Raw genomic sequence first — 125,740 nt, 5'->3', positions numbered from 1 at the left:
GCATCATCCCTCACACTGGTAAAGAGGTCAGAAAACACATGCATGAAGCATACACTGTGCAAATGCTAACTCCTCTTTATAGGCTTTCAACTGTCCCCTGACATTTTTATCACCCATCATCTTCAAAAGATCTTCCTGTGCCCTGGTCACTTATTCTGTCTTCCTTGCTACACAAGTCACAACTGCAAGTCAGTCAGGGTAGCATAGTACAGGAGCCATGACAACTGATCGACTGTGAGAGTCGCTAGGGACATTTATGGGTGCTGGGGTACGCGTATAGCCCAAGGCGGGGGTTGCCATGACAGGCTTGTTATGTAAAAGTTGTCAGTTTCTCCTGTCGCCCAGAGAGAAACGCGTTCTACTGCCCTACCCCTCCTCCAACCACACCCACCCCTCATCACCTCTCCACTCACATACACACACACACACACACACACACACACACACACACACACACACACACACACACCCACCCACCCACCCACACACACACACACACCCACCCACACACACACACACCTCTCCCAGAGAGAGTCAAGAATGTCTCCCGGTCGGTTCATCTGGCAAAGTGCCATGAGAACACAACACAGCAGAAATCACACATGTCAATCTTAAAGCTATGTGTGTGTGGGGTGGGGTATGGGGTGGGGGGTGTGGCGAAGATTCATGGCTGGTTGAAGGGAGGAAAAGATAGAGGGAGAGAGAGAATGAGCAAGGCAGGGGTAGTTCAGAAGTTCAAAACAAAAAGCAAGGCAGAAGTGTGTGTTAGCCTGCATGCCCTCCCACGTGTGTGTGTCAGAGAGAAAGAGTTTGTGTGTGTGTGTGTGTGTTTCAAAGAAAAAGAGTTTGTGTGTGTGTGTGTGTTTCTGAGAAAAGAGATAGAGACTGAGTGGGAAACATAGGCAGTAAGTGGAGAGAGTACTGTGGAGGAAACAGGGGCAGTGAAACGCTGTTTTTGTGTGTGTGTGTGTGTGTGAGAGAGAGAGCGAGAGAGAGAGAGAGAGGGTGACTCAGAGAGTGGGTGAGTGATTATGTATGTGTGTGTGTCAGAGACAGAGAGAGAGAGAGAGCGTATGAAAGAGTACGGATATACTGACCACACAAACTTAACAAAAATGGCCGTTTGCAAACAACCTCTCCCACATGGGCTCGAGCTCACACAGCTCTGCCAAAAGCCTACCAGCATTCCTGAGAGCCCACTGCACAACGAGAGACAGACAGAAAGAAGGAGAGAGCAGAGGAGAAGAAGAAGCAGGAGGAGGAAGAGGGCGCGGGAGGGAGAGAAGTGTGTGAACGAAAGATGAGAAGAGGCGTGCAGAGGGTGACGAGGGTGACGGTTCTCACCTGGGACTCCCTGTCCTCTTCCTCCTTTTTTGCTGTTGTCCTTCATGACTTTGCTTCTTTCACTTTTCTTCTTCTTCTTCTTTGCAGCCCTCTGTTTGTTTCCAGTCACTTACGTGCTCTTCTTTTTCTCTTTCACTTTTCCTCCTCTCTCTCTCTTTTTTTCTTTCACTCTCTCTTCTGTGACAGCAGGAAGAAGGCAGGTGTGAGACACTCTGGCGTTTTCTCCCTACTTTTTCTCTTTTCTCGTAGATTAGGCCACTCCTTCTTGCTCAATAGCACGCCTCTCTCTCTCTCTCTCTCTCGCTCCCTTCTCTCTCTCTCTCTCTCTCTCTCTGTCACTCTGTCGTTCTGCTAACTCTGTGAGTTGGGTGTGTCTTCATTCTTTGCTCAGGCACTCTGTTTAATCGCGTACTATCACCGCCACACCCTAGGCAATTCCCTCCCTACCCTCTCCCTCCCTCCTTTTTTCTACCCTCTCTTTCTTTCTCTCCCCCTCTCTCTCTTCCTCTATCCCTGAGGGGGAGGAGGGATCACTCACGCAAGTGACCCAAGCTGATAAATGCCCTGATTCAGCCACTACACGACAGGGTTCACTCACCTCTTTTACAATGTTGACCTTTTTCCTCTCTCTCTCGATCTCTCTCTCTGACTCAATACACACCCATCTGGAAATAGGTCAAGCAACAAATATCATCAAATATAATTTGAAAAAGAAAACTGTTATTACTGGTAGTCAGGCAGAGAAAAGTCTGTGTCATTGTGTCACAGTTTGACTACACACTATGCCCTTTTTTCAGCTGACCTTGTTATGTGTTTTGATTCTTCTCATAGTTGCACATCACAGAGAAGTGTTGCAAGTTTGGTTCTTACGGGAATGTCTACTATTTGTTAATCCCTCAGAGCAAACCAGTTTGGATGGAATCTGTGTGTGTGCCAGTCCCACAGGGAAACGGCTGACATTTAGTCTATATGCAAAATCCCCAAAGCACCTCTAAGCCCTGAGGAACATGCCCCCTTTTAACTACGCCTGCGGGGTACCTGCACTGAACCACACACATACAAACACACACACACACACATACACACACATCCTGATCCTGCTAAACTGATGTAAAGGGTTTTGTGGGAAAACAGGAACACTCCCCCTTTCCTTATCTAAATATAACTATGGTGATTAAACGCACAGCAGCATGGCAAGCATGCACACACATCAAGACACGGATCTCTTTTGCACATTCTCTCTCTCTCACACACACACACACACACACACACACTTATTACAGTCAGCATACTTATGTTCTTGAACTTTTCTATCCAAAGGGTGTCTCATGATTTGCCCACAGGGCACTTGCCAAAAGAAACCAGCAGATTAACCCTCATGTTGTGTTCCAGTCAAAAAATGACCGTTTTTAAACTTCTCTTTTTTAGTTCGTTTTTTTTTAAACAAATCTTTTCTTTCATCTTAAAACCATGAGGCTTCATGACATCCTTCGCCTTACCAACTTGAATGGATAAAATCAATCATAGTAAAACTCATAATGTTTTTTTTTTTTTTTTTTCATGAAAAATTGTTACATTTGTTGCGTCTTTAGTCCAAAAATGACCAGGCCTTTCAAATGAATGTCCAAGACTGTAATACAGAACAACAACAGAAAGCACAATACCATCTCCCACATTAAAGTCATGAACCATGAATCATAAATTAAAGTCAGGCTTTTAATTATTTATGATAAAACCAATACAAAAAATCATCTTGTACATGACAAACCTTGAGGGCTGCAGTGTATTTGGCACTCAATGGAGGTAACTAGATCTACCTGTTATTCTTGCCTGGTAATCTTGGCTGGGGTCTATCGTTCCAAAAACTCCAGATTCCTAGCAACTCCCGACTATATTTTATGCAGCCATGTCTTCTCAGAGTAGGACATCAAACCTACTCTGAGAAGTAGGTTTGATATAACTTGATATATATATATATATATATATAACGTGATATATATATATAACGTGAAAGACAAAAAACGTACTTGCTCTGCGCACAAATAAGTCACTTAATGCAGGTGATTGTGATGTTAAACGATACTTAGCAGTTTACTTTTGTGTAACTAACATAAATGTTAACCTTCTGGCTAGCTAGCCTAGTAAGTAGTCCTAAAAGTCAAAACTGTTGCCTGTTTGTTGTCATTTTGGATGTGGGGCGTTCTGAAATGGGAACGTTCCATATTCCCAGCTACCTGAACAGTTCTGAGAAGTGTGTAATGACAAGAGCAGATTCCGGCCATATGCAAGTTTATACAGGCAAAACACAGGATAAGGGGCAGAAAAAAAACAGGGCGTGCATGTTATCCTTCTGATGACAGATCTTACAGGTCACAGCATCACCTCACTCCATATGATATTGGGATGATCACCACCTCCATTTCTAATTTTGTCTATGGGAAATTGATGGGTTAGGGGTCTCTGAAATTCCCTGGAAACGCCCCTGATTAGACCACACAAACGTTCCCCATGACAGGCCATGAACCTCCTATATCGTTCATACTCCTGGACGTGTTTGCCTCGCCGTTGTTAGAGCAATGGTGCTGGCGATGGGTCTGAAGGGCACAAGAAAACTTTAGTAGTTTTCCTTGATGCTGGCCATTTATTGATCACCTATAAACCAGCTGAAGAAAGAAATGTACCTTTTCTAGTCTACAGGAGACTTTTATGCACAATATCCTTCCAGTGGGAGCAGAGACAGAGCCACATATTCAGGGGAACCAGCGCTAAACTGATGCGGGGAACTCTTATTTCAGGCTCTTTGGTCAGCTTTTAGGATAAACAAACAACAACATAACACACCCACCCTAATACTGGGGTGTGAGAGCTTCCAGATGTGACTGTGTTGCATGTGAAACAGTCTGGAAATCAAACTTTGGGATGCCTGGGAACATACAGGATTTCCTAGCTTACCTGAGGTAAGCACCTGGGGCAGGTGTCTTGGCATAGGGTTGGAAGTGTTGCAGCTATTTGTTTGATCTTCCCCTCTTTATTTGCCCTGCCTCTCCAGACTGACTGCCCGTATGGAAGATAAACGGGTGGGACACAGAAGGGAGAGGCCTCTCACAGCCTCAGACCGCTGCCAACTATCACCTGTATACCAGTTGTGAAAGGGCAGTCAGAACAGACTTCACGGGATACAGGATGACACACTGGCCTATAATACTAAAAAAAAAGCCCCCTTTTATTGCAATACTGGAGATAGAAGTACTGCCCTTCTGTGTGGGGCTGTAACCTATTACAACCAGTTCACACATCAACATACCCTTACTACACAGACACACGTGTGTTATCTCTTAGTTGAAATAGTTATGGTGTAAGGATTGTAATGCTGGAGACAAAAGTGCGGTCCTTCTGTGTCTGTGCAGGCTCAAAGTCCTATGCTGACAGCATTTTGGCCGTCTGTAGCACTTTTCAGATAAGAGACCCCCAGTATACGGCTGTTTACATGAGTTTATTTACATTTTACTATCTTCTAAATGATGTGACTTAGACAATGAACTTGGACACTGACCATTTGTGACTCGGGGCAGATAGATAATCTTACTTTTAGTCACAGAGGAACACCAGTTTGGCTTTGGGTATCCCTTTCAACCCAGGAAAGCACATACGTGACCCAGTGAGAGTCAGCCATTGAAGGGCAGTAGCCATGTAAGCCTGTAGAAAAGGTTGCCTGATCATATTAGTGTCTAACTGTGAAAAAAAACAGACACACAGACTCTAAGAATAGGGTATTGACACATGATAACACAAAACAACAAATGGCTGATAATCGGAGATGGTCATAAGTATATGACTTACAACTACGTTGGCTCTTGCTTGAGTTTGCTTGCTTGAAGTGTCTACCAATGTGGTTGAGGGTCTGAGTGTACCACGCACATCTACGGTACTCAAACACACACACAGACAAAATCTCCATCCAAAATACCACACTCAACACAGAACAGACAATAAAGGTGCATGGAAACGTTGCTGGGTAAAAAGTGAGTGTTTATTGCCTTCAACAAACACTTTAAAGAAAAACACTCTTCATGATTTTCACTTACAGATAAACAAAGGCAGTACAGACAATTGTGTGTGTGTGTGTGTGTGTGTGTGTCAGAGGGGAGGCCAGAACTTTGCCACATCCTCATGAAGGGATTCTGGAATCCACTGACAAAATGCTGACAGGAGATCTAAAGACAGAAAGACAGAAAGAAAGAAAGAAAGAAAGAAAGAAAGAAAGAGAAAGAGCAAAGTTTGGACGAATCGTTATTTTAAATCAGATTTTATTACAAAGAAATTAAAGTCACGAACATGCAAGCACGCGCACACACACAAAAACGTACACTTCTGGTTTTTCTTCCATGTACATAGCAGTGTGTCTCGACAGTCAACTTTCTCTGACACCAGCTGCTGCAGCAGGGCTTCTGTGCGGGGCTGTAATCTACATCACAAAAATAACCAGTTAATGCATAAACACACTTTTTTATAAAAACAGAGAGAGAGAGAGAGAGAGAGAGAGAGAGAGAGAGAGAGATGAGGAGAGGAGAGGAGAGGAGAGGGGAAAAAGAAAGAAAGAAAGAAAGAAAGAAAGAAAGAAAGAAAAAAATGCAGCAAGGACAGAGAGAGGAAAGTGTCTGTGTGTGTGTACACATCTGTGTGTCCTTACTTGGCCCAGGTCTTCAGCATGGTTGAGGGACTAGACAGTAGGCAGCTGCGGTGCTTCTTTAGTTTTGAACACACCTAAGAGAAACGATAAACCAAATCAGATTTCAGATTCTAACATACACACTACATCAAAGGCCCTCAAGTGGGAGACGCTAGCTAATGCACATCAGAATTAAGATGCATTATTAGCAAGTATATCGTAATAAGGCTTTCTTACATATAATCTACACACACACACACACACACACACACACACACACACACACACACACACACACACACACACACACACACACACACACACACACACACACACACACACACACACACACAGTACCTGTCCTTCCAGTAGGAATTTGGCAAATAGCTTGTACCGCTCAAGCCCCTCTGGGTAGTCCATTTCAACAGAAGGCAGCTTCCAGTTCACCCGGACTGTGGACACACACTTCAAGTCAGCATTCTTTGAGCCACAATGATGGTGACAGAAAAGCTTTACTGCACCCTGACTCCACTTGCACACAGACACACAATCTCCATCTCTATCACTCACACACACAGTATGCCCCTACCGTGTAACATACACACCATTTTTTTTTTTTATCTCAAAGTGGAATTAAGGCTAATACAAGATTATACATGCAGACACACACACACACAAACACACACATATCCTTGCTTAGAATCATAACCACACACCAGCACAGTGTCCCCATGAATACACACACGCAAACATACACATCCTTGCTTAGCATCATAACCACACACCAGCACAGGGTCCCCATTAAGTGAAACATAACGGTGATAGAAAAGCATCAAATCAGAGCACACCCTTGTTTTCACAACATAAACCAAGGAGCCTTCAAACAGATACAAAATCACAAACTGTCGCAGACCCACCCAACCCCGAGACCACCCACACACACACACACACACACTCACTCACCAACCCACATAAACACACACCCTCGCTTCCATAAACACACAGTTACATGCATTCATACTCTCTCTCACACACACACACTTTTGCAGACACAGGCATAAATGTGCACGCACACACACACTTACAGAAAGTGCTCCGGCATTGGCATCTGACACGGCCAGAGGCTGGGCAGTACCAGGGGGCGGGGCTTTCCTCTGGAGCACTGAAGTGGCAGTACTGTGGGAGGAGCTTGGGGACCCAGTCCATCTCCACCGCACACACTCCTAACACAGACACACACACAAGATAAACATATAGGTTATACAAGATTAGACCTGTGATTAAGCAGAAAACACACTAGGCTGGTTATGTACACCTAGAACAAAGAACAGCAAGTGGCATATACTACTTCTCCCACCCTCTCTCAGTCACACACATACCCTCACACACCTGTTGTACAAAGAAACACACCCCTTCTTTTACTGCAAGCCCATACACATAAAAGACAAACAAAGAGCTTATCACATTCCTGACACACACACACTCACACAGCAGACACACACCCACACCCACCCCCACACACCTCTCATGTACATTTTTGTGGTCTCCATGATCTCCTGGTAGACCACAAACTGAGGGAGGGTCTTGGAGAGGTTCGAGCTTGGGTGGATGAACACAGGCTCATCCAGAAGAGGAGTCTGCAATACGGCACATCAGAGGGACAAAAAGGAACAAACGTCATTGTCGCTGAAGCATATGGTTGCGTAATGAAAATCAGCATTGTTAGGAAAAGCGTGTGGGGGCTTGAATTTGAATCTCCTGTATCATGTAGATAAAGACGTTCATGCACACGTAACTATGCATGTGTCTGAGTGTGACTGAGTCTTAAGTAGCGTGCGTATGTGTGCACCACCTTTTGTTTGTGTGTCTGCTTGCCTGTGTGAGAGCACATGTGTGTGTGTACTGCAGAGACCTTGTATCCGTTGACCCATTTGGGGTCCAGCATCTCTTCTGATTGGACACGCCGGGCCAGGTGGTCTCCCAGTCCTGCCAGCACCACCTGTCTGATGCACTGCACCTGGGCGGCAGTAGGGGGTGCCATTTTGCTGTCCACAAACACTCCCAGCTCAGGGCTCACAGCATTTACTGAGGGAGGAAGAACAGGGGGGGCGTTAGGGAGACACAGAGAAGGGGGAACGTGAGAAAACCTGTGTCCAGTGTATGCGGACATGTGTGGTTTATGCGTTCTAGTATCTATACAAGCATGTTACATATTAACACGTGCTTAAGAAAGTTTCTGTGTGTATGTTTTTATGTGTGTGTTTCTAGCTTGCAGAAGTATTCAACCCTCCTGAAAGTCATCTCCATTTTCTGTTTTACAGAACACATAGTTTCCCAATCAGTATTGTCATTGTGAACACTTAGGCTGTAGTTTACTTCTAAAAGCCAAATACGTTATTTGTAAAAAATTATAATTTAAAACTAAAATATTCTTCTTGAATAGGTATTCAACCCCCTATGTATTAATACTTGGTGGAGAACCCCTTTGCTGTAACAGCCTCAGGTCTTCAGTGAGACAGTACCAGCTTTGCACATTGTTCTGCTGTGTTTCCCCCCCATTTTCTTCATAGTTCTTGGTACAATTTATGTAAAACATCTATACTTATGCAAGTATTAGTGTATTCCAGGTTTTAATTAATGTATGTTTTAACGTTAGCAGACCAATAACTTATTTTATTATGTAATAACTTACATAAGTATCTTATGTAATTGTGACTTTCAGAGGGGTTGAATACGTTTACGCAGGTATTCAACTGTATATGTGTATATATTAATGCGTGTTGCCTTGTGAGTTCCTCATGAAGCATGTTTCAATAGCCACTGTGTGCATGCTGCCTGTTATTTTTTAACACCTGGGGCATCTGTGCCTGTGACCTGATTTAGAAAAACTAATTTGTGCCGTAATATCTCCAGCAGGTTTGACTACTGCAATGGTCTTTTCATAGCCTGACGATGTCATACTCATAATTCTAGTCAGAATATGAGTCTGATATCGCTCCATTGGGCTGTGATTATGGGGCGTGTTTCAACCGAACCAGGAGAAAAAATGCCTCTTCGCTCAATTGGTTACCTACAACCAATCAGAACAACGTAGTATGTGACCAGGGGCAGCTGATACATTACACTTTTACCGGATCCCGTAGGAAGGAAGGCAAAAACATCTTTTCGATTGACAAATGCCTTAATCGCGTTTCTCTGTTCCTCTTTCAAAATGAATGCACTGTCAATGTCTAAATGGACTCGAATCTATACATTTCAGCTCTCCAGCGGCAGCCATGTTTGTTGAAAACAAATTCAACTCGTGTGTTGGTGACGTGGTTGGTTACGTTACTGTTGATCATCTGTCCATCATCGTATAAAGCCCGCCTTAACAATTTGATTGGTACGGCCGATATCGAGCCGCAGATAATTAATGTAATGCCAGACCGAACTTCCCAACCAAAAAATGTGTGGGCGGGGCTAAGTTCGGTCTGGTATCCAGGCTAGTCTTTTCACATCAAACAGCTTCAACTTGTACAAACTGCAGCTACTATAGTGCTTAGGAAAATAAAAATAACCACATTACTCCAACGCGTACTCTCCAACTGACCTAAAAGCACTGCTGCTTGTTTATAAGTCACTAAATGAGAAAGGACCAAATTACCTCTCAGATATGATTCAGCAGTACACACCTGCAAGACCTCTTAAATCACTGGAGAAAATTCTGTCAGGATTAAACATGGTGAAGCAGCTTTTAGCTGCTATGCTGCTCAGCTCTGGAACCAACTTCCAGATAACATCAAAGGTGCTCCAACTGTAGCCAGTTTCAAATCTAGCCTTAAGACCCAACTGTTCTCAGATGCTTTCTGTTAATGCTCTTTCACCTCATAAAATCTTTTATTTTTCCAATGCACTTTACCTTTTCTTTTAATGCATGTTCCCTTTTAATCTATTATTTCTGTGTTTTGTAAAGCACTTTGAATTGTGCTACATAAATGATCTCGCCTTACCTTGTGAGTGTGTGTGTGAGTACGTGCGTGTGTGATCGTAGTAAGTAAACTTTAATTCATGTGATGAGAGTATATGAGTGTGTTACCTGCGTTAGTTAGCTGTCCTCTCAGTCTTCGGATTTCCACCATGGCTTTGTAGCGAAGGCCATTCGCTTCACAAAACTGAGGAGTGCCATCAGCAAACTCACAAGCACCCACCGCACCTGCACACACACACACAAACACACGTTCATATTCACCAAGGTATATAAAAAGACATTTTCAAGCATTATACACAAAACAGAACTGAAAACAGCTATATTTTCATATTCTCTAGATTTTTGCAAATTTCATTTATGTATGTCTATGTAGGGGTTGTGTAGTTGTATTCTGTGTGTGTGTGTGTGTGTGTGTCTTACCCAGCATGACCATGAGGTCCCCCAGCAGCAGGGACTCTCCCTGTCCGGCCCACAGTCTCTTCATCTGGGTCATGCGAGCCCTCCTCTGCTTCATACCTTCACTGTCCTCATCCTTGGCCACCGGCCTGAGACAGGGAAGGAGAGAGAGGGAGACAATGGATCATTAGTCATGCCAATGAATTGAACTAAACTGAAGCGAGAGAGCAAGCGAGAGACAGCTAAAGAGCAGACTGGGGAGGTGGAGAGAGGGAGAGAATGACAGATTTGGGTAGAGATACATTTGTGACTACAGTACAGGCAAGGGATTATGACGAACGACATGGTGTTCCATTGCAGAAACTAATGCACGCTCAAGGCAGTAATGCAACTCAAAGTGCATTATTTTCTGCTACACAAATGCCGTTGCCACACTTTCATTTTGTTAATTTGCAGATGAAGGACAGAGTTAGTGAGCAACGAGAGAGAGAAATAAGAGAAAGATGGGAGAGCCAGACACACACAGGGTGTGAGTGTGTGTGTGTGTGTGTGTGTGTGTGTGTGTGTGTGTGTGTGTGTGTGTGAGAGTGTGTGTGAGTGAGTGAGCGAGACAGGAGAGAAGGATGGGACAGCCAGACACACTTCAGGGTGTGTGTGTGTGTGTGTGTGTGTGTGTGTGTGTGTGTGAGAGAGAGAGAGAGAGAGAAACAGAGAGGACACAACTGCTACGTGGTCACATGACCCACGCTATGACCTCTGAGTGCTGTGAGCCCACCTGTCGAGGTCCTGGAAGAGCTCACGCACAGTCATGGCGGCCACCAGGGCGATGATGTAGGCCATGCAGTCCTGCTGCTGCCCCAGTGCCAGCATCTTAGCATAGCGCGGCGACACCGGGAATGCCGCCATCGCCCGGCCCAGGGGGCTGATGGGACAGCTGAGCCGTGCCCGCTGGAGCTCAAGCATCCTGGGGGAATAAACACGCCCACACAGACACACACACACACACACGTAGGACTGTTGAACTGGGTGTATATATTGCTTGTGCTGTGTGTGTATGTATGTATGTATGTATACGCTGGAGGGTCCAGCTATGCATGAATGTGTGTGTGTATTGTGAGTGTAGTGAGTGGGCACGTCTGTATGTTGTGTGTAGTGTGTATGAGTGTGCACTGTGAGTGTGTGTGTGTGTGTGTGTGTGTCCGTACCGTCCCTGACGTGGAGGTGGTTCCAGAGCTCCCAGTGAGATGAGCAGGTCCTCAGCAGCCAGCAGAGCCTCAGAGGAGGGTGGAGTAGGGAAGGGGAAATTCACCACCTATCACACACACAACACACACTTATAAGTGAATCTTAATTTGTGTGCACAGGTATCTGCAAGTTTCATGGTGCGTGTACTTCTAAAAGCCTTTTTGTGAATCTGTGTGCAAGCACGTATGCAAGTGTGTGTGTGGGGTCACCTTCTGAATGTTAAGGTCCTTCATCTGAAGCACCAGGTCATCCACAGGTCTGCGAGTGATCTCAGCCTCCGAGAACAAACTGAAGTCACTGAACACTGCTGAGGAGTACAGCCTACACACACACACACACACACACACACACACACAAATGTATAAAACACACCCTAACAAGACAACTTCTTCCATGTGCACTCACACACAAAACAAATTATTAATACATGGATACACACACACCAAGTTCTACTGCAGCTGTGGTTCCATTCACACTAATTCCACACACACACACACACACCTGTAGCAGTGGCCGGGCTCTGTCCTTCCGGCTCGTCCTGCCCTCTGATCAGCTGAGGCCTGGGGGATCCACGTGACCTTGAAGGAGGAGACTCCAGTGACGCGGTCGTAGAAGCGCTGCTTGACCCGACCGCAGTCCACCACGTAGCGCACGCCAGGGATGGTTACGGAGGTCTCCGCCACGTTAGTGGACACCACACACAACCTCGTGCCGGCAGGGGGAGGACAGAACACCTGCACACACACAGGTTAGGCATTATGGGGGAACACTTACACTAGCCATCATAAAGCATACACACCAAGAAGACATAAAAGCAAGTCAGTCACTATGAAGTACACACACAAACCCTCTCTTACCTTAGCTTGCTGTTCAGGGTCCAGTAGGGAGTAGAGAGGGAGGACATAGAGGGGGATGGATGGGTCAGCCTTCTCCTCTGGATCAACAAACAAACACACATACATCAAATAACATGATAATCTAGTATGAAAGGCCTACACACACACACACACACACACACACACACACACACACACACACACACACACACACACACACACACACACACACACACACACACACACACACACACACACACACACACACACACACACACACACACACACACACACTGTTCAAGCACGCAAATACACACTCGATAAATATTTTGTGTGTGATGGAAAAAATTAATGTAAAAAGGCTCACCACCATCCTCTGGGTGCTCTCCCAAGTCCAGATCCAAGCCTTCGTCATCATCCTCCTCCTCATCGATGCCGGCTTGCCGATCCTCGTCTCCCTCATCCACTGGCAACACGGAGTAGTTATCCAGGTCTATCCGCGGAAGAGACTGGGGGTGGAGGGGTGAGGAAAAAAAAGGGAGAGAAGAGGAGAAAGAAAGAAAGAAAGAAAGAAAAGAAAGAAAGAAAGAAAGAGAGAGGAAGAGACAGAAAGAGACAGAGGGAGATACAGAAAGAGAGAGAGACGGGAATAAGAGGGTGGACAAGGGAAAGGAGGGGGCATGGAGAGAGAGAAAGAGAGGCGTTGGAGGAGAGAGGGAGTAAGAAAAGAGACAGAGAAAGAGGGAAAGAAGAGAGAAAGCAAGAGAGATTATCTTACATTGCTATGCTAAATCAGCAGGCTAATGCTTCTCCTAATTTGGTGTCAGAATGACTCACCACTGTCCTCTTCGAATTCTTCTTAGACTTCTTCAGTTCTACCGTCAAGTCCTTCTCTTCTCCCTCTGCTCACACACAGAGTTTATATAATGTATGAGTGAAGCTGCTCTGCCTATATCTATGAAGAGAGTATGTGTGTGTGTGTGTGTGTGTGTGTGTTCACCTTGTTGGTCTCTATTGGGTCTGTAGGGAAAGGCTTTCCTCAGTCTCCTGCACAGAGTGTGCACCTCTGCCTGGCCGGTCAGAAACACAAGAATCCCACCTGAAACACACACACACACCCATATAAATACATGCACATATACAATCTGAAATGTAACACACCTACTGTACATACATAAGCCTAAAATCACACTCACACTCGCGCACACACACACACACACACACACACAGGCACACACACGCTCACACACGCAGCGTGGTTACACATGCATACAACTCAAATTAAACTATATACAAATTATACGATGACCATGTGGCTTGAGAGACCTAAAAAACATTGTAGTGCTGCTGAGAATCACTGTACTGCTACTGGTCGATAGCATTAGCCCAGAGAATCACAGGGTCACAGTAGTACTAATAACACAGAGTGATTGAGTGTATGTGAGAGTGAGAGAGAGCACTGACACCCACGCCCCACAGCAGCTCTGCTGAGACGGCTGCTTCCTGACACCTGCTTCTCTGAGCCTAGTGCCCAGGGCCCGGCCTCGGGCACGCAGACATTAATCACCCCTGCCTGCATCTACACGCCTCCTCCAACCGCCCTCTGCTTCCAGTAGGGTATGCATGGCATCTGTTTGTATGTCTGACCTTAAGGTTAATACTGTGAGGTGTGTGTGTGTGCAAGTGTATGTCTAGGGTGTTTGTGTGTGTGTGTGTGTGTGTGTGTGTGTGTGTGTGTGTGTGTGTGTGTGTGTATGCACAAGTGTACATCTGACCTGGAGGTTAATTCTGTGAGGGGTGGGTGTGGGTGTGTGTGTGTGTGTGTGTGTGTGTGTATGTACAAGTGTATGTCAGACCTGGAGGTTAAAACAGTGAATTATTATGAGTCTTAGAGTCTTGTGTGTAGAATGTTTGTGTGCGTGTAATGTGTGGAATGTGTGTGTGTGTGTGTGTGTGTGTGTGTGTGTAATGTGTGTGCGAGAGTGTGTGTGATTGTGCACAAGTGAGAAAGTTTGTAGATTTAAGTCTGCACATGTGTGTGAACCTGTCTTGTGTGTATCTCAAAAGTGTCTGTGTGTAAGTGGGGGGCGGAGGGGGGCTCACCTGGTGGGAGCATGCGGTGAATCTTGCAGGTCTTGTGGAAGGCCTCTCCTGTGTAATCCTCCATGGCGGTCCTCTTGTTAAAGTGTATGGTGACTGGGAACTGACGTGCCTCTACCTACACCCACAGTGCATCAGTTACATAATCATGGCTCACATGATAAAACACAATTGGAGACCCTACACCACTTTAATTAATTAAGCAATCATTAAATGTAAAATAAATACATAAACACGCTGCTCTCCTATTAACAGCAAGTTTTGTTTTGTTTGTTTGTTTTCTCATTCTGAGAAATAGAGAGTGAAAGGTGAGAGAGGGGGAGGGGGGGGGTAGTGAGAGTAGGAGAGAGCAAGAGAGAGAGAGAGGAAGAAGGAGGTGGAGAGAGACATATATGCAAATATATATTTTTGCCATCTCTATTGCCATCTGCATTCTGGCATTTAAACACTGTGTTGTGCTTTGGCAAAGGCAACAAAGACCATACTAATAGACCAAACTAACTGGAAATGGAACTGAATTGAGACAGATCAAACTGTGGAGAAAGAAAAAGAGGGGGGGGGGGGGGGGGGGGGAGATTTGAGACCTTGATGACGAGAGGAGGGTTGGGGAAGAGTCTCTGGTTCTGAGTGAAGTCCTCCACACGCAGAGTGGCCGACATGATCACCAGCTTCATGGGAAGGCCTTTCTGTAAGAGTGCGCACACACACACACACACACACACACACAGAGTATATAGAAGTCAGTTGGAATGACACCACTGATGGGTATCAGAGGTCTAGAAGAACGTGTGTTAGTGTGTGTGTGTGTGTGTGTGTGTGTTACCTTATAGGGTACAATATGAGACCTCACTACTATGAGAATGTTTGTGTGCTTATGATGGATAGGATGTGTTACAATATTATTACTAGGATGCTGGAGTGTGTGTGTGTGTGTGTGTGTGTGTGTGTGTGTTACCTTGTTACGCAGCGGAACGATGCGGGACAGGAGTCCAATGAGAATGTCTGTGTAAACACTCCGCTCGTGAGCTTCATCTATGATGACCACACTGTACTTCTGCAACAGAAAGTCCTGAAAAGAACAACAACAGCCTATTACGTGTGTGTGTGTGTGTGTGTGTGTGTGTGTATGTATGTGTGTGCGTATGTGTGTGTAAAAAGCATAGAGAACATAGTTACACAAAAAGGTTTCTGCACGTTTGTTATGGAACGTGTTGTCCGTACACAACATTGCCACAAATGTGTGACTTTGCAAATTATTCAACTTAAAATGCTGTGTGTGTGTGTGTGTGTGTGTGTGTGAACACGGGTGTATGTGTGTGTTTCTTTTGTAACCCTTTCACCATGGGTGTATTTCATGTGTGTGTGTGTGTGTGTGTGTGTGTGTGCTTGTTTTACCTTCTGTATCTCTTTCAGCAGAACTCCGTCCGTCATGAATTTGATCTTTGTGTCCTTCGTCACATTGCCCTCATATCTGATCTGGTAAGACACCACCCTGTCGACACACAGACAAACACACAGACAGACAGAGGTCACACACAGCGATCACAATGCCACACCTCACTGAGGCTGTGTAAGGATGAGTTAGTGAGGTGGAGAGACATACCCTGTCGACACGTTCATCTCCTTGGCAACACGATGAGACATGCTGACTGCTGCCACTCTCCTGGGTTCGGTCACTCCGATGATCCCACTGCCACTGTGAGAGTGTGCGTGAGCGAGTGAGTGAGAGCGAGCGATTGAGTATATGTGTGTGAGTGAGTGAGTAAATGAGAGAGAGAGAGTGTAAATGAGTGAGTGAGAGAGAGACAAAGTGTGTACGTGTTTGTGTGAGAAGAGAGAAAGTGAGAGAGAGAGAGAAAGACAGAAAGAGTGTGTGTGTGCATGAGGGAGAGTGTAAGTGTGTTTGTGTGAGTTGGTGATTGAGAGTGGGAGAGAGAAAGAGTGTGTGTGTGTGTGTGTGTGTGTGTGTGTGTGTGTGTGACACCGGTGTAGAAAATAACACATGGAGAAATGACACTTGATTGTTTAACACTGAAATGGTTACATTTAACTAAACTAGTCAGAATGTCGAAAAAACAACAATGCCCCAGAAAGACACGCTAAGTCACAGATTGAGTATAATCATGTAGGGAGGGGAGGATGTATTGCAGACTGAAGGGTCTTTTCACATTTTTACTTTGAGTTTTTGATCATGACCATTACGTTCTTACTAATGTATGGAGTACAGTGAAGGGAGGTGTCCACAACGGCCAGCAGAGAACAGACCGAAGGGATATGAACCATCTATAGGGTAAGAAACACTAGAACAGACATTCGTTTTTCTTGGTGCCAAACCCGGAATAGGAGTTCAATAAACAAAAGGGGGCACTGAAAACTGAACTGTTCGATAGTGATTGTTCCCTTAACGATAGATATATATTAAGGGCATAAGATGCATTAGTGCAATTGTTTGTAGCCAATAATAAACTTTATCAACATCCCCAGTTCAAGTAGGACGTTTAGTGCATGAAGGGATGCCGTTTACGTCCATTTCCTCCTTCCAATTCATTGGCAATAATGCTTTTAGCGCATTTAGGCTTCACCAAACACAAAACTGAAAGTGTATCTGTTTACTGAATCCAAATGGGAGTTGCCTTTCACAATAAGCTAATCACAGGAAATACAAGGAAAACAATATGTTTGGAAAAACACCGCTCGTCACTTGGCGTCACCAAACTCCCTTTACAGCGTAGCAAGAAGCAGAGAGCGTAGAGAAACCAGAGGACCCGTGCAATGTGTGTACCTGGCATAACTGTCTTCATAAAGAAACCGTTGTGATATGTGGGTATCTGTGTGTGTGTAGAGAAACTGTGGCACCTGTGTGTGTGTGTGTGTGTGTGTGTGTGTGCGTGCGTACCTACCTAACATAGCCGGCTTTGTAGAGGAACTTTGGGACCTGTGTGATATGAGTGAGTGTGTGTGTGTGTGTGTGTACCTAGCGTAGCCGGCTTCATAGAGGAACTGTGGGACCTGTGTGGTTTTGCCGCTGCCTGTCTCCCCACACAGAACAATACAGGGGTTCTCCCTCACGGCCTCCATAATCACCTGCTCCTCAGCCAGCACCGGCAGCTTCAGACGGGCTGCCTACACACACACACACACACACACACACACACACACACAGATATAGAACATGTATACATTCCATTCTGACCAGACCTGACATTTCCCACTAGCAAAGAGACCTCCCTTAGAGAATAAGAACCACATAGTTGCGGATTTACAAAGGTCAACTGACAGCATTCATTGTTCAAATATAATGTCATATTAATTTGGACATATTAACATGGAAGCCTGCTACACTAACAGCCAGGCACTGCAGGTAGAAACACACACACACACACAGACACACACCTGAATCTCTGGTAGTCGGTCCACAGGGATGAACACAGCTGGTTGGCATGGCTCTTTACTGCAGGAGGGGGTAACTTCTTTCTTATTCTCCTCTTTCTTTTCTTCTGTCTTTAGTTCTTCTCTCTTCACCTCCTTCACCAAGCCCTGTCCTTCCTTCTCCTCCATCTTTATCTCTTCTGCCTCCTCTTCTTCAGACTCCTCCTCTGAGGAGGACTCGGATTCCTCCTTCTGCTGTTCTTCGTCATCATCCTCCTCGTGTCTCCTCTTCCTCTTGCGGTTCACTCCGCTCAGACTGCTGATATGTGGAGGGGCAGAGCCTGAGACGGATGTCTCATCAGTGAAGCTGCTGACACACACACACACACACACACACACACACACACACACACACACACACACACACACACACACACACACACACACACACACACACACACACACACACACACACACACACACACACACACACACACACACACACACACACACACGAGTAAACGTACATAGCACACATACACAAACATACATATGGGCAAACACATCTGATAACTTTACTTTAAAGTATTCAAGACTGACTGTATGGTTTGCAAAATGCACACGTGTAATAAAGTGTAGGGATGGGAATCGAGATAATCCAGTTCCAGGTTCCAGTTGAGAATCGTATGAGAATCATATTACGCATTGTTAAAACTCATGTGCCATGATGTCAAACTACATACAGCTAGTGAGTTAATGTCAACAATAACAGCTAGGTAATATTATGTCTCCCAGTTAACAAGTAACTATTAGCTAGTGCACTAATGTTACCTCAAACAGGCTGGCTAACACGACCTATTTATACAGTAGTCTTCAACTGAGTGAAATGCTGCAAAACTGAAATAAACAAGCAATACCACAAATCACAATTATCTTTATTCCCTTTTGGAAAGGAGTATTGTCATTTATTCAAATGTTACTAGAAGAATTGTCTTCTTTATCATTCAGTTTTATATATGTCTTCCAAGTTATATCTTTTTAAGAGAAGAAGCGGTTTATTTTAACATGTTCAAATCCATTCTACGCTGTGATCAAACTCAAAAATAATAAAATAGCTGCATTGGCGCTGAAAACCTGTGTAGGCCTAGTTTTTCCACATGATCAGGAATTGATATGGGAATCAATAAAGAATCGGACCCATAAGCAGAATCGATAATGGCATCGGTATCTATAAAATCGTATCCATTCCAATACCTAATAAAGTGTTGATATAGAGCATTACATGTTTTGTGTGCAACATTTTGAACAAAATGAGTTTAAGAAGTAATAATGCAGGTCTTACTCTTTGACCTGATAGAGTTTATCTCCTGTTCCCAGTTTAGATGTAGTATAGAGCAGCTTCAGTTCGGAATCTGGTAGCTGCACCTCCGCTAGCTTAGTCAAGATGTCTGCCCGCTAAAAAGAAAGAGACAGCGAAAAAGAGATGGAGAGAGACAGACAACAGGGAGAAGAAAATCAAATTGTGCAAAGTGAAATAGAGTGTTGGCTAACTTAAACAAAGAGAATGACAGAGGGATAATTCCAGGGGATAATCATTTTAAAGAATCAACACCCTTCATGTGTATTCAGACAGAAAAGCCTTACAGATGCTTTCTTCTCTTTGAGTTCCAGAACTTTTTCAAGGTTCTTCCTCTGTTTCTTGGTGAGGGGCCGTTTCTTGGCTAACAGCTGTCCTGGTTCTTTAGTCTTCTTGGTTCTGGTGGCAGGGAGCACAAGTGCATTGCTCTCATCCACTCCTTTCAGAGCTGTGTCATCTAAGGGAAGAAAAACTATTTTAGCGGAAGGACCATCAACCCCACTCTCCAATCAAATAAGCCAGGTCATTGGTTCAAAAAGGATAAAAAAAACCTGCCTTATTCTGAATAACCACAAATCATACAAAAATTCAGGAACATTTCTGCTATCAGCATCCAAAGCTAAACTCTCATGGGTCATTCCACCTAAACCCAACAAATACCTTTTGCCAAGAAATGCCTCTGATCGCCGAAGGCACAGCCCTACTCTGCCCCTGTTCGGCGAAGGCACAGCCCTACTCTGCCCGACATCACAACCTTAAATTATACTGGTAATTCAATTACAAACGTTTTGGGAACTGACCAAAAAGGTAACGCTTAAAATGCATTATTTCGGCACCAGAAGGCGCAGCGGAAAAGGTGAAGCACATCTAAATGATGTGCTGGTGCACCTAAATGAAAAAGTTAGGTGCACAAGCGCAACCAATGTAAGAAGTTAGTTTGGTGCCCTGCCCAGTAATTTAAGATGCAGAAAACCTTCAGGTACTATGGAAAGGCCAGTACACTACACAACACAGGCACAATATCGTTCCCTTCAAACCTAATCTACCATAAAGTTACATATCAACAGTAAACAACCTTCATATGAAAATTCATCTATCACATCAACTTCTCAACTACTGACCGCATCAGTACACACTCACGAATACATTCACAGCATTCACTGTTACTAAGCCATACAACGCTACAGCAAATGAATGCAAGACATTGCAAGACACCACACTTAGTAACAGACAAAGTAACGCACTCTTTGATCAAGTAAGTTACAGTCACGAACTACTCTTACAGGAGCATACACAAACTAATTTCACAGTACTTTAAGGATAGATAACACTATGGTACATATTATTAAATTTGCTATTGATTTACCACTGATTTCCACCACCACATCGCTCTTTATTTGTGACGGAGTCACCGGCTGTTGTCGTCCTTTCCAATTTTGTTTCTTCTTCAGTCTGCCCATCTCTAAGCATCAGGGGGAAAAAATCAGAAAACTGCAAATCAGTCAGTCAGACTGTAACAGTGCTGTAACATTAGTAAGCGTGTGTTAACTAATAGGCACGTTGATGAGGCTGTCAAGACGTTTGGACCTTGGTTATTAGCATAGAACATAATTGTAAGGGGTAACTTACTTGATGATAATCCATATAAATTAAAAACAATTCAAATCACTTGTGGAACAGACAGTCTATTTTCCCCAAACTCTCACGTGTGGACAAGGTCCGTCTTCTATTTCCCCCCGGCCGTGTTTTTCCGCGTGAAGAAAGGTTCCTATGTAACGCAAAAAGCATTGTACAGCTGACGCACACTGACGCCATGTCCTCTAGGCATACGCTTCATAACAACTTCATCATTTCTTTTTTGACGGATATGTTTTAGCTCACGTAATCTAATATGCCTAAGCATTTTACTTGTTAATCAAAAGAATATTTGTCTGGTACAACTTAATTGGCCAAACGTCTCATATTTTTCACCTAGCTCTGACTATTGTATTTAGAGTATTAGGCCTATGTTTATATCTGTTTATATCGCTTTTGATTATTAAACAAATGAAGACCCATAAATCAGCAGGATAATATTTGACAGTTTTTAATGCGTCTCGTGTCCTGTGCATGTAGATACTTGTTTTTATGTTTAGAAATTCTCTGCCTGCACCTCTTCGGATTGTGGTGACACAGACGGCAACAACTGTGATTGATCTGCTTGCCTGACGTTTTGGGCGTGTGTGTTACTCTTGTAGTCACACACCAAATACGGCACAAACACACACCGTAATAGCCCCTCTACTCACCAGTCTCCCTGCGCATCCACTCCATAGGATCATGCACATGACATTTTAGGTTAGGTGGGTAACACATAGGCCAGCAGTTTGCAGACAACATTCTATCACATTTAACTTGATTTAAGTAAGCCTAGCCTAGCTTAGTAAGTGAATGCGATTGACTCTATATCAAGTTAATCCCAGCTTCAAGTAGTGAGTCAGAGGAAAGTGAGAGATTCTACTACTTTCAGAGGTGACACTTCTGTTACACTTGAGGAGTGGATTTAACTCTTGCGAACTTTCACGAGGAGGGGAGGCCCAACCAATGAGGAACAGTGAGATTCTCATCCACTTATTTGTTGCTAATGAGCTCCCTCTGAAGTTGTAGAGTGTAGTTCACTTTTACACCTTTTCCTAACATAGCCAAACATCAAGCAAACACAACACAAGACATAGCAAGACAGCTTATAAGTAATTATTGACTAGTTCAACAGAAAAAAGGCCAGCTTGGCATCGGACTTGCATCCTTTTGTCTCTTTTAGCTCTTGCCAACGAGAAAAAGCTGGTCCGAGACTGACTCTTGTTTGGTCTCTTGCTCGGTTACTCTCTATTTTTCTCTTCCTTGCTTCCTCCGACACTGTCTTCCTCATTTTCTTCATGCCCTCTGCCATGATGTCCATACAGATGAGATGGTGCCATAAAGCATTACGTAGCTCTCGCGAGAGGCCCTGTCCACCAAAGTTACCAAGCCCTTCTCCATATGATTAATCATAAATTATAACATAATGTTGCTTTAAGGGGCAAGGACAAGGATGTTGTCAAAGTGGGGATGAAATCTAGTGGCATTGACATCATGACTAATCCAGATGCAATAAAGAGTCTTGTGAGAAAGTATTTCAGTTCTCAGCAGTTTTCACCTCTCCCTCTTTAGTTGTGACTCTTACACAACTCTCCCTGAGCCACAGGAAGACCTTTTGCCACCTTGATTACTGGCTGAGTCTAAACCGTGTGCTGATGTCGCTGCAGAGTGTCTCAAAGAACAGGGTTAGCAGCAAGACAGCCAGTCTATTAGAGTCACACGCACGTTCATTAGGAACTGCCCAAATTCAGATCTGGCCTCCACATTTCATTCTAAAACCATTGATAAGTGGTCAGCTGATGAAGTCTTAAATGAGTGCCACTCTGACAAATGTATCCAAGCAGCAGGGAGGGGAAGGGAAAAGATTGTCCAGCAGGAAGTAGCTCTGAACAGGACAGAGGTTAACTGTAGCCCAGCATCCCTGTGTACCACTCAGTCTTCACCTCAGTCCAAATCCACTGATCACTCGGTCCAATTTGGATTGTTTTCAACCGAGCATCTTTTAGAATGTACTCTCCTGAGCAGTAGGGAAAAGCCCTGTCTTCCCCCATAGCCTCAAAGAACTTGAGTGTATCAGCGGGGAGCCTTTTGGTTTGGGTGAGTGGTGAGGATTGAGCTGGAGCTGTGGGAGACTCATTGGAGTGTGAACTACACGGGAGCGAGGGTACAAATTGGCAGTTTTAATAAAAGGAAATAATCAGTGACTTTTGTAACGGCACCAGCCAAACTATAGTGAAGACATTTGTTTTAGGTCAAGTTGAATGTAGATTGAGAAGTAGATATCTGTAAAGTGATCACAGTCTGTGTTAAAACTATACAAGTTGAATGTAGTTTTGGGAAATAGATATCTGTAAAGTGATCACAGTCTGCATCAAAACTACTAGGAAGAAACTTGTTGTAGGTCGAGTTGACCATCATTTTAGGAAATATAAGTGTAGCGCAGCTTGCATTGTGGGTGGAAAAATTTGGATTGTGGCTCTTCCAGTGTTGAACCGAGATTGTTGTTTCAAAAGCATGAGCTTGCAGAAAGAATTATCAACAATAGGGGAAAAAGAAGAAAGAACCTTTATTTCAGGCAGATTTTGTTGTGCTACAATTATGAGGACAAGAGGAGGCTGAGAATACAGGGAAAGAGTGAGGTAAGACTAACTAACCCTGTTGTGCAGTGTGTCCAGATCGTACACCCCAACTATGACTTTGGTACCCCACTCATTCATGGGAAGGAAACTATTCGCATGGCGTGAGGTAATCTGGAGTCGTTCAGGTCCTGGAGCGATAGCAAAATGCAGCCAATCACCCTCTAAGTAGAATTAATGATTTGCGGCAGTCTGCTCTTGTCTTTGGCCGTGAAGGCAGTGTACCAGATGGTGATGGAGAAGGTTAGGATGAACTCAACCATGGCAGTGTAAAAGTGCACAACATGGCCTTTGGCAGGTTGAACATCTTCAGCAGCCTCAGGAAGTTCATCTTCTGCTGAGCCTTTTCTTGTAGATACATTTTTGGATTTATCATTTCCCAAGTTTTGATTGGAGAAACAAATTACTTTTTTCATTATTGTTGCTGGCTACACACTGCTTAAAGGAAGAGCTAATCACTCTCCCACCACACACCCCAAAGATTACTGTCAGAGGTATGAGAAGGCGCAGAGAAAGATGTGTGTACCCGAAATGATCCATTTCACTTATCACCTTTGTTCCAGTGTATTATATTAGCCGTCCATGTAAAATGCATGCTTTTCTGTGGAATGTCAGATCTTACTGGCTTTATGTAGTTTTAAAATGCTGTAATGCTCCAACTGAGGTTGTAAGTATTGCTACCATTGCAAAATTGGTTCAGTTTGCCTAGTCCAAATAAAAGAAACTGTTGCTGGGCAAAAAAAAAGAAGATCGGATTTGGTTGTAATGTCAATGACACTAGCAACTCTGGCTATTCTCTCGTGATCCAGTTCATCATGTTTAGCACAGCCTACATTATGCTTCATAACTGAAATGAACTGAAACTGAAACAGTGGATCTAACTATGTGATACGTGGATAACTTTCAGTAGACGATATAAAGGTAAGAGTTTGTTATCATTAAGTTTTGCTGTGTTTGGTTGGTCACTGGAGAAGTAAGCATAGCAAGCTAGCTTAGTTACAGCAGTTGGGTTATGATAGGCTCATGTCTGTGGCTAAATCAATTGTGATTTATTTACTTACGGTATTTATGTATGCTTTATGTCGAACGTCACACAGCAGTATGTAACTAACCGAAACACAGAAGGTCGCTTCCGGTCACGATTTCGCTATGGGTGACGGTCAAATTCAAAGTAAAAGCCCAAGAATTTTGCGGTATAATACCACGAACAAAATTATCTTATCTTATTTTAATCCATATATAGGTAAAGCATTTTGACATTTAATGTTCTAAAACATATGTAGGCCTAACATATTGCACCAATGCTGTTACACTAAGCTTTATTTATATGCTTTAGCGTGATATATCAAACTACACCAATTTCGCAATTGTTCAAGAAATATCTCACCATAAAACAAAAACCATAGCTTACCTGCTTAACTTTAAAAAGTTTGTCACCCTTAGGGAAGATATAATGACGTTTCAGCGATTTGTGGTGCCTACAATACTTGCGAGACGCGCAACTCACATCACATCTCCATGAAGTTGTCCAGGTTGCGATATGAACAAAAACAAAGAAATAAAGATAAAAACATTAAATTACGTCATTGTCCATCATTTGCACACTTCTGTGGGACTAGGCCTGCATGCCAATGCCACCAATGAGGTTACATGACCTGTCAAATTTCACATTTTATCTTTTTGACATTTCACATGTTTCACGTACGAGACACTGAATTTCACGGATCTCATTACATCTCACAGATTCTCACTCCCAATAGCATAGGACAATAATTACAACTCCAAAAGACTGCTAAGCAGTACAGACTGTTTGCACTGTGCGGCTGACAGTCTGCGTAGCAGTAGTTACTGCTCAACGATGTGTCAACATTCAGTGGGTAAGCACCATGGTAAACACCTTCATCACTGAACAACTTATTATCTCTATGGGGGGAGCATGAACCTGTTTAAGAAATCCTTGCACGAATTGTCTTTGTGAGGTCACTGACCTCATGAATTTCGGTCAATTTAACTTGACAGGTTTCATGTACACACAAAATAATATATATATTTCAGCACTCTCATGACACCAGAATAGTCTATACATTTGAGAATTGTTTGTACATATTTGTACAAGCAAACATAGTTGTACTATAGCTGTATTTTCCAGGAAGTTATAATAAATAATATGCCTGTTTTCTTTTTTTTTTTAACCTTTCAAGTGTGTGGCCTATTGACTTCTATAAGCCAAATTGACATACACTGATACTGCAAAATAATTTAGGCTGAGAAAACCTTTATCAGAGGGTGTAGAACATGATACTGAAATAAAAAAGTGGAGAATTGTCGTCTCCGTGTCAAGTGTGAAAAGAATTCTCAGCCTAACAACTTTTGCAGCATCAGTGCATGCATTTGGCTTATATAGGTAAATAGGCCACGCGCTTGAAAGGCTGTGGATGGCCACGACAATTTCCCATTTTTATTTTAGAAAATCTTGTTCTACACTCTCTAATGAAGAAATCTGACCCCAATATTGAGGGGGTACAATTTTCTACTAAAAGATGCCACTAAAAACTACACAATGTGCCTTTAAGTAGAAATTAGATCACAGGTAATTCAGAGGGAATCATTCTTAGGGATACGGGAATTCAGTAGTATTTGGATTTTTTGTGGATCCCCGTAAAGTCATTTACTATGACATTTACTAGTGTGTGGGTGTGTTGCCAGAAATCGGTTTGCACTATGGTGTGTAGACAGCACTCACGAACACACCTCATCCACAAGGGGGCACCAGTTTGCTTTTTGTTTTCCTGTTGGGCTGGCTGTACAAAGCCCTGAAGCAGGGCTGAAGGAGGATGATCTGGCTTGGTTGAAAGTTGAGAAGTACTGGACCCCTTTTGAGTGGATTTCTCTCTCTTCCCATTTTGTTTGTTACTGGGATTTTCCCATTTTTAACTTCCTGGTTAAAGGCTGAGCTCCACGCTTAGGCAGTTTGTCAATTGGACACATTGCTTGTGTTGACCCTAGGGCCTAGGAGGTAAGCTGGTGTCCACTTAGCTTCGTACAAACGGTCTAACATATCTAATGCACACATTTAGATTCCAGACTTTGGTTTGAGCAACTTGTAAAATAGACTTATACTTATACCTAGACTTTTGTTGTGAGCTCCGTTTGCCAGACTGGAGGTCACAACACTAGGGACAATTTTGAGATGACTTCATGTCACTGTTTGTTATAGAGTGATAATGGTTTAAGCATTTATATGTTAATGTACAGGGACACATGGATTTACCCTATATGTGTGTTGGTGTATGCATCATCCTCTGCTTACAAAAGGTGCCTTTAGCCTCATGCTCTACTTACTTTTAACTTGATTATTTGTGTACAGTAACCAATGTGTTTTCTGTGGTAGTATATGATTTCCATGCTAGTTCTTGGGCCACAGCGTAGTAAGACAGGGAAGTGGCTGTGTGTATCTGTGTATGGGACGTATGATTTTGAAATCATGTTTTCCAAGTTTTTTCCGATATTAAAGGTTATGGCTGTATGTTCTGCATATGAACCATTAAAAACACATTAACCGTATTGTATGAACTGTATTGTCATACATCAGTAATCTATTCGTACTGAAGCAAGGCAAGTGATATGTTTTACGATTTGGTTGAGTATAAGGGTAGAATTAGAAATGTAGTTAATATGGATAACTAATATTAGTAATGCTTCCCCTGAAAAGGTGGGAAAATATGATTTGTCAAATGTATTAAACCATATGACATGTGAAGTATGCAAACTAGTTGTTTATCTTACTTTCTTTAAAGTCAAACCCACTTTTGCGTGTTGCTGCATGAGTAATTCAGTGTGTGTCGTTCCACAGTTACATTGTAATATATTCAATACAACTGTCATAACCTAATTCTCAGTATGAGCATGCTTATAAAGAGGGTCTGTTTCATATAGGGGCCAACATTTTGTAAACTGAAAGAGAAATGTTGTGTTGATTTAACATCTTGAAAACATCATTACCTGCCCCTTCTTGTAATCATGTGCAGTAGGGTAGGGTTCATTGTAGGAACTGAGTATAAAACTAGAATCTGATGCCCCTAGCATATATATTTTCCCCTTCAAATATAGCTTTTTACTTGTAATTATAAACATGTGAACATGTAAAATTATTGAACATGTGTGTCAACTATTCAACTTGATTGTGTCACACAACCAAGACAAATTCCTTTTATGTGAAAACCTACAGAAACCCATTTATGATTAATTGAACGAATGTTTCATGTATTTGTTGGATAATGTGAGGGTACAAAGCTCAGTTCCTGACTAAGATGCCAAAGATGATCAGCAATCAGGTAAGTTATTACCTGAAAAATTAACAAATATAAATAAAAATGTAAAGGGTGTGGTGACATCAATAAATGTATGATTCCACCACCTATATATTATGCACGACATCTATGAGTATTTGAACTGATATTGTAATATTGTAACTTGCATTTTATGCATAATATAATAATGAGAGCGCTACAGGTGATCAGCACTTACATGCTGAATTAAAAAGTGAAATAAGTAGAGTTATTTAACTGTCTTAAATTATAATCTACGCGGCTATAAATACGACAGTCAGACATGCAAATTATGATTGACTTTTTAACTACGTTTATTTTCAACACTCACCGTTTGTAACGAGCGTCGTGTAGTAACAGTTTTAGACCTAATATTTTGGGCTAATATTTTGACTTGTTTTCAACAGTTTTCGGCCGCCATTGCCAAAAGCGGATGTCTTATTTAGGATTGTTGAGGCTGGCGTAACGCTGCTCTCAGTCAATCAAAGAACGGAAGTCAGAAGTTAGTTTCAGGAGACTACTGTAGACTAAGTAGACTAGTAGCCTATAGGGCACAGGAGGTAGAAAGAAAACAGATGCGGATGCACCACTGTTGGCAGCTATTGTGTATTCACCTGTTGATCTTTGCACATGACCTTTGCTCTGGCTACGCATTATATACTAGCTTGTTGTTAATAAACAGGATACAGAGTACGTAAAACATACTTTGGCGTTTATATTTAGCCTGGCAGGGCTAACAGAAGATATACGAGTCGTCGCAGCGAGGACTGTGCAAGCGTATGAGTTAGGGGCTAGTGTCAGTTTCCAACTAGCGTGCTAAATTTAGTCCGCTTGTGCTGAGCAAGTTCACATGAACACAAACGCGTGATTACCAACAGATCAGTGAGAGACCAACGAGTCATTTGGGGGTAAAATACTCCCGTGCTCCACCTGTGCTCTGCTCCTCTTTGTGTTTACTTTTTGTCATGACTGCTCTGCCCATGGAGTGTGGTGAGTCACCAGACTTAATCGGCTTTTTGTTGGTTGTGGTGGAGTTTACCAAGTTTCCTGAAAAGCCTAGTATGGATTTCACTTGCTACATGTACTGTCATTACTCTTAGGTGATACTAAAGATGTGTAAAGAAAATGGATCCGTTTTAACAACAATAACAAAAAACATTAATTATCTATTATTAATTATTAATTATTAACATTATCTGATGTTTAATATTCATCACAATGTGAACTCTCTTGCAAAATTACTGTTTGTCATTTGTTGTTTCAGTGTGCTGGGTCCCTCTCTTAATGAACTGAAGAGGCCGGGCATATTATTTATTTATTTACTGAACCTTCTATACACAATGATATGCATCCATATTATACGGCTCTTCAGAATGTTCCAAAAAGTTCTGTTGATTTAAATGGGCCACCCCAACGTACGCAGGTCCGTAATTTCTTGATATTCACCGCTGCGAAAAGATATTCACCGCTGTCATTGGCAACTGGTTGAAGCAGTGAAGCCATGGACCCATCAGATGAGGCATCGGGGGGCCAGGGCCTGAACAGTTCAGACCTTCTGGTCAGGGAAGCCTACCTGATGGCTTACGACTACCTCGATTACGTGCTGTCGCCGCCCGGCGCATACCTCCCTCCCGCTCCCTGTCCTGCGGCATCAGCGCTCCGGCACGCCGGTGACGAGCTCCTCATCCGCTTCCCCATCTTCTTTCGCCGCTGGCCGCGTGTCTTCCAGGATGTGACGGAGCGCACGGCCTGCCCCATGCTCACGGCCATCTTGGACGAGCACTTTGGCCCCACCGTCCCCAGGAGCCGTCGCAGAGATATGGCCTGGAGTGCTGTGCTGTCAGTGTATGTGCTGGCCGGACAGATGGCCCTGCACTGCCATGATAAAGGCATGGGCGGGGTGGTGCCCCAGCTGAAGGAGTGTGTGGGAGCGTATGTGGAGAAGGTGATATGTCCTGAGCTCAGGGAACATGGGGGATGGGTAAGTGGCCTCTCCGACATCTGTGATGCTCAAAAACTTCCATTTCCACATTGAGCGAGGGCACAGAGAATCAAAGCAAGTTATGGCTAAATTAAAAAAATCTGTACTAGTTTAGCCCTCATCTTCGGATACCACACCACAGTTCAGTCTTGTCACCTATTTTAAGAACTATAGAAACATGAGAATTATTCAGCAACAGTGGTCACAGGAAATTTGACTAATTATTAGGATAATTTCATGTAATTTTAGATATCTTATACTTCACCTAATGTAAGATGGCTTGTACAGATATGCAGCAGTCTCCACATGGCATATACAAAGAGACACCACACTGACATTTTTAAGTAATATGTGGTGTAACTGTGGTATAACAGTATATTAAGATGTCCTCTTTCTTACTTTCAGTCTGGCTTTATATCTCGCTTTGGGGTGAAACAGAACCTGGAGGGTCAGGTGAAAAGAGTATGCTACTGGACCTTACTCCTGTTAACCACAGGCATCCTTACCTATTTCCTGTGGAAAAGAAGAATGTGTTGAACTCTTCTCACCCCATCCACTGGATTACAAAAAGAGAGACTATTATTACATGCAAGATGAAATGCTAATATCATACTTTGTGTACAATTGTTCTTAAAAAGTTAAAAGTCAGTTTAGGCCTAAGCTCCATTTTATGTGGTTCTCCGGGACATAAACATTACATGATGTTAATCTAGTAAAGCGTATCCCACCCAGGGCTGTGAACAGACATTTTGGGGGGCAGGTGCTCAATCTAAAAAAGTGCACTCCTCTCACTGACAATTATTTATATAAAAAAAAATACAAATAAAGTTACCTGCAGGAGCACATTATTAATTTCTGTATGTATTCGATTGCCTGTTTGTTTCATGTTGTGAGTAGGTCTATGAACTATAGCCTAGCACGCCTTTATTAACCCATAACCTATCAATAATAATAATAATAATAATAAAACTTTATTTATATAGCACCTTTCATGCAAAAGAATGCAGCTCAAAGTGCTTTGAAGGTGATCAATGAAGGTGTGGATTAAGCTGACATTTTTTACGACATGCTTTCATAACATAGACTGTGAGTACATATCTAACGTACAGTTCTATCAGAGCTTCACGGGAAATGGGTGGCATACAGGCTACGTTTCTGTTAACCAAATACAATTGAATAGACTATTAATCATGTACTCCATATTTATTTTTTATAAGTTTACACAGTACTTACTGTACCAATTACTACTTATAAAAATGACCTTGTCAGTTAAGGTGAGCTATTGTCTAAAACAAGCTACTTGGCCATTGCAGGCTGAATAAAGATGTTTTGATAGTGATTCATGACAGACGGAGAACGTGACGTGGACGTTGCTCCAGAGGGCGCTCAACTTGCTGTTGCATGAGAAGTCAGAGAATTGGGTAGGTGCTCGTGCGACTTGCAGAATTACAACTCCAATTCAGTTCTCGAGCATATAACAGGACGTTTTTAATTAAAGTTATCAAGTCACAGGACATAAGGGTGGGTGCCTGAGCACAACCTGGGGTATGTCTGTGCACGTACCTGATCCCGCCTGTCTAGTGTTTCGTACTTAATTTTAGTAGTCACCCAGCGGCCTCTGCTGGTTATCTAATATAATGTAGCTGGGAGGCGGAAACTATACATGAAAGTAAAAAATATCACCGCAGTTTGGGACGTAGCCTTCTTAATAAAGTATCCAACCAATAGCGAGCGAATATATTATCACACTTAAGGTTCAAGACGTGCCCTAGTTGTCATAATGTAGTCGAATAGAGGAAACGCGTCATCGCCAAAGTAACTGACAGGCAAACTGTCCTCTTTGTCTTCTGCCACATCACTTGGGGGAGTTTTTTTTTTTTTTTTGCTAGCCAGCCTGCCACATAACCATGTGATTCGGATCGGATTACAGGAACTCTCAAGCCAGTCAACCCAGTGTGCACATGAGGACCACGCCGAATAGAAGCTGCATTGCTAACCAGATTAACCTACAGGAATGCGTTGTGTATATGTAATACAACAATACGTTTTCTCCAGTAATGGAAGCAACATTGAATGGTTATTTCCGACAATGAAGGTCTGGCCCACAAGATCTGTCGATACATCCTTCAAGGTTCTTGGCTTTAGAGCATTACAAGGTTGAATATTTTTAACAACTAGGACATGCCGTACCCAGTTACTTTAACTGTAATACTTAGAGACAGACACACTTTGTAAGAAATTTTTTTTGTTTTTAATGACTTAGTTTCTGTACAGACAGGAATGACAACAGCAGGTGACAAATAAAAAGATAACAAAAGATTCGGAACTCGGAAAGGACTGACAGGTCAGTAAATTGTACAGCCTGGGACAAGACATTTATAGATCACATTTAGGCCAGCTCGGCTTCACCCTCTTCTTCCTCAAACTCGCCCTCCTCCTCAGCGGTGGCATCCTGGTACTGCTGGTACTCGGACACCAGGTCGTTCATGTTGCTCTCGGCTTCAGTGAACTCCATCTCATCCATGCCCTCTCCGGTATACCAGTGGAGGAAAGCCTTACGGCGGAACATGGCAGTGAACTGCTCGGAGATGCGCTTGAAGAGCTCCTGGATGGCAGTGCTGTTGCCAATGAAGGTGGCAGCCATCTTGAGCCCACGTGGGGGAATGTCACAGACGGCGGTCTTGACGTTGTTGGGGATCCATTCCACGAAGTAGCTGCTGTTCTTGTTCTGGACATTGAGCATCTGCTCGTCCACCTCCTTCATGGACATACGGCCGCGGAAGATGGCAGCAACAGTGAGATAACGGCCATGGCGTGGGTCACAGGCAGCCATCATGTTCTTGGCGTCAAACATCTGCTGAGTCAGCTCAGGCACAGTGAGGGAGCGGTACTGCTGGCTCCCCCTGCTGGTCAGGGGGGCAAAACCAGGCATGAAGAAGTGAAGACGGGGGAATGGTACCATGTTGACAGCAAGCTTGCGCAGATCTGCGTTCAGCTGGCCAGGGAACCTGAGGCAAGTGGTCACACCACTCATGGTGGCAGAGACCAGGTGGTTGAGGTCTCCATAAGAGGGGGTGGTGAGCTTGAGGGTGCGGAAGCAAATGTCATACAGGGCTTCGTTGTCAATGCAGTAGGTCTCGTCTGTGTTCTCTACAAGCTGGTGCACGGACAAAGTGGCATTGTATGGCTCAACGACTGTGTCCGACACCTTAGGTGAGGGCACGACGCTGAATGTGTTCATGATACGGTCGGGGTACTCTTCCCGAATCTTGCTGATGAGCAGGGTGCCCATTCCTGAGCCAGTACCACCACCTAGGGAGTGGGTGAGCTGGAACCCCTGGAGACAGTCACAGCTCTCAGCCTCCTTCCTGACCACATCCAGCACTGAGTCCACCAGCTCAGCTCCTTCAGTGTAATGGCCCTTGGCCCAATTGTTACCAGCACCACTCTGACCTAATGATGAAAAGAAAAAAAGAACAGAAAATCAGATGGACTGATTGAATAGCAAGTTTATTTTAGGCTTTAGCAGATAAGAATTTGAGACAAAGGCATACCGAACACGAAGTTATCGGGTCTGAAGATCTGTCCGAAAGGTCCAGACCTTACGGAGTCCATGGTTCCAGGCTCCAGGTCCACCAGCACAGCACGGGGCACATATTTGCCACCTGTAACAGGATCACAAATAGATAAGTATGTTCAAGTTCACAAATTGTTATTAACTAACAACTTGGGTTCTGGGTTACTAGTGAATAGTAGCTCATCAAAAATGCCTCCTTACCTGATGCTTCATTGTAATAGACATTAATCCTGTCCAGCTGAAGATCACTGTCGCCATGGTAAGTTCCAGTTGGGTCAATGCCATGCTCGTCACTGATGACTTCCCAGAACTGAAAATTAGATTTGTATTTTATTTACAAACGCCATTTTTTCTTATTATTTGACATCAAAACAAGCAATAAAGATATCAATTCCAAACTCAAAGAAAGGGTGAAATGTACCATAGTACCTGAAGGGTAGACTATTATTAGGCCACGGTTATGCTAGGAATGTAGCATTCGTTTGTAACTGTATATGAAACATTCCATGCATGTTTTTCAAACCACTAGCTTTCTGCAGACCATTGGTCGGTGGTAAACGTATGTTGCGAGAGCGCGAAATCGACACCAGCCCCTTTCCGCACTCGCGCGCGCGGCAGTCGTACTGGTTGGCTAGAATCCACGCGCTATACCATTTTGAAAATGCATCGCGTGTCAACGTCACCGCCAACCGGCACAACCCATATCCGCCAAAGACGCGGTACGGGCAACTGCAGTAGACCTAGCAATCCATCTGGCCATAAACGCATTTTTCCAAAAATGTTACACTTCAGTTCCTTTGCTTTTTTGATTGAATGTTTAACGCATATTTAACTAAACTCACGACGTAGTGGGTACATTTAGATTAGAATTGCAGACGTAAAAATGAAAATGGGGTCAATGACTCGACTTCCTCTTCTGCTGCGCTGCACTGGCTTTGTTCGAAGAAAAGACAAATATTTCAGTACGTACTTCATGAAACCAATCTCCAGATGAATTTTAAACTTAAAATGAACTATGCTTCGGCACAGCAAATCCATTTACAGATTTAGAGCAGCACGAATCTCTTTACAGTTAAACCGTGGATATTAATTCAGGCGTAAACCGAATGGGACATATAATCCAGTACGGTTGATATTCACAAATAAAAAGGATGCGGTTGATGGTGTGGTCGTATTTGCTGATTAAGAGACAAATTACTTTAACATACACTGCATTCTGAAACAAACCTGTCAAAAAAAATATTTGATATAACGATAGTAAGAAATAAACTACACAGTGTAGAAAAAGAAAAAAAAAACAATAAATCTACTAACCTTGGCACCAATCTGGTTACCACACTGGCCAGCCTGGAGATGCACAATTTCCCTCATTTTTGGTAAGGTGGCGAAACGTTTCAATAAACTGAAAAGTCTTTCCTTTCTTCTTCTAAGGCGCGGCTACCGGCTTCTCCTATTAGTACACTTCCATGCACCCGCCTCTGTTATGACGCGCGCTTGGATGTGCGTTCTCTGTTGGCTAATGTGGGAAAAGCCCGGATTTTAGCGCCACAGCGGTCCATTACAAAATAGTCAAAGCAAGTGTATTGGCTCTGCACATCTGTCACTCAAACGACCAGCGAACGGACGCACTACTCGTTGTACTTCTGCGCAGTCCACTTCCTTGCTGAATTTCTTGTATACTCTGACAAAGAAACGTACAGAATACAAAAATACATGTTCATTGTTCATGACGTTGGCATGAACATGGTAGCTATCATGTTTAGTTGATAAGAAAAAGATTCAGAGGTGTATTTCCTCGAAAACAAAATCAGGACCAGGAGGTATTTATGGTCATGTGTTAATTTTGTCTGGTAACGTTTTTTCTTCCTCTGATCAATACACCTATGCTTATTCCAAGTCAGAAAACCAGACAGAGCATTTAAGTGTAATAAGAAACTGATACCTCTATAAAATGTTTAATAAAACATTAAGTCTCCGTAACCTCACTGGAACATGGGACAAAGGCCTAAAAGGTTATTACTGTAAATGTACTTTGACCTGGTAAACTGATAATGCATTGCTCCATGTGCAGAACTGCAAACTATTAGTCAGTGTTGAAATATTCTATTTTATTTCTCTAATCAGCAAGAAAGGAGATGTGTGGGAGATGTCCTAACGTATTCCCCATATTGATCAAGCTACTGGCACGCCCTGTCAGTGCAGTGAGCTTTGGTCATTGTTTTCTTCCCAACAGAACACGGTAATGCTTAACTCTGCTAGCCTCTTGATCCGGAGGCACAGGAGATTACCAGTCACAGGGTCAGTTAACTGGGCATACAGTACAAAGTTCATAACAACCTTCCCAGTCACAGGATAATAATATGAGTGGGTTGACGTCACTAATGTGCTATTAGATGTAAGTGAATATATGTCTACTAATGTAGGGTCAAAAACAGATATACAGATCAAAAGTTGCTGTAGTCATATCAAGCTGATACTGTTAGCAACATGGAGGAGTTTAACCTAACACAGGATTGATTAAGGAAGTTGTGTACATGTTGTGTATTGACATATACCATTCACACCTTTGGCATGTTTAGATGGTAAGAAAAGACTCCCATGGTAGTACCTCGCCTGGAAATGCTGTCACAGTATAGATGGAGGGGAGGCTTTCCATACAGGGGTCCCAGGCACTGTAGCTCTTTTGGAAACGGGTCACAAGAACGGAGAGAGCATGGAATATTAATAGCGTGTCCACGAAGGAATGGTGTGATAATGACACCGCCTGTGCTGGCACAGTTGGCATGACTTTGGATGGTCAGGAAGAAGGCGCTATTTCTCCATCTGCATCGTCACAGGAAGGCCCCCAACAACAAAACCTCACCAGTGTTAACTATGGCAAATCAGAGGAGTTCTAGCAGCTGTTGCCATGCTTCAAGTGTCACAAGAGGTCTTTTCAGAACTGTGCAAAGACTGGGTCATTTTTTCAAGAAAATCTCAAGACCAGGAATATTGTTGAGAGCTGATTAGTTAGTTAATCAAATGTTCACTTTACAAATTTAGCAGATCAGTTGTTCGGTTTCAGTAACAGTTCCTATTATGTGCTGAGTGCACACTACTTTGGTATGTGATATGAGGTTGCGTGTAGAGCCTTCAGTAAACAAAATTACTTTTCTCACTGGCATCAAGGGATATCACAACTAGGTTAGCTTGTTTGTTTGAAAAGATGGAGAACTATACATGAACCCAAACCCAAAGGCTCTGACGACATGCGACCTGACCAAATATAATCTTGACAGTTTCAAAAATCAAATACACCGTTCAAAATTCAACTACTGATTACAAAAATTACAACAAAAAGAGCCAGGAGTCAATATATCAGATACATTCATTCTTATACATCTGACCCAGCCTTTAAGTGGTGTATAGTAGGCTGAATGAGGAGACAAAGCCGGAGAGAAAGGGTGGTCTCTTCTCCACTCCAACAAGCCCTCGGGCTTAGCGTTTGACTTCCTCCTTTAATTCATCTTTTTACTGCAGTGCTTCTGTTTTTGGCATGAGAATGAATTATTTATTCAGCCCTGGCATTGCAGGGTGGCCTCGGAGGCAACGACGGCCTGATGGTGAACAGAACTGACAGAGACTCAGTGGTGTCGGCATTGTGAACATGAATCCAGAAAAGAGGAAGCAGACTGGGGCAGGCAAGAAGTCCTGTTCTGTTCTTCTTTCTTCTGTGGTTGCGGAAACAAGCTCGCCTCCCAGCGAGATAGGGAAGATATCATGGCAGCCGGTCTCTGAAATTGATTGAGAGACGGCCCCTCCCTGAGTGAGTGCACATGCTAATGCGAAGTCTGCCTGCTCTGTTCCCGTTGGAATCCTCCGAGAGGAAACGTTAGGAGGCTTTTTTTTCCGCCCGTCAGCATCAACCTCCCCCCACACGCAGTGTTTACAGCTCCATCCTGCTCTGTCTTGGAATATGCGGCAGATTGGGGAAGAAACTGGGGGGGGGGGGGGCAAAATGGTGCCTCCATGAACACTGACTGTGTCTGCACAACTGGTGTGTTGTCTTCCCGTATAACAGATCATTTGACAAGACTGTCTTTGTATGTTTTGCCCACACATGTAGTTGTTGATGAAGACCAACCGAATCAAAGCTGAGTGGTGTCAATTTGAAATTAATTTCAATGTTAAGGTTCCGATGATATTGGATGATATCATGAGGCAACTGCATTGAATAGCGCTATGAATTGTTCCTAGCCACTTCTGCATGCCATGGTTGTGTGGTACTAAAAGCTATTCTGACTGTGTGTTAATCTGTATAAAATATCTTTTCATTGTTATACAGCGTGAATAGTGGCACACAATCAAGGATCACTGCCTATGTAAGAGCGTTGATGAAATGAAAAGATTAGCCTGGTTGTCTGTGTGGTGAAAGCTCTCCTTGTAGTCCTGGTCATGGTTTGGGTGGGGCTGTGGAGGGTTTAGGCAGAGGAGCAGGTGCTGTGAGCCGAACAGCTGGGGCTGGGACTGAGCATGTGCAGCTACCCCCCCCCCCCCGGGAGAGGGGGGAATCCAGAGATCTGCATCAAGGATCAGGTTCCACCCCAAAACCAAGCTTATACTAAATCTGTATGTGTGTTCTGCTGGATGAGACAGCATATTTTCACACCACAGCATGGCATTGTGGTACTGGTGGGGGGGAGGTTGCGGCACAGGCTGAAAGAGATGATGATGATGTCAACATATGTGTTGCTATAAAAGGGTCTTAACAGTGTGATTAAGTCTTATCAGCCAGTATGGGGGTGCGCTGGTTTTGGTGTTGAGGAGGGAGTGGGCATTAAGTATGATGTTCCCAGAAAATATCGTATCCATGACGTAAGACCTAATAAAGTGATTATGCTCTCTCAATCCAATTTGGCTGAGCTGTGGTCCTGTGTGTGGAGCTCTGAGTCCCTTCTAGGGAAGTACATTTGCAATAATTTGCATTTCAATTAGCATATGGTTTCTCTGTGTGAAATTTTAAAGGTCACCCCAACCAATGTTCACCTTTCAATGTGACTTGCCACATTTCTATTCAACCTCTAGCTATCACCAGTTTGCTTCTGTCTGTTTTCCCACCCCTTGCTAGTTGTGAGTGCTCTAATGAGGTGGGGTGAATCTGAAATAGCCTGTAACATATGATCCAGCTTCCTTTACCATTCATCAGTCCAAGCCTGACTCACTGGATGTTTGCTCCAGCAAATTCCCCTCCACCATCGTGCTGAGTCACTTGCTAGCGAGTGTTAGTGGTACTTTAATGGCCGCCCCCCCCTCACCCGAGGAAGACAGTCGCTCTGATGCTTAGCCCTCAATAAATCAGCAGTGAGCCGCAATGGCTGCTCTGGTTGGCTTCCCTGAAATCTAATAGACACAGAGAGGGCTGGGCGTTGCCATCTTTGTGTAGTTTTGTGCATCTGCCATGTTTTTATTTCCTTGAAAAAATGCTGAGAATCCAACTGTGCCTCAGTCTTGGGGTTGGGTGAACTGCTAGCTGAACCAATCTTAAATATGTGCATGCTTTGCATAGATTGTGTGAAACAGGGCTATTATTTACTCTCTCTAACGATGATATACCACAAAAGGATCCTTTGTTTGCTCTTTGCCTTTGTCTGGTCCGTGTGAAGAGACTGCGGTTGATACAGAAGCACTGCAGTGGGTGGGGAGGGTGGAATAAATGAATGCTGGATGGAGGGGAGGTGTGGAGTCATGGAGTGTGGGGGAAGGGCGTGGGTTTCAATGCATTTAAAAGCTTTACTGGTGCAGGCCTATATGCATTTGTACTGTAAGTGCCTCCCTGCCTCCCTGCCTGGTTCCCAGAGGGGGGAGAAGGATGAAGCTAGCGGTGATGATAATGGCGATGGACACACCCCACTCACAACGCAGAGGCTGTGAGCAGCAGCAGCCATGTGCCTCTGGCAGAGGTCATAGAGGGAAGAAATGGCTAGAGGAGTGTAATCATGTCTAGGCAGGCTTTAATATGGGGAATTATGGATGGAGCAGCACTTTATGGTGTTTTATTAAATCCTGAAGGGGACTTTTTTCCCTGTAATGCTCTGTCATGATTTTTTAATTACTATTATTATGGTAATTGTGTTCCCAGATTTGTGAAAAATGTCAATGGTCTCTTTCTCATTTAAAATGTTTAGCTGTTTGTGATGGACTAATAGGAGTAATGATGGGATACCCTAGTGTAAAAAAGGGGGTTGTTGACAAAGAAACAAATGGATCGCTGGATGCTGAATCATTGCTGTCTCAGTGATTTGTCAGTGTATATCTGCTTCTAGGAAAACATGTATACAAAACAGTTTTTCAATAATCATATATTGCATAGCTAACATTATTACATATCTAGGAATAATTTGTAATTGTTCTTTGTGATGACAGCTATAGAGCAACTACTAGTAAAACCTGTAGTAAAATAATGGAGTGGATCTCTGGCGGCCTCTAGTGGTCAAATCACTAATGCAAGCTTCTGGACGTAGGTCGCAAAAAGGCCTATTATTATTATTATTATTATTTATTACTATTACAGTTTCCGGTTTACTGCTTTAAACATTAATTGGAACACTATTGTACTAGTCCTAAAAAAACAAATAGACAATTTCCTAGGCAATGACAAAAAACTGAAAGTAAAACAGCCATAAACCTGGACTTGGAAGATATCACATATTTTACAATGAGGGTCCTCTAGTGGTGATCCTCTGTATAACATGGGTGAGACAGCACATTTTAGCAGTTTCCAAGGTGATTCCATTATGAACAAAGACCATGAAATGGTTACTTTCAAATATTAATTTAAAGGCCGTTATTTTACTGCACTGATGCTTAAATATTTCCCATATCAATGTACTTACAGTCAATGAGATCAGACACATTTTGTGAAGATATATTATTTTAAAGTATACAATATATCAATACGTTTTTTATTCATTATATAGCATGAATGAGATTGACATAGCATAAATATGAACTATCGTTTAATACTTACTGCCAAAATACCGTTTAAGTAAGTTGTGCTCCAAAGACCACAGGATATCAGTACCCCTGCTACAGCGAAAGGAGGACCCGGCACACTTGCACAGAATGGTGTGCATCATGCAGCCGGCTAACAGCAAGGAGGAAACATGTGGGCAGAAACCAAAGGTTAGATGGCCAGGGGCCTTTGAAGTCAAGGAATGGAATTGCATCAATGTTGATTTAAAAGTAATTTTAGGATGGAAGGGTGCAGCGGAGTATACATTGAATCGCATGGGTGAGGTCATCTGTAATTATTGCCTGGAAAGATATGGAGTTTGTCAGAAAGCTAAGAGGGAAAAGCAAGGTCAAGCCAAGTCAAGACTACAGATTGAAATAGAAGGGCTGATTTGAGAAAGGAGGCAGCTGAAGGAGCAATGGGAAATGGCAGATAATGAGCAGAGACAAGTCATTAGTGTACTGCAGTCAGAAATAAGGAGAACACTGCCTACGTTAAGGAGGGCCGAGCTCCTCAGACAGGAAGGAAGAAAAAAAGAAGAAGGAAGAAAAAGAGCATGAATTCCAGGTTTTTCTGGATGTTTGGAACATAGTAGTATGATTTGGCAGAGGGCAGAGACCTCTGTGTGGTATTTTTTGATCTTGCAAATGAATGCCTTTGCCACACAGTCTGTTGTGGAAGGTATTTAGTTACTTTCAGGCCCCTAGGAAGTTTTCAGCATTACTCTGGGCATATTTTAAGGATATTTAGTTGTGCTGCACAACATTCTGGCAGCATTTGAAGATTGGTGTCATGGCTGGATGTGCCATTTCACCGTTGGCTTTCACAATGGCAATAGAGGTAATTATAAGGCATCTGAATGGGTTGTTGGTGGTCAAAGTCTGCAGGAGGGCACCTGGTTGCCACCCATCTGAGCTTATACGGATGACATGACGACACTGACAACATCTGCTCCATATACCCGTTGGCTATTAGCCAAGTTGAATGACTGTCTCAAATGGGCAAGGATGAAAGTGAAACCAAGCAAATATAGAATTGTTTCTATTTCAGGTTTCAGAGCTTACAGAATTCATTTTTAAGACTATCAGTACTATTTAAGACCTTCTTGCCTGGTAAACTGAAATTGAGGTGCTTCCAATTGTGGTGCTTTGGGCTTTTGCCACGCTTAAAGTGTTGCCATTTTAGAGGTCGAGAAAGAAGTTGAATAAATCATGAATAAGTTAGAAAATGGCTGTACTGTAGCTTTGTACGAAAAAAGAAATTAGAGTTACCAATGACCAGCTTGGTGAAGGAGTTCAAATGTGCTAAGAGATGACTTTGTCACAGTCTAAGGATCCAGCAGTCAAGAACACTGCTCCAGAGGTGAAAACAGGGAAGAAGTGGAATCCACAGGAAATGGTTCAACATGCACAAATGCACATTACTGCATAAGGACATCTTTGGGCAGGAACAGAGTGGAAGAGGAGGGTTTGAGCTAGGTGACAGTTGGAACGAATGGGGTAAGGCTACATTGCTGGAGAGGAGGCAGATGGTAACTAGCTTTTTTTGCTGCGAGCAAGAAGAGGAAACTAGATGAGCAGCAGTGGCTTCTCAAGTAAAGGAAGGGCAATGGGTGAAATGGCATGGTGTTGGGACGAGGAAGATCAGCTGGAGAGAACTTTGGGCTATGGCTAACTGTATTAAATTAATCGTTGGAGCCACTTATGATGACCTCCCAACTCCGCAGAACCTCAGTCAGTGGGTGGATGAAGAAAGAAGCTGCAAGTTGTGTTTGGGTGTTGGCTTATTAAAACATATTTTGTGTGGATGTCAGACTAGCCAAACCCAGGGTTGTGTGTTTGTTTGAGAATAAACATGTTAAGGTTAATGACAGGGACAGTAGGATTTCTTCTGTGCAAGCGGGCACATGCAAACAATACTGGCAAATGGTGCCAAGCACAGGATCGAAGATTGCTGGCTGATGTCGCAAGACAACTTCAAGTTCCAAAGTGTGTTGTTGTGACTGCTTTGAGACCAGAGATAGTGTATTCTGAGTGTGAGTGCATTGTCTACTTTACTGAGTTAACAAACCTCTTCAAAGATGCGATTGAGTAAGGAAGAAGCTAAAGTATGCAGAACTGGTAGCGGAAGCGTGGCAACGAGGTTGGCAAGCACACACAAGACCAGTGGAGGTGTTAGAGGCTTTGTAGCTAAATCAACCACAACACTTCTGTTGGACTTTTAGAGGACGGTCATTCAAAAGAGCTATAAAGGAGTTGTCTGAGGCTGCTGAAAAAGCCAGCCAGTGGTTGTGGCTGAGGCGCTCGCTGACTGCTTGGGGTCGTGGATTAACCTGAACTAAAACTGACATACATGACATCTTGTCGAGGCCTATCTTGAGGTGTATCTGTTGCTGTCGTGGTGGTAGTGACATGTATTCTAACCCATCATGAGTATGCAGGGGGGTGGCTCTGGAACGCCAGACACCACTGTTTAGCCTTCTGGAGGTGTTGTGGGCCTAATTCAACAAAACACTGATGAAGGAAGGTGCCTGCTTGAAAACCCCAGTGAAATGCTCACAAAGGCAGCTTAATTGTTGTTGGTGTTGTTGTTGTTATTATTGTATCCTGGGGCTCAGGTTCTATGATCGGGCAGTTATGTTGTTGTGTTTAACACTTGTGAGCTACAGACAGCCCATGTTGTACTGTGAAGGAGGGCCTTTTACGGATTCCTTTGCGGTGCATGTTGTGGCTGTCTCTAGCCAGTCGTGCATTGTTGTTGTGTCCTGCTGCGCACTATTTATGCTTGAGCAGTTGTTATATTGGTTGTATAACTAAAATAAAAATATGCTTTGAAGAGCCATTATCCCCATCATAACATTCATTTGCTCTGGTTTAATTGTATACATCTCCTTCTAATTAATACTATATTTTAATTCTTAACTTTTTTGCCAAGTTCATCACAGGTGATAATCTTACAATTATATCAGTCCTTTTCTTTGATAACCAGGATTAACAAGTGAGTACATTATATTCAGCTGTCTGAGTGATTATCCTCTTAGATCCTGCCCAACGCTCATGGATTAATTTGTTATTTTGTCATAAACTAAACACTGATACATAGTTATTGAGTCAGATATTGTCTTGTACGTTTTATGTGACTGAAATGCAAATAGGAATTTCTTTATTAATCTATGTGTCATTTATCTCACCGTACATTTGGTATGGTTATCAGACATATGTCAGGACACATATTAATCTATATAAACACAATCTCTGTGAAACTTTTTTCATTTAAATAGTTGTGTCACTATTTCTGTCCTGTGCCTCAATGAAGCTACATCCTCTTGCTCGGCACATTGTGAAGTCTTCATCATGTCCTAATCTCACATTGAGCCTTTTAGATCCCTCTGCTGATATGCTATGCCCCATGGTGACATGGACTGGCAGCTGTAGACAGGGGTGTGTGGTGTGGGTACTTACAGACTAAAGCCAGAGCCTTAGCACAGATAATGAAGAGGCAACAGGCCCACTGGTCCATAGAAGTCCCAATTATATGGCCTACAAGATGCAGGACAGCAAGAAATCGCTTCATCAAAGGCAGATCACAAATGGAATATGTGCCAGCATCCAGCATGGCTTCTCACTTTACAGTGAGAAATTGATCCCAGGGATTAGGGCTTGAGAACAAGACTGTCAGCCGCTCTCTAACGGGAAAACAAGGTTTGTCACAACCTCAGGCAACCTCAACACCATGTAGTTGGATGTAATAATGCCAAAATTACACCTTGACAAGCCGAAACTGACTGTACCACTTAATTACATGAAAGACTGGGTGAGGACACAGTATTGCATCATTGCATTAACAACCATGCCTCAAATCATACTGACAAGCAGAAAATGTCTGTCTGTGTTATGAGAAAATATTGAACAAAGCATAAATAATTAATGTGACTGTCTATAAATATTCAACCAAACAAAACATAAAAACAATACATTTGCCTGATACTTTGGGGCCTCCCAGAAGTTTTCTAATCTTCGAATGTACCTGCAACTCCAATCCCAAAAGCATTTCAGTTGACAGGTGTTCAAGCACAGGGAAGAATGGGAGAGCCAGGGAAGGAAGTGAGACTCAGGTGTGATGAATTGATTAACTGAAAGGTCTTCTTGTACCAACCGTTACACACCTGAGAGATCTCAAGATCAGAAACCAGAGTCTGAGCCTCATTTCAAATTAACATGGAATTATATGAAAATGGAAAAAGGAAAAGAAACATGTAAGTAAATGTATATATATACTGTATATATATGAACAGGTCTGTCTATTAAAGAATGCTTTTCATTCTGTGACGGAATAAGTGTAGTTTTTATTTAGATAATGATGCTGTCTTTGTGCTTTATTAGTTATGAAAGATATGTCAGTGTATATAATAAAATATAATATAATGATGGTGCACAAATACACATAAAACATTCTACAGTTCCAGCCCATCTTTTCATTTTTATTTATATGACTAAACCATTCAAACTTTTTTATGTTCCCTCTTTTTACAAATACGCACACAGGGTAATATTAAATATATACATACATTTCATCTGGTATCTTACCATATTTACAGGCATCTACTTTACAACAAAAACATTTTCAATCCATTTTATGTATGAAAATATATAAAAATAAAGCTGCATCTCTTCTTCTTTTATTTAAAATATGAGTTCACTTTGTCTCCATGTCATTGAACTTCGTGAGACTTCTTGTTCCGCTTGGCTCGACGTGTTGGTGGGAAACTGATGAACTCAAAATGTTTGAGTCGGTCTGTGTTGGGGAACGGCGGGGGACCCTTATGAAGTCTCTTGATGAAATGCACCTCTCTTTGGTTTTGCCTGGTCTTGGAGGCTTTGATGGGCCTGCCTTTCCTGGTGAAGGCCATGTACCAGCCCTCATACTTGCCATTCTGGAAGGCTGTGTAGTTGTTCTCCAGGACAATCTCTGTGAAGATACAGTCTCTGCCTCTCCCACTGGCCTGAGGAACAGGAAGACACATGAAGTCAGTTCCTCTGTGAGCAGCACGAGGGTCTACTCTCTCTTTAGTGTACTGGACTGTACTTTTTACTGTAGGCTACTCTGACTGTACTACTCTCTTCACATGTGCCTTCAGCAGAGTGTTCTTTTGAGGACACAGTCAGTACTATAAACACTACCGATATACTTCATTTGGAACTACAACCATGCGAAATTAAGACAGGTTAGGGAGGCACCAACAGTCCTCACAACCCCTATAAAGACCTCTAGATGGCGCTGCCTCCATTCTCAGCAAATGGAGAACTCTGAAGGTGACAAGTGCATATAGAACAACCTCTATACAGGTACCCATCAAAGAGAACACTAACCTTTGCAATTCGCTATATGTCCTATGTTATTAGATCATTCGTTTAGCTGAAGAAATGTGATGACCCTCATAAAGAGAAAAACAAGCCTGACAGTCTAAAGTGTTGAGCATTTTTCTGAAGCTGCGCCAGTCAGTTGTCCATGAGTGACTTAATTTATGTACAGTGATATTAACAAACCAGCTCCTAAAGGCCTTTCAGCCTGCGCCAAAGACTGTGTGAGATATGTCTTGAGACCGCTCACAATCAGATTCTCTCAATTCTTTCTCATGGCAAGAGAACAACACTGAATACATCTTTTCCACTTCCCTGCAGGAAGCGGCGGGTTGACTTCTGACCAGACTCAGAATGGGTGTGAACAGAATTTCCCCCTTGCACTGGCAACCGTCTGGCACCCCTCTTTCCATCCACAACATGAGCTATTATGCTAACTCTCTTTTGGGTTTGGTAGTCAAGCGTACAGGAAACAAAACTATTTTACAATCTGTTTTGTAGTTGATTCCAGTCACGTAGCTAATGACAGAAAAAGTTTCTCCTATTTGGGTCACATTCCGCTCTATTATGTTTCAATGTGCACTGACTGCATGTCTGTTCAGGGAAGTGATGCAGAGGTGACAAACAGGAAACTCAGTTATAAACAGCACTGATTGTGCAGTTGTGTGTTTCATGAATGTGCACTCTGACAGGCTGAATATATATGTACTACCAATCAAAATCATTGTGCAATTAATATGCAAAGGAAATGAGAACATATTTTGCCATGCAATAATTCAACTTCAACTTTCCATTCCTTGCTAACTGAATGCAATATACCCCCTGAGAAAGACAGTTATACAGAATCAGTACACAGAGAATTTCTGGGAAAAAAATGATTACCTTTCCAACCAGTTTCCCACGACGATTCATACATAGGTATCGCCCACTCTCAGCACCTTTAATGCGAACCCTGCTGCCGAAAGTGTCAGTCTCCACGTACAACCTTGCTGTAATACACACACACACACACACACACAAACACACACAATTAACACCAATGAAAGGGTATAGAATGATTATTTTTCACAATTCGCCTGGAAACACATATGTTAATGAAATATATGGAAAACCAACACATGTATTGTTGTCAATCAATACATTCATCATAAACTCATTTTGACTGGTACTCACCAAAACTGTTGCCATCCTCAGCAGTAGCGGTGACTCTCTTTCCCTGTATCTGGACGTGCTTTCCGCTGGTCCGGCTGTAGAGCTGGTAGATTCGGACCTGCCGCCGGCTGAGCTGGTCCGTCAACGTCCCCTGTTCCCTCACATACTGGTTAAAATTAGGAGAAGGGTGATTCTCCCCCTTTTCAATGTAAAGGGAAAAATAAAATGACACGTTTCACTATGTCTAAAGGCTCTCTGTGTCATTCATATGAGACAAGTTCAACTTAGGTTATTAATTATAATTAAATGTAAGCATATCTCCACGACACATCATTGGCCTACGTAGTTGCTCGAAATAGAAACATTTCAGAGACAAATGAAATGCACTTGACAAAGAAAAAACTATGCTTAGAAAATGATTGGGCTATCATTATGATCGTCTATACGCAAAATTATGTTAACTATTCTAACTCGAACTTAAACTTAGATCTCTTATTTGGAACTGGCAAAAAGGACACAATGTAACAGCAAAAAGAAAGAAGTTTTCGTTTACCTGTGCATGGCACCACACCACGAAGAAGTGAAAAGATCTGCAAATTGACAGAGAAAATAAACGGTTAAATAAACTATTATTGTGCTACTTCGGGTGGTGTGGCATTTAAGGAAATCGTAATGAAAACTTACAAGTAAAAATAGCGCTGATTGATCCCATACATTGTCCAAATAGCCCGTTCAACCGAGACAGGTTATCTGACAATAATATCCTCGATCTGTGCAGGATAAATCCGAGTGTCACTTTTCCCCTGAGGACGTTTAGGAAGTCTGGAAAAGAGTGCGCTCCCACTTAACCTGAGCGCCCCGCTTCAGGCAAGTGAAGTCGCCGTAGCCATTTACTCAGTCAGTCTCAGATGTAGGCGGCCGTCATTCAGTTCAAGTTCTCCTCAAACGTGCATCTTCAGAACAACGTCAGAAAGGAAAATAATCCATACGGTGTGTTAGAAGCAAACGGATATTAAAAATGCATCCAATTCTTCTATCTAAAAAATCGTCCTGCTCCATCATATGCTTGTCTTAAAAGGCATGATTTCCTTCAATAGATTCAAACTTCGAGCCAAATATTGAAGTTTCAAACAAGTCGCTGGTCGTTCAGGCGCTGTGTCCGCAGGTCTCAGCCTGATGTGGGGCCAGTTGGCTATGCTGTGATCCCTGGCTTTGCCAAAATGAAACACGTCAAGAAGCCTTCGCCCAAGATCCCTCCCATGCTCCAAGTCAGAGCTGTGTGGAGGGTGGGCTACAAGGATGGACGTGTAGTATTTTCTGAAAATAAGTGTTCATCCTACCTACATGTACAAAAATGGTACTTATATGGCTATTTACAACGCAAGTGCCTCGTTCTGAAGAGTTCTGTTCAGAAATTCAGAAAGAGCTATGGCACTGGTCACCCCACCGTGCCTGATATTGAATAGTTCACCTAAGCGGAGTTACTTATGAATGGCACTGATTTCATCTTTCGGCGAAGTCTCATCCCAGCTAGAGTCCGATTTAATCGATGATTAAAGAGGCGCTTTAACATGTTGTTTGTGTATCATTCAATCTATAATCATCCTCTGTATTTAAAGGGAATAGGATATCACGTAAGGGTGTTCCTTGCCATATTTGCCCTCCTTACACTCCCTTGAATTACAAAGATGGCCCTATCTCCTCCAAGGGGTTTTGGCTCACACCTTTTGCTAACGTACTAACCCTAATAGGAAAACAATGGTTCGTTTTAATCATCAGTCTCCAGCGTCTTTTGTTGATTTATGTGGAATCCACATAGCACAACTCCCCTGATTATCGCCAACAGGATGCTCGCTTTCCGACAGGTATTGTCGACAGGTATTGCTTCCAAGCAATTAGTAGTATCATGCCCATTTTCATTTGTCCTTCCAGATTGTAAAATATTTCTTGTCAGTTTAGCAAGCGTTTTCGTTTGCTGTAGCCCAAATAGGGCACGGTGGTTTAAAGGCTAAGTCGATACAATTTCGGATCGTAACCGCAATGACAAATCATCTTATTTGACTAAGACGACAGTGTAAGCTTTTTAAGACATCATCTGGCTTACCTGAAAAGCAAACATGCTTACAGATGCCCTCAAAGTGATAAAACATAGAAATTCATACAAACTTTTAGTCAACGCGTAGGCCGACTGAATTCAACGATGTATGAACTGTAATTTTATAATTTCAATAAGCATGACATGATGACTCACGCAAAGAGGTATTAATGCGATGAGTCATTCGTATATTCAAATATTTTAAAGATAATCACTGGATTTTAATGGATTGTAGCGTTAAACTACATTACGTCCAAACAAACTTTCCTCTTAATCTGACACAAAAGGTCAATTCATTGGTGCCAGACATGATATGTGAATTGGCTCATTTACATTAAATAATGCTAATGTATTTTCAATCACTTAGGTCTTCAAAGATGGAAATGGAAGCTTCCTCAAACCAACGTCATTGGTGAGAAACTGGACAACCCACGAATTTACACTCTATTCAAACATTGTTATGATTTGGAATGTTGCAATTTGTAATTTTAACCAATTGCAGAATTCTTGATTATGCACAAGAGCTCATGCAATAATTTAGCCACACAGCTACACATATCCAAGTGCAGTTTTTTTTTTACTTGACATAATTTCCACATGTACATTAAAATACAATATAATAATGTCACGAGGAACAGTTAAAGAAAAAAAAAACATTTTTCATTTTTATTTCTCTCTAATGACAATGAAATGTACATTTGAGAAAGTGTTGGTGATTGCAAGTTGCAGCAGAACAAATGCTGGCCTTAGTAACAAGACAATGTGACACACTTAGCTCTTGTGACATTCCTTCAGCCTTTGGAGCTAACTAGAGGTAATCTGGGTGGTGGGATGGGGGGTGGTGTTGTGGTGTGTATGGGGGGGGGGGGGCAAGGGGGAGCAGTTAGGGGCGAGAGAGCGAGAGAGAGAGCTTTTGCAGTAGCTAGCCTCATCAGTATGGAATTCTCTGTGCCCCAGCAGGACACCATGGGTGTCGGCAATGTTTCTTGGGGAGTGGATTGTTAAAAAAAAGAAAGAAAGAATGACAGAAAGAATGAAAGATTGAGGGAGAGAGAGATGTGGGGTTATGAAATACCACTTGTCCACTCACCCCACTCCAACACCCTCCCCACCCCTTCAGTTTACAAAGTGGCGGACGGATCAGAGAGTCTGCAACCCGATCGTATTTATTTGTGTCTCCACTAGCTTTACTGCCGCTAAAGCCATGATGGAAATAACCTGAAGTTTGCTCGCGAGAAGGTGCCTAGCAACAGCAGCATAGGTAGTCCTGACCTGTGTCCTCAACACAAAATGGCAGGGCATGGTCCCTTGTGACACTGTCATAGATAAATGTCAGTGTGACGTTTACAGATTCAATTCAATTCAGTTCAGAAATTCTCCTCGGGGGTAAATTGTAGCTTTTGAGATCGGAATGAATCCTGCTGTGACTCCTACGGTATGTTTATGTTTATGTTTATTAAGGATCCCCATTAGTCTACACCGTAGTGGAGACTATTCTTCCTGGGGTCCATGCAAAAAAACATTACAATACAATACAAATACATAAAATGCAGTACAGCATGATCAATTATCACAAAAACACAGACTTAGAAAACAACATTTACATTAAAAGTAAAATAATTAAAAAAATACATGTGTCAGCACATGGCCACAGGCAGTGTGTCGTCACCTGGAGGAGGCTGACAGTATAGGTGGCACTCTGAGAAACTGCAGTCCTTTCCAAATAATTCCTGCTGCCGATGAGCTTTCAGTCCACTGGGTTCTTTGTACATTTGGCTCCAAGGCCTGCAGTACTGTACCTTAAGCTACAAGTGAAAGGAGGATTGGTGGTCTCCCAGCAGCTTCAACCACATCGTAAAAATCTGTGCCATAAAGAACAACTGGCCACACTTTTCTGACCCCACCGAAATAGAGACAAAGCTTTAAGGAGTGGGTGGTCTTCAAACAGCAAAAAATAAAGCTCTGTCGACTATTTTAATAGGAAAATCAGTATAGGATTGGTCAGTATAGTATTGCTATTGGGCCAGCCTGTGAAGTGTCAGAGGTGGTCAACACTAATGATCATGACAGTCCCTCTGTTGCCCTCTCTGGCTAGGTCAGCTGGACTCCAAATTCACACCCAACCATGTTTTGTTCAAACTATCTGGCCACAGAAAAAGAAACGTACACATTTGAAGAGATGGAGAGATAAGTGACACCATGTAAATCTATTGCTAATTTTCAATTAAAATATTACAAGCCTGGAGGTTATATCGTTTATGTTTTTCCAGTCAGTGGAGTGTTCAAATTGGACAAATCTGTAATTATTACAAAGTCTGCTGACCCCTAGATATACCCCAACCATTTGCAAGCTGACCATTTGAGCTTGCCAAATTTGACACAGCTGACACAGGCAATAAATTTGAACTAGTTCCCCACCCCCAGTATCTGTAATGAGACCAAACCCCTCACCCTACACACACACACACACACACACACACACACACACACACACAGGGAAGAGAGATTTAGATATAGCCCAGGCAATAGTCCATACAGGTGTGTCTGTTGCATGCAGGTTAATTGACCAAACATGTAAACAATGTCTTGAAATAATACTTTATAGTGAAAATTACATCATCTGATGAAAATTCAGAGATTATTGTAGATTTCAGCTTCTTCTCCATAGTATATGTTTCAAAAGAATGAAAGATTCAGAACTTTTATAAAATTCAGCACAATTCTTTGAGGGTTAAAACAACCCTTGAAGATTCAGTTCAGGATTAAAACCTCCTTAAATATACACAGTTCTAAAAAAAAATTTCAGGCTCTACTTTATTTTACCACAGAAACTCTGTAGCGCCCAGTGATGTGATGTGAGTGCGGCTGGTCCTACTCCATTTTTCTAGACTCAATGGCATTTTCAACACTTTTACGGCTTATACCTAGTTTTTTAACAAATAATTTATTCCAAACTTTGTATTCTAGCATGATGTATCCTAACACTGGGGAACATGTAATGCACATATAAAACAAAAGGAAATTGACTCAATAGCTGTCTCAAAGTATGTATGTCCGTTGAAAAACTATTAATACACATTTCAGGTTTAGCTTATCTGGTATCACACAAGCCAGTTGGCACCATAGAAATTCAATGTCATATGTCACTACATCTTAGTGTCACTACAAAATGCTTAAATTCTACACCCTGTAATATATATATGTGTGTGTGTGTGTTTGTTTGTGTGTGTGTGTGTGTGTGTGTGTGTGTGTGTGTGTGTGTGTGTGTGTGTGTGTGTGTGTGTGTGTGTGTGTGTTATTTTGTAATATGTAAGTGGCTTCCCTCTGCTGTGAGAGGCGAAAGCAACAGCCTTGTGGCCAGGACTAAAGGCAGCCTGGTTGCTTAATAGCTGAAACCCGAGTGCCGGGGCTGTGATTAACACCCGTCAGAGGCAGACAGTCCTTGACTGCTTCATCTGATGAGATCGAGCGGCAGCCTCCCTGTCAAACTTCACAACAGGTCACATGACCAGGCAGGGGGAGACGTCCACCAAGCGGCTATGAAAATAACCATCCGGTGGCTGACGACAAGCTTGATGGGTGCTTTTCCACAGCTTTGGCTGAAGGCACCGCAACATCTGTGTTATTTTTATGGCGAGAAATGTCACTGAGCACTGATCAGGCCAGGGGGAACCTGTGTAACCGTGTAAGGCGCAGGGTCAGGTCAAAGCCATAGTGCCGTGGTGGTCCACTTCGTTAATATGGCAGAGATCGAGTGCTGGAGAGTTTTGCTTTACAGAGAAGAGGTATAGTGTGCTGGGATGAGTGTTTGAGGGAAGCTGAGAGAAAGTATCACTACTCTTGCAATAAGGAGAGGGCCTGTGGCATTGAACTCCATTCTCTTGTAGTAGTTGGTATTCTTTCCATTAATTTCAAATCCTTCTCCTTGTGTTCCTTCTTCTTACTCCTCTTCTTCTTGTCTTATTTTAGCTTTCAAGTTTACAAACACTTGATAATGAGGAAATGTCTTACAGATTTTTTTAAATTTGATGTTTTAAGTTGTAGAAGTAGACGGTTTTCTTTTTTAAAACCAGGAGTGCTTTGGCAAAAATTTCAGTGACAAAAAGAGCATCTCAAAAATGTGACCTCTGCACACCAGCATTAGGAAAAATAGCCATTTATTTGAAATTTGTTATGCATCCAAACTACTGTGACCCTCTGCTCCCATAGGGAACATTAGTTCTTTATATTTGACTGGTATGGGATTTCAAGAGGCCATTGATAGGCTTCCTCTAGATTTATTCTGTCATCAACTGACAGCAACACTCCATCATGGTCACGTCTTTAAAGCTTTGCACTCGTCCTATAGAAACACTCAACATTCTTTCTTTCTCTCTTCTTCTTCTTCTTCTTCTTCTTCTTCTACGACTTCTTCTTCTTCTACTACTATTACTAGTTCTGCTGCTGCTTCTAATGCCTCTACCTCTTTGCTTACCAGACGCAGAACATATTGACATATTAGTTAAAAAGAATATTGACTTTACCGTAATGTTGCCTCTCTACAATGGTCTCCATGGATGCTTATGATTCCCAAAGTATGAAGTTAATCACAGCAAACGAATCGATATTTCAATAAGACAAAATTGCCCCACAGGCATCTCAGTGCATAGCTCACACATTAACACATTAGCACGGTCCAGTCCAAGTGACTTTGTGAAACCCCTCCACGTTCCACAAAGAAAGTACATTCAGTGCAGCATTGGCCAAATGCTGGGCATGCGTTTTGTGTATTTTAGGGAAATGAAAGGACTGGACTTGTTATTAATTGTAATACAGAAGTCATATGATTTTGTATTGGATTACTGCATTTGATCCTTTATATTACAGATCTGAAAGGGCAGGTTTAAGATTTAATAAGATTGGCCGACAGGTCAGTGTGCTTGTGTTTATGTGTCTTTATCTGAGTGTCTTTATATCTGCCCTTACATGTGTGTGTGTTTCTTCAAATGTGTACATTGTTGTCTTTGTGTCTCATTTTTGCAAGTATGTCCATGTCTCTGTGTGTCTCGTTATGTCTCTGTGTGCATCGTTAACCTTTGTGTGTGTGTGTGTGTATTTGCATGTGTCTGTGCGTGCCTTCATGTATGTATCTTATATGTGTGTGTATGCATGTATATTTCTGTATGTGTGTGTGCGTGTTGTATGTATTTTCCTGCAGACATATCTTTGTGTGTGTGCGTCAATGCACACATGTATGTTTGTGTTGGAGTGTGTGAGTGTGTATGTGTGTGTGTGTGTGTGTGTGTGTGTGTGTGTGTGTGTGTGTGATGTGGGGTGTGTGTGGTTGGAGCTGTGTGTGGAGTGGATCTGGGCCAGCTGTCTTGCCTCGCTCCAGACCTTCCTCCTCTGATCTCTGCTCTGCAGTTCACACCTGATCACCAACGACTGCACTTCAAGCTGGAATTTTCCATTTTCTATTTTCTCTCGGCCCCCACCCCCATCAGCAAGACAAGTGTTGCTCTGCAGCTCACTGACCGGCGACACCCTGACCAGCCAGTGACACAACAACACGCTCCTCACCCCACCCCCCCGACACGTCAGTCAGACACCTATCAGACCAGTCGCCATAGGAGCAGCAAGTTATTTTTGTTATTGTCAGCTTCAACTGATTCGTTTTTACACTGTTACGTCAGTCGGACAAAATAACAACAATGTTTAACTGTCTATGTGCTATTGATAAATTATGATATGATGATAAACACATACAAAATGGTAGTGTTTGAGTTTGTATTGCTGCCTTTCAATTTGATTTGAATTCCTCTAGAAGGAGATTTATCAACATGCAGGGTCATATTGCATGTTCATGAATGCCACTGGCTGTGCGGATTACAAAGATCCATCACCTGCTCTCCCATGCGCTCTGTTCTGTGGGGGAAAAGCACTTCTTGCCCACTATCGAAGCTGCATTAGGGATTCTTGCAAACTGCCACATTTACATTTACATTTACATTTAGTCATTTAGCAGACGCTTTTGTCCAAAGCGACGTACAAGGGAGAGAACAGTCAAGCTAAGAGCAATAAAAAAGCATGGTGTAACAATAAATACTACTTTACATGAGAATTAGAAAAACAACAACCTAGAAAAGAGGAAAAAGAAGTGCAGGAATATAACTGCTGAAGTGCAAGTTAAGCGCTCGTCAGGTGCCAGTTAGGAGGGGAGGTGCTCTCTGAAGAGTTGGGTCGTACCCCCTTCCTTCCACATTTAACATAATTGATAAGCAATGCTGCCATCTCTTTCAAAGGTTTTCTAACTAGTTAATATGTTCGTTCTAACTCACACTCAAATTTGCTGTCTATTTTGAAATGCATTGTGTGTCCTACAAATGTGATAAACCAAGTGCCCAAATTGTCTCTCTCAAAGGGATGAAATCAAGATCCTGTTGAAGAAGATGTGAAGACCCCAAAGTTCACCGGTCGTGGGAATCTGCAGCAGTTTTTGTTGGGTCAGCCTAAGTGCCCCCTTACCTGTCTGTGACCTCAAAGAGGGGTTGTATTGACCCCCTCGTCAATCTCTCCACACGTCCACTGTGCTCTGGACGCTGTGTTCACATCAATGGCCTTTTTGCTTCAAATCTGAGTGTTGTATCTCACTGATGCTGGGTTTGCGTTGCGATGATCTGGTTTGGCGAAAGAATGCTCCACTGGTGAGAGCCATCAATCTTTGAGATGCTGTGTGATGCTCAGTTGTGTGGTCGATAAAAGTGCACGCCACTGATTACATTCAGAAGAGTTATGAGATCACATCAGGACCTTGACATGAGTCTAACTGGGGGATGGAAACATCTCTAACATCTTACCGTAGAACAGCCAGTGATTTCACTATTGCACGCTGGTAGCTCAGTAAAATAAAACATAAGAATGATCGAAAATAAATAATGTAATTTAACACAGTTAAAATACAGCTATTAGCACAACGAAACACTTCAAACAGCAGAAATTCTGGGAAGCAACTGCTTTATAATCAGGAGTCAGGCATGTCTTGCCTGTGCAGCAAAGAAATATGCACACGTCTACGTCCACTCAATCAGGGAGACAGTGACAAACCTGTCACGCTGCCTGGATGGTCCGAATCAAATGCGTACAATGGCATAGACAATAGCAGCTGGAGTAATGAAGGCCTGGCTTTGATGCTGCTGCCGAGGTCAGAGGGTCACTGGGAGAGCAGGGTAACAGGACACCTCCACAGACAGCACTTAAACAGGCAGAAAACAACACAAGCACAGGTCCTATTACTCTTCACCTGCACACCGCTCCACGCTCCCTCGGCAAGTCACTACAGGACACCCAGATCATGGGAAAGAGGGCAGGAATGGAGGGAGAGAGAAAGACAGTGAGAGAGAGAGGGAGAGGGAGAGGGAGAGGGAGAGGGAGAGGGAGGGAAAGAGGGAGAGACAAATAGACAGAAAATAGACTGTCAGAAAATGGGAGACATTCTCTCATGACTTTACATTTGCTGACATTTCATGGATGCCAGAAATATAGAAATCTATGTTACTTTTGTACGTCGCAACATAGATGTTTGACATATCAATCTATTATGTAATATAATATGTTTTATTTGTTTTATTTGTTTATGTGTGAGATATACTGGTAGAATCAATATCTCTCAAAAGTTTGTGATCTGACTGCGTGTCTGTTTACCCAAAGATGAAGACTAAACACACTTATGTATCTTGTGTATTTAATGTATGGAAGTTATTTTTGATAGAACCATATGGCACACTAAATTGTAACTATTTGTGAAGGGTATCTTGTGGGGAATAGTTATGTTTTCATTGGAATAAGTTTTTTGTTTTATTTGTTTTGTTAAATAATGGATGATTCATTAAAAAGATGATTCATTGCACTTTTTCAAATACATACATTTAAATGCAGGTCTGTATTTAAATGGTTGAGGTTAGAACAAATGTTCTGAACCTTTTACAACACACGGTAATTAAAAAATTATTCTTTCAGTGGGTATTAATATTGTACTCATAACCCCGTAGTAACCATGTCATCTAGATTTAATAAAGGCAGTTGTTCCAGCGCTGTGGGGTAAAACAGACGAAGCAAAGCTGAATTGTTAGAAAGTCTTTTTTATTACCAGAAAATTTTCTTACCAGGTGAACATGGAAAAAAAGAAGAGAACAGAAAAAACGTACATGCCACTTTGTTTGAAATCTTTCATAATATGTCAGACAGCAAAGCATCTTGAGAAAAGCCATGCTGGTATTAGCTGTCATGACATGTCATGATAATGTCCTCAGTGGTGACATGCTGTAGATGCCTGATTCTTGATGAACATTTTTGACATTTGTGAGGGATTTACAGAACATCCAGTTCGGTAAATATAACAACATTTGACATATCTTGCCAAAGTTGAAACGGACATGGTTTTGAATGTCAGGAAAAAATTGATTTCTTCTAAGCCACGAAGAGGCAAAGAAGGGAATCCAAAGACTGATGTGGTGGAGATGGACATGTGCAGAAGCACTCTACCAGCACAGAGGCACAGACACAAGTCTCTGAACGGTCCATGGTTATGTGTCAGTCCAGATAGCTACTAACATTCCAGAGAAAATGCTCTCTCTCCACTCTCTCTGTCTCTCTCTGTCTCTCTGTCTCTCTCTCTCTCTCTCTCTCTCTCTCTCTCTCTCTTTCTCTCTCTTTCTCTCTCGGGGGCTGTCAGGTTTGAGGGGCAGACAGAGGGGTCCACAGCAGGGGGACGTTCTGTCTGTCCATCAGCGGCTCGGCTGCGGTTCTCAGCATACCATATCACACTCCAATTAACAGAGAACCCGCTCCACGGATGGCCACATCCTCACCACATCCCATGAGCAAAAGTTTTCTTGAGCTTCAGCACATAAGCTTTAAAAAAAAAAGATTCCTTTACACTCCTCATCAACACGCTGTCAATGACTACAACTAACTTGGCGGCATCTAATGTGCTCACCTCCTTTATCAAAGCTTATTGCGCTATTTGTTTGGCCAAATGGCAATAATGTGTCCCAAGTGCTCTCATAATACTACCATAAAGGCTGACTTTAGCAGCCACTCAAAAGTGATTGATTAAATCAAAGGACCCACTAGAAGAGCTTTTCACTCGAACAAACATGTCATTAGGAGTTTTGTGGGTTCCACCACTTTCTGGCTTTGTAATTTCTTCTCTTTTTTCTCACTCCCTCTCCCACTCTTCCAAATCTCTTTCAACAGTTCAAAGAGTCAGGAGGGAGAATAGAAAGCCAAAAGTGAGAGAGCGAGAAAGAGAGAGAGAAAGACTAAAATCATTTTGTTTCCGATGTACAAATACACCCCCTTTTCAGTCTGACGCTTAATAAAGGGGGCAGCCGCCAGTGAATGACATCTTGTGTGGTACTGTATCTGTCTCCCTTCCCACCCACCGCACATTCTGCCTACTTCAATACACAAGCGCACCTGAAGCGTGAAAGGAAGGTGAAAATGAAGTCTAGTTTTTTTTGTTGGGGGGGGGGCAGCTATTACACAAAAAAAAGAGAAAGAAAGAAAACTGGCTTATCTCCCGGGTGGAAACGATGCCCTCCCCTATCTGACACACACAAGGGGCCATAGGGACTGACCTGAATGGGAAACAGCATGTCCTCATACAAAGCCCTGTTAGAAACAATTAGTCCCGACCGGTGAGTTTGATCCGGATGGCTAATTGCCAGTGCTGGGCTGAGATGGTCCGAGGTGGGCTTTGGTGGGCTGGGGAGCGCAGGGGAGGGCTAAAAGGGGGCCTAGGTACTGGGAGGACCCTGGGGGAGAGCCATGCCCTGACAATGGCTGCCTTTCTTTCACATTCAGGTGCTACAAAGTAGGTATGCTCAAAAGACTTAATCCTGCATTCAGACCTCCACAAGAGGGGCCTTTCACACTGAAAGGTGGTACAACACTGTTTCAGGTATGCCTCTGCCCCCAACCCCCCCATACACCCCAACCGGTCCCTTCCATGCAACAAGAAAAGAAAAAACAATTACCTAAATTATAGTGACTTTTTTTCTCTTGGACGGGAGGAATACTTTTTTTCTCTCCTCTACCACTGTTCCAGGGCCTGACAGTGGTGGAAACCTGATCTGGTCGCTTCACTAAGAACACCTCAGACCCTCTCTGTGCTCCATCTCAAAGGATTGCCTTCTCCTAGCTAAAGCCACTGCACTTCAGAGGGCTATTGATTTGCAACAGAGGTATTTCGCAAAGTATGTACTACATTACATTAGGATGTGTTTAAAGGACATGATTCAATTGCAAAATGTAAAGGTACATTTCTCAAGGTGACTTATAGTCACTCAGACATTTACCTGTGGGCAAGGCAAATAATGCACTCTCTCTTTCTCGCTCCCTCCCTCCCTCTCCCTCCCTCTCCCTTTTTCAACAGTCAGGCTTCACATACTAAGTACCCCTTACCCCTGAAATATCACCTGCTTTCTTCTCCTTTAATCACTTGACTTTGCATTCCTTCATGCAATTTACTAAAGCCTCTCATGTACAGGTAAAAGGGAAAGAATTCTGGAACAAAAGTGAAGCAATCCATGCAAGCCAAGACTGACATCATGTCCCACACAAGACATGTGCTTATTCTGCTCTCAAGTTATTTTTCATCACCAACTTAAATGTCAAGCAACACATGAAGATGAGATGATTCATGGTTTCAGAACTATCAACTGAGGTTGACCTACATAGAGAATGCACTGAAGCCAAGGTACAGTTTGTTGCAACAACAATCGAAAGACTTTGATGAGAGAGGTATATTTTTCATCCACAACTTTTCCAGAACACATTATAAAAAAGGACAGGGGGAATAACACATAGCTGTCGTAGCCGTGTAATAAATACGTTGCAACAGGTATTGTTTTGTAGACCTTAAATCTTGCTCATTTACACGCTCCTCTCATTTGACACAGGACAGAACACTAGCAGTACTGACTTTCCCTGTAATGTGCCAGTTACATCAAAGAGGGGGGCAATAGAGTATTGGGGTCCCGACAAATGCACAAGCTGTAAAACTTAACAAGGTGTGAATGTCCCCCTGTTGCCCTGGCCTCAGAAGAAGTGCCACAGCCTGTTGAAGTCCTTAGGGTCAGGGGGGCAGCTCCGGGGGTGGGTCGAGGCTGCGCTCGTGTTTGGAGAGGAAACATCAGGTGGCTGCAGCAGGCAGGCCTGTGTCCGCCCTCCTCCACCGCGGCCCTGGACGCTCCTGATTTATCTGCACATTTCCGAATTATGTTCCTAACCTCTTAACCCCACTACCATTTGTGTGGTTCCCCCCCACCTCCACCACCACCCCCATCCACCCCTCCACCCCGCGCCGTCCGAGCAATAAAACAACTCTTGCGTCTTTGCCCCCTGCGCCACCTCCAGAGCGTTTCTCCGTCTCCGGTGTCACCTTCAGTTCAGCGCGCATGGTGGTGGACGCCGGGGGTCCTCTGTGGGGCCGGCCGCTGCAGGGGTGACTCGGCATTGCCGCGCATTCCAAGACAGAGAGAAAAAAATCCACCCCACCCTCCCCAAGACACACATACTTTGTAACTAGATGCCACGACATAGCGATGATATTCCTCCCCACAAAAGAGCCACGCGAAGAACACAGGAAATGCACAGGCTGGCTCCTGTTTCTCTTAATGGAGATTGATCAGCATTTATAGCCATCAAAGGCTCAATAAAAGTGTATTATGTTCTCACCTGAATTTGCATGGCATGACGAATGATCGGCCTTAAACAGAAGCATTTAGTGCGGCAAAAGCAATTCAAAAGAGGTTTTTTTTTTTTTTGCTGTCTTGTTTTGTTTCCTGTCTTTCTTCTCTAGCAGGCATTTATTTTTGGATTCTTTAAAACCTTTTCATTGGTAAGTCTGAATGATTCCACAGAAATTGAGTATTACCTTGAATTAGGCTACATTATTCCTTGTCTGGGCAAAATTTCCCTCTCTGATTCACAATTCCAACCATAACATATGCAATATAAGGTTAGATGTAAGGTATTGTATTACTCTACAAAAAAGGTTTGTGAGCCTGGTGATGTAGTCCTGAGCATATCCTTAACATATGACTTCTGTCAGAATGTACTCATTACAGATTACTTTTTAATTTCATTCAACGTTAAAGTTACTTCAGCAGGACACATTTACTCTTTCTGACAGAAAACAATTCTGTATTTGATGACAAAACACTTTGCCTCTACAAAGACAACATCTTAAACACGTGTGATATTTCATGAGCTGTTATGGCCAATGCATTTATTTCACGGGAACGCTAAAATAGACCATAGGTGTAGTCCTCACTCGTCTCGACAAAAAAAAGTCAAACATCGAGTCAAACATTCACTCTTGCTCTTTACTTGCTCAGTATTCAGTTCTCAAAGCAGGTTTCCATTTTCAACATTTGACTATGAATAACATGAATATACTGAAAATGACACACTAAGACAGCACCTCAGCGGTGGTTGGTGAGGTTCATATTCCCTATGCATTGTCCAGTGGTGGTACACGGCCACAGAGGGAGGTATGCAGAGACATAGTCTGAGGGAGTCTGAGGGAGTACTTGTACTCTACACCACCGCACTTTGTTGAACCTTTAATCTTTTTGTTTTGCTATTTGTACTATTGTTGTGTTATATGTTGTCCCTCATGGCACCAACAGGGGCAGCGCTCTGTTGTATGCAAATACAATGACAATACAATGGCTTTTCTCTCTTCTCTCTAAAGTGGCATGTGTACTGCATATTACAAGCAGAGTCTTGGTGACTTTGTCATCAGCCAAACAAGTATATCCCTCCCCTCAGTGTCCTCCCTAGAGCTCCTCATCTATATCACATACTGCCATGCCCTACACTTACAGGTAAGTCGTTGAACTTATTGGTTGTATGTCTCCTCTGATTGGTTGCATGACTGTTTTTCCAGCGTCACAGCTATCACAGTTCAGTCCTCAGAGGACATACTGACTAATAATAGCTCTCAACAGGTGTGGAGAATTTTGTAAAGTAGAACAAAAAGTACTCTGAATGAAAATAGCTGACACCAGCTTTAAGACTGTGTTATATCATGTTAAATCACTTTGTCAGTGTGATGATTGATGACATTCATTTGCTGAAGCTTTTTGTCACTGACAGGCATGGTAAGAAAAGAGAAAAAAAAACAGAATATTTCAAAAGATCAGACAATGCAACATGCAATGTTGTCAGCTCCACTGTCATTATAATAAATGGCCTGTTGATGTTCTTGCTTACGCCTGTCAACTGCAGGTTCTTGTATCTCCATGACAACCTGAGCCTGAGAAGTTAGAAGACAAAATGATGAGACCTTGGAAACCAAGCTTCACCAATGTTGGGTCTTCTGGGTGAGTATTCTTCAATTAAACTGTATGAATATACTTGTCTCATAAACAGCATAAAAATCACTTTCTCAAACAACACCTTTAGGACAGGAGCCCCAGGCAAATAGGACCCTTCCTCCAAATCCTACTTCTCCTTTCAGCACTGAAGACAACCCCTCTTAAACTGCACTTCTGTTAAGATATCTGGGAAGCATATAGTGCATTCACTCAAGTGTTCAGACCGCTTCACTTTAAAAAAAAAAAATTATGTTGCAGAATCCTTCATCAATCTACACTCAACAGCATGCATTCACACGTTGCAGTGAGGGTTGACCTCTCAAACATGGCCAACAGCAACCTCTTGTGGGCAACAAAAAGATTCGTATTATTGAAGACCTCATTTAAAACTGCTCCGTTTGCATTTGATTCTTCAGGTTCCTAAGCCAAATTATCTCATTTTTAAGTTGGTCATTTTCCACTAAATAACAATTTTTGAAACTCTTTGTTTCATGCTGATGTTCTATAATGATACTTTTCTTTATCTGAAGTTGACAAAATGTAATAATGTAACCACAGTTCCATTTTTTGGGTCTGGGGGATGAAGAAGAACACTGGCAAACACAAGAATATCATCAACCTATTTGCTCCACTGTATGTTGCTGTGACAAAAGACAAAGTCAGGGCTAGAGGCTCAGAAGAGTTTCCTGAGGTGAACACGTCCATCAAAGATTACGTCTCCTGTACCTAACTGCTATAAGAATTGGAGTATCAAGTATCCAAAAGAGTAGGACCAGGAAATGGGCTCTCTCCCGCTCTCTCCCCTCAGCAGGTGTCAGAAGTGGAAGTCCATTAAGAGCATGTCTGCTGTGTGGCAATGCATGAGGGACAAACCCACAACCAGTAGACCTGTCCTTGTTGGGCCTCACGACTACCTGCCCTCTCTCAAGTGGGGACCTTCAGAGTGCTTCCGTTGGTCTATCTTGCCTTCCTGGTGATATAGCATACTCCTTCTAGCATACTCCATTGTCTAAACAGACCAATGCATCTTTGGCATGCAGCCACTTTCCTGCAGATGAAAGCGCATCTCTTGCTGTTTGAGGTGATGTGTACAACCCTCTTGTCTGTAGTAGCAGCCTCCCACTATACACAGGTCCATGATGTCATGCCCTACATGTCCTAAAGACCACTCTCTCCAGGGGAACAATGACCAGGTCCATGTTGGCATGCCCTACATGTCCTAAAGACCACTCTCTCCAGGGGAACAGTGATCAGGCCCTACATGTCCTAAAGACCACTCTCTCCAGGGGAACAATGACCAGGTCCATGTTGGCATGCCCTACATGTCCTAAAGACCACTCTCTCCAGGGGAACAGTGATTAGGCCCTACATGTCCTTATATGTATCCTTTTTTTGTCTGAATTTATTGCGCTCAATAATAGCAAAATAGTAAGCAAAATGTTAGGCCTTGTCACTTGAAAAAATGTTAACCCTAGTCACTTGTAGGTCATAGTTCCTAGCCTGACGATGTCATACTCATAATTCTAGTCAGAATATGAGTCTGATATCACTCCATTGGGCTGTGATTATGGGGCGTGTTTCAACCGAACCAGGAGAAAAAATGCCTCTTCGCTCAATTGGTTACCTACAACCAATCAGAACAACGTAGTATGTGACCAGGGGCAGCTGATACATTACACTTTTACCGGATCCCGTAGGAAGGAAGGCAAAAACATCTTTTCGATTGACAAATGCCTTAATCGCGTTTCTCTGTTCCTCTTTCAAAATGAATGCACTGTCAATGTCTAAATGGACTCGAATCTATACATTTCAGCTCTCCAGCGGCAGCCATGTTTGTTGAAAACGAATTCAACTCGTGTGTTGGTGACGTGGTTGGTTACGTTACTGTTGATCATCTGTCCATCATCGTATAAAGCCCGCCTTAACAATTTGATTGGTACGGCCGATATCGAGCCGCAGATAATTTCTCCTCAATGGAGTAATGCCAGACCGAACTTCCCAACCAAAAAATGTGTGGGCGGGGCTAAATTCGGTCTGGTATCCAGGCTACATAGTTCCTGCACTGCAATGGAAACAGAAAGCACTGAAAGGAGACATTAGGAGGCTGTTCGTGCAAAAGTTTCCACCTGGGAAGTGCCCACAGGTCCTGAAGCGTAAGGGTGCCTCGTGTAACATTAAAGAAGAGAATGTAATGAGTACGTAAAAGTGTCAAACTGAGACATTTCTGAGTAATACCTCTTGAAATATATCTTATAACAGATAAATATAATATAATATATCAGATAAACAGTGTCTCTGTGTTTTTCAGTCTAATTTCAGGTTATAAGGGCTTCTGTATAAGCTCTTAGTAAGTACATTGAGGATGACCCTTTTTGTCATCTCAAAATATACTAAATAGTAAAGATGCTATGAGTACATTTACTGTGAGTACAGAAAAAGTACACTGTCATCGTATACAGTGTGCCCTCCTTTTTATTCTTTTCATGTCTATCTTGTTCTTTTCCTTTACTTCAAATATGTTTGCTCCAGTTGCCAAAGTGTTTTTTCTTCATTGTAACAAAGCCTTAAACATGAAGGAAAAGTGACTTTCAGATGACCACCCACATAATAAGACAGACCTCCACCAGGTGGAGACAGTGTTACAACATCCACCAGCTCATGAGCAAGAAGTGGACCACTGCCAAGGGAACAGACTTTGTGACAGGGAATGTATTTGTTTGGTGTTCATGACATAGAGCTTTGCGTGCACCAAAAGGTTCTTACATCTGTGTTGGAGTTGGAGTCGGCTTAGCTGGGCCTAGGGGAGAGGTAATGTGTTGCTTGGTCTGGGGAACTAGAATACCTAGTCTTAGAAACAAATATAGGGGACAAATACGTAACAAATATGCATCACACTTGTCCTCATGTCATGATGTATTCCAAATCAAGAATGATTCATCTTAGATTGTTCCTCATAATCACATCTATAAATACATAGTCAGTTCTCTTCATCAAAAATATTTATGAGTAGACTGTGGTAAATGTGCCTTTACAAATGTTCATGGATTTCACTGACTTCATCATGTCATAATTATATCCAGGAGGTCATGGAGGACAAATCTGTCATGTGATGTGGTTTCACTTAGAAGGCACTGAGGCACACCTGATGCTTTCTCCCTTGATGTGATTGGTCCAGACTGGCTCCTTCCCTCCTCTTTGTCTTCGGCCTGACACCCCCACATTTATGGCGCTGTTCTGAAAGACCATCACCATGGTTACATGATGACCTGCTAAGGGTGTGGATGATGGCGGAGGGAGCAGACCATAAAGCGTGCCTGCTGGGTCCAGATTAGAGCGGACAAACATGCCCCTGATTGACTGTCCGGAGAGGAATGTTTGTTAAGGAGGGGGAACATTCCACCATTTTCCCCAAGAGCAACACATCTTGTTCATTATTGATCCCACCACCTGGAAAACTGCAGTTATGAATATGCATACCCATGCGTTCAGTTCAAATGAACTAGCTATGATTCATTATGACTATCCCTGCAAAAAGGCAGGTGGTCATATGGTGTTTTCTCCGTCTTCTTCTTCTTCTTCTTCTTCTTCTTCTTCTTCTTCTGCTTTTTTTACTGCTTCGTGGTTGGCAATATCATTTACTTTCACTTCACCAATCCACATGAAGCATGGTTTACTTGTAGTCCCACATCACTGTTATAGATGTCAATACTTGTACGCCTATGTGTAACATTTACTCCACATTTACTATTCTATAATATACTATTTGTAAAACATATTCTTACCTTCAACTACTAGTCCTATATTTTATAAATACATGCATATTTGTCAAAACTTTGTAAATAAATGCTAAGTATAGTTAAATAATGGAGTTCATATTGTTGGTTGTGTGTATGTGTAAATTTCACAAAATGCTCAAATTTATCACAAAAATATATCTGATATATAATTCATACTCATTCTCAAAACTCAAAACCGCAGAATGTAACTCAGAGGTACTACTTCACACCCTATAAGTGTACAGCCGCTACATCCACAAACAACAATTCCTCAAATTTTCACTCAGAATAAGATATACAACAAACGTTTGAGTCAATTGTTGCCAGAAACGTAATAATACAAATTAATAATAACTTTTCTGGAATAGTAAATATGTTATTATTTAAGTTCATTCTTTCTCATTCTTTTACTTCTGGTCATTTCTCTTACTGGTCATAGTACGCACCGCTATAACATGAATTACATCAAGTTAAATATGTCAATAGTGCATCGGAACATGTAATTCACAACGGACATTAAAAAACTGTATTATATTTCAGAACTCATAACCCTGCTTTTGGGCTACATGCTTGTCCAGAACAAAATAATCCATATTAAACACACACTGGATCCTGCTGTGACACGTTGGAAGTTTCAGAGGGGACTTTTGTTAAGGTCTCGCAATAGAGGCTAATGAAAGCAGCTGCAAGTCATTAATCTGATTAAAGGTTGGGCCTGTAATTCTGGCAAAAGGTCACTGATATTTGAGCTAAACAGCCAATTCAATTACACCCCTCAATGCTCCTAATGCAACGTGTTGATTGGCTGGAATAGTGAATGGCTCAGCCTGATCCCATTGGCAGGGCCAGAACTGTGCACGGACACTGGTAGATGCTTTTTTGCATGCACACACAGAATGGACAGTTAGTGGACCATGAGGAGCAATTTGCTAAATTCGACGGGACCTATACGTGTTACCTGCACAATATTCTAGCTGCCACAGTCTAGCATTGAGAAGCCCTCAGTTGGAAGAGCAATTATTTAGAGAAGGGTTTGTTTAACATGAAAACCCTGAGTATTAAGATGGCAGCTATTTTGGTGGTCTGAAATGAGCTGCACACTTTATTCATTCTGATTCAGACCACCTTGACCTGCAAGGCCATGCCAGCCAAAGCCTGGACAATTCCAGTGCAGACATGGTCATGGTGTGTGCTTGTCCCAACAATAAATTGGGCTGTGATATCTGTGCTGTTTATGCTGTCTGTGCTCTGCAATTTTAACCAGTGTTGTGAGAAATAGAGCCACACACTGGATTCTACCCATACCCTCAGACTTGGGAAGGGGGCATGCTAGCAAAAAGGTTTAAACGGGTGCTGGCCTCCGTCCTTTGCTAGCTAGTTAAGACACACTTTAGCTATGGCAAAACACTGTTAGCTGCCTCAAATGCTAAAAACATTAACCAGCTAGATGGCTGTAGTCATAACTGCAAAGGCTTGAGGCCACAACAAAGTCTTCTTGAGTACATATGAAAAAATTGACTCGGTTTTGGTAAAATATTTGGTTAAATTTTCATTTTATATATTTTTTTACCTATAGAGTTCCTTGTTGAAAGTTATACTGCTGTGCTGTCATTATTAGGTAGTATTTAATTTGATCCTCCTTATCCTTTATCCTTTCAATACATTGCTTTAAAATCCCAACTGAAGTACTTTAAAATGTTTTGTCTATAACACATTTGCGTCTGTAGTTTTGTACACCATTATGTTCACACTTTCTTCAGGAAAACTTCCATGGTGGAACTCCCTGCAGGGGACTTACCATATAATTCCTAGTGATATTCTGGAACATCATGTGTAAGACTGAATAGACCTGGAAGATCAACAAGTTGGTCTATTCAGCTTCCCAGCATAAGGGGTGAAAAAGTCTATCCAAAACAATGACTTTGGGGATTCAGCATCCCAGAGTGTATGGTGCAGTGCAGTCCGCACTTCTGGGAAACAACCCATCCTCTCCCCACATGTAGGTCATGGGCCCTTTGTCTCTCCTGATGTGGGCTTGGATTCTGTTTGACGTTACCATGCCATCCTTAGAAACCTTGGGTAACCATGGCAATGCATAGAGAAGCAATGGCGGCAAATGCTACAGTGAAGCAGGGGGAAGAAGGGCCGGTCAATGAATTTAAGTGTTATGTTGGGGAAAGTAAAATGGATGCCTGATTTCTTTTGTCCTTTTGGACACATGAAGGCCCAGTGTTGATTAAAAGGACCTGTTGGCTGCCTCTTGCATGACAACACATTTGAAGTACAAAAAGGGATAGTTTACCAGAAAGAGGCTCCAGATGGCATCAGGAGTGTAAATAAAGAAAGCTAGATTTACCATGACTTTAAGACTATTTAATTATTTTGTGATATACCTGAAATTTGTGATATATCAGGCAGAAACACATGGCGATTTCTTGGCTTTGAAATGCTGTCTGCTGTTGAACGTGCTGAAAGGACATTGTTTGTACTGGGCACAAGAACAGAGAAGTGTTTGTAAACTCGAAAAGAAACTCGGAAGACTGTATCTTTGGCACTGTCTTTTTTGTTTGGATGGCTTGAATGGCTTGGTTGGTGAGTGAGTGAGTGAGTGTGAGTGTGAGTGTGAGTGTGAGTGTGAGTGTGAGTGTGAGTGTGAGTGTGAGTGCGAGTGTGAGTGTGGGTGTGTGTGTGACTTTGCAGTCTTGAGGACTATATTGGTGCCCACTTTATTTTGCTTTCACATGATTTTCTAAGGGACCATTAGGTCTTCACAGTCCCTCCAAATGCTGATAGGCTGATTGCTCATACAGTTTTCATTCGTATATAATTGAAATCATGTTGGAAATACTTGAGCAAAATTATAACGAGAGACTAACAAAAGATGTATACTCTAAAATAACTATGTAATGCAATGTGATACAAGTTGTGTGAGGCAAATAAATAAAGTTTCATAATGTCTAAATAATCCATCCATCTATTTAAATAAATAATTCAAAAATACATTTTTGTGTGTATATATGTATGTATGGATGGATGGATGAATGTGTGTGTATGTATGTATATGTAATGTCATATACCAGAAAAAACAATACAGGGCAGAACAGTTGAATCAGCACAGGCTGTGTGAATCTGGTTCAAAGTCTTGGTAGTGCTTGTGATTGATGGACCCACTTTTTCAACAACGGCTTCAGTGTTTAAAAGGTACTTTCTTAACCCAAACCCTTTATCCCTGTAGTAGCTGTCTGTTGCTGAGGGTTCCCTGGGAAAATGCCTCATATTCTCCTCTTCCCAATAAGACCTAATGGGCCTCATTTGTGTTGAACAGCACTGTGTTTTACAAGTCGGTGATTCATTGCTCAGTAGCTGACATGTTGGAGAACCAACTGAGTCAGATGCTGAACCTTCTCCCCGGCTTTACCACCAAACTTTCCCCTGGGTATATATCCCACCAGCCTCACTCGGAGCAGTCTCTACACTTTGACACACAGCAAGACTCTGTAAGGGCAATACATATTAGATAAATAAAGTTTAGTTGGTGTACTGTATGTGTGAAGAAGGTCTTATTAAAATGATCTTAACTATTTTAATCGTAGTATTTTTCTGTATCCTCACCTGTACTTTCACCTTGTCTTTTTTTTCTATTGAACACTTGAACAATTACCACCCCCCCCCCCCCCTCCACCCCACCCTCCTGCTTATCACCTCCCTGTTTATTTAATGAAAGGCTGTCTATATTGAAATGAAACAGTACCCACGCAGTCACATCTGTCTTTACATTTAACAGCACCACTCTGTAAAACTCTGTAAAACTCTGTCATGATCCCCCAGCTCTCCACTCAGCACATACTTCCCTGTCCTTTTGTCCTGAGCCGCACCAGGAGCCAACGGAAGAGCAAGGTTAGGGCATTCGCCAGACATTCATTAGGTTAGTATGTGGTCACAGTGGTGTGTGGGCTATTGTTGAAGCCCAGGGAAGTCATACATTCTTTTTTTTGCGGGGGATTTCTGTATAGGTACAGATGTCTAACGGGGGTAGGCTGTTTAGGGTGTTCAGAGATGTTATTGTCTTTGCAAAATTGGTTCTGGTGTTTAAAAGATATAGGTACGTTTTTCTGGGCTGATACTTTTGTAATGGAGTAAATATTAATAGCATTTCAGTATTAAATAATAGTTTTGTCTGTTGAATTTAGTTCTTTCAGAAAGAATGGCACTATTTTTGCGTTAACATTACATTTTTTTCCCCGTTTTACTTCAACACTAAAATGTTGGTAAACTGGTTGGTTTATAAACGTTTGCTGTACTGTGGGATCCTGTGGCTGGAGAATACTAATGGAGGGTTTTGTCTTACACAGTGGTTTACTTTGGGTATTAGTGATGTCACTTAATTTTGAAGTGCTCTTTACGCACTTGCACACGTGTGTTTAATGGGCGCACTGAGGTCTAATTCTCCCTGAACACAAGGGAAATGTAGACTAAGGAGCGTTTCCTTCCAGACCCCTTTTCTTTCTTTTTTTGTCTCCCTTTTCTTTCTGTCCTTCTCTTTCTTATATATGTTTTTCTCTTTGCATTATTTGAAACGTTCCTGGCTTCTTTCTTTGTTTCAAAGGGCATCATGAAAAAATATATATGCTTTTGCTTATCTTTAATTTACTGTATTTTCAGTTGACATGTTTACAGAATGCCCCATATTTGCCAAATCTGACTGTTGGTAAAACAGCTGAATGGTGGGTCATAATCTTGATTATTCATTTTGTTGCATTTCTTGATCCTCCACAGGGAAATTACAGAACCCAAAAGACACTCCGTGCCAAAAAGCATATATTCTATCTGGCCAGTGCTCTTCCTATGGCCGCCTGCTGTTCTTGATTAACTCTCCACGCCAAGGTTGACAGTGCTTGCGCAAGAGGTTTCTTTGCAGAAATCAGGCCCATTTGCATGACAAAACCCTGGTACAGCACCACCAAAGGCTGTCGGAGGGCTTGAACAAAGGGAGGGTCTGCTTTCACCTCCTCCCCAGCATCAGAACCTCACAGAGAGGAGAGAGAGAGAGGAACGAGCACAAGGAACGGACTAAGCTGACCTACACACAGCCTCGGATGTGCAGGAAAGCTGAAGAAGATTCTGGATGCGTATGTGCTCTCACTGTGACTACTATGAATCTTGGCGTGATGTTTGACTGAGGAGGACTGGCTCTGGGACTAGACCAAAGAGAACAAGGGGACCTTCATCCCACTTGCAAACATGCACCAATAGGGCAGCATTTACATTAGATGGCACTCAGCACACATTCATCACACACAAAACACACATGCTATACAAACACAATCACACATTTACACACACAAACACACACATACATATGTACATACAGAGGGTCTTCTGAGCATCATTGCGATTTTTCCAAACGTGTGGCTATTTTCCATGTAAGTTAATTCTTTACTTGTGTATTTTTTATGGACCTTGGCTCTGTTTATTTATTTTGTTGTGTGAGTTTCCTGAAAATCATACATCATAATAGCAAAGCATTGGTGTTTAAAAATCTCAGAACATTCCATGTTTTCTAACTATTTTTCCCCAATGTGCAAAGGAGCATCATTCTTTTCTTTGTCGTTATTGAAACAGTGATCTCTTCTCACTGAGAAGCACACTCAAGAACAAGCTATGCAAAGATGACGGGAATGTTGTTTATCATTCTTCTGGCCAATGCAGTGGTAAATAATACATATAAATCTGCCTGCAAATGAATTTGTGCATATGATTTAATGCCTGTAAAATAGCTTTGAATGACTTAGTTATTTGGTGTAACCACACTTTTTTTTTAAGAGTGTGTCAAAAAAAAAATTATTTACTTTTCCACGCTATGTCTTTTTTGTTTTGTTGCGCTCCACAGGTGGTGAGTGAGAATGAGCCCACCCAGCCCCAGCCAGAGAGAGGGGGGCAGGAGTCTGAGGGTGAGTCCTGGAGCTGCTCCTCTGTTTCGGCTGTGTGTGTGAGCCGTTAATGGCTGGCTGTCAGGCTACAACAGCCGCTTCACGACTTGCCAGGTTGCTAAATACAAAGTAGTGTACCACGGAAGAAATAAAGAATCCTGGCAAGTCCCAATGGGGGAATTTCGTCAAGCTTCAAGACTATTTGATACTGTCAGGAATGCGTTGGGTTTGAATGCACTGTACACTTGCCAAAAAATCTCATTCCTCCTCCAAATCTTCTCTTCCAAACAGAATTCAGGAGCATAGATTCTGCACTGGTTCATATGACTGAAGATAAAGTGTTCCAGCTGATCAATGCTTCTTTGAGCTTCCAGTGGGCCAGACGCTTCTGCAGGACTCAGTTCAGTGTGCTGACTGTAAAGGAGACGCCGGAGGATGAGGAGGGGGCCCTCCTGCTGCTCAGAGAGTCCCGGCTCCAAGAGCCCATTTGGGTTATAGACCCTAACCAACCGCTCATCAGAGAGTCAGTGGCTGTCTCCAAACAGTGTAAGCATTCTAGTAATTAACTTATTATCATCCCTTATGAAATATTTTTGATAACTAAAGAAAAGCATTGTTGGGTGGCTCACTTTGGTAATAGTGTGGAAAACTACTGTGCTAAAAGTAACTCTTCAGCACTTCACAAAGCATGTTTAAATTACTATTGAAGCAGAGTGATCCGCATCAGGCCAAATCATATCTAAACGTCATCAATGTAAGACTTGATTTCATAGCTGTTTCACTGTTCTTTGCAGACCAGGTCCTACGCACCTTGTCCTTTTCTCTGGAGTCCACGGAGGGGCACGCTCGCCTAGGCACACGCTTCCCACCCCTGCAGGCCGTGAGTGTGTGCGTGCGCATCCAGTGGGACCTGCGGCACAACCAGGTGTCCACCATTTTCTCCTACGCCGCCTCCGTCTTCATCAACGAGTTTCAGCTCCGGGGACGAGCGGACGGTGCAGATGGGCAGGTCCTCCTGGCCCTCATTGTTCATGGCCACCACTGCCCTTATAAGGCCTCCTTCCCCAATGACGGAGAATGGCACCAGGTGTGTGTCAGCTGGAGGAACAGCGATGCACTCTGGGTGATATACGTTGACGGGGAGATGAGAGACACTGGGACTGAGACAGATCCAACTCGAGAAATCCACGGAGAGGGGATATTCATTGTGGGACAGGACCAGGATTCCTTTGGTGGTGACTTTACTGAGCCGTTTGTGGGAAATATCACGGATTTGAATGTGTGGGATGTGGTTTTGGAGGAGGATCAGATTCAGACGCTGAAGGCGTGCTGGCCTCTGGAAAATCAGGATGCCCTTTTCAGCTGGAATAGTCAGAATCTGACCCTTCACCCAGATGTAAAGGAAGTACCTGCCAACATATACTGCCCAGGTAGGACAGCCACTTGCCTGATTTTTCCACTTACAATTAAAAAGAGTATTGAACACTCATGGTAAGGTTATTGTTCATTTGGAATAAGACAGTGATTTAGCCTATATTGTGTGTATATATCAGTTACTGTAAAACATGTTTTCAAGGTATACTTGCATACTACATGCATAGGGATTTCCATTTTATTGTATGAAATAACATTTCCAGTTTAGTAGTAGTCTCGAAAGTGAATAGAACCAAGAATTTGCGACAGATGTAGTCACAAAGATGAATGAGATAAATCTACATTACACCAATTTGAATGTTGGATTGATTTAATTAGATGAAAAGGGACCGAATTCAATCAAAGCTAATGCTGCCTGTTGACATGTAACATGTCATTGTTGCCTCAACTGCCTTTGTCACCAGCTTCCACTTGTTAGGGCCCTGCATCATTCTGGATGACCCCACACTAAAAGACGACAGTTAACCAGCACACTAGCCATACAGATGTCGTCTGCGATAGTGACAGATGATCCTGAACAGACCAGGGTCAAGAAGCAGGCAAATGGACCATGGGAACATATTCCTGGGGATTTCCTGAAGTCATAGGGTGTCTGAGAATGAAATGAAACTCTTATTATTAGTATAAAAGAGCACATTTTATCTTCGTACAGGGCTATTAATGAAATATGGCTACCCTTAGGGATTGATATTAAAAGGCATACACAGCTAACAACACATTTGACAGGCTGTTGTGAGCTTAACCTTCTGTTAAAGGACTTTATAACTACTCACAAACCCCTTACTATGAATAATTCAATGAAATCAACAATATGTTTAGCAGTTGTGGCTATATCATCATCATCATCATAATTTATTCAGGGAGAATTGACTGAGCACAGAGCAAAACAAAACAGACAAAATAAATAAACAAAACACATTAAACAACTCAGAAATTAAGTATAAAAAAAATAACATAAAGTAAAAAAATTAAATCAGAGAATCATTTAAAACAACAGCATTGAGGCACATCATTAGCATCTAAAAGGCTCTTAAATGGGTTCACAGACAAATACTTGGTTAGTTTCAACTCCACTTGAACAGTGTTCCATTTATGGGAAGCAAAGAACTTAAAAGCTATTTTACCTATATTAGTTTTGTAAGGGGGATTTCAAGGGAGATGAGGCTCTGTGACCGTGTGTTATGACAGATGGATTTAAAAAAAAGTGACATGAGATAATTAGGCAGTTTTCCTACTAAGGCTTTATAAACAAATAAAAGACAGTGTTTTTCCCTCCTGTCTGCTAGAGGGGACCAACCAACATTCTTGTATAAGTTACAGTGGTGGGTCCTGAAAGCGTCTCCTGTAACAAAGCAAATAGCACTATGGTAAACAGAGTCCAGGAGTTTTAAAGTAGAGGGTGCAGCATACATGTAAACAATGTCACCATAGTCAAGAACTGACAAAATTGTTGATTGCACTATTTCAATTCGGTTTTCAAAAGTAAAACAAGATCTTATTAAGAGTGCCCAGTTTAATTTTAACCTTCTTAGCTAGGTCAAGAACATGTGATTTAAATGACAGCCTATCATCTAGCCAGATACCTAGGTATTTATAGCAAGGAACTTGCTCAATATTAGTCCCAGAACGGGTGCATATCCTATGGGTGGGGGGGACATTATTTCTACCATTGGAGAAAATCATGAATTTAGTCTTAGATTCATTCAGCATCAATTTGAGGGACTTTAGGGAATCCTGTACACAATCAAAAGCATATTATGAGAAGCAGTTCTTTGAATGTGAATATACTGGACAAGGGACAGTCATGTCTCCGTTCTTCATACATAAAATTGTGTCTCAGTTGAAATTGACAGTTTTAATGTTAAACATGATTTGCTCAACAGCATGAGTGAGGATAACTTCTTCCTCCCCACAGGTATACTGAGGCAGAGGGCGAGAGACGAGTGTGATGTCCTGGAGGGCTGGACCTCACACATTTACAGCAAACAGCCCTGCTCCAAGGAACTACCGTTTATCTGTAGAACCAGCAAAAGTGAGACCAGAGACCAAACCCACACAAACACACACACACACACACACACACACACACACACAAACACACACACACACAGACAAACATGATGCACATTTACACTCACAATAATATACATGTGCCTCCCATACAAACATGAACAAGCAAACAGTTTTACTTCGCATGTACTTCATTTGCAGAATGAATTTATTCTGTTCTTTCTGACAGAGCGTTATCTAATCATGAAAGAGCTGAAAGAAGCCCAGAGCTCTCATCCAAGTCCTTTCATGAGCCACCTGATGCAGGACTCTGGGGATTCACAGGTAGACTTCCCTCCACCATGGTAGGCTACTGCTGTACCATCATTAATGGATATGTGGTAGTAAACTACCTGAATTATCAGTCTCAATCCATGTACAAATCTAAATAACATTTCCTTTGTAATTCTCCAAAAAAAAGGGATTGTAATTCATAGTGTTGCGAAAATGTCAGTCAGGCAGATTTGTTTTCAAATGGTGTTGGTTTCGTGTGTATAGGTCTAATAAAAAAGCGAAATCCACATAAGTCTGTTAAAACTAGTGAATAAGTTGTGGATTCTGGAAATACAAAGTACATTTCTATGGTAAAGCCAGCTTGATGTTCACGGTCTCGAAATACATTTGCTACGCAGGTTATGGATGAGCCTTTAGCAGGGATTACCTGGGTACAGGCGTCTCACCTCCTGAATGTGTCGCGGCAAGCTCTGAGTGAAACGCGGGAGCCCCTCGAACCCACCGATGTGCTGTCGCTCGTGCAGATCCTGTCTCGTGCAGCTGAAGTGTCCACCCTTGCTAACAAGAGCCAACCAGCAGTCGAGCTCCTGAGTCAACATTTCCTCACGGTGGCGGACAACATCGTTAGCTCCGACAATGCCCGCATGTGGAATGTGGTCAAAGAGGTAAACCTTTTATGGTAGGCTAGTAGTCTAAAGAATCACAATACTTGAAGGCAATGAAGATAATAGCTTTAGTTGAGTTATTGATAGTTATCTCTGTACGTCTGTATATGATTGTAGGTGATTTATAGCATATCTATGGGTTGTCTTTATCGCAATGTTACACATTCTACTTGATCAAAGACATAAATACACTTACACTCCTGATTAAGTTCTGTTGTTTTCTAAATTAATCGCAGGTCTTTGAATGATCTGACAATTTGTTTCTATAATCTGACATTGTGAATAATCAATTTTTTTAAATTAAGTTTTATCTAAGTGCCATGGTAAAACCCCTTAATGGGATATTCTATAAAAGGTTTGGTATCTTTGTTTGATTGTTTTTTCCAATCATTGTGCTTCAGGTTGCTAGTGGGCCAATGTCTGTGGTCCGGAGCATAGACCGCATGGTGACCAACCTCAACTCCTTGCTGATAGCTGATAGAGATAGCGTTCAAATCCAGAGCGACAACATCAGTAAGTCAGATTGTTCACTGCCTTGACATCTGTACAAAAAGTTTTACCTAAATGTAAACACATTTTTGAAGATTTTGTAATTATTAAAAAAAACATATGTGACTCTTTTAGGGCTGCAGGTCCAGAAAAGGAATCTGGGAGAAGCCTCTGCGAGTTCAAACTTTTGTGGTCCACACTCAGAAAATAACACAGGCCTGGACTGCATCTCCTTGTCATCTCAGCAAATGGAAGAACTCCATAGCAATGGTACAACCAACACAAGTTGTCTAGAGTACAGAGCTACAAGAAATCTAGCTACACCAGCGTCATGAAAACAATTACTTGATGTTTGGCTGGACAAGAAATAAAAGTCAAATTCTGTTTCACATTCCAAAATGTTTTTTTTTAGGTGTGTATTATTTACCATCATATGTGGTGCTATATTAAACCATTCCTTTTCTCCATATTCCCTTGTTTGCAGGGTTCAGGGAGGTCACGTTGCTGAACACCTGGTATGGTTCTCTCCACCAGCTCTTAAACACAGAGGAGAACATCACCATGTCTCCCGATGTCAGCGATGGAACACAGAGGTAAGCCTCACCGGCATGCTTGTATTATGCTCTATTAAGGACTTGTGGGAATTGCACTTGGATGATTTTAATGCTTGTCACAATTTTAATGATCAAGAGCAAGTCTAAAAGTCAGCAGTACCCCTGCTTCATTTTTACAGGTACCTGGGCACCGTATTAGGGTCAGCAGTCATCTCCAGCACAGTTCTTGGGGATGGGCAGCCAATCAGTATGCCTGTACACTTCCAACTGCAACATATAACACAGGCAAGAAGATGTTTATTTTTCATCTCTGATATCATTGTTGTTGTATGTTCATATGTTTTATGGTCCTATACTTTGGCTCTTATATAACTTACCAGTCTTAGAGCTTCAAATTTAAACTTTCCTGCACTGAAACTGAATACTGCACGTTTTGTTTTACAGAATCCCATAGGCTTTCTTTACGAACCCATGTGTGCATTTTGGGATTTTAACCTCATGTGAGTATGATCTAAAAAAAAAAAAACTTGAACATTGCGGTTGTTTGCTCACTGGTCAAATGCTGAAGATATTGTTGGTTGACCACCTTCTCAGGCCAGAGGATGGAGGAAGTTGGTCCTCTTATGGCTGTGAAGTCCTCTCCGCCCAGGAGGACTCCACCACCTGCTCCTGCAATCACACCACCAACTTTGCTTTGCTTCTGCAGATCTATGAAGTTGAGGTGAATTTTGTGCATACTTGAGACATCAGACACTAAATCACCACTGATCTCCTTGAGTATTATCGTTCGAGACGACTTGACACGTCCTTTTGTGTTACTCTGTGCATTACAGAGAAGCCCAGAGGATGAGAAGGCACTGCAGATGCTGACGTTCATTGGATGTGGGATATCCCTGTGTGGCCTCATTCTCACGCTCATCCTCTTCACTGCAGTTGGGTGTGTATGTGTGTGGAAAAGTAATTGCAATCTACAATGTACTTAATAGTTTTTAATATCTCAGATTATGTCAATTCATCTGGTCAAATAATACTCACCAGTACTTTACAGTATAGAAGTTCTCTTTGTATTTTTCTTCTGTCCCAACTGCAAGCTGATACCACCTTTTAAAACCTGGTGTCTGTTTAAGGTTTCTTTCTACTGAAAGTGAGTTTCTATCACTGTCACCTATTTACTTGCTTAGGGTGGTTCATGCCTTGGGCTCAGTAAAGGGCCTTGAGGCAACGTCATATGAATAAAATGGAATTGAATGAATCAGATTACTCCCCCTCATTAGAGTTCATGATACTTTAAGCACTGACTCATTTCTCTGTTCCCTCGTTCAGAGTGCCGAAATCAGACCGCACAACAGTCCACAAGAACTTGATTGTGGCTTTGGCTGTGGCTCAGCTCCTTCTGATGTTTAGTGACTGGGCCTCTACAAACCATGTAGGTCTTGCATGTCTTTTATTTAGGAAAAAGCCATTATTCTGAAATGCACATATACTATAGTGTCACAATTATGTTTTGTTTTATAATATAAATCAAATTCCACATTCATGGCTATAACTCTTGCCATATGGTGACTTAACTGAGGTAGAACAGAATGTACAGTATAAAAACTCAATAACAGAGGGGTGAAATGATGCTTAAAGCAGCATTCTGAAATTCTGGTCTAAAACTAATTGCTGAAAATAGCACCAACAGCCCAGTTGGCACTGATGAAAGCTTGGTAACATGCTAACTGGCCTCTTTCGGCAATGTTGCTGGCATACCATGTTGTCACCAAGTCATGCCATGAAGGCTTTCCTTTCATTTTCACGGTGCGTTCCATCCCGCACCACAGAACTACATAGTGCATAGCCTGGATGGCTAGTGGGAAACACAGGTGTGTTTGGCTGTCCTTCACATGACCACATACCATCATAATGAATTTGAAGATCATGCCAAAGCTAGTTGCTAAACATACATCAGAAAGTAGCAAATTGTTCAATAGCATTGCTTTAACAGCGCTTGTAATGAGATTATGAGCTATTTTGTTTTCTCATGCATTCTGCTCTGTGTCCACTAGGAGGCGTGCATGTTGGTGACAGCTCTGCTACATCTCTTCTTCATGGCTTCATTCAGCTGGATGCTGGTGGAAGGGCTATTGCTGTGGAGTAAAGTCGTGTCAGTCAATATCAGCGAGGAGAGACGCATGCGCTTCTATTATGCACTAGGCTGGGGTAAGCATTTCTATGTCATGCATTGAGGCACTGTGTGGAAGGAATTGCAAGAATATTTTAGACTTATTGAGAGAACTTAAATATAACAAAGCGTCTGACTAATTTGTAATTTTTAACATATAGTCTTGTAGTTATATTTTATCATACTCATACACAATATAGAGAAACATTTTTGTTAACGTCAAAATATAACCTTTTTTTGGTCCCAATTTTCCAGTGATGGTTATTATTTTCCCATGTAAAATACTAATTAAATCTATTACAAATTCAATTTGTACTTTCAGGTCTACCTGTTGTGATTGTCACTGTGACCTTGACAATTTCCCTCAACAAGTACAAAGCAGATAACCACTGTTGGCTCAACATAGAGTCTGACATTATATGGGCCTTTGTGGGACCTGTTCTCTCAGTTCTGGCGGTATGTGCTTTTGTGTGTACGTGTGTGTCTATTTAGCATTTAGCATCTCTCATTTTTCTTGAATATATTTGCAAAAGTATTTTATGTTTATGTTTCTCTTTGTGTCATAGGTGAACACTGTTGTGCTTTGCCGTGTTGTCATGGTGACTGTATCCAGCGCTCAACGAAGAGCAAAGATGCTCTCTCCAAGCACAGCTTCCAAACTCCACACATTCGACCTCACCTGGTGAGTCTCCAGTGCCATGTTTTGTGAATGTCTGTGACTGTGGTTTGCTGTGTAATAGTCCTCACTAACCTGACCCCTGGTGGTTGTTGGCTAGGGCTGCGACTCGTCCTGTCCTGATTTTGCTGCCCGTGTTGGGCCTTACCTGGCTCTGTGGAGTCCTGGTGCACACGTCTGTGGTGGTGGCTTACATTTTCATCATACTCAATGCCTTTCAGGTGAGGCAAAGTTGTCTACAGTAAAGTGTTATGTTCTGTTTCTGTGCATGTGTACTGGGGTGGGAAGGTGTGGTCGCGAGTCAGTATGATCACCATTCTTTGGTGCATTGTGTTCCTAGGATATGTTGTAAAATATTGGGATTTTTATTTCCATTACATTTCCATTTATTTTACTTAACTTTTAACACATTAAACCTTTCAACTTCATTTAAAATATTGTATGCATCAATGCCATAGATGGGGAACAATGTGGAGACAACTGATTTTGTATAATAATATATATAAAAATGATTCAATAATCAGAAAACTAACTTTGATTATATGCATCTGTAGGTGTGTTTCTGTGGAAAAGCACTGGGTACTAAGACCTGCACAAGTGTGGGGGAGAGAAGGGAAAAGCGAAACAATTAGAGTAAAGGATCAGGAAAGCTTTTGAAAGGAGAGAACTTTTCCTTTGACCCTCTAAACCATTCATTTCATAAGAATCCCTTGTCCCTTGGCCATTTCTCTTTCAAAAACACGGACACACATGAATGCACACACACACACACACACACACACACACACACAAACACACACACACACACACACACACACACACACACACACACTCACACACACAGTTATCAGTGCTCAGAAGATCCCATCGAGTGTTGCTTTAACTAATCAGGAGGAACTGGCCTTTGATTGCCCTGTAGCCAACTGCTCATTATTTCAGATTTACAGTATGTGGTCTCAGGAGAGGAGAGGAGAGGAGAGGAGAGGAGAGAGAGAGAGAGAGAGAGAGAGAATTTATGTCTTCAGAAAATCTTAAAGAAATAACCCTTATATGATTAGCCTGTGGGAATATTGGTGCCTGAATCCCAATGGGCCCATTCAGTCTGAGGGCTACTTCTCTTTGTACTCGTAACCACTGTGAAACATGTTTATGTGAACCTTTACCATTATCTATCCCCTCCACACAGGGCTTGTATATATTCTTGGTGTATGCTGTATACAACAGTGAGGTATGTCACCAATTCAATTACTCAAGGAACCCAGACTAATCTGTAATGTATTTAAACAAGCATACATATCAGTAAAGACTTGACATATTAATATTAATATTTAGTTCCTATTAACCAGCCCTTTGTGTGATGCATTGGTCCAGGTACGCAATGCCATAAAGAGGATTCAGGAGAAGAGGAAAGCACTGTCCTTCACGGTGAGCACTGTGCTGACCTGTGTTGAGGTTGTCACCAACAGAAATGTCACTGCTGTGATTTACGTATGACAGCTTTCGGATGCAATAGATGTACTAATGACCTTGACAGTGTCTGTACTGTGAGGCATCAAGCAGTGTGCTGTATGTGACATGCAACTTTTGCTGAAAGAAACTGATAATAATAAATGTACAGCTTTGTATGGCTTTTCTACAAAGCTGTATTATAATAAACACGTTTCAGCATAAGTTAATACAGTTCATTTTGTGTGCCCTTTTCCTGAAGAACTGTTCTCAGCCCATTGGCTTCCTACCATCCCAGAGAACTCCCGCAGCCTTCTGGGCCCAGAGCATGCCCACCCCGTCCAGCCTGGAGAGCAGTGAGATCTCCAGCCCCATCACCAGCACCACCTCCAGCTCACTGGTCTTCAGGAACGGTGGGTGCAAAGACAGTTTCATTACAGCCTGTGGGGAAGGCCCATGGGCTTGAGTTTGGCATTTGAGAAGTCTATATTTATATCTTTATTGCAATGTCCATTCTGCACTTTTGGGTGCACAGCTGCTTTGGGGAAAATCTACTATAAATTGCACACTCTCGTTCAGACTGCCAGCCCAAATCTGTTTTTTGTAATATACAGATGGTATCCACATTGATTTTTCAAAGTCTGGACAGCAAAAAAAAAACACATTAAATCCAATTTGCAAAAACACTTGGAGGTGGTGTGAAATGCGATTCCAATCAGATTTCTACAGAAACGTCTCTGTCCGGAGGCTCTGGTTGCTCAAATCGGGTTTTGAAGTGTCTTTTGCATCACTCGCAACATGGCACACAACAACGACGTCAAACTCACGTGGTTGATTAATTGCTTCTGTAGTCTTTGAGTGCACTGTGGAGGGGTGTCGACATGACTACATGGAGAACAACAGATCGGTATAGATGCCCAAATAAATTGTCAACGTTACCACAGCAACCCATGCAGATTGGTTGGTGATGTCTGGACGCACAAATCCAACCTGATCACTTGCACATAAGAGCGCGGTCAGTCTGTCTCAAAAGATCTGATTTAAGAAACAAATCTGGTTTGCCTGCAGTCTGAACATAGCCGTGACTGCTTGCTCCCTGTCTCTGTAATGTTAATAGTAATAAGGAGTAGGTGGAACATAATTTCTTCCATTATTCCAGAGTCTGCTGGGTGCTCTTTGGCAAAATGTTAATAAATGGGTAAGAATCAATTCCTACGTATATAATGAAAGGCTATCTAACGTTGATTGGTGTTTTTTTACAGAGAGTTTCAGAAAGAACAGCTTTGTCAGTTTTTCTCTCAAACCAACCTCTGGAAACCAGGTGGGTCCCCTCCAGTATCATGATTTCCTCAACAGTACTTGCTAGTCCTTCATGTATTACAAGGCTTCAATAAAAAGACTATTGAATATTCAGTAATTCTTTTAAATAATGGGAAATGTGTTTTGTTTTGTTTATTTTTTTCTTTTGGGCTCAGGTAGTTGAACTGACTGCCTTCAAGCCTTCAGGTAATGCAATTGTTTTTGATTTACTCTGTAATGTCTGGAATCCATCTGCCCTAAAGCTGTTGGTCATGTTTTGCCTTTGTACTTCTTTGCCAAGGTTGCTGAGGTCAGGCTGTGATAGTTGCATGGACTTCATGGAAACATGGACTCTTTCATGGGATGAAGCAAAAAGGATATAGTTTAGCCAAACACTGTATTTTCTCTGGCAACAAAGCAAATATGACATGCACACTCTCACTCTTTCACTCTCTTCCGCCAGAACAAACACACACACACACACACACACACACACACACACACACACACACACACACACACACACACACACACACACACACACACACACACACACCAAGCCAGGAAGCAGCTGGACAGAAAGCGGCCTCCCCCATGATGCACCAGAACTCCTCCACATTTTGCACAGCATTCCCAGGATTCAGTACCGAGAACAGAGAACAAGGTGAATGCCCAAGCCTCTCTACTACTGAACCAACACATCAGTATCACGAGCCTCCACAACTGTTTGCCTCGGTATAAAGAGCCTCTACAGTTAGTTATGCTACATCATCACACTTGGCATTATTTTGAATACTTTTATCTCATTTGCCTGCATAATGCAATCCTCAAAGGCATATTCAGAGATATAACTGTGAGTTATTGCCTTTCATTTTATATCTCAGTAACGCACATTATCAAACTCATTAGAGGTAGTATTGTAAAGCATTATCGTATTGCATGACCAGACAGCACTGCTGTGTTGTCAGTGTACAAGTGTAGACTTTGAGTGAGGTGGATCTTCCCACCTATACCGATACTGTACTGTAGATACTGTGCAGAGCTCAATGCACAAGTCAGAGTCAGATAACTATGTAAACCTATCACTGGCCAGACACCTATCAAAGCTTCTGTCTGCTTCCAGTGACATCCTGCCGGGTGAAAACATGATGAGCTGCTTTATTTCACAGAATTCCAGAAACAATTGCAAAATAGTTCGATTGGAGCTCTGAGTATTTGGGTTTATAAGCAGAACCTAGATGTGATTTTTAGGGGAAGATGAAGTTGCTGTAGTAACTTTGTTCTGAGATGGGAACAACTTGTTGGGGCTTGTCATGGGTTTGTTGTGTGCACAAAATATTTGTTGTGATCTAAAATAAATTGACTTTCAGATTGTGCATTTGAGTGTTTATTTTATAATTATAACAATAATAACAATAATAATAATTATGATGGTGATTATGGTGATGATGATGATGACGAAGATGATAATGATAATGATAATAAAAAATAATGAAAGGTTTATTTATATTATTTGAACATTAGAAAAAGCTATTGGTCTTTTGTTATCAATGAAAGGCCCTTAAAACAAACCAGTTACTATTCATAAATTGTTATGTTTTTTAAACATACATTTTTATGTTAGAAGAGCCTTTTATTATTTATGAAAATTATGACATATTTGCAGATCTTCCTTGACCTTTCTTTAAGCCATCTGTGTTTCCAGGGATAGGGATTTAACCTTTGTTGCCAGGTTGGAGTACAAATACAGGCATTTAATATTAGAGAGTTACATTTAAAGATGCAACAATGCTACCTGAGGGTCAAAAATGGAGGGAGTATATTTAAAACACCTTAATTAATAAAAAAAATGCTGTAAAGTAATTTTTTGTTTTTTTTGCTACACTGCCTATCTTTCAGGATGATAAGGACAATAGAAAGTATGATTCAATGAAAACATAGGTTTTTATTCAGAATGCCTTACAATCATGTTAATAAATATGACAACTCTCATAAATTGTGATGATTACAGTAACGCCTTTAAAGTGTTTAACACACTATTGTTCAACATGCTGTACATGTGACCCACCAAATTTAACAACAGAATACCATCAAGCACCTTTCAAAAATACAAAAAGCAGGCATTATAAAAATGTGCATTACTGTATGGCATATAAAGTAGCATATAAGAAAATAGCACTACCTTTTGTTATATAAATACCTCAGCTTTTACTAACACCAGAGCAAAAATACAGGGTGTTGTGTAATAGATGTTTAAGGACATACAATATTCTTTCGTAAGATGTTTAAAGACTGAATATTTATTTTAAATAATAAACAAATTTCAAATAACCATAAAATAATATTCAAACACAGTAAGGACAGACAGTGATAGGTATCCCATAAAATGACTGTAAAGTTTGTACATACAGTTTGTAAACATGTTTATATTGGGAGGAGTAACATGGAGTGACCTAGGAATACAAAATATGCTAACACTGCCACGGTAGAAAAGTAAATATATTGGCACAGACTCCTGTGCTCACACCTGCAAGGGCAACATATGACATAAAAAGTTTATCTTACAACATAATTTGCTTCTCCTGTTCTTACCTCAGTGCTCTCTCTTTCTCTCTGTTTCTCTCACAAACACACACACACACACAAACACACACACACAATAATGCATACAGTGGCTCATACAGTGATCATACAGTGGCTCTCTTTGCATGGAGCATCTCTACAAGCAGGTTGTTGCAGGGTACCTCCCCGCTCAGGTGTTTGTGGAGCAGGTAGTCGTCCGCCTGTGTGCTCAGGGTGTGCAGCTCCGGCAGGCACAGTAGCAGCTGGCTGTAGAGATCCACTGACTGGGGGTAAGCGCAGAGAGTGTACTCCATCAGGGCACTGCTCACTTGCTCCTGGACACTCTCCACGAATGCCTGGTTCTCCAACAGCTTCACACCTGGAGGGACAGCCGTCTCACGTTAGTCATAGCAGGCAAATGGACTCTCTGGGCACGCAATCTCTGGCTCACTGACACTGACTGAAAAGTGTGTTTCCAGTTGCTGCCAAACCCTCGAAAGCGCATTGATAAAAGTTGATGACAGAGTTATGTCACATTATGACATTATGACATTATGACATTATGACATCACATATGGCACTATGACAGTTTACATTTGGTTTGATAATCCATAGTTTTCACGTGACGTCAGAATGACCAGCTGGCGGGCAAGAAAAGCTTTTTCTAAATATCTCTGTCTGGCTATAGTGGTATGGTCTGTGGTTGATGGCGATCGTAGTTGAGTAGGCGGCACTGCTCGAAGTTGTCCACTGTTTAACGCCATGTTCGCTGTTTCGCTGTTCTTTTTGCCCGCCAGCTACCTATTGTAGTCAGGTGACTGAAAGTTTTATTTTCCAGTTAATTTCCTCAAGAGACTGTAGCTTCTAGCTCCAACATAAAAGTGACATATTAACTGATTCTGGAGCTCATCTCATGTGTATACAAGCACATAGGTAGCAACCATATCTTACTTGGATTAAAGAGGATGAGAAACTTGAAGCAGGCCATCTCTTTCCTGTCCATCTGCAGACCCTGCAGCCTCTCCACCAGTTCCTGGGTTCTCTGTACGAGGCTGATAAGGGGTGGCCCTGCTTGGCAGAAAATGGGGACATCTCGATCTGAAACCAAAATACAACAACTTAAACAGCAGGATCTGCTGAACATGAGGGGGCAGGAGAAAGTTGACAAAATGGTAAAACTTGTGTGGACGTCAACTGACCACAGCTGACCACAACATTAAAAGTGAACCAACCTCCTCTCCAGTCACTAGTAAGACAATACCCTCCTTCCCATGGTGCACCTGTCTGCAGATGTGATCCAGCACCAGCAACTCACTCCAGCAGTTGTGGAGGAGCTTCATCTGATCTCCAACCTGCACAGATACTCAGGATGACAAAACGTTTATATCTGCAGACAGAAATCAGCATCACCACCTGTTTAAGAATAGCACCTATTTTCTGGATATCACAAGGCCTAATTGAATAACCTCATCACTCATAACTAATGGGCAAACTGACAGTCCCATCATGGTGGATTTACAATCGTTAGAGCTACTTTCATTTATCATCACACTAATCCTTCAATCCAATAATCTATTTCTCTTCTACCATCTCTCTCCATCTTAGTCCCATAAGTGAAGCCAAGTTCACCCTGAATGTATCTATTAGTCTGAGATACGAAGGCTGAGTATGTCAGTAATATTGTAACCAGTGACACACCGTGTGTTGCCATGACACTCCAATAGTGTTGTACTGGTTTGGGACACAACATTTCTCAAGCACAAGGCTGACAGAATTAGAGCAGCCTGAGTGAAACTATATATGTATCTGTCTTAAAGGCCCTCTTCCTCCCCTGACCATGGAAGCACCACACAAACGTTTAGTGATTTTGGGACGTTGAGGAAGTGCACACACACACACTGAACACAAGTTTGAGTCTTTCACAGCTTACTTCATTCCATAAAGCCTTTAAAAAGATCCATCAGGTATATAAGCACACATGCAAACACCCATAGAAATATATGCAACATCTACAAGTACTTTGAGGTCAGTGTACTTTTCAAGCAAATAATCAGAATTCTCGGTTCAAAACACTTTTGCTAACAATATTCCACTCAACAAAACAAGTCTCATTGTTTAGGTCCATCTATCCTTCTCTCTGTTGCATTCACATTACAGCGACAACAAATAAAGGTGAAAGAATCTCGCGGCTTTTAGCTGGCTCACATTCCTGTGTTATCTGCTGCTAGAAAGAATGTCATTTCAAGAATAGAGAAAACTCTGTTCAGAGTGGGTGAAGTCTGGTACATGTAGCAACATTTATGACTCTGATCTCGCCCTGCATATGGTATAAGACTTGCAACTGCTCCCTGTTCAGCCCATTACAGTACCTGCATTACAGTACAGAGTATTTGTCTACATGCATTGCTTTCAGCAGGTTAAATTCAAATGAGCCTTTATATGTTCAACCAAAAAACATTTTCTTTGTAATGTCTTTCATTAAAGGCAAACACTTTCATGTTGCCAGAGTTAACATATTTCACTTTGCGTTCCTTTCTATTTAGCCGCAGCGACAGTGGTTCCATTGTCTGCTTTATCAGCTTAGTCATTCTCTGTTGCATAAAACAGAAACAAAACCATCCCTCACAAACACTGTTTCAGTGAACACTACTCTGGGCATTCATGATAGACATAGAAGATTTGATACATTATTTTTGTCCACACACAGAAACATAGATCAACGTATCATCGCCAAATGCCAGAGCAACAGTGCTTCCCTGTCACGGTAGTCATCTTTTGTTCCCATCATGCTCCATCTGAAGACATCTCTCTCACAGAATTGTGATGGCTTACTGTTTACTTATTTTTCCATTTTTCAAAGAGTCAGTTCTGTCAGATGTAAAAATCAAACGAGACCTGTGATAATAGCATATCACTCTATGCTTCCCAATAAAACAGGGATTTTTGAAAATAGATTGAAGCCTGATTTTGTAATGCATCATAAACAGAAAGGGTATAAGGTCTCTGTAGCACTTGATCAGTGTGTCAGGAAGCTTTTTTTACCTGAAGTTCCCTGAAGAAGATGCAGCTTCTAGCCCAGTCCACGATGGAGAAGAGCGTCTGGTCCGCAATGAGACACAGCAGCCTGAATGAGCTGAGCTTCTCCTGCTTGCCCCGGCTTTTCTGCTCCTGGCACAGGTAGGTCGCCACCTTCAGCCGCACCTGGGCTTCATCCGGCTCGCAGCGCAGCAGGTTCAACACCAGCTGTGGTGGCAGGGCGGGGAGCAAGCTGGAGGTTTGGGGGGATCCCAGCAGACACCCCTGAGGGTAACTGTACTCTGGCGGGGAGTCGGGGGAAATTAAGTACTGGTCAAGGTATTCAGACTTGATAGACCTGGAGGGGAAAGGAGCGGCAGTGTATTGGTACTGACCAGGAAAGGGGCTGTCATGGCTTTGAAGGGCCACACCCAGAGAAGGGGGGCAATATGGAGGGACGCAGTCACAGTCCGGAGGGGTAAGGGGGGGCAGGAGCCCCGACAGGCCCCCTGGAAAGCTGCTCTTGGTCTGGAGGCTTGGGGCCAGAGAAGGACTTGGCTCTAGTTTGAAGTTGCTAACATGGATTAGGGCTTTCTGCTGCTGCTTCAGTGCCCTGTCTTGTTTGTACATGGGGCCAAATTTATTCCTTCCCCCTCGCATCCGGTCAGCACGGACCGCTAATGAGAGAGAGAGAGTGAGTGAGATAGAGAGAGAGAAAGAGAGAGAGAGAGAGAGAGAGAGACATTTTACATTTTATGTAAACATGCTTTGGCAACGTTGTATTGTATGCAGTCATGCCAATAAAGCCTTTTTTGAATTTGAATTTGAATTTGAGAGAGAGAGAGAGATGTGTTGGAAAATGTTCATGAATTGCTGGCATGGACTAGAAGAAAATACTGTACATAATATCACACAAAATGATGACAATGTTTCAAACATAGCCATGTGTCTACTAAATAAGGACAAACATTTTAGATGTTTGTTATTGTATCCACAAAGCTTAGGAAAGTCCAAATTAAGAATGAAATTCTGTCTTTGGCAAGATCCCTGGATTATTCTCAACACAAATATGCAAAGAAGTCACTGTTTCCCAAACTTCAACTGAACCAGTTCCATGGCTTTATATGTTACAGGTCCAAAGACTGGATTATTTTATATTTACAAGAGAGTTTGACAGAGGTAACACATTTTAACACCTGTTGCATTAATAATTATGATTCTGACTAGCTTTCCTGTCAGAGAAATGGCTTCAGAAACCAGTTGGTCTTATCAACAAGTGAAGAATGTGTCATTTCTCGGCGGAAACAGGTGCTTTCTGTATCATAGCCTTGGAATCGCAAGTAGTTTATTTTCTGCCAACAAGGGGGAAATTTATGGGTGGTGGATAAATATATAGTCTCATATTTCATTCATGTGGTTTTTTATACAAAAAAAGAATCACACAAAAATGAGTTAGTAAAAATTTGTTTTTTGTGTTTGTGAGTAGCCTAATATTAAAACATCGAATGTTAATGTTTAAGCTGATACAGCATTATAGATTGTAATTAACTTTACTTGTGTCTTTACACAATGTATTTAGAAAGTTTACATATAATGTTTTCATGTTTTTTATTATTCATATAAAACAATAAATAACACTCATTCTATTTGATAGGACCAAAATAATGTAGCCTACCTTCTAATCTCATTCCAACGTTCAGGCACTTTTGAAAGCGACAAAAAGGGCATCTCTTACGCTGGGTTTTGTCTATTCTGCATGTCTGGTTTTCAGCGCAAGTGTATCTCTTGTTATTTTGAACAGTCCTCTTGAAAAAGCCCTGTATGAAAGACATCCCATATCAGAAATATACAAAGACAAATAAAAACAATCACTTCGCTCGGAGCCCACGTCCATCAATTTAATTATGATTCGTTTTGCATGCAAAGAAAATTACCTTGCAACTTTCACATGTCAGTAGGCCGTAATGGTACCCTGAAACCTTATCTCCACACACCGGACAGAGATCTTCGAGCTCATGGCTAAACTCCATCACCTTGAAATCACGATCAACAAGACAAATAAATAAAACCAGCATTGAAAATCTATTCTAATAAATTACATAATTTGTATGTATTGTTTGCACAAATGGCAATTTCTTCTTCTAAGTAAGAAAACACAATTAATCTATGTACCTTCTTAAAAAGGAAAAAATAACATTAATGATTGTCGTACAGCCCAATATGTGCAGTTGAAACAAATACATGTAGGTCTTATTAAATATACGAAACAAGAACTTACTATAAAACCACAGAGAGCGTTATTTGTTAATAATTCTCTTCAATAGTTCACAACAAAGAACAATAGACAGTCTACATTAACTGCTTAGACAAAGCATCACAGTGAAATAGCTATTTGTAATATCCTACCAACCTGTAAAGTCGTAGGCACTTGCAGCTTTTTCGGTGGTTGTAATCCTTGAATAGATTCAGAAGACGTTGTGGTCTACCACTACCAGAGGTACGCACACGTCAACATAACACACGCGCCGCACAGCACGAAAAGAGAGATCACTCATCTTCATATTGGAGGCTTTAATAGTGTGCGTGTCAAATGTGTCCATGCCCCCTGCGCTCCCAAAGGTCATAACTTCCCACATATCTGCATTCCGCCAATCAACTACCGGCATTTAATCTACAGAGGACATGGCTACTTTCTTCAGAAAAAGGTTTGCATCAGGTTTGGTAAGTCAGTGCGAGCAGAAAACCTAGCGAAATGTGCCTTTTGATGATGGTGTAAAGTGAAAGTCTTACAGGTCTGCATCCAATAGTCGAATATCACTGGGTATGAACGCTAACGGAATTGCAGTTAACAGGCTAACCACCTGCCAGAAAGTTCATCTACAAGTTCATCATTGAAAATGGCCTTTTATGTCAACATGTAAAACAGGGCAAAATAATGAGGTAGACCTACAGTACACGACTTGTGTTTCAGTAGGCATTCTAGCCTATTCCACGATATGAGCGAGCCCTACTGCAGTGACCACCAGTGCTCCAAATAAATTCCATTTTAACAGTGGTTCATTTCACTTCAACTGAACGAAAATTTAAGTTGTCCGCCATGGATAATGTGAGGCTTTATTGCAAATCGCAAAGTTTTCAATATCTGCGTAATTATATGGAGTGTTAAAATTGGTCATTACATCGTAGGCTCCAAGTAACATTAATGTATATCTATTTTTATTTCTACATATCTACATGATATTTGTACGATAGTGGACTCATTCATTTGCTTCCTTCCTCTCTACAAAATGGACATTGTGCATCTATTATTGTACCAAACATTTGCCTTTTCACTGTAGAGAGACTAGATGACCTTAAACAATGACAACCAACTCATAAGAAGGTAGGCTTTTTCAATTTGAAAAATAAAGGAAAGTTTAATATAGTCTGTTGTTATAATGCGTTTAATTTAGAGGTTTTATGCTTGTTTGTAAAATGTATTCAAGACGACTGCCATAAATTATGTATTCAATATGGCAAAATTCCGTATCCGTTGGTGAAATAGCTAAAACTGCTACTTGATAGACAAAATAAACACGAATGACAATAACCTCAATCAAGAGAGCTGACCGGTGCTCAGTTGTCTGTTAGGCCTTGCCTATGCTGGTGAGAGTCAGTGAATAGCACTCACCTTTGAAGTTCTAGCATGAGCCTTCTCAGTGGCAAAGTACTGGACACTTTTCAATGGTAGAATGAACCTCAATTTAAAGATTTAATATACAAATCTGTAAACCCAGGGATCGCCTAAGCCCAGTGCACTCCGCTCAAAAAAAGACATTGTAAGATCAGCACCGTTACACTTTCTTTTTTCGTTGTGGTGTAAGTTTGATGCTTGATTGGACCAGATGTTCTCATGTGACGCTGTGATGCAGACTGCGTAGCGCTAGTTGCGAGTGGAGTTGAAAACGAATCAGGTATTGTTGGTTTCTCGGTATTTAAATAGACTTTACAAATGTATTGTATGTTATAAATTTATAGGCGATTCTGCTCAGTTTTAAAAGACTTCTGTGACGTATGCGAGGTTTTTTTTTACACGTGTTTGTACTAATGTTAGCAGAAGTTTGCGGCAGGTTTGCTTCGTTCTTTCACATCTTATAATAATATGTATGCCATCAGTAGGGAATGAAGGAACCTTCATAGCTAGGTGGTAAAGAATTTGCCCAGATGTCTCTATGCCCTTGAACAGTGTATGTGAACCACACACTCCTGATACAACGATTATTACATAAATTAATCAGGCTAAGTATTAGGCTAAGGCCTGTCCAGCAGTGGACTATCTATCTCTGAGATCTCGCTTTGTATGGTAAAAGAGAATGAACGTATGTTAACATACAGCATGTAGGCAAAGCATTATTTGACTATTCACATATTATGTCATATATGCAGTAAAGCAAAACATGCACGCTCTATTTGAAACATTCTGAATGAGCAGGGTGAATGCTTTGAGCAAAGCAGTAGAAACACAGGCTATTAATCTGCTGAGTGACCTTAATGATGGTTTGTTTTACCACCTTGCTTTGGCTACAGAGTCACTGAGTTGACTAGTATGAGCGTTTTCTCTGCAACTGCGGAGATATCACAGAGACTGAGCGATGTCATGGTTTTATGTGGACTCCGTGTTGCTTTGTCTTCAGTATTTGTGCTTGTTCTGCATTCTGCAGGCAGCCACATTTTTTTCAGAAGGGCCCTGACTGGGTTACAATGTGTGAACGCCTGTGTGGAGTTTTGCCATAAGTACACATTGGTGGCAGAGTACATTGTAACACTTTTTTTTTTAATTGTATAATGTTGTTGATAGTTTGTCATACTTCTTAATGAACATCTTGCTTTCCCTCCATACTTTAAAGATCTAACTGCAATACATATTTCAGGTTGGAAGTATGAACATCTAGTTAGTCTGCAAGTCTCAAGTTAAAAAAGTCAAGGGCAATTTTGTCTTTTTGGTTAGTGTTTTTTTTTAATTATTTGCCCCTGAAACACATCTCAGTTTAGACCCTCACAGCCGATGACTTCGTTGTATGTTAGTGTTGAAATCTGCAATTTAACCAGCTGAAAATATAAGCTAGTGATAACAAGACATTTACATTACATACAATAGAGTGCAATGCAACATTCTATATGTGGCTTCTTTATGAGTGTTCCAGGCACATGTATCTGTCCCAATCACATAAACTCATGAAGAAGTCATTTTTGTTTCAAAACAAAAGTCTGGGAGTGAATTGTATAAAATTTTGGATGCCATGCCCACTGTCATTTCCTTTCTATTATATTATGCCTGGCAAAAACAAAAACCATGCAAAAAAAACAAAGAAAACACCTAGATGTGCGTCAGAATTTTTGGCTAAACATACAAAATGTACCATAGCAGGGGAACATAACAGTGGTGTGTGGAACCGTAAGGTATACAGTGGGACAGAATGTGCAGCTATTCCGCATGCCCTTGAAGGATACTGAAAGCTTAACGTTTGTTTTTGCCATTATTTTAGGACTTTGTCAGGCATGTAAACCATATATTTGTTGAACTATACTTGAAGACATTGTACAAAGTCTAACTCACTTGAGAACTTGCTCTGTTGTACAGTTATTTTGCCAGTTACAATGACATAGTCATGAAAAACTAATCAAAGTATCACATCCTCATCGCATTTATAACATAATAAAAATGCAAGGTAAATTGTTTTGATTTTATGTTCTATATTATATTATTATATTATATAAGAATATTATAACCAGAAGTTAAATTAAATGAATATATACAGAAAGCAAATTTAGAATACAGTTATACAACAACACTGGTCACATTGCAGAATGGAAATCTACAGAGGATGTCCTTTATGGATATATTCTCGCAAGTTTTCTAGTGTCTACATATTCTCATAAAACCTCTGCTTGGATATTACATTTTTACAATGTTGCTTTCTATCTTCTTTCCATGACTGAGTAATTGAAAAAGTGTGGCCAGTTTTGCACATGCAGATTGTGTATGAAAATGTCTGAAATGTATACATTATTTTAGTCTGTAGTCATGGCACTGTAGTCATGGCACTAAAGTCACTTTTTTGTTGGTATATTTTGTATCAATGTTAGTCACCCTCTCAGGAAATAGAATGAATATGGAATGAAAACCACCTTTAAATAATAAATAAGGTTAATAAGATTTTCACACCAGACGAACATGTTGATTTTATGAGATCACTGGTTTTCTGTGCTAGCACAACACTAGATGCTAGTAAAGCTGAATGTTGAAGGAATACAGTGATTGAGCAGCCTTGATGTGAGAAGGCCTATCACTGTCCACTCCGCCCTTATCAGCCTCTGGTGCGCGTGTGTGTCCTCTCTGACACGCTCCTGGAGTGTGCCGGCTTCAGGTGTGGTCCGGCCTCTTCAACTGCATCTGATCTCACTACCCTTGACCCAGACACAAAACAAACTGCATTCTTGATGATAGCCAATTACAACCTGCCACCCTGAGAGGCACATGCGTGTCTCTGTCACACACACACACACACACACACACGCACACACACACACACACACACACACACACACACTAGAACTTATAGCTGAGGAGCAAATACTGTATTGTTTTAGTTTTATTTTGTCTTGTGTTATTTTAGTTGTATGCAGATTCCATTAACTCCTAACCAACTAATTTATTAACTATAACAAATAACTCCCTTTCCAATCTGACTATCTCAGATTAACATGTAAACCTGAGAGGTTGCATACAGTTGTAAGAGTGGGAATGAAATCATACTGATTCCTAATATTATTGCTATGATCTTGATACTGGTCTTGGAAAAATGGTAAAACTAATTGTTGCACCTTGAAAACAGAGAGTTTTAACTCTACACATTTAGTTTTACAACAAAAAAATGTTTTTGGAATTTAAATCAAAGCAGAAAAATACCTCAAACCCTCAGATGTTGAGCACTGCCTCGTTTATGTGTTTTATCTTCCAGGAATAGGATATTGCACTTTAAGCACGATAACAGATGCACAGAGTGCAGTGGCCTTTGAGCATGTTCAAATAACCTGGAGTGGACCTCACATGATGCATGTCTATCCACTTCCCAAAAAACGTTACACTCCTCTTTTCTCCTTGGCACACACACACAGTACTCTCTGCATATTCTGGGAAGATGGACTTTAAACCCACTGAAATAGAACACATCCACAGCCTTGAGGAGCGGTGTGTGTGTGTGTTTGTGTGGTGGGGGGTACTTGAATTGAAGGTCAGATATGAGAGGGGGGTTAGCACAGTGGGGGAAGGGCATCGGAACAGATTGTTGAATAAAGTGGAGACAGGAGGTAGAGGGTGGTCGTCGTTTGCGTGAGCTGTTGAGAATCTCTGGGCAACCTTGGACTGATAAGTGATGTTCCCAGGCCAACCCCTTAAGCACGCAATGAGTTCTGATGTAAAAGGGCCTTTCTGCTGACATCCATGAATCAAACTTCCCAATAACTCAAACAGCACAGCTCCAGCAGGGGTCAAATTGGGATCACACTCTTGCTCCCCGTGATGTTCCTTCATATCCCATGTCTATTTATTAAAAAATGTGGCAGTATAGCTGTTCTCAAACAAAGTAATTGACAATTGACAGAATGCCCAGAAGCGTACCGAAATGTTGATAATATAGTTTTTTTCCAAGCATTAAAGCGGCCATAGCATTTGTGCCCACAATCACAAGTTGCCATCTAATCAGGGTGATTATGCAAGTATTTTCTTCTGTAAAGTGTTTATGCTTCTGCGACTGCGTTACTGCTTGGCCACGCAGTTGCATCGACGGACTCGTAAACATTTATAGTAAAATACGTCTGAGGGGATTTGTGAGGTGTCTGAGCCAGCTATCTAATGTTAGCATGCTACTACCCACAAGGTAAACAGCGAAGAAAAGTTGTTTGTTTGACTTTTTTTTGCTTAGATGGACAAAAGGCCCACCATAAATTAAGCTTTACATATCGTGGTGTTTACGCTTACTGCCCAAATGGTTGGTGCTACTGCTCCATCTCACAGCAGGGGGTTAGGATCCATTTGCAAAGGGAGATTTAAGGTAATGGCCTAAAATAAACTGGGGTATCTTGGCAGAAATGCTTGCTGACTCTTCAGGGTCATTTCCTGTGGGATCTATGTCTGTTCAAAGGTCAAATCTGCCTCTCTATTGGAAAAGGATATTACATATATAAACATTGGCAACCGATGATAATGATATTTTGCAGTTGTAATGGCTAGAGACAGCTCTGCTGTCTCTGTTGTATTGAAATTATCTGTCATTTCCAAACATACTTTTTTTCATATCAGCATTGCAAGGCACATGCAAAAATGCTTTCCAATGAAGCCATCAAATATGCATGTTAAACCTGTCTTTTATTTTCTAGTGACATTATACTTATTACACAAAAGATGCAGAAATGATTGATATAAATCAGTTCATTTCCAAGAATGAGACGCATTTCAAATATTTTGTGGTGCATGATGTGGTCACAACTAATAAATGAACAAGAGTTTCACAGTTTCACAGTTGCATAAGATTCACATTTATTTGGTTTCAAGTTCTACCACACTTTAAACATGCTTTAATAACACATGGATCACATTCTTTACTGGTAGTTCAAGAGGAGCCAGAGGTCCAGGCTGACCACACAGAGGAGAAGCTGATGTTCCTAAGTAAGTCAGACTAATTTTGCTATCTGGTAATCCCATGAGGGAGAGTTTCTCTATGTTGTCATCCTGACCCCCTGGTTCCTTTGGTGTGTCTGAGTCCCTCACACTTACCATTGCGGTGTGTGTAAAACACTATCTTTTGTAATTCAAGAGGGAGGGGTAAGAGACCAGACACAACCGCCACAATCTTTCTGTAACATTGACATAACTAATGATAGTCCTTCAAAACACCAATCAGCATACCCGTAACAGTTGATAGAATAAAAAAACTGATTGGCTGAGAAAGTGTCATAGCATTGAGAGGTAAACAATTGAATATAAGAGTTGCAAAAAGTGTCAGTAAGAATTACATTTTTAGTGAAAATAATCAGCAAACCGTCTTTTGCAACCAAAATACTGGTATTATATTACTGGTAACTATTATAACTTTACTGGTGCTATTATCCTTAAAATTGTCGGAGAAATACAGCATGTGGTTCCAGAGAGATGCAATGTGCTCCTACACACTCTAGACATTATATCTCTGACCCTACAGTAGAGAATACAGTCATGTCATTTTAAAATCATTCTACATAGATAGGGTACGGCTCAGATCCTGCTGTTTTATAAAATGGAGAGGATCCTGTGCGGCACTAACTTGAAAATGCCAGGCCTGAGTCACAGAACCAATTCGGAAGCATGGAGTGACACATAAATGGGATGTGGCAGATGAAAGGAATTATGAACAATAAACATTGAAAGAAGGCTTTGGTTCAATCTGAGGTAGCATAGCATTGCATGTGAAGCATATAAAGACATTTTTTAAACAAATGATTAAATGTTACATAACAGTGACACGGGTATTGACACACAATCTAGAAGGGGACTGATGTAATGTAACCAGTGGAAAATATTTCTTTCTATCATGGAAATATGCAACATGATGAGACATAAGAAGAGGTAGTTTCAATGTCGAATGTTAAAAAAAAAAAAAGGTATGCTCTGCAAAGACACATGTAAAAACATAATAGAGAAAAGAAAAGCATACATTTCAAACTTTAAAAAGCATGTGAGTGGCTTTGGGGATGGAGTGGAGTAAGAATAAAAAAAACACAAACCATAGCGTTGCGCTAATAGTGTTCTTGGACATCAGCTGTACATTAGCTGCTTCACAGCTAACTAGAAGTCCCAGTGTTGGGTTTTAAGGTCATGATAGTCAGTACAAGTAGCAGGCCAAGGTCATGAAGGTCACTCTAACAAAATATCAATCCCTGAGAGTTAGAATGCATCATCAAACAAGAAAAAACCTTATAAACTACATCAGGCTGAAGGTTAAACACTGCTAACCACTTAACCACAAAAAGATTACAGTGCATTGTAACAGCTGATAAATATGTGAAGTTTTATAAAAATAGGTAGATTACCTCAACTGTAATTCCCTTTGGTGGCACATATTGTTTGGATGTCGTTAAACCAACAGATTAGGAACCTGGTGTTTACATCAGGTATGTGTTTAGTATAGGTACATCATTCAAAAACTAATGGTTGAATAAGTGGTTGACAGGTAAATGAATTGTTCACATATTTTTGTGTGTTCATTGGCAGTTAAGGCTGGAATATTAAACTGGATCAGTTGCTGGAGCTTGGCAACAAACTCTCATTACACACTGGCAATCCCAATACAAATATTTGCATGTTTGTTTGATGGTACTGTAAGCCAGACTCCTTAGGACACTTGAGGGTTGCCTTAATAAGAGTATGGAATTGTGAAAGATCCTCTCCGACCGAGTTTGAACAACTTCAAATACTTTTGAAGACCTTCACTTCAGAATGCTTACATTGAGGTATACAATGTTCATCAGTGAGTGAGTGAACATAAAAAATATTAACACAGAGCACCAACAAAGCCTGTAATGCAGTGTGGCTGTGTGGAATGAGTTTAAATACAGAATATTAATGACTATCAAAAGTGAGGAAAAGGGATTTGAAAAGCAGCCATGAAGCAGAAAGCTTAAAATGGGACTGTTAAGCCCGAGACTTGTCTCTCTAAACATGTTTATTTGTATTGCTCCCTGCTAATCATTGTCTGGTGCAAATTGTAAACATTTTCAAAATATCTATTCATTCGTTTTTGGAATGTTAACAATGAGAATGAGGAATTCTGTTATCATAACCTAACAAAGTTGTGGGGTGTAGTAATCTCAGAAGCTCATTGGCAATGTTGTGACTTAAGATACTGATGGTCTGATGAATTTCAATTTTTTTTGTCTGTTAACCACAGTCTCACAAAACACCCTCAGAATAAATCTCCTTCAGTACAAACCAAATAATGTCAAAGAAAACAAAAACACTTACTAAAAGGACCTACAATGTCCATATTTCTACAACTAATAAACCTACAAGTAAGTCAACATTGTGATATCTGAGTAACTTTAAAATAAAAACAAAACAATAACATTGGTAATGTTACCCTGTTTAAAGCATGAGTCCAACTGCTGGTCCAACTATTGAAGCTGGTCCTGAACAGGGTTTGACCTTTAGCCTATCGAATATTCACACAAAAGCTGCTGAATTGCACCTCAGAAAAAAGAAGGACCTTTCTCCTTCTCTCAAGCAGCATGTGAGACTGGATAAACTTCCATCATGTATCACAAAGTAACTGAGACGAGGAGTCTGATAAAAGACTGCTCTTTGCTTTTAAACAGAGTGAAAACCAAAACCATAACTCCTCGTTGATGAGACAAGGGTTTACATTCTTTGCATCAGTGGCAATAATATATCAGCTAGCAGCTGATTTTGAACTAAGGACTAGGGCTTTGTTTCCCAAAAGCATTGCTTTGCCACCATCATAACTAAGAGGCATTGTCTGTATGACTTTCTCTTCAGGATGTAACCTCATTGTAGCATTACAAAGCTTTAAGGAATCAGAGCCCAGACCTAGATCCACATGAGAACAGCACCAACGCTGGTCTAGAGTCAGCTGCAATCTAGCGCACAGGGGGAGGTCTAGGGTTAGGATATGATTAGGCCAATGCTGTGCATAGAAGATCATTTGAGTGTTACATGCACACACCCTGTCTCCCTCTGATCCAGACAGCTGTTGGAATTGACTCTGTTGATCCAGCAGTGGGTGTCCCCACCTTCATCAGTTTAAAAATCACCCATCTGTGAGGGTGATGGTTTGAATAACATTGAAGTTCAACAGATAAAAAAAAAAGATTTATAAAAACTTTTGCCCTCAGCCTACGATTTCAAAACCACCCACATTATTCTCTTGAAGGAATTTAGACCACTTTGTTGTGCACTATGCCGAGAGAGAGAGAGAGAGAGAGAGGGAGAGCGAGAGCGAGAGGGAGAGCGAGAGAGAGAGAGAGAGAGAGAGAGAGAGAGAGAGAGAGAAGAGAGGGTGAGAGAGAGAGGAAGAGAGGGAGCAATAGAGTATTTACAGGTCTGCCTGATTGTGAATGTAACTACACAAGCAGTTACTCACGGCAATACAGATGGCTAGAACAAATGGCTAAATCCTCAAGTTTTGCATGTAAATGTGAGGGTTATTTTAAATAGACTGGGAGCATTTCATTACAAACACAGAGAGAAGGTACCTGAATAATAGTAGAATCACATTCCTGAGGTAGTATTTCAATAAATCAAAAATATAATTTCACATACAGCACTGTAAAAACTAGTTCTACCCATGGCAACACCGACACATTTTACACTTGGATACACACTTGTAAACTCCGAAGAAAGATGCATTTTTTGTGCATTAGTTTTAACAGAAGCATGTGCACAATGTGGATCAGTATACATTCAGCTCTGTCAGGTAATAAATATATAAAGAAACGAAAGAAACATATAGCTGCTTTACACATTCATCAGATGTCATTGCCCAACGACCCTGTCCTCACGCTGTTGCCCCAGAGGGACGCCTCTGGGGGGCTTCTGTGCTCGTTGAGGACGCGTCATGTTGGGTCCTCAGTTAGCGGGAGCAGTGCCCTTAGGAGCACACGGGGAGGATCCTGTGCTGCGGTAGGTACCGTTCAGGCTGGACTTACAAGAGTGCAAGACTGCTTTGAACAGCAAGGGCAGCTGCTCCAGGGGAACATTCACTAACTTCCCTGAAATGCAGGAGTACGGTTTCAGTTGTGTTTTTGGTTAGCACAGCTGGCAAACAACAGTGCATGCGGTTGAACTGACTTACCTGCAATGCAGCGAATCTCCGGCAAACACATCATGATCTCTGGGAAGCGTTTTGGCTGGTGCGGGTACTTGCATTCAGTGTAGTCCTGGCAGACATACCAATACCGTTTATTCAGCTGCTCCAACTGGGAACCACTAGTAACACCACGGATATCTGCAAAAGGGAGAATCATTGAAAGTCATGTTATGACAGCTTTAGCATTGCAGTGATGGAATTCAATTCAATTCTTATTGTGTTCGATGGACATTCACAGGAGTTTGGTTCAGGTACCTTGGTTGAGGAAGTTGATAGCTTTCATGCAGGCATATTCTTCGTTGCTGACCTTCAGTTGGTGGAACTTGCGGAAAAGATATATAAGCTTCTCCATAACCTCCATCCCATCCTCGCTAAACCTGTTTTAAATGGCAATGCAATTTAAATGATGTGGTGGATGGAGACACATTCATGAAACAAGGCCGGATATGTGGAACTCTTTGATTTAGTGGATCAAAATGACAACGTCCATTTCTGGGCACTGTGTTAGAGGCTGAAGTTACTGGCTTGATAAAGTGAATCATCACCATCAGCTTTGTTTACATATGACTCCATCGGAAATATAAATGGAATTTGTATTTGTTTCTCCGTTAGTGTGTGTTTCTAGTACTTCCTAGTACTCCTCAATGTGTTAGATTGTGTGAGGACAGATTTACACTTGTGCTAATTAACACATCACTGAGTGTTACATTGTGGATTGCTTATATTTGTTGTTTAGATACAAAGACTACATTCTTGTTCCTAACTGTATCACAAGAATATGGCTGCATGAAGTGATTCTGGTAGGACAGAGTTGCAGTTACTAAAATCTAGTGGTTGAAGTTCCATTCAGTGGAGCCTAGTCCAGTCTGAAAAGTTGTTATCACACAATGTGACATATTTACAGCTTTATACTGCCCCTCTCTTACAGTGGGCGTCAGACATAACAACCATTTTAGGTTTTCCCTGCCTGTGTTCAGATTACTCCCACACATCCTGTGATCTTTCCCTCCTAAGAAAAATGAGGGAAGAATCCATTTGAACCTCTGTTGCTAACCAAGCAGTCAGTCTATACTCCTTAAGTGTTATAATACAAAGAGAATACTAATTCAAAAACCATTTCATGTTGCATGGAAATTGTATCACTTCAGGGTTATTTAACTATGTAAACTGGACACATACATATTGAAGTTATGAAGAACACAGAAAGGTACCTGCTTATAGCTATTTACCATTTCTGAAAAAAGTAAAAAAAACTATGACAAGTTTAGCCAGGGGAACACCGCACACTGAAAGCCTAAAGACAAAAGCCATGGCATCATTTGTGGCTCCTGTAAATGTAACTTTTTTCCCTTCCTGTAAAGGTGTTTTCAGACATGCACTCCAACCCTGAACTTATCTTGACTGTATGACTGGAGCTGTATGTGAGAACACAAATGTCTGAATCAGTTGGACCAGACATTAAATGACAGCTCCCTACAACATCTGTGTCTTTCCCGGTTAATGACAGAGACAGTAGGATTTATTTTATGTGAGAGGGGCCCGTACACCAGGCACGTACAGGACTGACAAATGGAGCAATGGGTGGGATTTGAGATTGCTGGCTGATGTCGTTAAACAACTTCAAGTTCCACAATGTATTGGTGTCACTGCTACGAGAGTGTGAGGGCATTGTTTACATTATTGAGCTAATAAGAGTCTTGATTTCGATTGAGGAAGCTTTTGAAAGGAAGAAGCTAAAATATGTGGAACTGGTAGCGGAAGCAAGGCAACGGTGTTGGCAAGCACACACAAGACCAGTGGAGATAGGTGTTAGAAGCTTTGTAGCTAAATCAACCACAACACTTTCACTTTCCACTTTCAGTGGAAAGGCAATGCATAGTTTGTCACTCTGACATCAAGACCTGTGTAACTCACCCCTGCAGCTCCTCATCCGACGGTGTGTACTTGGCAGTGACGTCAGCCAGGTCCCCCAGTATCTGGGCGCTGTAGATGGTCAGGCAGGCCAGCAGGATGAGCTCCTGCCAGGTGGAGCTGAGCAGGCAGGTATAGTCCTCGATGGTGAGCTCGCAGAAGAACGGAAGCTTTTTGATCCATGCGATTTGTCTGAACAGCAGCTCGTCGGCCAGACGGCACAGCAAGGCAAACAGCTCCACCTGGGTCACCCTATACCTGGGGGGATAGTGAAGGGAGAGATCATGTTGGTGTATTCAGATTTTTGGTGTATTGGGTATGTGATTTGTCAATTTTAAGTCGCAAGGATTTTCCTTTCTGCAACTATGGACCTTTATGTCTTCACACCTGGTTCAAGAAAGGAACCAAACAGGGAAATTCAAAGTGTGCTTTAAAATGCTGGAGAGTAATTCCCTGAACCTGCAGTTAAGACCTCAAACAAACAAAGTATACCTTCAAAATGCATGTTCAATTTAGAGCTCTTACCCGTCCTCGATGAGCATGGGTGTAGCCAATGGGGCTAGCTCTTCTGCAGCAACCAGCTGGCTGATGAGGGTGTGGGATTGTGGGTAGAGGCTGCGTGGTTGGGCGGCATAGCTGAATAGGTGTGGAAGGAACTGGTAGTGTGTGGTCATGGCGCTGCCGATGTACTGGTCCCGGAGTGCAGTGGTGTAGCCATTCATCTCTACCGAGCGACTGCAAGGGGCAGAAAAAGGGGAAACATTCAGTGTCTGTTTTCTACATATAAAAAATGCTTTTAGATGTATGACCATGATGACACTAAGAAACAGTGGTGAGATGAAGTTGCCCAGCATGTCTGTGCACTAGAATATGGCAAAACATTGCCTTTTTCTCATTCCTAACTTGAATTGCAATAGCAATAGTAATAGTAATAGCAATATATATATTTTAGTCCTTTACCTATATATAAATATATATAAGGACTAAAATTTAGCAGACACTTTTATCTAAAGCGAAGTACAGACAACCTGCAGCAATTGGGAATTGAACACGACAGATTATAATAAAAAAAAAGTCAGGAAATAACTAAATGAATCAAAAGTCGTCAGGTGGATGACTTCATAGCATTAATACATATATTGCAGTATGGTATTCTACATATGTAGTATACAAAATCAAAAAGGGCAACAACTTACATGGACGACAATGTGGAGGCTGGAGATGGTTGGTTGCCTTCAGAAACACCGTTGCCAGGGGAACTGTGGTCACTGCTATCACCATTGTTGCTCCAGGTGTGGTCTGGCATGTTGGCTTCCTCCTTGAACTCCTGTCCTGACATAATCCTTTCTATTTCCTCATCAGATATCTGTTTGGGGGAGGGGGAGCAAATGAGAGAAAGTGGGACCATCAGACGGGAAACATATTTAGAGATTCAACCCAAATCATTGTGAGCTTTACAAAATTTTCATGTAAGCCTATTCATAATTCATAATTATCAGTTAACAAATAACAGCATTGCCTCTATGCTATTGATCTATTCAGTTGGTGGTAACTGAGGTTCAAGAATACACCATTTGGAGAATTACAATTCATTTGTCCCTGACTTTCCTATTCAAATCAACACATTTCCCCATGCAGGACTGTCACAAAGAGCCTCGGAATACTATTCATTCCCTTTCTGTTTCATTTAACTGGCAATTACAGCTCAATGGGTTCACCTCTCAGCAGTATCAAGGCAAAACAAGAGGGGGCATTGGCTTTGTTGAAGGATTGATTAGGAAGACCACAAGGACACACGTACACACACACACACACTTCAAGGACGTTACCCCAACCCCCCCAACCACCCACACACAGACACACACACACACACACATGGACACACAGACACCTATACCCAAACAATGACAGTTAGGATAAGCTGTCAGGGTCAAATGTGTCTAAATAAAAAATGTGGGCAGATAAACTGCCCTAAAAATGTGCAGCCTTGACAGAGAACTTTAAATAAAATATTTAAGGAATACTACCATTGTTTAGTGTAACAAACAAAACCGAATATGCTCTAAACAACTGACATAGCTTGGCAAAAATCAAAGATTTCCACACAAATTAAGAGGCTTTACTAAGATTTTACAGACATAATCACAATGAAGCACACTGACTCCAGCCAGGACTAACCTGCACGGGCCCAATGCTTTTGTTCCTCCCTCCTGGCATACCATCCTCCCTGATTGCTGTGAAGTAAAGAACAATGTTCATGGTCAGCAAAGGTTTGAGACAGGGTACTTTCGTCTGCAAAGTCTTATTCAATGATATTATTGTGGACAAATGAATGCGCTATAAAACTACACAAGATCATTTCAATGCATAGTTAAACTAAACAGCTTTTGACAGTAACAATGTATTTCTTTCAATAGACTTAAACAACTCTCTATTCACTATTATGGCCACTAGAGGGTGCAATGTGTCAACCAAACCTCTATACTTTTACCCAGTTGCCTACACACCATATTCCTGAATCTTTCAAGTTTATAATTTTTTTTTTTATCAAATTGGCAGTCCTAAAATAAGTACTTCATCTCTAAATACACAATATTTTGTGACCACGGGCTCTAATCATACAACTGAGCGAAGACTGTTCAAAAGTAGTAAATCATTTGTAACCCTGTAACCTAAATGATCTAGGAAACATATTTGTGCAATGCATAATAACATTTCATTTGGTCACCAAAATTCCCCTCAAACTCCAGGCTCGCAGATCAGCCTCACCTTTGCGGTTCATGCCCATCTGCAGACACTTGAGCAGGCGGCAGTACTGGCAGCGGTTCCGCTGCTTGCGCGACATCTCACAGTTCTTGTCACGGCTGCAGCGGTAGACGCGCTTGTTGCAGATGCTGCGCTTGAAGAAGCCCTTGCAGCCCTCGCAGGAGATGATGCCATAGTGCAGACCAGTGGCGCGGTCGCCACAGATGAGGCAAGAGCGCTGGTCAGCCTGGTCATCTGAGGGAGAAGAATGAAGGACGAGCGGTTAGATAACATCACAATCTAAAATCACAATCGCAAAGTATATCTGTCTTTTTTGCTATTCATTTTAACTGGCAGTCAGTGACATTCAAAGACAGGTAACTTGAGTTAACCTATCATATTCAGAAAACCAGCTGTAAAACAGGCAGTGTGAATTATTCATAGAGCATAACAGACGGAGGATGAGAGGGGGGGGGGGGGATGTGTGAGTGTGTGTTATTCACTTTACTAACTAATGTATTGATGGCTATGAAGGTCATGTTCGCAGTTGCCTGATATTTCAACAGGAAAACAATCATTATTGACAATAGTTTTAAACATGTGTACTGTGTACAAGTAATAATAATAATAATAATAATAATAATTAATTTAATTTATAGCGCACTCTACATTCAGCTGAATCTCAGAGTGCCACAGTACATAGTAAGAACATAGTTAAAACAAACTATAATAAAATAAATTTAAAAAGTAAGAAACGCCTTTCTGAATAGAAAGGTTTTTAGGCCAGTCTTAAAAGAGTCCAGTGTCTGTGTTGCCCTTAGGCGGTCAAGGAGGCTGTTCCACAGGCGTGGCGCAAGTAACCACACAACATATTTTACATCGAATATATCCCTCCAGGAAGGTATGTCTTACATTTTTCAGTGGTAGTATCTGTTCTCTGATTTAACACATGCCTTAAACAGTTCAAGTCATACGAATTTAAACACATAGGGCCCTAATATGAAAGGCTGTCAGCTCCTCATTAGAAGCTGTTAGAATGGTTATTTGCATATAGGCCAGCATGAGACAGCTAGAATAGAGTAGAGCTTTGGTGGAACAGGTCAAACGGCATTCTAATTCAGGGTGGGTCATTCCGCCTAAGAGGGTATATTTCGTTCTTGTTTTTTTCTGTCTATCTGTTGGTTAGGAAGATTGCACAAAAACGACCAGGCCAATTTTCATGAAAGGGAGGGATGTAGCATGGGCCAAGGAAGAACCCGGGGCAAAACACAAGGCGGATCCACCAATAATTCTTCGCTTTCGTTACCATTGCGAAGTCTACGTCCTAGTATGAGTGCCCTTCTAGTTGGGAATGTATTCATGTGGAAAAGTAAGTAAATAGGTTAGAAGCGATGCATGCATAGCCTCTTTTCCTTAAAGGTGCACTATGTAGGATTTAGTGGAATCTAGTGATGAGGCTGCAGATTGCAACCAACTAGATACTTCTCCCTTTCTAAGCGTCAATGAGAAGCTATAGTGGCTGTCAGGTGCCATGACAACGTGAAAGGCCCTCTCTTGTGCCATGTGTTTTGGTTTGTCTATTCTGGGGTACAGCCGCACAACATGGTGGACCCCGTGGACAATGACCCACTCCTTATGTAGACACTATTCGTAGATCCAGGTGATTATACTCTAATAGAAACATAATTATGAGTACTATATTCCATTTCTGCTAGTCCTGTTTTCTCTGTGGAGAAAAGAATGTGGCCTACATGCGCATAAGACAAGAATAACAAAATACCCACTGATTAATGACAAACTATCCAAGCAAAACGTCAACAGAGAAACGAGAGATAATTTCCATGAAACACAGGTCAAATTCCATATTCAGAACAAACTGTATACTCTTAAATGTCCAATAAGCCAAGCAGAGATTAAAACAACATTAGGAAACTATCAGATGAGCTGTTTCAGAGTCTACTTCGATTTATGCCATTTTCCCAATTCCAATCCTTATGATACTGGAGTATTTTATTCCTTGTCTTTGCATCTTAAAGGGATGCAAAAACAGGCACTAAAATTGCAGATGCCAGGAAAAGGGAGTGCGCCTTATGTAAGAATTGACATGAAACGCACAGCTTTATGGTCAGACACACCCAAATGAGGCATCAGTCCACCCTTGAAGGTGTTCAATTCTTTGCGCGTGTTATGCAATTACCAAATAAATGTGCCCTATTAATCAATATAGCTTTACGCGATGGCCTTCTTTGTTGTGTGTAAGAACCAGAGGTGCGCGCCTATTCAATTAGGGCCCATTGAGACAAACACACAAAGCCCAACCTCCCCCTGCCTTGCTGAGACAGTTTGATACATTGAATGGATGTTCATGGTTTGATTTAACCTAAGAGATAAGTAAATCATCTAAACAGCATCTGCGAAATAAACCCATCCACTTCATAATTATGATATTGGATAACATTCCTTTGTTTTTTTTTATTGTATTTGTCACACATTGCTCCACTTTAAGTCACCTATCCTGTTTGTGCAGTGTCTTGGCAAAGCCATGGATACCATGTGACTGCAAACCTATGGCAGCAAAAAAAAAACACCTAAAAATAAAATCTATTTTTAGTCTGAAAGCAAGCTGATCTTAACCATGAATATCATAACCACCAGTCATAAATGTGTGGAAATATATAATTTAGTAATACATTCATTTGGGAATGCTATCCATTAAGGGCGTCATGATAAACATTCAATTATATATTAGCTTATTACATGTAGTGGAATCTAGACATGAAGTATTATCTGAATGTTGATTAATTGGTCTACCACATCAGTCCCTCAATTTTAGGTGTGATTCACTCAGTGAATGTTAGCCTTCTTTAATCACACTGTAGTTGCCCAAGTTGCTTGTCATCACTTACCAAAGTAGCATAAAATGTAATCAGCACACCCAGATAACCTAAATGACCGTGGATTAGTTTCTTCTAGTTGAACATTTGTCATCTGGTAAAACCCCATAAACCTTAGCATATTGTAGCAACAGAATGTTCTTAGATCTGTTTACTCCCTCTAATACAACATTTTTTTTCAGACAAACCCCTTCATTCAGATTCACTACAATCTTGGCCCTGGTGTTAATTGTGTCTCCAAATTTTTGATGGTGTGAAGCTTATCCCTCCGATTTATGAAATGTATGTTAAAATAATTAAAGGGGGTGTTCGAGAGATAGTTATCTCTCACCTTCTTTTTGCTGGAGACTGAAAAGGGCACTATCTACAAGCCAAAGATCAGTGGGGTTCCCAATACAGTGTTGAAACAGATGGTTAACTGATATGAAGTCATGGGAAACAAAAGTTTTCAATGTGGGCTCAAATTCACTGGCAGAAGCAGAGACAGAGCCCTGCCTCTCATAGATGTGCTAAATTCAGAGGAGTATTAACATCTAAATAACATTGGCTTTGAATTCCTTTAAGGGGCTTGGGGTCATACTGTAGGATCACAATAGGGTTTTAAATGACAATAGAAGTGGAGTTTAACCATAAATTCGACAGTTCTATTGAATGATGAAGAATAGCTTTTTTTTCCCAAGGTTGCTGTTGGACCTTCTCTGATGGCTATGCATTTTAATTAACTTCTTTCACCAGGAAAAATTATTGAGTTTTGGCAAGGTAATGTATAAAGTGATACAAACATATATATATATATATATATATATATATATATATATATATATATATATATATATATTTTGTTTTTATACAAGCAGCATAACTATTATTTCAACGGAGTACACTGAAGGCTGGGAAGCAAGGCAAAGTTATATGCCTTTGTCTAGGTTCCCCCTAAACTGTGTTGGGTTTCATTTCGATTGTTTAGAAACACACTGTCGGATACAGCATATTCTTAAAGGATGTCACTACACTACATCACATTTTGACTTGTGAGACTTATCAAAGTAATCTTCTCCAGCCAATGTCTTGAATTAGAATTCAACAGTAGAATACTGAGCACCAAAATGTTATAGATAACAGATTCCTTCCTGTTTGGGTAGCCATTTGTCAGTAGCTCACAACACATGTTGAAATTCAGAGGATTTAAAACTCTTATTAACTGGGCTATGTGAAATGGCCGACTTCCTTTAATGAGAAAACATTGCAACGAAGGTTAGCTTCCTTTATTCACACCATAGCTGCTTTGATTAGCCAAATTTGCCACCCTCTCTTTCAAGTGCATGGCCACCATATAAGAGTCCGCTTCACACCTTTACACACTTGATCTCAATGTGTCACCTCATTCACCCCTCCTGTCTCATACTGGCCTGTAAATCTTGACAAGCTTGACAACAGTTGCCAGGTCTATTACAGTAATCACTGAATGAGGGGTTACACTAAAAAACACAGAAGGAAATGACAGAGAGAAACCGACCTAAAACACGGTGTAACCTCACCTAACCGGATTAACACAGTGTAACCTCACCTAACCGGCTTTGTGTTCAACCATTAGGCTAACATTCACTGTTGCATTCTAAGTTAAAATGTTTTTAACACTTCTGTATTCATCAAGTGCAATTCACCAAAATGTGCACGCCTGTGACATGTCTACAACTGATATTACTAAGTTAGCATACATTATTTTTTCTGTGTTCATTTTTTTATTTTATTATTATTTTATTAGAGAAGGGAGGGTAACTTCAGCCAGCCTCATCTTGAACCCTTTCTCCTTCCTCAGGACAACTATATAAATATTTATTTCTCTGTCCTTTCCCTTAACTTCTCTGCTTGATATGTAACTAACCTCAGATTTCGCACTCAAGTTTTTCAAACTGACTAGGCAAAAAGTTTGACGTTCTGCAGCATGTCTAAACCATAACTAGCCTGCTGGGTTGAGGATGAGGTTTGAAGGCAGTTGGCTGTGAAGAGCAACGTGCTGAAGAGGCTTTGTCTTACGTTTCCATTACAATCAAGCCAGCTGAGGGGGCCAAGAGGGAGGAGGGGAGGGGAGCGACTGCTGTACTTTTCCGCTTTTCCCTCCTCCGCTGTCCCCTGCTTTTCTCATCTCTGTGGACATTCCTGTTATGTTTTACCCCTCTACCCACGCCCTCCTTTGTGAGTATTTACTCTCTCTCTTTCTCTCTTTCCCATTCAGTCAGTCACTCCCTCTCTCTCATTCTCGACAGTGATATTCACTTTAGCCAACTCTTTTCTTGATATATGCTTAATTTGAAATTGACCGTCTGATTGGGAAGGCATAACACTCAATTTGCTTTATACCTTTTTCTCCATCTGCCAACCTACCCCTGCTGAGGACAGTGTTGTGTTAATCCTGTTTTCTCAATGCTTGTGCAGATGTCAGCCATGTTGACAGTGAGCCTGTCTTACTGGTGAAATAAAGACGTCTGTGTCCCCTCTCCCCAAGGCTCCTCTGTATTATGTTAAAAACTGCTGGTAATGCTGAATTGCGAGTGAGGATCATCAGCCCGTAAGCACATTAACAGAATGTTAATGTTAATTCTGTGTGCACTGCACATATAGTATGCATATTGAAACATATTAAAATGTTTTAAATGAAATTTAAATGCAAACAGTACTTTTTTCTATTCAGCTTTTTCAAACGGACAACATAGCAGTGTTAGTTTATCTCTCACTTGTCTACAATGTTTTGAAGACTACTACTGCTTACATCTGCATTTCCCCTTTCTGTCACAGGAATCATGAATCTACCAACAGTGATAATAGATACATAGCTAAATTAGCCTTTTCTTATATATTTAATAACATTATTAAGACATTATCAGTTGCAAATGAAAACACTAAGCCAGCCATATATAAATGTAAGCTTTACTTGTCTCCATAACGATTATGGTTTTGTAGTACTATTGACTTACTCAACACAGGCCTATTGTTTGGCTGCCATTAGCAACAACAGTTAATCTGATTAAATCAATAAAAGATAAGCAAGCACCATTGATGCATCAAAATATGTACAAACATGATGTGTGACCTATTGATTCTCTCATCCAAAATGAATGACCTTATTCAGTGTGCCCTTCCTGTTGCAAGAGTTAGATTGCCATGCAACAACTGTCATCTATCCACACTGACACTTTCAAATGCCAGAGTATGCTGAAGGTTTTTTTTTTTTTTAACAATCTCGGTTTAAATTGAATCTGTTCAACACCAATGATGTCATGAGGTGCTGGTACAACAATCGATATTGGCCTTGTTTATATTACTTTTTCATCAAGCCCTATAATAACTCGTTATTCAGTTACAGGGACTTATTTATTCATTTACATTCACTAATTTACAAAAAGCAACTCTAAATCCTTGTGCTATGTTTTATAGTTTGTATGATCTGGATATAGACACCCACTAAACCATATAATATGCGAAACACAGCATCATATGATCAGATTGGGTATAAATAATTGTTTGGCTATTTGTCTCTGTGCTTACTCCTGCGTAGTAGCAGTTCTTTGGTTTCTTTTTCCACTTTTTTATTTGGTTTCACTGGGTGTTAAAAATACAACTTAAAAAAAATAAATGAACATTTCTGTAATTGGTACAGTATTTCAAGTGTGTCTCTGTCTGTGTATTTGAACAGAGATAGGTCTCTCAATGTTTAACAAGATGACTACCAGATGAATAACCACACATTATATTGAAATGGGTTGGCTGGCATTTCATGTCACCTTATCTCTCTGTGTAAATTAAGGTAAAGATCAACTTAAAGATGCACCCATGGAAGTGATAGAATAGTCCAGCAGTAGGAGGTTGGGCAAGGAATCAATCAAACTTGACACAGTCAAAATAAATCCTGTCTTTGAAGTGGTATCAAATGTTCTACATTTGTGTTTACCAGGACCTTCTGTCTGCAGCCTTTAGGCATCACCATGGGGGAACACAAAAGCCAACATGGGAAGAATTGATGGTTCGATTCATTGACACACAATGCAGAGTTTAGGCCACTATGGAGTAATTGGGGGAAAGGGTCCTTCGTGTCCATTATAAACAAGCTTAGGCCACGACTAAATTTAGCCAGCATTATGGAACCTTGAGTCCCTGACCTCCTCTAGTGCTATTGATCTTCACACAGCTTTAACCTCCCTCCCCCATCACCACACACACACACACTCACGCACAAAACACATCCCTCCCCCGCCTATTCGAGAATGCCAGAGAGAGAAGGGACTTCCTGCTCGGGAGAGTGACGAGTTGAGAGGAACAGCAGAAAGGGAACGCTGAATGCAGAGATACAACCCAACCCCCCCCCCCCCCCCGAAACAAAAACACAACCACGGGCGGGTGCTCAATAGGATTATCATGGAGGTGGAGCCCAGTACAGTAACCTTTTCAGGATTTCTCAATCAGTCACCTTCAGCCCTCTACAGAACACAATGGTATTTCCACCCCTTCCCACTGGGTCAAATTCAGCCTTGCTCACAATGCAGTGCCATCTTTATTATACTACAGATGTTACATTCACCACTCAATTCAGCAATAACAAACAATGCTACTTTCACATTATGACTATTACCTTGATGGGCAGTATTACTGAAGCTTGTGCCAAATACTCTAACTGACCCTAACCTGATCAGATAAAGTCTAATGTCAACTGCCAAATTGTAAAGCCACTCATTAAGCATACATCTTATATTTTTCTTCAACAATGTGCCATTCTCGCCAGAGCATCACAAATATGTGTATGCATGGAAGACCCATGAAGTTCAATCTATTAAATGGTCATTGAGAAGCATTGTGTGTAATATGTTGTATTGCTTCTACAGCTATGACTTGTTTGGTAAAAACACTGAATAGCTCAGATATTAAATGAAATCATGTTACTGTACCTACAGAAGCACTTTCTTTTGTCTATTCTGTCAAACTGTTTGTTATATCTCTCTATAATAGCCAATTATTAACTAAATACAAAAACAGTCAAAGACAACAAAACTAACAAAAACAGGATGCATTTAAAACTGACACATACAGCTCTACAGGTTTTGTATGTAAAACCTTTTTTGTGTTACTTATTAAGATAAATACCGGATACACCAGCTGAAGTCTACCTTTAGGGGCAGGTAGTGGCCAGATTAAGACGTTTAAATCTGGCTGACTGGCTTGAGGGCAGAAATGCAATGCAGAGTCTGGGGTTCAGTGGCACCAGTGGGGGGGGGGGGGGGGGGCGACTGGTCAGATCTTGCCAGATCTGGTCAGTTCAACTGGCCAGATCCTGTTGACCCCTTCTATCACATGAACCATCCAGCTTTGCCCAGCACACAAAACCTTTTCCAGATGGGCCACAGAGCCACATACCACACAGGTCAGCCCCTAACTCACCAACACTAAGTAAAGCTAATGAAGGCCTACAGGGTGTATTTTCAACATTAAATTGTACATACAGTATACATATACAGTTTTACATCTGATAAAGATTAAGCATAGCATTGTATAAAACCATTATTCTGAAGAAAAATTGTGCCCCATTTCGCATATACAATATAAAATAATAAATATAATTAAATGTTTATAGGTAGGCCTTTGCACGTGTGATGATTTCCATATTTGAAAATAAATATGCATCATGAAAACTGTACTGTAATCACTATAACTGTAAAAATGGAACCCATTTCATCAATTTAAAAAATGTCTCATCTTTAGTGAATTCCTCCTTCAATCCTTTATCATTTAAAGATTAATTTACACTTTGTTTCTTTCAACTATATCACAATTGACACTATATCAAAACAATTAAGCAGCCAAGACAAATTGTGCAGTGAAATTCACACATTCTTCTACATTGACCATATCTACAGTAAGAAACCCCCCTTAATGTCAACACTGTATGAAATACAATCATCTTTGTAATTCCTAACCTGTATTACAAATACTCTCACCAATAGACATCAGTGTCAAATCTGTACCTCATGTATCTGTGCTAGTATTAGCTGTGGCTCTCAGCTGCCAATGAGGAAGAAAAAAACAGTCCATCATCTCCTGCCATTTTTTTCATCCAATACATCTCTTACCTTCCCATGCATCCATTTCATGCTTCTCCCAGTCTGCCAGGCAGCCATTCACTCAAGTATTCTCCTCAGGAACAGCTTAGGCCTCATGACTTTCTTCTCTCCCCTCCTTGCCTTTAGTCCTCCCCTTCACCTCAAGCGCTGGGCTCTCACTGAGCCTCCTCTCAGCTCAGCGCTGGTCAGTTTACAGCCTGGTCACATGACCCTAGAGTTCAAGCCCTGGGGTCAGGGCTTGGCTCTAGGTCCAATGGCAGTGAAGGGAGGGGGTTTCTGTGTGGAACTGATAGCCCTAGTTTTCTGTTTGGCTGAACAATGCAGCTCTGCTCACACGAGCCTTCTCTTCTCTCTCTCTCTCTCTCTCTCTCTCTCTCTCTCTCTCTCTCTCTCTCTCTCTTTCTGCTGAAGGAGAAGGTAACCACAGGGACAAATTCAAACAGTTTCAACATAATGCCACGGTGTGGTGCTGGCCATTTTCAGAATTAAGATTTTCTGATTTAGGTTAAAAAATCCCTTACTGATCCCTTATTTAGAGTTACTGAGACCTGTGTCTGTGTAGTAGAAATGGGTTTAATGCCGATAGGGTCATTTTAGACCTTCAGCCAGCTCAGAATCATATTAAATTAAGTATTTGACAATTGTATTGTTTGCATATAATCACTGTATCTCTTTTTATTCTTTAAGAGCCTTTAAGTCCAGCTTCAGAAAGATAGTCTGTCTTTTCCATTCACAACATTCACTGTGCCCTGACCATAGACATACATCTATATATGTCTATGGCCCTGACCATTAAAAAAAATGGCCGCTTACACTGTTGTCCACACACAGGACTCTCAAGCTCTCTAACAACAGATGCATATGTAGATTGCTCCCAGTCCCAGAGCCAACTCCCCCGACCAGATTAGTCCTAACCAGACCAGTCCTGCTCCTCAGCGGCCACTAGAGCACCAGCCCAGTTAGTTCCTCAGTCCCCAGGCTCCCCTCCCACTGACACTGCCTACATACTGATGACCACCCCCTAGTAAGTCACACATAAGAGGCTTTTCACATTCAAATGCAACAGGGGAGTCAGGCAGGGGGGAAGGGACAAGTGGTGTGTCTGGGGGGTGGGGGGTGGGGTTGGCACAATCTACAGAAAGGTGATGGACTTTGTCATGTAGAACTAGGTTTTAATGGGTGTGCTCAAAAGGTTAAAAAGCTGAGTCTCTAGTTAATTTACATTGCAGCCTAACACTTTTCCCCCCAGACTTATCACTCATTAGTTCTTTTGTTTTACAGAATATTAGATTTTTTCAGTGGCGAAACAATTTATTTTTTGTGGATTGACAATGTAATTTTCCTGGCCTGAATGTTTCAGGTTTTCAAGTGTGTCAGAGCAGGTAATTAAATGTATGTCCTACCCAAAAATACTTTGACTAAAATGCATTAGTTAAAATCTATGATACATGCAATAATCACAAAACTATACACTTCACATGACAGCTTAATACAAATGTAATCATGAATACATAGATGCCATTAAACTTAGAGAAACAAGATAAATTATTATTCTCCCTGAAATCTAATTTTTTGAAATACTTTGTTCTTATGCAAAGCAAACATTTTAGCCCCTAGATACTCTGACCTTGTCAATGTCACCCCAAGCTAAGGTGGATTATGTGTGGGAACTTCTACAACTAGGTCTTTGACAATGACATTGTTGACTGGACACAAGACATACAGTGCTCAACAAATAGAACTGATTTATGTTTTTGTCATTGCCAGCCTTTTTTGAGCTTTTGTTTTCATTGCTAATGTCTTCAAATGTATGTGAAAATATTTTGAGTCAATCATTTACCACCAACAACATCTGAAGTACTCCTAATTTCTTGTTGATGTCAGTAGGTCTTTGCTACCTTAAATTTCTCCAGCTATGAAGAATTAGGAGAAAACTCCGGTACCTTTTTTTTATCACGTTTACACGGAGCCGTGTCAAGAAAAATCTGCCTTTACATGGAAACGCTGGAGCGGAGTGGTTGAATCTGTAAAGACGTCATGGAGCATGCGCATAAAGTGACAGAAGACAGAAGTCGAGATCCAACTAGCAATCTTCCGATTGCTGAACAACTTCTCTACCACCTGAAATAACTGTTACCACGGCACTCAAACAGGACTAGTTAGAATCGCGCACTTCGCCATAACCCTCGTTTGTGTTAAGTTACCGTTTTGAAACTTCCATCTTTAATAACACAACATTTGAGGTCGGGAAGTTCGGTCTGGCATTGCTCCGTTGTGGAGAAATTATGCCCGACCTGAAGCTGTTCAGACCAATCAAATTGTCAGGGCAGGCTTTATACGATGATGGACAGATGATCAACAGTAACGTAATCAGCCACGTCACTAATGAGCGCTTGGTTTGAATTCGTTTTCAACAAACATGGCTGCCGCTGGAGAGCTGAGAAGTGTAGACAGATTCTGCCATCAACTCTGTTTTAGAAGACATCGACAGCGCAATCATTTTAAAAGAGGAACAGAGAAACGCGATCAAGGCATTTGTCGATCGAAAATATGTTTTTTGCCGTCCTCCCTACGGGATTCGGTAAAAGTTTAATTTATCAGCTGGCCCGGTTCACATACTACGTTGCTCTGATTGGTCGTAGGTCTATCCAATTGAGCGAAGAGGCATTTTTTTTCCTGGTTCGGTTGAAACACACCCCATAATCACAGCCCAATGGAGCAGTATCAGACTCATATTCTGACTAGAATTATGAGTATGACAACGTCAGGCTACTCATATAGGCTATTTCTGACACTTTTAAAAACCGGTTCTGAGCAATGGTCTTATGCAAATAGATTAAACAGTTATAGATTAAAGTGTGGCTTGTTAATGTCATCCCTTTCCTAACCAGCTTCTTAACAACATCGATTTAGTTTATGTTGTTGCTGTTATGAAGTAACGCAGCGGGGTTAATAAGGGTTCAGGCTGAGGTTGCGAGGCGTTCATGTGGGGCAATTACGTCATCGGTTAGAAAGTGTGCAGATCGGCGTTTACACAAACACGGATCCGCTGGCGGGTTCAAATCTACCCACTCTGGAGACCAGATTCAAAAGGTTGCGGATTCAGTGACCCAATCAGTCAGGTTCGTGTAAACGAGAGGCTGATCCGGCAACATTTCTTTCCGAATTCAGGCAATCCAGGCTCAGTGTAAACCACCCCTTAGGCAACCTTTCCGCCCCTTCAGATCACTCACCATAATGCTTAGTTTTTTAAGCTTGGTCTACCATATGCTGCAGGTCAGTTCCTTTTAAGGCAGACTACATCCCATAATAACATTGCATTTGCACATTATTTCAGTCCTCTCTCGTACATGAAGAATCACTGAAAGAATACTGTGAATTTATGCTCTTTTGTACGTATGTTTTGCCTGTGTGCAGAGACTCTTTCATCATTACAGGCTACTTAAAATATAATGTTACTGTTGAGAAACTGACACCCCATGGATGTGTTTGTCATTTTTGTATTGCCTGATCAAAATCTCAGGAGGTGAGATGTCACAAGCCTTACTTCTAGAATGTGTCTTCTGTATACACCTTCTGCAATTGGGACATGTGTTATTCCCTTGTTTCCTTGTCGGTCGATCAATGACCATGGTCACATGAAACTAACTTGGGTGTACATAAGACACCAGATATGTGCAGTCGCCATAACCAGTACCACTCTGTTTTAGTTTGAACCCACAAGGGATACAAGGGACATGACCTCCTGTGTCATTCTTAATAAGTGATCAAACTAGATGAGCATAGATTAGCCTGTGGGGAGCCACCATATGTCATCCTTGACCTTGGCATACGACCTTCCCTAACCTGCGCATGACTAAGATGGACAAATCTATGTTTTCAAGCCTCGAGGTTGACAGAAGTATTTTGACTCTCCAGTGTTGGCTGTTTCCATACTGCTGATGAAATGGCTGTCAGTAGTACAGAACAGGCCCAAGGGAGGGGTCACATACGGGGTTATGTTTGGAGGTCTAATGCTGGAATGATCCTACTGTTCCTTACTCAGTGAATCAATAGGTATCTTAAGAGATGTCCTGAATAAAGCCAAAGCGGAATAGTGGGCAGGATAAGCCCGCTGTATCGCCCAGCATCTTGTATTGTGGAGTTTTCCAGAATAATCAGTTTTATTTTTGTGCACAGAAACCACTTTTACAAATGTGGTGTCTATGAGAGACAGCAGTCCTGAATTAGAAGATAATGAACCAGTCCCTCCAGGATCTTGTGAGGGTCTGTTGTGGTGGTTGCAGTCAATAGTAATTGAATTTGCTGCAGGAATTCTCAAAAATTGTGGTCAAATAAAATGAATTGCAGATAATGCAGAAATGACTTTGCATGTTTGTTTTGCGGAGATATTGTGGTAATAGGAGAAACTTGAACAAAAGAAAATTGCAATTGCAAAATCCTGGTGGGACTGATCAGACAATTGCATAAACGAGAACTATAATAAGGCAACATTTCATCATAATTATATACACATGTTTTGTGTTAAATATGTGTAATATGTTTCTACTGGAAAAGACCAAAAGAGGGCAGAATGGTCAATAAGAAATCCAACTTCTCATGTCTTATTTAGTACAAAGCGCAGCGGGTTCAGTATACATTCTGCCTTTGCTTTTTAAGGGCTTTGTGCTTTACACATCCCAACCCAAATAGTTTTAAATAGCTTGACTATAGTAGTAACTGTGCTTGTTTTATTCTACAGTATATTATTCCATAGAGTGACTACATTTTTTAAAAAGTGGAATAAAGAAGGCATGCCAAAAGGACACCATTGCTAAAAATTCTGTTCTACCCTCCTGAATATTCAAACATAAGAAATGCAACCTGATGAAATTAATTCACATAGAGTATCACCCTGGTCCAATGGATCAGTGATGCACCCTGCAATTTAAAGACTGCACCACTAGAGGGAGCGCACACACAAATTAATGATTTGCCACATTTGACTTGCATACACTCTCATAATGTGTCGTATAGACCTCATACTGTTCCCTACCTGTGTTTCCTGTAATTGCTATGTGATTATTGCCATTCGTATTGTGTGCTCTTTGACGATCTTTGCTCTCTGATATAACCGATTGGAATGCAGGTGCTTTATTGAAGAGGCCACCAACACATGGACACACGCAAGGATGAGTCAGTGGTGGATGTGTCATTCCAACTGAATACTGGTTGAAACCCGATAGCCAAGTGTGATAATAGAATCCGAAACAATGCAGGATGACGCAAAAACCGGCGCCAGTAATGTATTGACAAACAAAGGTAGTGGAGTGATTACTCTCACCAAAGTAACTTTGACTCATGGCTTATGGGCTGGGAAGGTAGCCGTAGGTAGCCGTAACCTCCCCAAAACTCAGCATTAGCCGCCGCAGGCCATTTTCACATAAATCAGTCAGAGAGCTGAATTGAGGAATTGCAGACCGATCCTGCACCTCCCCACACAGCACCTCCCCACAGCACCTCACATGAAAAAACAGGCACCTGGACTGACTTCACCACCCCACCTGCAATTAGGCTTAGACAGTTAAACTGAGGTAAAAGACAGTTGTCTGTAATGCTGAAAACTCCTAAAATGTGTACATTTACTGAAACACCTTATAGTTTATTATATTTCAAGATACAACTTTGAATCTGTTACAATAATAAGCCAGCATGTTTTTGAAGCTAACTCCCAAACTTACTGCATATGTTAGATCTCACTTTAACCTCAGTAACCTCTTTCCAGCACCTGTAAGTTGTTCGGTGTAAGTACCCCCATCCTTTCCAGGTGTCTGTGTTGGCCTTGCTTGCAGAGCGCTAAGCCCTTATAGGTGAGTTTCACATTATTTATGAGGAGTCATTCTTGAGAGCTTCCTTTCCCACTTTAATTATTGTCATCCTTCATAGGTAGGCATGAAAAGCGTAGAGCATGAGAGTGCAGCTGAAAAGTTTTATTAAAAAGGTTTGTGCAATTAGATGAAATGCCACATTTGTCAACATGGTGTACCGTCACACATGTACTTGACACACTGTTTCCTTAGGAGCTCATTCAGTGACTTTTTAAGACCATTCAAATGAGAAATTCCTTCACGGAGGTCAAAGACTGAGCTCTCACCCTCCCTCTCTTGTGACCTCAATCTAACCACCCACTCCATTCCCTTTCTCTCTCTCTCTCTCCCCCTCCCTGTCTTTCTCTTACTGCCTTTCCAGAGCCATTTCTCCTCTTCCTCCCCTATGCTCACTTCCTGTCTCTCTTTCCTCCCTGCCCCCTCTCGCTTTTCTCGTTCTCCCTCTCTGCCTCTCCTCCTCTTCCGTCCAGTGCTTCTCTTCTTGCTCCAGAACTGTCAGATCACATTAGTGCATTTCACGCTCTTCGCCTGCGGAAATAACAGCCATGAACCTCGCCGCACAGCACGATTCTCCTGCTCCAGTTAGCTCCTCACTAAATACCAACATTATTTTATTCATGATGCGGCCCTTACTCATTCAACATGCCTCAGTAAAGGCCAAACTGCAGCACAGAGATGTGTATATGTTGGTATGGTGAGTTAGGCCCTTGACAAAAGCTTTTATCGACCAGCATCCAGCATTAATAATTGCCTTCACATGACTGGATCTATAGGTCAGATGGACGCTAATGTGTGTTAATAAAACATTAGCTCTGTGCTTATGATATAGACTGTAATGCTGTAAATAGATTATTAGGGTGATGCTTTTGCATATATATATATATTACGGGAAAAAATGAAATATATATATATATATCTGTCATCATTTTGTATTTTCCTTTTTTTAATGCCTATTTTCGTATACTGTGTGAAATTTTATATTTCATTTTTTCCCGTAATGACTTAACGGAGGGATAAATATTGTGTTGTTTGAACCAAATTTTTTTCAGAAAGGATTATGTTCAAACCCAACTTTCCCTTTAAAGATGTTATCAAATCGCTGGTCGACTATGTAGGACAATATTTCTGGGTCACAGATAAATTAAATCATCAGTTTGTACTAAATATGATTTGCATTGTATGTATTATTTGGTTTTTGAGAGACACCATTATGTACATTGTTGAGATACATTTTATTTAGAGATACAGCATTATATCATTAGTTATTAGCCCTGACTCTGTAAATGGACAATGGAAAACAGAGTGACTCGGACCGAGCCATTCACTCTTCCAGACCATCAACAATGGTGCTTCAGGAGCACTGAAGGGAGGAGTGTATTCGATTGACTGTTAAATTCAAATGTTCGCAATCTTTCACCAGGATCGAGGACTGCCCAAAACAAATTAGCATGATTGAATAGCTGTCTTTATTTATGTATTTCTTTATCCTTTTTGTTTGTTTCTATATTCCTACAGTTACAACAGTACATCGGAATAGACATGTTTGGACACCCATTATTTTAACCCATCCGTTCTTCTCCATTACATTCTCATTCAAGAGAATAAGTGACAACAGTGTGTCAGAGCCAGCTCACCCCTGTGATTTTGGAGTGAGTAATGACAGGCTGCACGCACTCTTGGAGGGCGGGGGACCTAATAGCACAATGCGCCATCCCCCCCAAAGAAGCATCTCTGCGTGACCCCCGCAGCAGGAACTGGTAGGAGCCTTGTCCTGTCATTAGCATCCAGGGACGTCCTGTAATCAGGGGTGCAGGAACTGGGCAGGGCCTCCATGGTGGGGATGGTTTGTGGAGGGAATGTTGAGTTCCCACCATATCAGTACTAAAGGGACTCTGGCCAACTCTCATTCCATAACCAATGGGATAGCACACTCTCATTCTAGAATCAATGGGATAGAACAGGCATTCAGTTCAGGTGCAGCAGCATCTACTAAAACAGAAGTATGAAATGACCTTTGGAAATAAGACTAAATATCAGTGATTTATTGATAGATTTTTGAATGTATTTGTTTATTTTCACTAGATTTATTGTAGCATGTCCTGTCATTATTTGATACTCTTTTAAGAATGACCGTATGGGTTATAATTGTGTAATGTACTTATACTCAATATATTCAAGACATACTTGTTAAAGAATTCCAGCTTTTTGTCATACTTAACAGCATACATAACATACCAATGAGGCACTCTGTGTTCTGATTCCTGAATCTAAACTATTTTCTGAGAGGTTTTACCATACCTATGCAGGAATGAGGCTGTTCTAGAGAGGAGACATAAAGGCATAGTGACCCACCCACATCTCATTCCAACGACAGACAGGCACGTAGACTGGAAAGAATGTGACCCATGAAAAACAACCCATGGCAATCTCGAGATCATGCTGGCAATCACATGTGTCTAGAGTATATCTAGATGGAGCCTTACCTGTCTGGAAAGTGGCACATTTCAGTGTAACTTCTAATAAGTAGAGTCTGAGGAATAAAGTGTTTATGTTTTAATGCCACACACATTTAATACATTGTTTTAAAGGTTGATTCGTATTGAAGTAAGTAGCTCAGATTTTTAAATGCAATAACTGGATCTTTCATTTCCATTGTGAAATGTCCTTCCTTACTAGTCAGTCAAAGCATCCAGGAAATAAATCAGCTTTTATGTTTGGTGAATATATTTGTTCATAAAAGCATTTTCTCAGTACAAATGAAACAGTAATAATAATAATAATCACCCTGTGTTTTTATCAAAAGAGAATCATGAAGACAAAAACATTTGACCAGTAAATGTGGAATTTTGGACATAAACCAAGTCCAGTTCCTGCTTTAGTTCCATCTTGGAAATTTTGATACCTTTGTTGAATCCTCTCCCGGGAGTCGAAACTCCCCTTTTAAAATGTGGGCTTTTCTACACATTTTTTTGTATTCTTATTGTAAGCTGCCAGTTTTATAAATAACAGCAGGTTCATCTAATATAACACTGTATCTCTGATTTTGTGACATTTTGTGTTATTAACATTTAAAAAAAATTAAATTAGTTGAATCCACACTTTACAGTGTTATGACAGCTAACTCCTAACAGAAAGTCTTTGAGAAAGGACTCTTACGGTCAATGGTCACGGTGACTCCACTTCATAAAGCATTATGTGGGGTGCTTTTAAAAATGCCTTTTGCAATGCCTTAGGCTTCAGCACTGCTCAGCCAACTAAAAATGAGAGAGTTACGTTCAAGACACAAAAACACTACACTAGGTGTCTTCTTTTGGTCAAACAAAGCAGAAAGGAAAACAAAAGAAAAGAGAAAATGAATAAGGTGCAGTACAAACCTTCTCGGCTGTCTGGTCTGATGCTCGACTGGCATGTCTGATCTTGTAGGGCTTGATAGCATAAATCTGACAGCTGATTGCTCAGGTATGCCTTTAAGCACAGGTATCAGAGTTCACTTGTGTTCAGGATGCATTCTCCTGCGCTTGGAGACCCCACGTGGCAGCAGCCTGTGCAGGGTGTGTCCACTTACCACTTCAAAGCAAACTGTTACAGTATGTGTTTTATTAAAAGAGCAGTCTTGGCAGTAAAAGCTCAAATATTGAGGGAAACTGAAGAAGGGTGTGTTTATACAAGAATAGTTACATGTGACATGGCTGAAATTTTAGATTTAACTGATTTTCTGGTCAATTGCTCACTCGTGGTTCCAAATAAGGTTTCACGCTTGATAAGGCAGGCATTTTTATTTGTATCCAATGATACAGCTTTGGTGACTGTAAACTGATCTGGAACCTCCAGCTTACGGCGAAACAAATGTTTGAATTTGTCATCACTCTAGAATTCCTAGTACTCTGGCAATCCGAAGTTAGAACCTAGTAATGTGAAAATAATCCAGCATTAATCTCGTACGCATATAATTTAAGGTGTAATAATGGTACTGTCGAGAGGATGGTAGAGAGAAAGTGTGTGTGTGTGTGGGGGGGGGGGGGGGGGGGGCATGATGTGAACAAGGTCAGCAGTCCCCCATCCCCTTCTGACCCTTCCCCCCAGATTTCCCTCCCTAACCCTCATGGTCCAGCCCTTGGGCATTGTTTGACCCCCTTACATATATTAATCCCAAGGCTACAATCCCGTCCTCTGGGTGGTCATAGGCTATGACAACCTTGCGCACTGTCCACCCAGCGTACCAGGAATAGCTCAGCCTTACAAGGCAGAAATGCTGGGAGAAGGGAAAAGGGGGGAGAACTGGGGCACATCTGTTTAGTTCTGTGGGCTAAGAATTAGACTCAATATGTCAAATGAAATTACATCAGAGATAAGGGTGGCCAAGTGCTGTCCTGTTTAGTGATGTAAATACATCACAGAAGCACAGTTTCACATCCGTTTCCATGGCTTTGTTCACTTCTGATGCCTCCCCTCTCCATCTGTGAGCTACACACTGTCATGTAATTTCACCCAAAAAAAAAAATTTAAATATGGGAGAGGGGGGATCAACGGGGGTGCTGTGAGGAGGAAAGAAAATGATGAGGAGACACGGATTAAAAATGGATGCAAACAGCTCCTGCTGTGTCGCTCTCATTCAGCCAGACAAGCATCATCCGAGA

At 41.5% G+C, this 125,740-nt stretch overlaps 7 protein-coding genes across 11 annotated transcripts; 2 read left to right on the top strand and 5 right to left on the bottom strand.

The window, feature by feature from the left end:
- Positions 1-5,352: 5,352 nt before the first annotated feature.
- On the bottom strand, positions 5,353-21,036 carry dhx37 (DEAH (Asp-Glu-Ala-His) box polypeptide 37). Of its 3 annotated transcripts, none has more exons than XM_012828586.3 (28): positions 20,913-21,036; positions 20,650-20,745; positions 19,571-19,740; positions 19,269-19,381; positions 17,951-18,296; positions 17,532-17,680; positions 16,161-16,253; positions 15,953-16,049; positions 15,513-15,626; positions 15,142-15,243; positions 14,561-14,675; positions 13,458-13,556; positions 13,295-13,359; positions 12,825-12,966; positions 12,479-12,555; positions 12,123-12,355; positions 11,831-11,942; positions 11,582-11,688; positions 11,152-11,340; positions 10,401-10,525; positions 10,089-10,205; positions 7,926-8,098; positions 7,536-7,650; positions 7,099-7,236; positions 6,371-6,465; positions 6,035-6,108; positions 5,712-5,809; positions 5,353-5,558 (listed from the first exon to the last, which is right to left on the bottom strand). In XM_012828586.3, the coding sequence occupies exons 2-28, from the start codon at positions 20,741-20,743 to the stop codon at positions 5,482-5,484; spliced, it is 3,429 nt and encodes a 1,142-aa protein (XP_012684040.2). In that variant the 5' UTR covers positions 20,744-20,745; positions 20,913-21,036; the 3' UTR covers positions 5,353-5,481. The 3 variants fall into 3 exon arrangements, with proteins under 3 accessions (XP_012684040.2, XP_012684041.2, XP_031426562.1); XM_012828587.3 differs by having other exon boundaries at positions 17,951-18,293; XM_031570702.2 differs by having other exon boundaries at positions 20,650-20,774; positions 20,913-21,029.
- A 5,994-nt stretch (positions 21,037-27,030) lies between these two features.
- On the top strand, positions 27,031-30,830 carry bcl2l16 (BCL2 like 16). The gene is made up of 3 exons (XM_012828590.3): positions 27,031-28,854; positions 29,129-29,845; positions 30,251-30,830. The coding sequence occupies exons 2-3, from the start codon at positions 29,366-29,368 to the stop codon at positions 30,380-30,382; spliced, it is 612 nt and encodes a 203-aa protein (XP_012684044.2). The 5' UTR covers positions 27,031-28,854; positions 29,129-29,365; the 3' UTR covers positions 30,383-30,830.
- A 1,243-nt stretch (positions 30,831-32,073) lies between these two features.
- On the bottom strand, positions 32,074-34,892 carry tubb2b (tubulin, beta 2b). The gene is made up of 4 exons (XM_012828588.3): positions 34,737-34,892; positions 33,624-33,732; positions 33,400-33,510; positions 32,074-33,298 (listed from the first exon to the last, which is right to left on the bottom strand). The coding sequence occupies exons 1-4, from the start codon at positions 34,791-34,793 to the stop codon at positions 32,235-32,237; spliced, it is 1,341 nt and encodes a 446-aa protein (XP_012684042.1). The 5' UTR covers positions 34,794-34,892; the 3' UTR covers positions 32,074-32,234.
- Positions 34,893-44,867: 9,975 nt separating this feature from the next.
- Positions 44,868-47,641, bottom strand: fgf17 (fibroblast growth factor 17). The gene is made up of 5 exons (XM_012828476.3): positions 47,610-47,641; positions 47,479-47,515; positions 46,947-47,124; positions 46,656-46,762; positions 44,868-45,415 (listed from the first exon to the last, which is right to left on the bottom strand). The coding sequence occupies exons 1-5, from the start codon at positions 47,639-47,641 to the stop codon at positions 45,125-45,127; spliced, it is 645 nt and encodes a 214-aa protein (XP_012683930.1). The 3' UTR covers positions 44,868-45,124.
- Positions 47,642-70,067: 22,426 nt separating this feature from the next.
- Positions 70,068-84,476, top strand: adgrd2 (adhesion G protein-coupled receptor D2). The gene is made up of 26 exons (XM_031570700.2): positions 70,068-71,583; positions 71,783-71,871; positions 72,051-72,111; positions 72,382-72,636; positions 72,885-73,520; positions 75,440-75,556; positions 75,764-75,858; positions 76,206-76,472; positions 76,874-76,985; positions 77,097-77,231; positions 77,446-77,554; positions 77,695-77,800; positions 77,960-78,015; positions 78,110-78,236; positions 78,349-78,452; positions 78,839-78,941; positions 79,564-79,717; positions 80,002-80,135; positions 80,246-80,361; positions 80,456-80,576; positions 81,542-81,583; positions 81,727-81,780; positions 82,064-82,214; positions 83,064-83,122; positions 83,277-83,307; positions 83,402-84,476. The coding sequence occupies exons 2-26, from the start codon at positions 71,830-71,832 to the stop codon at positions 83,407-83,409; spliced, it is 3,195 nt and encodes a 1,064-aa protein (XP_031426560.1). The 5' UTR covers positions 70,068-71,583; positions 71,783-71,829; the 3' UTR covers positions 83,410-84,476.
- Positions 84,477-85,025: 549 nt separating this feature from the next.
- Positions 85,026-91,925, bottom strand: nr5a1a (nuclear receptor subfamily 5, group A, member 1a). 3 transcript variants are annotated; one of them, XM_031570698.2, is made up of 8 exons: positions 91,088-91,925; positions 90,612-90,710; positions 90,353-90,494; positions 89,073-89,354; positions 88,705-88,979; positions 86,895-87,014; positions 86,614-86,760; positions 85,907-86,041 (listed from the first exon to the last, which is right to left on the bottom strand). In XM_031570698.2, exons 2-8 carry the CDS (start codon positions 90,705-90,707, stop codon positions 86,036-86,038), a joined length of 1,068 nt encoding a protein of 355 aa, XP_031426558.1. In that variant the 5' UTR covers positions 90,708-90,710; positions 91,088-91,925; the 3' UTR covers positions 85,907-86,035. The 3 variants fall into 3 exon arrangements, with proteins under 3 accessions (XP_031426559.1, XP_031426558.1, XP_012683932.2); XM_031570699.2 differs by having other exon boundaries at positions 85,026-86,041; positions 86,614-86,754; positions 86,891-87,014; positions 88,705-89,354; XM_012828478.3 differs by having other exon boundaries at positions 88,705-89,354.
- An 8,680-nt stretch (positions 91,926-100,605) lies between these two features.
- nr6a1a (nuclear receptor subfamily 6, group A, member 1a) lies at positions 100,606-115,475 on the bottom strand. The gene is made up of 9 exons (XM_012828566.3): positions 115,246-115,475; positions 106,257-106,487; positions 105,666-105,721; positions 104,684-104,853; positions 104,013-104,222; positions 103,491-103,745; positions 101,832-101,953; positions 101,562-101,714; positions 100,606-101,478 (listed from the first exon to the last, which is right to left on the bottom strand). The coding sequence occupies exons 1-9, from the start codon at positions 115,259-115,261 to the stop codon at positions 101,336-101,338; spliced, it is 1,356 nt and encodes a 451-aa protein (XP_012684020.1). The 5' UTR covers positions 115,262-115,475; the 3' UTR covers positions 100,606-101,335.
- Positions 115,476-125,740: the final 10,265 nt, after the last annotated feature.

This window comes from Clupea harengus, chromosome 7, assembly GCF_900700415.2.
Source record: "Clupea harengus chromosome 7, Ch_v2.0.2, whole genome shotgun sequence".
NCBI classification, from domain to species: Eukaryota; Metazoa; Chordata; class Actinopteri; order Clupeiformes; family Clupeidae; genus Clupea; species Clupea harengus.
This window is presented reverse-complemented; position numbering and strand designations above follow the sequence as displayed.

Bases quoted from the DNA above. Each gene is read 5' to 3' on its own strand.
- nr6a1a (XM_012828566.3), bottom strand. The intron at 103,746-104,012 runs GTAAGAGCTCTA...CTATCCCCCCAG, and splicing joins CCCATGCTCATCGAGGACGG to GTATAGGGTGACCCAGGTGG. The intron at 101,954-103,490 runs GTGAGTTACACA...CATTTAAAACAG, and splicing joins TCGGATGAGGAGCTGCAGGG to GTTTAGCGAGGATGGGATGG.
- fgf17 (XM_012828476.3), bottom strand. From the start codon at position 47,641: ATGTATGGGATCAATCAGCGCTATTTTTACTT. The intron at 47,125-47,478 runs GTAAACGAAAAC...TACATTGAAAAG, and splicing joins TGGTGTGGTGCCATGCACAG to GGGGAGAATCACCCTTCTCC. The intron at 45,416-46,655 runs GTAATCATTTTT...CCTGTTCCTCAG, and splicing joins GTGGGAAACTGGTTGGAAAG to GCCAGTGGGAGAGGCAGAGA.
- adgrd2 (XM_031570700.2), top strand. From the start codon at position 71,830: ATGACGGGAATGTTGTTTATCATTCTTCTGGCCAATGCAGTG. The intron at 72,112-72,381 runs GTGAGTCCTGGA...TCTTCCAAACAG, and splicing joins AGGGGGGCAGGAGTCTGAGG to AATTCAGGAGCATAGATTCT. The intron at 78,453-78,838 runs GTGTGTATGTGT...TCCCTCGTTCAG, and splicing joins ATCCTCTTCACTGCAGTTGG to AGTGCCGAAATCAGACCGCA.
- bcl2l16 (XM_012828590.3), top strand. From the start codon at position 29,366: ATGGACCCATCAGATGAGGCATCGGGGGGCCAGGGCCTGAACAGTTCA. The intron at 29,846-30,250 runs GTAAGTGGCCTC...TCTTACTTTCAG, and splicing joins TCAGGGAACATGGGGGATGG to TCTGGCTTTATATCTCGCTT.
- nr5a1a (XM_031570699.2), bottom strand. From the start codon at position 90,707: ATGGAGTTTAGCCATGAGCTCGAAGATCTCTGTCCGGTGTGTGGAGAT. The intron at 89,355-90,352 runs GTAGGCTACATT...CTCTCTCATTAG, and splicing joins CGTTGGAATGAGATTAGAAG to CGGTCCGTGCTGACCGGATG. The intron at 86,042-86,613 runs GTAAGATATGGT...CTGTCCCTCCAG, and splicing joins TCTCATCCTCTTTAATCCAA to GTGTGAAGCTGTTGGAGAAC.
- dhx37 (XM_012828586.3), bottom strand. From the start codon at position 20,743: ATGGGCAGACTGAAGAAGAAACAAAATTGGAAAGGACGACAACAGCCG. The intron at 19,382-19,570 runs GTAAGGCTTTTC...CTTTCTTTTTAG, and splicing joins TCAAAGAGAAGAAAGCATCT to CGGGCAGACATCTTGACTAA. The intron at 15,244-15,512 runs GTAACACACACA...GCACTCTTACAG, and splicing joins TCGTTCCGCTGCGTAACAAG to AAAGGCCTTCCCATGAAGCT.
- tubb2b (XM_012828588.3), bottom strand. From the start codon at position 34,793: ATGAGGGAAATTGTGCATCTCCAGGCTGGCCAGTGTGGTAACCAGATT. The intron at 33,733-34,736 runs GTTAGTAGATTT...TCTAATTTTCAG, and splicing joins GTAACCAGATTGGTGCCAAG to TTCTGGGAAGTCATCAGTGA. The intron at 33,299-33,399 runs GTATGCCTTTGT...TTTCATCATTAG, and splicing joins ACCCGATAACTTCGTGTTCG to GTCAGAGTGGTGCTGGTAAC.